This window comes from Fusarium subglutinans, assembly GCF_013396075.1.
Source record: "Fusarium subglutinans strain NRRL 66333 chromosome Unknown NRRL66333_c0000121, whole genome shotgun sequence".
NCBI lineage: Eukaryota > Fungi > Ascomycota > Sordariomycetes > Hypocreales > Nectriaceae > Fusarium > Fusarium subglutinans.
Genome location: NW_023502184.1, coordinates 9,279 through 147,133, shown reverse-complemented (window position 1 = coordinate 147,133; position 137,855 = coordinate 9,279). Strand labels below are relative to the sequence as shown.

At 49.7% G+C, this 137,855-nt stretch overlaps 33 protein-coding genes across 33 annotated transcripts in view; 19 read left to right on the top strand and 14 right to left on the bottom strand.

Annotated features, from left to right (window-relative positions):
- The window catches only part of FSUBG_8659 (uncharacterized protein), a gene marked incomplete at both ends in the record, with an annotated part of 657 nt that extends 105 nt beyond the window's left edge, over window positions 1-552 (bottom strand). The window contains one exon of the mRNA XM_036687088.1: window positions 1-552. This exon is cut by the window's left edge and continues 105 nt beyond it. Within this exon, the coding sequence (XP_036535878.1) occupies window positions 1-552 (552 nt within the window).
- A 4,907-nt stretch (window positions 553-5,459) lies between these two features.
- On the top strand, window positions 5,460-6,040 carry FSUBG_8658 (glucosamine-phosphate n-acetyltransferase; the record flags this gene model as incomplete). Its single annotated transcript, XM_036687087.1, has 2 exons — window positions 5,460-5,746; window positions 5,797-6,040. 2 exons carry the CDS (start codon window positions 5,460-5,462, stop codon window positions 6,038-6,040), a joined length of 531 nt encoding a protein of 176 aa, XP_036535877.1.
- Window positions 6,041-6,887: 847 nt separating this feature from the next.
- On the bottom strand, window positions 6,888-7,769 carry FSUBG_8657 (2-deoxy-D-gluconate 3-dehydrogenase; the record flags this gene model as incomplete). Its single annotated transcript, XM_036687086.1, has 3 exons — window positions 6,888-7,334; window positions 7,382-7,594; window positions 7,647-7,769. The coding sequence occupies 3 exons, from the start codon at window positions 7,767-7,769 to the stop codon at window positions 6,888-6,890; spliced, it is 783 nt and encodes a 260-aa protein (XP_036535876.1).
- A 1,069-nt stretch (window positions 7,770-8,838) lies between these two features.
- Window positions 8,839-10,085, top strand: FSUBG_8656 (l-iditol 2-dehydrogenase; the record flags this gene model as incomplete). Its single annotated transcript, XM_036687085.1, has 3 exons — window positions 8,839-8,895; window positions 8,949-9,319; window positions 9,371-10,085. 3 exons carry the CDS (start codon window positions 8,839-8,841, stop codon window positions 10,083-10,085), a joined length of 1,143 nt encoding a protein of 380 aa, XP_036535875.1.
- A 605-nt stretch (window positions 10,086-10,690) lies between these two features.
- FSUBG_8655 (alcohol dehydrogenase) lies at window positions 10,691-11,836 on the bottom strand (the record flags this gene model as incomplete). Its single annotated transcript, XM_036687084.1, has 5 exons — window positions 10,691-10,887; window positions 10,939-11,185; window positions 11,237-11,398; window positions 11,450-11,715; window positions 11,779-11,836. The coding sequence occupies 5 exons, from the start codon at window positions 11,834-11,836 to the stop codon at window positions 10,691-10,693; spliced, it is 930 nt and encodes a 309-aa protein (XP_036535874.1).
- Window positions 11,837-12,902: 1,066 nt separating this feature from the next.
- FSUBG_8654 (syntaxin 5) lies at window positions 12,903-14,016 on the bottom strand (the record flags this gene model as incomplete). The annotated part of the gene is made up of 3 exons (XM_036687083.1): window positions 12,903-12,927; window positions 13,002-13,701; window positions 13,773-14,016. 3 exons carry the CDS (start codon window positions 14,014-14,016, stop codon window positions 12,903-12,905), a joined length of 969 nt encoding a protein of 322 aa, XP_036535873.1.
- A 3,176-nt stretch (window positions 14,017-17,192) lies between these two features.
- FSUBG_8653 (uncharacterized protein) lies at window positions 17,193-25,541 on the top strand (the record flags this gene model as incomplete). Its single annotated transcript, XM_036687082.1, has 3 exons — window positions 17,193-17,245; window positions 17,304-19,866; window positions 20,148-25,541. 3 exons carry the CDS (start codon window positions 17,193-17,195, stop codon window positions 25,539-25,541), a joined length of 8,010 nt encoding a protein of 2,669 aa, XP_036535872.1.
- Window positions 25,542-26,119: 578 nt separating this feature from the next.
- Window positions 26,120-26,740, bottom strand: FSUBG_8652 (non-canonical purine ntp phosphatase; the record flags this gene model as incomplete). Its single annotated transcript, XM_036687081.1, has 1 exon — window positions 26,120-26,740. One exon carries the CDS (start codon window positions 26,738-26,740, stop codon window positions 26,120-26,122), a length of 621 nt encoding a protein of 206 aa, XP_036535871.1.
- A 387-nt stretch (window positions 26,741-27,127) lies between these two features.
- Window positions 27,128-28,236, bottom strand: FSUBG_8651 (nitrogen metabolic regulation nmr; the record flags this gene model as incomplete). Its single annotated transcript, XM_036687080.1, has 3 exons — window positions 27,128-27,196; window positions 27,253-27,573; window positions 27,658-28,236. 3 exons carry the CDS (start codon window positions 28,234-28,236, stop codon window positions 27,128-27,130), a joined length of 969 nt encoding a protein of 322 aa, XP_036535870.1.
- Window positions 28,237-30,956: 2,720 nt separating this feature from the next.
- On the top strand, window positions 30,957-32,471 carry FSUBG_8650 (ethionine resistance; the record flags this gene model as incomplete). The annotated part of the gene is made up of 1 exon (XM_036687079.1): window positions 30,957-32,471. One exon carries the CDS (start codon window positions 30,957-30,959, stop codon window positions 32,469-32,471), a length of 1,515 nt encoding a protein of 504 aa, XP_036535869.1.
- A 4,670-nt stretch (window positions 32,472-37,141) lies between these two features.
- FSUBG_8649 (transport protein) lies at window positions 37,142-39,145 on the top strand (the record flags this gene model as incomplete). The annotated part of the gene is made up of 1 exon (XM_036687077.1): window positions 37,142-39,145. The coding sequence occupies one exon, from the start codon at window positions 37,142-37,144 to the stop codon at window positions 39,143-39,145; it is 2,004 nt and encodes a 667-aa protein (XP_036535868.1).
- A 1,124-nt stretch (window positions 39,146-40,269) lies between these two features.
- FSUBG_8648 (dolichyl-phosphate-mannose mannosyltransferase) lies at window positions 40,270-43,411 on the bottom strand (the record flags this gene model as incomplete). Its single annotated transcript, XM_036687076.1, has 5 exons — window positions 40,270-40,812; window positions 40,871-42,337; window positions 42,391-42,674; window positions 42,734-43,023; window positions 43,104-43,411. 5 exons carry the CDS (start codon window positions 43,409-43,411, stop codon window positions 40,270-40,272), a joined length of 2,892 nt encoding a protein of 963 aa, XP_036535867.1.
- A 1,284-nt stretch (window positions 43,412-44,695) lies between these two features.
- On the bottom strand, window positions 44,696-46,345 carry FSUBG_8647 (uncharacterized protein; the record flags this gene model as incomplete). The annotated part of the gene is made up of 2 exons (XM_036687075.1): window positions 44,696-45,836; window positions 45,888-46,345. 2 exons carry the CDS (start codon window positions 46,343-46,345, stop codon window positions 44,696-44,698), a joined length of 1,599 nt encoding a protein of 532 aa, XP_036535866.1.
- Window positions 46,346-47,572: 1,227 nt separating this feature from the next.
- On the top strand, window positions 47,573-49,230 carry FSUBG_8646 (spliceosome-associated protein; the record flags this gene model as incomplete). The annotated part of the gene is made up of 2 exons (XM_036687074.1): window positions 47,573-48,866; window positions 48,920-49,230. The coding sequence occupies 2 exons, from the start codon at window positions 47,573-47,575 to the stop codon at window positions 49,228-49,230; spliced, it is 1,605 nt and encodes a 534-aa protein (XP_036535865.1).
- A 1,144-nt stretch (window positions 49,231-50,374) lies between these two features.
- FSUBG_8645 (GRD19) lies at window positions 50,375-51,002 on the top strand (the record flags this gene model as incomplete). Its single annotated transcript, XM_036687073.1, has 2 exons — window positions 50,375-50,515; window positions 50,613-51,002. The coding sequence occupies 2 exons, from the start codon at window positions 50,375-50,377 to the stop codon at window positions 51,000-51,002; spliced, it is 531 nt and encodes a 176-aa protein (XP_036535864.1).
- A 1,028-nt stretch (window positions 51,003-52,030) lies between these two features.
- On the bottom strand, window positions 52,031-53,349 carry FSUBG_8644 (mitochondrial carrier; the record flags this gene model as incomplete). The annotated part of the gene is made up of 3 exons (XM_036687072.1): window positions 52,031-52,243; window positions 52,308-53,052; window positions 53,150-53,349. 3 exons carry the CDS (start codon window positions 53,347-53,349, stop codon window positions 52,031-52,033), a joined length of 1,158 nt encoding a protein of 385 aa, XP_036535863.1.
- Window positions 53,350-54,110: 761 nt separating this feature from the next.
- On the bottom strand, window positions 54,111-56,152 carry FSUBG_8643 (uncharacterized protein; the record flags this gene model as incomplete). The annotated part of the gene is made up of 4 exons (XM_036687071.1): window positions 54,111-54,568; window positions 54,698-55,510; window positions 55,573-55,686; window positions 56,050-56,152. 4 exons carry the CDS (start codon window positions 56,150-56,152, stop codon window positions 54,111-54,113), a joined length of 1,488 nt encoding a protein of 495 aa, XP_036535862.1.
- A 2,208-nt stretch (window positions 56,153-58,360) lies between these two features.
- Window positions 58,361-58,905, top strand: FSUBG_8642 (small nuclear ribonucleoprotein; the record flags this gene model as incomplete). The annotated part of the gene is made up of 3 exons (XM_036687070.1): window positions 58,361-58,559; window positions 58,615-58,686; window positions 58,757-58,905. 3 exons carry the CDS (start codon window positions 58,361-58,363, stop codon window positions 58,903-58,905), a joined length of 420 nt encoding a protein of 139 aa, XP_036535861.1.
- A 1,018-nt stretch (window positions 58,906-59,923) lies between these two features.
- Window positions 59,924-62,165, bottom strand: FSUBG_8641 (poly(A)-specific ribonuclease; the record flags this gene model as incomplete). The annotated part of the gene is made up of 5 exons (XM_036687069.1): window positions 59,924-61,450; window positions 61,498-61,592; window positions 61,653-61,827; window positions 62,040-62,072; window positions 62,118-62,165. The coding sequence occupies 5 exons, from the start codon at window positions 62,163-62,165 to the stop codon at window positions 59,924-59,926; spliced, it is 1,878 nt and encodes a 625-aa protein (XP_036535860.1).
- Window positions 62,166-63,696: 1,531 nt separating this feature from the next.
- FSUBG_8640 (UBX3 UBX (ubiquitin regulatory X) domain protein) lies at window positions 63,697-65,305 on the top strand (the record flags this gene model as incomplete). The annotated part of the gene is made up of 2 exons (XM_036687068.1): window positions 63,697-63,831; window positions 63,884-65,305. The coding sequence occupies 2 exons, from the start codon at window positions 63,697-63,699 to the stop codon at window positions 65,303-65,305; spliced, it is 1,557 nt and encodes a 518-aa protein (XP_036535859.1).
- A 1,627-nt stretch (window positions 65,306-66,932) lies between these two features.
- FSUBG_8639 (uncharacterized protein) lies at window positions 66,933-68,716 on the top strand (the record flags this gene model as incomplete). Its single annotated transcript, XM_036687066.1, has 5 exons — window positions 66,933-67,008; window positions 67,105-67,187; window positions 67,264-67,296; window positions 67,355-67,729; window positions 67,784-68,716. The coding sequence occupies 5 exons, from the start codon at window positions 66,933-66,935 to the stop codon at window positions 68,714-68,716; spliced, it is 1,500 nt and encodes a 499-aa protein (XP_036535858.1).
- Window positions 68,717-72,517: 3,801 nt separating this feature from the next.
- On the top strand, window positions 72,518-74,286 carry FSUBG_8638 (uncharacterized protein; the record flags this gene model as incomplete). Its single annotated transcript, XM_036687065.1, has 3 exons — window positions 72,518-72,715; window positions 72,774-73,018; window positions 73,071-74,286. 3 exons carry the CDS (start codon window positions 72,518-72,520, stop codon window positions 74,284-74,286), a joined length of 1,659 nt encoding a protein of 552 aa, XP_036535857.1.
- Window positions 74,287-83,972: 9,686 nt separating this feature from the next.
- Window positions 83,973-85,438, bottom strand: FSUBG_8637 (c6 transcription; the record flags this gene model as incomplete). Its single annotated transcript, XM_036687064.1, has 2 exons — window positions 83,973-84,755; window positions 84,908-85,438. The coding sequence occupies 2 exons, from the start codon at window positions 85,436-85,438 to the stop codon at window positions 83,973-83,975; spliced, it is 1,314 nt and encodes a 437-aa protein (XP_036535856.1).
- A 14,495-nt stretch (window positions 85,439-99,933) lies between these two features.
- On the top strand, window positions 99,934-101,063 carry FSUBG_8636 (2-heptaprenyl naphthoquinone; the record flags this gene model as incomplete). Its single annotated transcript, XM_036687063.1, has 3 exons — window positions 99,934-99,971; window positions 100,160-100,346; window positions 100,551-101,063. The coding sequence occupies 3 exons, from the start codon at window positions 99,934-99,936 to the stop codon at window positions 101,061-101,063; spliced, it is 738 nt and encodes a 245-aa protein (XP_036535855.1).
- A 1,363-nt stretch (window positions 101,064-102,426) lies between these two features.
- FSUBG_8635 (2 3-bisphosphoglycerate-dependent phosphoglycerate mutase) lies at window positions 102,427-103,495 on the bottom strand (the record flags this gene model as incomplete). Its single annotated transcript, XM_036687062.1, has 4 exons — window positions 102,427-102,505; window positions 102,563-102,781; window positions 102,860-103,123; window positions 103,317-103,495. 4 exons carry the CDS (start codon window positions 103,493-103,495, stop codon window positions 102,427-102,429), a joined length of 741 nt encoding a protein of 246 aa, XP_036535854.1.
- A 1,074-nt stretch (window positions 103,496-104,569) lies between these two features.
- FSUBG_8634 (uncharacterized protein) lies at window positions 104,570-105,329 on the top strand (the record flags this gene model as incomplete). Its single annotated transcript, XM_036687061.1, has 3 exons — window positions 104,570-104,934; window positions 105,003-105,108; window positions 105,159-105,329. 3 exons carry the CDS (start codon window positions 104,570-104,572, stop codon window positions 105,327-105,329), a joined length of 642 nt encoding a protein of 213 aa, XP_036535853.1.
- Window positions 105,330-105,689: 360 nt separating this feature from the next.
- On the bottom strand, window positions 105,690-107,454 carry FSUBG_8633 (ubiquitin thiolesterase; the record flags this gene model as incomplete). The annotated part of the gene is made up of 2 exons (XM_036687060.1): window positions 105,690-107,365; window positions 107,439-107,454. The coding sequence occupies 2 exons, from the start codon at window positions 107,452-107,454 to the stop codon at window positions 105,690-105,692; spliced, it is 1,692 nt and encodes a 563-aa protein (XP_036535852.1).
- Window positions 107,455-108,029: 575 nt separating this feature from the next.
- FSUBG_8632 (actin 2 3 complex subunit 4) lies at window positions 108,030-108,761 on the top strand (the record flags this gene model as incomplete). The annotated part of the gene is made up of 5 exons (XM_036687059.1): window positions 108,030-108,032; window positions 108,093-108,419; window positions 108,477-108,602; window positions 108,653-108,697; window positions 108,753-108,761. The coding sequence occupies 5 exons, from the start codon at window positions 108,030-108,032 to the stop codon at window positions 108,759-108,761; spliced, it is 510 nt and encodes a 169-aa protein (XP_036535851.1).
- A 2,065-nt stretch (window positions 108,762-110,826) lies between these two features.
- Window positions 110,827-111,257, top strand: FSUBG_8631 (uncharacterized protein; the record flags this gene model as incomplete). The annotated part of the gene is made up of 2 exons (XM_036687058.1): window positions 110,827-111,027; window positions 111,087-111,257. 2 exons carry the CDS (start codon window positions 110,827-110,829, stop codon window positions 111,255-111,257), a joined length of 372 nt encoding a protein of 123 aa, XP_036535850.1.
- Window positions 111,258-111,290: 33 nt separating this feature from the next.
- Window positions 111,291-113,457, top strand: FSUBG_8630 (uncharacterized protein; the record flags this gene model as incomplete). Its single annotated transcript, XM_036687057.1, has 3 exons — window positions 111,291-111,566; window positions 111,662-112,363; window positions 112,414-113,457. The coding sequence occupies 3 exons, from the start codon at window positions 111,291-111,293 to the stop codon at window positions 113,455-113,457; spliced, it is 2,022 nt and encodes a 673-aa protein (XP_036535849.1).
- A 1,735-nt stretch (window positions 113,458-115,192) lies between these two features.
- On the top strand, window positions 115,193-116,613 carry FSUBG_8629 (SFH5-phospholipid transporter; the record flags this gene model as incomplete). Its single annotated transcript, XM_036687055.1, has 2 exons — window positions 115,193-115,620; window positions 115,809-116,613. The coding sequence occupies 2 exons, from the start codon at window positions 115,193-115,195 to the stop codon at window positions 116,611-116,613; spliced, it is 1,233 nt and encodes a 410-aa protein (XP_036535848.1).
- Window positions 116,614-120,877: 4,264 nt separating this feature from the next.
- On the top strand, window positions 120,878-123,340 carry FSUBG_8628 (histone-lysine n-methyltransferase ASH1L; the record flags this gene model as incomplete). Its single annotated transcript, XM_036687054.1, has 3 exons — window positions 120,878-122,027; window positions 122,073-122,455; window positions 122,513-123,340. The coding sequence occupies 3 exons, from the start codon at window positions 120,878-120,880 to the stop codon at window positions 123,338-123,340; spliced, it is 2,361 nt and encodes a 786-aa protein (XP_036535847.1).
- A 9,850-nt stretch (window positions 123,341-133,190) lies between these two features.
- On the top strand, window positions 133,191-135,935 carry FSUBG_8626 (DNA polymerase eta subunit; the record flags this gene model as incomplete). The annotated part of the gene is made up of 2 exons (XM_036687053.1): window positions 133,191-133,417; window positions 134,111-135,935. The coding sequence occupies 2 exons, from the start codon at window positions 133,191-133,193 to the stop codon at window positions 135,933-135,935; spliced, it is 2,052 nt and encodes a 683-aa protein (XP_036535846.1).
- Between the last annotated feature and the right edge of the window lie 1,920 nt (window positions 135,936-137,855).

Sequence of the window (137,855 nt, the reverse complement as noted above, 5' to 3'; positions counted from 1 at the left end):
CTCGTTAGTATTCCTATGATGCATGATAGCCGATAGGGTGAGTACTTTGGCTCCATGTTCATCCAGAGTTTCATCCTCCTTGTCCCCATCCTCCTTCCAGAACTTTCTCATAGTAGGGTTCAAATGCAGCTCGATTCGTCCATTGTAAAAGGGAATAGGAAACATTTTCCCAATTGCAGCCAGTCCCATTATTAACGGAGGGGGGAGAAACACTCCGTACTGAAGGACTGCTGGTGGCAGAGAAGGGAGTCCAGCTATAGGTCTTTTAAGTGGTCGAAGTGATGTCTGGAGGGAAAGAAGTGGTTTAGGGAGACATCTAACGCTTGATGGCAAAGATTGACGGTGGTGATAACGAGGCTGCGGCTCGAGCGAATAGCAGCACCTATCTGGAGTCATTCCTCGATCCGGAAGTCCTTCCTCGACTGCATCTTGTGGGTTGACACGGCCTGGGGAGGAACGACCGGTTAAGGAACGGTGAACAATGACACAGAAGGCTAAGGCAGATACCACGGCGAGGACTGAGAGCCCGACAGCCTTGCCAGTGGTAGGCATTGTGCTTGCGTGACTAGGTAAGGTACTAAGGTAGCTTGGCCTGAGCCTTGGTGGAGGTTTTGTGACACTACCTACTTAGGTAGGTAGGTACTGGTAGTTAGATTGTATGCACCACGACCAAAGGGATCTGGCTTTTCAGGGGGGGAACACATGAATTTGAGAAATACTTGTGGAAACCAGTCGATGAGGTCTGCAATGCTGTTGCCTTACTGGGTTGCACATTGTTATAAGTACTTGGTCATTGTCTGGATGTTGGTTAACCTCCCTCAGTGTTGCAGGGCGGGCGGTTGTCGAGGGTTTGAGCCATTGTGAATACAGTATAGCGCAAGATAGTCTTGTTGACCACTTTTGGAAGAGTACCCATTTCTTCAGCTTTATGAACTATATGCACCCCCCTCCCCCTTCCACGTTGATCTCAAGCTAGCCTTTTGGAGCAAGCAAGACTAAAACACGCTAATCGGAACCTGACAGGACATTACAAAAGTGTCCCGTTTCTCGTCTCATCAAAACCCGCTCAGACAACCTTACCTTAGGCATAATGAATCAGCATCGCCATGAGCAGCCATCGTCATCAAACAGCGGGCCGGAAGGTCTTCCCGATATTGGATCAAGTGGCCCCCCTGCACGTTCCATGATTGTATTCGAGGTGAGAAAAGAGGACACGACTCGGGCAGAACAATTACCTGAACACTTTACTTCTTTGATCAAAGACCTGTCTCGGGAGAATGGCCAGTTCAGAACACGTAGGAGGCTACGGGGGCTCGATAATCCCAGGGATGTCCACCGACAACTGTCGAAGCTTGAGAAAATCGACCTGATCCAATGGCCATCTCAACATGCCGCCTTGGTCCCTTGGCAGCAATTAGTCATTATCGCTGCTACTATAGTTGATAAACATCTTGGTCACCAAGAGATTGCTGCATCAACAATCACTCATCTCCATGGAAAACAAGTATCCCAAGATCTAATTGCCAAGGATGAACGGGCGGTACGCGAAATAATCCAGTTGATAGATCATCTGTATTTTCAATGGGAGGACCTTGCTCTCGAGCTTCTTATGCTTCTAGGTAAGAATACCCCCTTCAGTACTTATTTTGCCTCTTCTTATCCAGTATCAGACACCCCATTGTATATTCTTCGTGCCCAAAGCGCCAGGAAGTATAGGATGTTCAAGAAGAGGCTTCAAGAACACACGCCTTCCCCTAAAATCAGAAGTTCGTTAAAGCTGTATATTCCTTTTCTAGTTCTTCTACTACGGCCAAAGTATAAACTATCCCATATTCAAGATGCTTTGAAGACAACTCTTCTCAACCTGGATGCTTGCGATCTCTTCTGGGAGACATCCCATGGGCCCCCCCTGGGATACGACCCAATTAGAGATACGTGGACAGAACCAAGGCCATTACCATCAACTGGCCTTGATTTGTCAGAATTTATCGACTATAAACGAAACTACCCTGCCAAAGTTAATATACCAATTTCTGGCTTTAAAGCATTTGAAACATCACTTGATTTGCAGCGGGAGGTGGCATACGTCAACCAAAACCAGTCAGGATATACACCTACAAATGACTATATATTCTCCTATGACTGGGATGAGGGCATACATGGACATGCGATGCAGCAGGTGTTGCAAGACTTGGTGAGTTATAAACCTGAGTACTGTCGATTCTACTAACCGACAAGGCAAAATCCGAATTCATCCAAGCTGAAGAGATATACGTCCAGAAGCTCTCTGTCTCAGTTGAATCATCAAGTATCGATGTACCAGCAGGTCACCTCCAGATTATCGTTCCGGTAGAAGCATCGCAAGAGCCAGTTTCTCTCAGTAGTGATGGATCTAGTACCACAGTTAAATGGAGCATGCAAACTGGGTATATACTAGATCAAAACACAAAACTATCACCTTCAGGGACGATCAAGTATATCTCTCTATTAGTTGTACTTTGAAGATACAGTTTCATGCCTCAAGCCTTCTTAATTCTCAACACATCTTCCTTCACCCCTACAATTCGATCAGCAGCAATCGGTTCTGGTTTTGGGGCATTGGCAACTGTACGCCGACGTTTAGACTGGGCAATTCTTAGATTCAATGTAGTCTATACCTGAATTACTGCCACCTTGCTACGGCATCTTGTTTCCGCTGGTATCTTGTTCCGCTTGAGTGGAAGAGGTGTCTGGCATGTTGTAATAAATGGTTGGTGTCCAGGACCATCGATAGTCAGTCACTTCAAAGTCAGAGGAAACATGATAACTTATACCTCACCCTTTGTTTTCTCATCTCGACCAAAAGATGGCTTGTCTTTGATGTGCTTGGATCGTTGGTTATGGCCATGCACCTCGACCTCAGCCCGGATACAACTCATCATCGCCAGCTTGGGCTGCATAATAGGCTACTTAGCCTACAGGACTATTCTCTACCCTCGTATACTTACACGTTCTCAAGAAATTACTCTGCCACATCGTCAAGAAAGGCGGGTTTACAGGCCACTGTAATTCGGGTCCATGTGAAGCTGTGTTTACATGCTCGATTACGATAGCGTTCCTCAAGGGCGATTCAGCGTACTCATCTAGTTGGACGAGAGTTGCAGAGTCTTAATGACATGAAGTCACGTCTTTCACGTCCTTGTTAACATTTTTTTGTTCTTGACTGATATCTTTGGCTGCATATCTTGACTCGAGATAATTACTATTCTTGTGCATGGTGGCGACCAAGGCGGGAGGGCAAAAGCATGGTAGTTTGAGGAACAGCGTACAAGCGCGGTGGGGTTCCCTAGGCCAGAGATGTTGAAATATGAGGGGAGCAACTCCTTCAGCCTTGTGCAAGATGCTTTTAGCGTCAGGTATGACGGTGTGATTTGACTAAGCAAGCAGTACCGGTAGCCTGGGACCGCTGAATAAGGCAGCAAGTCATTTGAGAAGACCTACGCAGAAGAAATGGGCGGGAGATGAACAAATCCTTTGAGACGGCCATTCTTTACACGCAACAGTCATCTGAAAGGGAGATCAATGAAGCTTGAGCATGAGCATGGTGTGTTGACCCGTGGTTCGCTGCGTAAAGAGTTGTATGGCAGTTATTCTACTCGTGTCTCCGATATCAGGAAATAATCAACATGTGCCTGGTGCCCCGGGATAGCCACTCTGTGTTACAGAATGTGGAAGAAACCCTGCAAATGCAGAGTAGTCCACCAAGATCTGCGTTCATCACACACATACCTCCGAACCATGTCCTCCCCTTCCAAATTGCAGGGGCAAGTCTGTCAACCGCCATTTGGCTTAGTATCCGGACAGATATCTGCTCAAACAGACGAAAGTCCCCAGGCAGTAATGCTCTGTCTGACTTGGAGCATTGCCTTGGTTTGCCAAAGATGGATCGAAATGATAATCCCCACCTGCAAAATAGCAAGAGTAAAGTACCTTACCTAAGTCGTCTGTCTCAATATCGGGTACTTACACTGATTAATGCGAGCAAGACTTGCCTTACCAACATAAGTACTTAGGTAGGTAGGTAGCAAGAAACGGGAGGTGCCATGCCAATGGCCACTTGCCCCAAGTCATATGCGACGAGATGATTCATTCCCACTCCAGTTAGGGGGTCGCATCAGTCTCGAAGCACCCGAATTGACATCTCAATCGTGAGTTGCACCATCAGACTAACATCTTTCAGGGCCCCCCTCTGACACTACTTCTTCATTTGATGCCGAAGAGCGCTATGAATTGACAACTGCTTGTGCGAATAACTCTCCTTTCTCAACATGTTCAATATGGACAACCGCTTACACGACCTCTTCTTTCTCGCCGTTCACTCAAGAGCTTGCTCATTTGCCGCCGTCAGAAGAGATGGTTTCACCGCCAGTAACTTGTTGTAGCACCCACTCTGTTATTAAGATCATTGCTTTTGAATCCACCATCGAGACTCTCATAGCCAACACCAACACCGAAATTCAGATCACCGGGGCCAAAGCTGAACCGCTTGCTGGAAGGCAGGTTATATTACTGCCATGGTTTAAATACCCTACTGTCGTCTCATAGATTTGGCCTCCCTTACAGGTGAAAGCAGCGTCAATTTATACACGTACAATATACTATCGTTGCACTACTCATCGATCGAAAGCAGAAGGGGCCATGATAATCAATGGATCTGGTCTCTATATCGAAGGTAAGAAATCAGCGGCCATAAAGAGGACACTGACGACTCTTTCGTATTTAGAGAGAGTGTGTGAGGGCCAGATACTGGGTTGTTGCTTGTAGCAGCAATTCAGATAGCGTTACTAAAATTTATGCAATAAACTCACCACGAGAGTTTCCTCAACGTTTCTATCCGGCTGATAGATAAGACAGAAACTCTCCATTCACCCGTGTAAGTGAACCATGGAATGACTTCGCAACAGCTTCATCGCCCTCCACAGACACTACATTCTTGTTCCCCAACTAATTTCCTGACTCCCATCCAATCAAATGCCTCGGTTCCGTGGTCTAGTTGGTTATGGCATCTCGTTAACACCGAGAAGGTCCCCGGTTCGATCCCGGGCGGAACCACACTTTTTGTTTCTTGGGGCCTTGCACTCCTTTCTAATAAGTGTCGGGATCGCCTTGAGGCTGTGACTCGCTGACCCCTGGGCAATGATGGTAAATCGTCCCCGATATAGAACCAGTGGGGGGCACTAAACACAAAAAGGTACGGGAAAGGACAAGCCAAGCTCAGCTCAAGACTCCGCCCATTCTGTTCTGAAACGGAAAAAGACGAAACTACCTGCTCCCAGATCTTACATCTCAACATCTCACATATTCTTTTTGAGTATCTCTCTCTTTAATTGCTCTGTTTGAACATCTCTCAAAGTCTTTTCGTTGAGACATCTCCGCGTGCCCCTCGATAACCCCCCCGCCAAATCGACACCGACACCGCCATGGCTCAAGAAGGCATGTTCAGCGCCAACCTCCTCTCCCCTGAGGTCAGCGCCGCTCTCCCCGAGGGTTATACTCTGCGCGCTCTGCGAAAGTCAGACTTTGACAGCGGTTTCCTCGATTGCCTGCGTGTCTTGACCACCGTTGGCGACATCACTGAAGCCGACTTCACCAAGCAGTACGATGACATGCTCGCTGCTGGCAGTTACTACATTATCATCATTGAGGACACTTCGCGAGGTGACAAGCCTGTTGTCGGGACTGGCGCCTTGATCACCGAGCGCAAGTTGTAAGTCAATGGTCTTCAATGTCTGCCAGACGTCCCCTAACACTCTGTAGCATTCACAGCCTGGGTGCCGTAGGCCACATCGAAGATATCGCCGTCGCAAAGGACCAGCAGGGCAAGAAGCTCGGTCTCCGAATAATCCAAGCCCTCGACCACATCGCCGAGCAAGTCGGCTGCTACAAGAGCATTCTCGACTGCAGCGAAGCCAACGAGGGTTTCTACGTCAAGTGTGGCTTCCGAAGAGCAGGCCTCCAGATGGCCCACTACTATGAGGGCTCAAAGGGTAAATCCCAGTGATTTCATTAAGTAATTCTACGATATTATGAAATGCGTATGCGTATGCGTATGCGTATGTGTATGTGTATGCGTGGCGCATGCGCATGTTTCCTTTTGTTATCGTTTGTGTGCGTTGCACAGAGGCTGATGCGGTTTCGCATGGCGCAGGAAGCAAAATCTAAAGAGGATACAATATTGGACGGATTTAGAGGTAGATAGGTATGGACGGGAGAATATAGACGACATTTCTTGCACTGTTTGCACAGTTACCGAGTGACGGAACGAGTGAGATCTTGCGGGTAACCAGAGACATTCGGAGGAAATCCATGTAAGCTGCTGTATGACAAGAACCATCAGCTGAGTGAGGTTCCATATTCGGCTTCCGATTCGAAGCACGCACATGTAAATGGCCGAACAGTTTGCGCATAAAACCTGCTTAGAAGCCGAATTGTGAGCTACAGCCACCCAGCTGAACATCTTCTGTCTCGACCACTTCTCCAAAGTCTTTACGTCGAAATCCTCAAGCCAGCGTCAAGATGCCTGACGAGCTGAGCCATTCCTTCATCAAAGTCCGAATCGCGGCCTTACAATTGCTGTGAGTGATAACTACCTACCACTGTAGAATACTTGTTAATTCGGTTACTACAGTGTTCGATCCAAGAACCCTGATGCTTTCCATATCGTCAGGCATCTGACAAACCGAGTCACGACCTTCATCGACCCAAACGGTTCCCTTCGCCTGGCCAGACGAAGACTTGTTCGCGCCCGTCGTTAATCACTCGACATTCCGATTTTGCAAAAACACCAAAGATATCATATTATAATCTATTTTTAAGCTTGCTCTAGAGACCACCTTGGAGCGAATCGTTTATCGGCCCATCCAACCACCATCAACAACCAACACATGTCCACTCACATACCCGCTGGCCTTGCTCGCCAGATACACAGCCGTACCCTTGAAGTCATCCGGTGAACCCCAGTTACCAGCAGGAATTCTGGAAGTAATACTAGCTAGACGTTCTGGGTTTGCGAGAAGAGCCTCGTTCATATCGGTAGCGATGTAACCGGGAGCAATGGCGTTTACCGTGATACCCCTTGAGGTCCACTCGTTGGCGAAACTCTTGGTGACTTGGCCTACTGCACCCTTGGAGGCAGCATAGGCAGGGACAGTGAAGCCGCCCTGGAAGGTGAGGAGGGAGGCGAAGTTGATGATGCTGCCGCGACGGCCGGTGATGGGGGAGGGTTCGAGGTTGAGCATGTGGGCGCCGACGTCACGGCAGAGGGTGAAAACGGAGTTGAGGTTTACTTGGATGACCTGTAGCTCGTTAGATATGTTATGAGACAAGAATTGGTCTTTCATACCTCGTTGAAGTCGCTGTCAGGGAAGACTTCACAAGGATGTCGTCGCTGAATACCAGCGCAATTCACCAAGATGCGAATCTGATGTCCATCGGCGAGCACCTTGGGTACAAGTCCAGCAACCGATTCTTGCGATGATAGATCAGCAGTGTAGATAAAAGCCTTTCGGCCAAGCTTCTCGATCGACTCCTTTGTTGATTGTGATGTAGTATCTCGCTGTATGTCCAGTTAGTCTCGAGTTCTGGCCTCATCATGAGACGTTCCGTACCTGAACAAGAACAACATCGGCACCAGCTTCAGCAAGACCAATTGCTACGGCCTGGCCAATACCGCGCGTACCGCCAGTTACGAGAGCAGTTTGGCCCTCAAGGGAGAAGAAAGAAGCAGACATTTTGAGATATTAGTTATTGACGTCGTGAGCAATTGGTGATGTTTTTTTGGAGGGTTTATTCAACGAGGGGCAGTTCAGTTCCACCACGAGATGACGGGATGAATGTGCTGGGGTACTACGCTATTAATGACCAAGGGGTAAGCTTCTGAGCTCCGACTTAGGAGGAACCGGATTGGCTCAAAATTGGTGATTTGGACCGGACTAGAACTGGCCAATTGATTGATTGTTCGTTCGTACTGCAGCTTTGCTTGACTCTGTAGGTTCACATTCAACCGGCTTGCGAAGGTCGGAGAGAAGGCCGAAGACGAGCTTTGGATCCCCGCAGAGGGGTGATGCTATTCTGTATCATGAGATATCGCTAGAGACTGGCAACTCGTAGCCCTATAGTACAGACCTAACAGATCCCCATCATTCATAGCTACTGAGTGTTCAAAAAACAACCCATCCCTATGAGAGGCAGATCTGGTCATTTTCTTCCATCCAGTTCATGAGTCGGCCAACATTTCCCTCCCTGGGCTTCTCCAACATCTCCAAAACAGTGGATCAACGGCTCAGTCTTTAGCGCTTCACCCCGCGGGATACAGGGCAGTGGGGGCACGCTAGCACTGGCTCTACCACTGCGGATAAAGATTCTCTCTTCTTTTTTTTGCTGTCATGGGGGCATTGTACGTCATGGGACGTCTCGCCGCGGGGCATTTCAATGCTAACTAGTACACATCGTGGGGCGCCTCTTCCGAGGTCAAGGCCATCTCGGCCCTCTCTCCGCGACGAGACTCTGAGAATCAATAAGGGATTGTAGGTTAGTAGTCTACCTATAGTTAGCTTCTGTCCAACCCGATATTTGGTCGACATCGGCCCTGCTGGCTTGAATGTCCTTGTTTGGCTTCGCCCTTTAGTAACCCACCTCTCGCTCTCGTCTTGGTCCATGATCTTCCAGTAACTTTTGCATCTGTAACATTGACCATTTCCTGAATATTTTTTGTCACAATAGTTCAGCAACTACTCAATTACTCTTCTTTAATCATTCCCTTCCTCATATCACCATTTTCGCCTCTCTCATACCTTCATCATGGCAACTGAGCGTGTCAAGGCCTCCGTCCTCCACGGAGAGAAGGATCTCCGTCTGGTAAACACCATTACTCAATTGTACTTGAGATCGCGGACTGACTCAGTTGACAGGAAGAACGTGAACTTCCAGCACCCTCCAGCAATGAAGTCCAAGTCGCTGTCAAGTCAACCGGCCTCTGCGGCTCCGATCTTCACTACTACAACCACTTCCGCAACGGCGATATTATCGTTCGCGAACCTCTCACCCTCGGCCATGAGTCCGCAGGCACAGTCGTAGCTGTCGGCTCAGAAGTTACACATCTCAAGCCTGGCGACCATGTCGCGCTCGAGGTTGGTCTGCCTTGTGAAGCTTGTGAGCTCTGTGGTGAGGGCCGCTATAACATTTGCCGTGGAATGAAGTTCCGCAGCTCAGCCAAGGCCAATCCTCATGCACAGGGAACTCTACAGGAGAGAATCAACCACCCTGCCAAGTGGTGTCACAAGTAAGACAATCTAATCTTTGTGAGGTGAGAAATGTACTGACTTTTGCTCAGGATGCCTGAACATGTCACTCTCGATCTCGGCGCTCTTGTTGAGCCTCTCTCAGTCGCAATGCACGCTCGTGATCGCGCCGCTCTCCCCAAGGGCTCAACAGTCCTCGTTCTCGGCGCCGGCGCCGTCGGTCTTCTTGCAGCCGCTGTCGCAAAGGCAGACCAAGCCAAGACCGTCATCATCGCCGATATCCTCAAGGACCGTCTTGACTTTGCCATCAACAACGGCTTCGCCGATGCTTCAGTAGTCGTTCCCATGGAGCGCCCACAAACTATCGAGGACAAGCTCGCTTTTGCCCAAAAGGTCGCTGCTATGGTGAAGGAGACACAGGTCAACGGAGAGGCTGTCGGTGAGGTTACAGCTGTGTATGAGTGCACTGGTGTTGAGACCTGCGTGCAAACAGCCATCTACGCTACCAAGCCTGGAGGCAAGGTCATGATCATTGGCATGGGAACTCCCGTCCTCACCATTCCCATGTCGGCCGCTGCTCTTCGCGAAGTTGACATCGTGGGTGTCTTCCGCTACGCCAACACATACAAGGAGATCATTGAGCTATTGGCTAACCCTCCTGCCAACATGCCTGACGTGAGTCGTCTAGTAACTCAAAGATACAACGGCATGGAGAACATTGAGGAGGCTTTCAAGATGGCTGGCAAGGTGAGGGACGAGCAAGGCAACCTTGTTATCAAGGTAGTTGTCGACTTTAACGAAAAATGACTCAAAGGCCGGTTGTAAATTAATACCTGTTCTGGGAGTTGACAGTGAGGGTTTTATGAATGGGGTAAAAGGCGTGTTGTATGGGTCTTGAGGATTATAGATACCTAGTTTCTGGCATAATTGAGACGTTTGACTAAGTTAACACTGCACCTTGACCTTTCCCGCTGCTACACATGAGATACCTGACTGATGAGTGAACAAGCTCATGACGACGGTGTCCGGAGAGTTGTATGTTTAACAGCCACAAAGTCTTCCACCAAGATGCAAACGAAATCACCAGTTTTTGGACATGCAGGAATTTACATACTAGCATTCCAGGCCAGACTCACAGAAGCAGCATCTCAGTTCGGCAGATCTCATTGTAGTCCGATCTAGGAGCATCGCACGACATGCTGCTATGATATGGTCCTCGAAGCATCATGGCAATGACACTTCAATGCAAACACTAGCACCTTAAGCAACTTCGAGTATTCAAGGCTTTAACTCTTTCTATTCATGAAGCCAACTTGAGCTTCTGATCTATTATCGATGCAATATCATTTAATGCCGCTTTTCATCATATCTCATCTTTATCCCAATATCATATACTATAGCCGACCTTTGATTCATGACTTGTCGGGGAAACCGAAATCGATGCCGAAGGGAGGGTAGACATATCGCTTGACCTCACCCTTCTTGACAAGGTTTTCCGAGTAGTCGTTCAGAGCCTTCATGTCCTCGTCGTCGAGGTCGACAATGGTCTTGTTGGCGGTGATACGCTCGGGGGTGACGGACTTGGCGAGCACAGTGCTGCCACGGGCGACTACAAGATCGTTAGCATTGTTGATTTCTCCATCAAATTCATGAGGCATACCATGGTAGCTGAGGAGGACGGTAGAAGCAGAGACACCCTTCTTCTCAGCAATCTTGACAACAGGCTCAGCAGTCATGACGGGGCCACCAGTGCTGCCAAAGGGACTGTAGGCCTCAATGTGAATGCCCTTCTCTTTGCAGAAGTCAACAATCTCCTGCTGGGGAAGACTGGGGTGGTTCTCGATCTGGTTGACGGCGGGGATGATAGTGGCATGAGGCAGAAGCTCCTCGAGGTACTTCTTGCTGTACTATACCGGTTGTTAGCTGAGTCTTGACGGACTGAACGCGTGAGTACATACGTTGCAGACACCGACACCACGGGTCTTGCCAGTAGCGGGGAGCTTTTCCATGAGCTTCCAGCCCTCGACGTGGTTGTAGTCTCGAATAACATCTCGGGAACCATCAGCCTTCTTGGGGAACTTGTCGTCGTTACCCTCGGGGTTGAGGAGAAGAGGCCAGTGCTATAACGATTTAGCACACCAACTCAAGAGATATTCCAACTAGTAACTTACCACAAGGAAGAGATCAACGTAGTCAAGACCAAGGGCCTTCAAGCTCTTGTCGAGACCAAGCTCAGGGCGGGTGTTGTAAGTAGCCCAGGCCTTGGTGACAACAAAGATGTCCTCGCGCTTGACACCAGCCTCAAAAGCAGCCTTAAGACCAGCACCAACCTCTTCTTCGTTTCCGTAGCAGTAGGCGCAGTCGATCAGCTTGTAGCCGTCCTTGAGAGCGTATGCAACGGCCTTCTCGACCTCACCGGCGGGAGACTGCCAGGTACCTACAAGCAGCAAAAGTCAGCCAATTGAGCTCTTGAGAGTTGAAACATGTGAAAACAACGCACCGAGACCAAGAGCAGGAATCTCCTGGCCAGTGTTGAGCTTGAAGGTAGAGGGAGCCATTGTGTGAATCTTGTAAGAGAGTGGGTTTCGTGAAGAAGATGAGAGCGATCTAGAACAAAACACAAGAGAAGAAGCTCGTACTGAGGCGGGAGACGTGCAGGTTATAAACCGCTGCCACATCATGAACATGGCCCAATGCCCCTCATGCCTACGTAGCTTGATCTACCGAGCTACTCTATTACAGCACCTTATTCTTCGATAAAACAAAGCCCCCCAATGTACACGCTCATCTTTGGCGGGGTTCACCCCGCCAAAGCGCTAGGCATGTCACCGAGCTCGAGGGGCATTTTTGCCTCTTAGAGCAAGTTTGGGGTGCAGTTTACACGGAAAAGCCGCTGATCGATGGAGATTTCTCGGGGTGGGGTTGCTCCGAGGCCCTGAGATGGTGAGACTGTGAGTTGAGGCTAACTTGGAGTGGTAGAGAGGTCGGCGAGAACTCCGGCCGACGATGCCCCCAAAGGTTGAAAGACGCTGTTTATGGAATTGTTGTCCTTTCTGAGAATGCCGGGAAATGTCTACACCCGAGATTATGCTGGTGAAATGAGTAGGAATAGTTGAAGGGCCGATGGCCGACTCTGCCTCTTTATATATCCTGTACTGATGATGCTATACAGGCTATATCTCATATCCTGGCCGTGATATACCACTCCCATCAGCGTGGGGGTTGCTTCTGAAGTCGTCTGTCAAACCCATGAGACCAATCACGAACAATTCCACTCGTTAGAAATGCCTGATACTCTGTCACCCAATATGTAAGTCTATGCAATTGAGGATCTACTGATTCATTATTAATCCTGAAACCCCCAACATGAGATGAGCCATCGACGAGAGTCTTCTTGCAAGACCCTTGCCCTCTATGCTACTTCGTTCCAATCCATCTCTAAAGAAAAAACGACTACAAAGTATAAGGTACAAACATACGTACATATGGAAAAGAAGTGCACCTATCGAATAGTACCCCATTACAACCAAACATGTGCCGTTAAACTCCCTTCCCTGGTCCAAGTTTTCCGCGCCCGCCTCTTTTTCTCGTGTCTTGTGTTGTGTTGCGTTTCGTCGTCAAGGTTTAGCCCGAAACAAGAACCCAGATCCTACAGTTTGTTAGTAACTGCTCATCATCCTTGGCCGTAGTTGGTAGTGTCCCAGAGACAAAAGGTGAACTCACAGGAAGAAAATCATTAGCGTTCCAAACATCTTGGCGATCAACATTCTGTTGCTTGATACTCGGTTCCAGTACTTGAGGAGCTCTCGCTGGGCCCCTTCAACATTATCGACCACGTCCTCTGTGTTGGCGTCAATGCGCTGGATCATCTCGCTCTGTTCCGAAACCATGGTGGCTAGTTGTCCAAAAATGCTGCCAAGCTCGCCAATGGTCTTCTCAATAGCCTCAATCGCTTCGCCTCGTTGTTGGATATATGTGTTGGAGGGCTGTGCCTCTTCCATCATCAGCAGCTGTTGATCGCCAACGGGGTTGAGAGACAAGGTATCTTGAGCTCCTGGTGCGGGTGAGTTGCGAGCTGGTGTTCCATAGAGAGGAGAAGCCGACTGTTGAATCGATGGTTGAGTATGTTGCGACACAGAGGAGATGAAGTTCTCTGTTCTTGATCGCGATGCCTGGATGTTCTTGGTTCTGGCTTCCAGAACGTCCTTGAAGTTGACCGAGACGTCAGTGAGCTTGCCTTGTAGTAGGTAGACGACGTTCTTGTTGTGCTCGCCCTCCTGATCGGCCTTGGGGTGTTGTTGCTTGGTGAGTGTTTGAAGAGCTCCAATTTGCTGGTTCAGAGACGAGAGATCTTGCTTGATGACGAAAGTAAGCTCGTTGATTTCCACGGGACGGTCGTCGAAAAGTGTTCGTCGCTTCGCCACTATTTCTCGAGGTTAGTACTATGAACTACAGCGGGCACTCGCGTCGCCGAGATTGGCAGATAGTACTCACATTGAGCTAGCTTTTCCAACTTGCCCATAGTCGCAGAGATGCCACGTCCAATCTCAGCAGCCTTCCGGGCGAACTCGGATCGTCTTGGAGGACCTCCAGCATGACCGTTGGCGGCATCTCTTTGCGCATCAGTCAATAGAGACCGGCGCTGGGAGCTGACTTTTGAGGAGGATTGTTTTCGCTGGGCTTGGGCGAGTACCGACTTGAACTCGGAGGTTCGGTCTTGAATAGATGCGACAGCCATGGTGGCCAAATTAAGAGGGGTTAAGGATAAAAGCCGAGATGTCAGACTGCGGCCAGCGCGGCTTCGTGTCTCGAAAAGAGTCGGGGGATCGATGTGATTGATAGATAGCAGCGATAAATATGCCACCTATGCGACTTGTGTTTCACTGGAGATGTATCGAGTTACGAATATCGAACGTGGATGTGGAAGGATCCGGATCAGGTCTCGGTTGGCAGCGCAGGCGAAACGGAACGTCGAGGGGTGACGCGGACGAACGAAGAGCAGGATAATTAGAAAGGAGTGCTTCTTTGTGCGATTCGTAAGAGAGAATTAAAGTGTCGCGAAGCCTCGGGATTGGTACGAAATGGAGAAAAAGGCGAGAGAGAGAGAGAGAGAGAGCTAAGTTAAACGGTACCGTAGATGCGCAACAAAGAATGCCAGAGACAAATGAGGTTTGATTTGAATTGGTTGTCGCTGCGTCTGAAAGGAGATTGGATTGATTGAATGATTGGGGAACGTGTCGTGTCGTTGGCTTGTTCCAGACTGGTCCAGTCTGGTCGAGGGGCAGGGGTAGTAGGTAAGGTAGGCTCAGTTCAGTGCAGTCAGTGAATCTGATCCGCCACGTTGGCTCTTTTGTCAAGACCAGGCTGACCAGCCAAACTGTTTTAGTTGTGTGGCTTCATATGTGGCTGAGCTTGAAGTTGGACTTTGAGAAGCTCTTCTAGCTACAGGATCAGCAAAAAATATATTGACACAAGGAGGTAAAGAAGCCTTTTGCTTAAATATAAGATAACTATTGATATGCGTTGAGTATACACTTCTACTGGGACTGAATCTCTATCACAATCATGGCCTGTATGTATGTATGTATATCGCAAGTTAATCGAGAGCTTTCTGATCAAGAGACGTATATTGCTAGTATATCTAATTTATTCGGGCTGCTTGGTGTAGAATGTATTAAGTCCATAATAAGGGTTCTTCATGTTTTAATCATCTTGGTGATCTACACGATAATTGCATACTCCTCTCATCAGCAACCTCTGCTAGCAGCTCGTAAAGGCCACCACTAAGTCTAGGTAGGTACCTACAACTGCTACCATTTCTTCGTATCAAAATTCCATCTCCGTAGTTTCTTTATAGCTCCAAAGTCTGAATCATATCTCGTATGTCAAATCCAATCATCTTATTCTGCAATCAAGTGGAGCCGAGGTTGAGCGGGAATGACGGCATTGAACCCCTTACTACCTGTTACCGTTCTGCCATTCATTGCTAGACACCGCAATAACTGAGCGCTTCTATACACCATCATCTAGAGATTTGGAACACTGCAGCGACTGCACAGACTCAAGACGGCCACTGGAAGAATGGGTGGTTTGGTCAGCAACTCACAGCCGTTTCATGGTCGGCACTTGAAATCCTGGCATCCTAAAAGACGTGTCATGGTCGACGTCACCCGTCCTATCAAAAGCAAGTTAATAAAGGCGTTGCTGTCTCTTCGTTCACATCCATGGTCGCACGTGTGTATGTGTAACTTGGAATCCGTGTTTTACGTGTGACATTTGCGTTGGATGCTGTGTAAAACTCGGTTACATGTTACAGCGACGAGGAGATATAAGGGGCCAAGAAAGCCACCTGTTATGCTGGGTTCGCAGTTCGTGACGTTGAGGCCAGTGCCGTAAAGGTAAAGTTATCACGAGGTGTCGAAAGGGTTCATCCTAGTGGATAATTAGGTGACGAGGACCGAGGCACTAAGCCCCCTTGACCAAACAGTAAACTCTTCGACGGCCGTAATTCAGGTGATCAATCTCCAAGGCTCCAGGAATAATTACAGTACCTTATGTGCAACATCGGAGGGGGCCTAACACAGAAGGACACGCGAGTTCACGGGTATCTTGACTCGATAGACTTGAAGCTCTTTTCTGCTTTGTCTTGTCCCGAGGTGTAGAACAATAAACCCCATCTCTCCAGGATGAAAAGCAAGGATATGTCAAAAATAGTAATGGCCAGTTCTTGATCCATGTCTCGAGGCTAATTGGGATAATTATCAACGTGGATTTTAATTTACGTGCTCTATAAACGTCCATTCCGTGCACTACCAAGGGGGTGTAATAAAACTTAGGACTTCTATCCTAGGTGACAAAAAGCCTTAGGTAAACTTAGTGTAATTTAGTAGAGATATACATAGAGGATCTTAGACTAGGTTTTTTTTTAACCCCGTCGTTTAACGTCAGAAGTCTTCTTACACCCTGAGGTCCACCCAAGTTAGCAGACGATCTCGTAAATTCGTGCCAGTAAGGACCTAATAATAAAGCTTTAATCATTCTAATGTTGGCTTGACTCCGCTGATAATTTCATTCCATCGATTGACCCATTCGGTTTCTTTTTTTGTCGCTTCGAGGCAGACTAGTCGTCCCCTGTATGATAACGGCTGCCATAAAAAACCCACCGTCACAGTACCTATGTAATCCTCGCCGTGATCTTCCATTTCTTGGGTTTCAACGAGGCTGGGCAAACTGGGGTATCTTGATGCTCCTCTGTATTCGGCTCCTTGTCTTCCTTTATTAGTGGTTTAAGTTGCCCGCAGCCCCCAGTCTTTAGAACAGCAACCGCCTGAAGTGCCCCATCCACCTCGTCATCCAATCTCCAACGGGCTACCACAGCGGCGGGCGGCATAGCACTAAGCCCAAAGGTGACAAAAGTGCCTGACTGCACCATTCATTCATTCAATCAGCCAAACCATCCAGTCCATCCCATTCACATTCGCGCTCGCTCCCGACCACCACCAGAAACGTAACTCCGCCTCCTTGTTTCTATCACCATCTCGTCGCCATCATTCGCACGCTGTCGTTGGCATCTACTGTTTTGCCATAACCTTCTTTGTTCTGCTACCTTAATCTCATTCTTCTTCTTGTTGTATTGACTCATTCTGCTGTTTGTGTTTCTTGGCTTGCAGACCTTGTATTTTAAGCTCTTTGTCAATCTTGACTAACCGTCCGTCACCTACCGACGCATTACTTTCTCCGCCGCCGATCTTCATCGCCGAACCCGATAAATAGCCCGGTACACCTAATCCTATTGCCACGTCCTCCCAGTTCTACTGTTGCCAACGCCGCCGACCACTGAATTTCCGTCAAGCATCACGACGTCGTCCAAGAATGCTTCGATAGTCGAGTTTGGCTAAAAATCCCAAACACGACATGGATGGGACATATAATAACCCTTATGCGCAAGGGCAGTCGCAATCTCCATTGTAATTATCCTTCGCAGATATCTAAAATTTCTCTCCGTTAATCCGCAATCACTTCTAGATCTCCCCAAACGCCCGGAGGATATCAGGTCAACGTCAACCGTACCAAGACGAGGAAATGGGTCCAAGCGCCGACTCAGAATTATGATGGTGACGACTGGGGCGCCGACGAGTTCGAGGATGACGAGCCACCACCGCCGCCTCCCCCGGTTCCTCGAGTAACAACAGGTCTCCGACCGGTCGGACAACGAACCGAATCATTTGGACCCTCCCCAAGATTGGCTGCCGCTGTCGCTTCCAGTTCTCGCAGCTCAAGCAACACGCCTTCGCTACAGCTTCAGACAAACCATCCGGATGTGCCCAACCCAGGTCACCCAGAACAATCCCATAGTGTTTCGTCGCCGGTTACAGGACGAACCACATCACCTGCTCCTTTGTCTTCAGGTGCTGGATCTTCAAAGGCGCCCAGTCATCATCAACAGCCCGACGTACGATCATCTACCCCGCAGAGCACCGCAAGTTCCGCTGCTCGTGGTTCGCCTTCAGTCCGACCCGATTTCCGCCATATAGATGATGAGCGTAAGTTGGGCGGGTCGCCGTTGTCCATCACAGAGAATATCGCACCCAGACCCGATGATCGCTCTACTCCCCCAGTCAATGAACCGAACCAGCCAGGATACGGCCGAGGAGATGGCCCAGCGATTGATAAGGCCCAGAAGCAGCCAACTTTTGATGCCATTCTTGCGAAGCGCGAGGAGCTTGGTCTGGGATCCCAGGGGCTGCACGATCCTCCCACTTTGGATAGCATTGCTTCTCCAGAGCCTGGTAGTCACAAGGAAGAAACTGTGATTCATTCGGCTGTGGATATAGACAGGAAGCGATTATCTGTCAGCCCGCAACTTCCCGACGTTGCGCGTATGTCAGTATTTGGCGCTGATTTCTTCTCCTCGGGAAGCAAGTCGAGCACTCCTGCCTCTGCCCAAGACCCTACCAAGCAAGACCAACCTTCGGTTCCCAGTCAAGCAACCGATAGCCCCGGAAAGCTCGCAACTTTGGAAGAGAAGCCCAGAGAGAGTGAAGACAACACCAACACTCCCGGACCGAACAACAGTACCTCTCTTGCCCCTGCAAAGGATCCTCGAGCTGTTCCACCTCTGCGAACACCAAGCCCGAACTCAAAGGGACTCTTCCCATCGCCAAGAGAGCCTGCATCAGCCACCGACTCCAAGATTACGCCTACAGAACCTCTGTACCCTCAACAGCCGGATTACTCTCCATCGAACTATGAGCCAAACTCTGCTTTGACACAAGGATCTTTGAACACTTTCAATTCGTCACCTGTTAAGGAAAGTGACGTCTTGAGTGAGGAAATTATGAGGTCCCTTAGCCCCATTGCTCCAACACCAAGCTCTGCAGTGTCCCGACCTTTGCTCGATAATTCTCAGTCTTTGGTACCAGGTGACCGAGGTGTCACTCGTAATAGCAGCTATACCCTCAGCGATTATGATAGCTACTGGGCCGATTCAAACGAGAAACCCGGGCAACATTCGAACATCGAAGCAGAGGTCCAAGAGAAGCCCAAGACTGAGACATCTCCAGCTCATGAGCAGCAACACCAGCCAATTGCCCAACCACTGTCTAGCGTCGTGGTGTCTACTGAATCCCAGCCTACCACACAACCCGAGTCACCCAAGTCTGATTCACGGCGTCGATTCTCTTGGGAGGCTGGTTTCGATTCTCCACCAAAGATCCTCCCTGTCGAGCCGCCTTCTGGTACTTCCAACAACGAAGCTCTTCGTCCAGTTTCTCCTTCACCTCTAGCGCCAGTTGGAGTCCAGTCACCAAAGGACGAGGCTTTAGATGTTGCCAGCCGAACCAAAGAGTCACCTCAAAGTACCGAGACTCCAAGGATCATCATCCCCCCTTCTGGTGGCATTTCTCATCAAGTTTCCAAAGCCAGCACGCTACCGCCAAGCCAGCAGTCAGCTACTTTGGAGCCTCCTTCTCCCGTTTCTATCGAAAATGATGATGCAACTCCTCGAGCCGTTGACAATCGTCGTCCATCAGTTGCAGAGAACAAATCATTGACCCAGGTACCTTCGAATCTTACGTCAGCATCGCCACCCCCAGATAAGTCGACCAAAGCTCTTCCTCCCAGTCAGTTCCCTCAGACTACTCCTTGGCGCGATATCATGAGCCTAGCAACACCCGTTCAAAGGACTCTCAAGTTTGAAGCGGGTTTAGCTACCCACGAAGCGTGGGAGTCAGGTCTGGAGGACTGGCTGTCTAATATGATGACCGAGCATCCCGAATACGCGAACGGAACTTCCTCCTTCTCCGGAGCCGGGGTGCCCACAAGTCAAAAGGAACACGCATCAGGTCCCAGCCTTTCTCACAATCAACAGCCATATTACCAGCAGTATCTTAATGCAAGCTCGCCTGCAACAGGGCCACCACCAGGACGATCTCGACTTGGCGGATCCGTGCCATCCGGCAGCAGCGGCTTCGGAAACTCGAGCAACCAGATTGGAACCAAGGGCAAGGAACTCATGCAGTCTGCTGGAAAGATGGGCAAGGGATTGTTTAGCAAGGGAAAGAGCAAATTGCGTGGAACTGGGGACAAGGTATTTCACTGACGCTTCTCTTTTTAGAACCTGTTGTGATGGGCTTCTTCCTCTTTTTTTCTCCCTCGGAGCAGGGTTATTGTTGGATTAAATCTCCTTTCATCATGCACTTCGGGGCTGATGATCACTCTTGACCTTACCTTATGATGAGACGGGTGTATGAGATAGGAATTCTACGACGCTTGTTCCCTTTTCTCCTCCCGCATTGTCATCCATCATGATGTTGCCCATCCATCAGGCTATGTGACAAGAGTGTTTATTAATGTTTCTTTGGTTGACAGGGCGAACCAACATCTCCGGTGCAAACAAAATTCAAAGCTGAAAGACGCGCATCGTGGGGTTTAGATCGTCTCGCAAGATCCCGCGCTGATGACTCCTCCGAGAAAGACGTCGTGATCTCGAGGCCTTCGACCCAGTCGTATCATGCTCCCCAGTCCTCCCAATCTTCTAGCATGCTGCAGTTTGGCTCTGTGCCATCGACTGGCGAATCAGGTAAGAGACTTGCTTCGCGCGAGAGCTACGGGCCTCAGCTCTCACAATATCCATCTGCTTCTGCTTCTACCTCTGCCTCTGTCTCTGCTTCTATTTCCGCTCCCGCCAGTAAAGAAAATGATGATAGATCGCAATGGTACCTTCCAACTCCCATCGATGAGTCTACTTGGGATCCTTTCAAGGGAACAGACCTTGCCAAAGGTAAAGCCTCTGAGCAATCAGGAGTCATGCTTGCAAGCCAAGGCCGTCCTCAGGATGGTTCCAGCATTCAAATGCCATCCAGTAATCCCATGTCTGGTAGTGCTACTCCTACGCCTGCCAGCGGCGGTATTCGTATGGTGCCTCCAGAGGACCCTGCCGGTCCATCAACTCAATCGACGTCTGTTTATCCAGCGGCTATCTCACAGGCCCCCATGACAAATGCACCTCAGTCTCAAGTTCCGGCCCAGCAACACGATCCCTCGGCTATGGTTCAGCGTCATTCCTCCTTTGTTGGACTGCCTCCCATCAGAAGAGGTTCGACGTTTGACGTAAACTCTAGATCGACAGCGACTGAACAAAGGACCACACAGCCTATCGCTGAGCATGTTTCTGCTGAGCCGGAAGACTTCGATGAGATTGCTCGTCAACAGGGAACACTGACATCTGAGGTTACCGTTGGATCTACATTGGTTGGGACAGATTCTATTATGGAAGAGAAGTTCAAGAAAGATGCGGACGGATCAGAACCTCAATCACCCCCTCCGCAACAGTCGCCACGCCACTCATTGCAGCAATCACCTCCTAGGGGACCACAGCATCCATTCCAGATGCATCCAGTCCAACCCGGGCCTATGCCACCGCAAACTCGGGGATATCAGCCTCCGACGCTGCCCTTGCTTCCGCCTCAGCTCATGGGAGGCAACCCCGTTCAGAGGCTTCCTCCTTCTGGTCCCTGGAAATTGGAGGAAAGCCACTTGTCCGAACCCCTTCACCGCGTTACTCCTAAGCCTCAGGCAGTCCCGCCATCGGGCCAATGGAAGTTGGAAGAAAGTCACTTGGCCGAACCCCTTCATATGGTTAACAGAAACCGAGCAGGCACGAATGCCTCGCAACTTTCACAGCTCTCGCAGCGTTCGCAACGTTCACAACGTTCACAGCAGTCCCAACATGACCCTTTCTACGGCTACAATAAGGAAACTGGAGATGTTCCCCCTTCTCCATCTTCAAGCTCTACGGCTAATAGACATCACCAACGGCAAAAGCCTTCTGAAGTGCCACCTTCATCGGCAAATCGTTACCCTGGTCTCTTCCCTGGCCATCAACGACAGCCGAGCGGTTCTAAAGATGTTCACCCTGGCCCTGGATCTCAGTTCATCCGACGTTTTTCTCAGGACGGCATCGCCAGAACAGGGACGGGCGACGCTACCAATGAAGACCGGGGACGTTCTAAAAAGGCCTCGGCATTGTTAAAGGACATTGGACATCGCTTCAGGAAGAGCTCAACTGAGCGGCGAACCACGCCTGTGGAACACCATGGTCAGCAGTTCCATCCTCCACAACAGCAGCAGCAACTCCAACCACCACACGCTGATGTCCATCATGATGCTGCTTCCGTATCAAGTGTGACGGCGGATGGAACCCATGACAAAAAGAAGTCAAGAGCCAGTTTCATGCTAGGCCTGAGGAGTAAGCAGAGCCGAGAACGGCTTTCGATGCCTCCACCTCCACGCCCGGATGACAGCAGGCCTGCTACATCGACGGAAGAGAGAAGGGGATCTCAGCTCAACCCTGACTTCGATCCTGCTTCGGGTCAGTATCGCCCTGCAGGTCCTCCACGCGCAGCTACTTCTAACTTGGCCAACGAGATGAGCCAATCTGCTACTCCTCCGGCAAAGAAGCGATTCTCGGCATTCAATACCAAGGCTGCTATGACGAATGTCTTCAATCGGCCTAGTAGTGGTACATCCTCGAAGCCTGGGACACCCACCTCCTCAAGGCCGATCTCAAGTCACTTGGGAGCTCAGCAACCAGTATCCCTGGAGCGCCCTGCTCATCCAGGCTTTGAGCGAAGTAGCACTGCCGGTCCTACCTTCAACCATATTCTTCCGGCTCCAACAGGTACACCGCCGGTTGATACTAACGAGCGCCGTAAGAGACGAGGTTCGGCTGCTGGGCTGATCTCCGGCCTTTTGGGACACGTCCACAAGAGCAAGGAGCCCCAGCAGGCTACGTCACCCCAGATGCAACAGCCTTATGATCGCCGCGCTTCTGGTTCCCAGCTTGGTACCCCTCACCCGCCGACCCTGCAGACACAGGGGAGAAGACCTTCGGGACCTCAACTGACCAGCCCTGTACTTCCAGGGGGTCAGCTTGGAAGCCCCCAAGGCCCTGCACCGCCATTGGCTAGTCCCCAACCTCAGAGGCCTCATCAAATTGGTGGCCAGCAGTCGATATCTAGGGAACAATCCCCGATGTCATCTGCCCAACCTTTATCTGGTGGAATAAGAGATAACCAGCACGCTCAAGCTGCCTACCGCAACTCACGTCCATCACCTCTAGGCTTTGGCTCTACCACACCAGCAGGGACTCCTCCTATCGGATCAGTGACTGAATCCAGCCGTCATGGGACTCCACAGACACCTTTCAGCGTGGGACAGAGTTTCCCGGACGCGCGAGCTAGAAGAATGCGATCGATCTCACCAGCTGCGTCCGCAATCAGAAGTGCCCCAACAACGCAGACCTCTTTCCACGTCCCAAGCACGGCCCCAACAACTCAACCGTCATTCCACCATGCGTCGCAATCGTCGCAATCGCTTGACAAACTCGCGCATGCAAAGCAGGAGGGAGCTCGGATCCAACGACCAGTCACAGACTCACCAAACATGTCCTTTAGGCATGAGAATAGGGCTAGTCATGGTGCATCAGATAATGACATGCCCTTGTCTCCAGTGTCGCAAATGTCCAAGACTGGCCCGCCGTCTGTATCGTCGATGGCTACTCAGAGTCCTCGTCTGAATACTACTACTTTGGCTGCTGGAAGACGACAGTCCTCCCAGCTTTCACAGCCTGACACGTCTGTTGTATCTGCAGTGTCTACTTCTCCACAACACCAGACCTTTGCCAACAGGATGGGAGTATCACCGCCACAGCAACAACAGCAGTTTCCTTCTGGGTTTCAACAACACCCTGTAAATGCTCAGCAACAGGCACCCCCTCAGATGAACCCTCAGCATGGTGGCTACCAGATTACTCCGTGTCAACAGTACGAGCCCAATCTCCGCCAGCCATCTGCCGGTCAGCCTATGCCAGGCTCACACCCACAAGCCACTTCTCCTGGCCGTCCACCTATGCAGATGCAGCACTCTGGCTCAGGCCCTCCGGTCCCTCCAAAGGACGGCTCGGGTGCTCTCCAGCAACCCCAGATTGCCAACCAGCCAGCTCGCCAGGCAAGTCCGGGAGCTTCAAAGTGGAAGGGTTTGAGGAATCGCATGTCGGCACAGGTCTCAAACAAGCCAGCATCGGGTCAAGGAAAGGGCGAGAATGACAAGCTGACTGCAAGCAAGATCCTTGGGGCTTTCAAACGAGGTTCCAAGGAGAATCGGCAGTCAATGGTCATTCCCGATCTGCAGGCTTATCAGAACCATGAGATGCGGCCTGTGCAGCGACAACAGCAGCCCCAGCCGCAATTTGCTGGTCAAGTAACGCATGGACAGACCCAATCTCCACGTCCATCGTCGCAAGTTAGCGGCCAACCTTTCGGACAGGTGCCAACTGCTCGCCCGTCATCTCAGTTCAGCAACCAGAGTATGGGACAAGCCCAAACCAAGCGTTACTCATCAATGTTTACCAGCCCAATTATGCCACAGCAAGAGTTCCGAAGCCCTTCTGGGGCTTTTGCTTCGGGACCCCAGGCTATGAGCCTGCCACAGCCACAGCCTGGCCACCCGTATCAATCTCCTCCTCAGATGCAGGGCCACTTCCCACCGACACAGTCGCCACAGACTCAATACCATTCTCCGCCGCAGCCCCATGGTCAATTCCAGTCTCCTGCCCAACAGCAGGGACACTTCCAATCACCTGCTCAACCGCAAGGCCAATTCGTGTCTCCACCCATGCAGCAGGGCCAATTCACGTCCCCCTTGCAACAGCAAGGTGGCTTCCAGTCTTCCTCACAGCAACAGGGACAATTGCAATCTCCTCCTCAGCCCCCGGGTCAATGGCAGCCCCAGTTGCCTTCCCCTGCTGGACAATTCCCACCACTCCAACAAAGACAACCGTCTTATCCTGTCCAATCGCATGGCGGAACAATTGGTCAAAGCCCAAATACGCCCTCGTCATATAGAAGTCCTCAACATTCTCACTTCTCGTCGCAGCCTCAAAGCCCGCAATATGGGTTCCCGACAGGACAAAATATTTACGGGGAGGAATCGCCCCCTGTCCATGTATCGACGCCTACTCAGGTTCACTCCCCTACACCAGTTCACGCCCCATCGCCTCGTCCTTCACTGTTGAATTTGCAAGCTATGGTTGCTGCCAACCCTGAACACGACCACACTCAGGAGGGAGAGCGTGAGCACTCAGATGCCGCTCCTCGAAATGACCCCAAGGCAACTCATCAGGGAACCTCCAATATACATAGGTTTAACAGCGACAGTCCTCATAGTGGGAGAACAAGTGGGAGTCCTAGAGTCGGTGGTAACCCTCCATCAGCGCAGCACGTTTCCCCAAGAATAGGCACAGAGCAGAACGGCAGCTCAAAGTCCCGAGCTCCCAGTCTTCCCATGCCTGTGCTTGCTGGAGGCGATTTCATGGGAGGCCATACTGTGCCGGGTACCAGTTCACGATTCTCGCCTAAAGCAGAGGAGTCTCAGGGCGTGTCACTCAGTCCCCCATCTGGCGCACCGGGTAGTGTCAGCCCCAACTCTACGAGGCAATCTCCACCAGGTGGTAGTGATCTAGGCCCTCCTGAGCCGAAGAGCAGGGGAGGCCCATCGTTCCACGCTGAGCTCGAAAATACCGAGGATGCCCGGAAGCGCACATTGCGAATTGATTCACAGGAAGAGAAGATTCACTACGACCCCAATGCTGACTCAGATGGAGAGGTTCCTCCTCAGATGAGCGCGACTAGTTATCCTGGACAAGAGTGGAATCCCTACGGCATGCCCGAGATAGGTGACTGGAACGAGGCGACGGACCGCTAAGCCACTCCTCACTACCTATTCACCAACCTATACACACACTGCATACTCATATACGCACAGCATATAACATGCTTCTACTACTCTACTCGAGATTGTTTCTTAGACTGCCAACCTAGCGATATAAGTCGACCTGTTACGGCCGCCCTTACCCCCATTCTTGGATACATATATTAGCCACTACTGGATATATCAGTGATTGGGGTTTTCTTATCTGTCCCAATGCAGCGTGGCGTCATGGCTGTACATATGTTTAATGTTACTGTCTATGCATTTACAGAATTTGTCAAGAGATGGAGCGAAGGGTAATAACAGAATGGAGAGACAGCATGGAAGGGGTGGAAAAGTACACGCATCACGCACATCTAATTGTTTAATCATTTATATATACATTTACACTCCTTATGGGCAGGTTAATAAAAGTGTTTTTCTCTGCAAGAATGTGAATCCTTTCTTACTGGACCTCAAGAAGTGAAATGCAGTGTTCGTCATGTATGGCATTATAGAACTATAAGAATTATTTGCGATTTTTCCTTTGAGACTCTTGAGACTCTTGAGTGCTCGATATGAAAATGAAGCTATCAAAAGTCCAAAGAAGCATTCCTGAAGGGTATCAGGGCCAAGATGACAGCCTGTGTATAATACGCAGCTCGGTCAACAACACCACCAGTCAATAGCCCAACCGAGCCCTGCTTGTTCTTTGAATCTATCTGTCCAAATACCATATCATCCGCGTGTCCCAGCTCAACACCCTCTTTCAGCAACTGACAAGTCTTGTCTGGTAGAAAATACGCCGAGGTCCTCGCCTTGCCGACCTTGCCATCTTTTCCAATGACAACAATCCAAGCAAAAGAGCAGATGGAGCCATTGAGAGTTTCAACACCGCCTTCGATGCCAACCCAGAAATCAGCTTCTGATCTGGCTGCTTGAGCGTTTTGTGCTCGATTTGTTGCACCGCGCAGAGTCTCTTCATCTGAGAAGGGCTGATCTGAGACGTTGGAGTCTACGCTTATGCTTTGGAAGTCATGGGAGTCTGGAAGCATTTGTGTGAAGCCATCGTGGGTTGCTTTGATTTTGGGGATGTTGTTTGAGGCAACGACCACAAGCTTTTGCTTCCGAGGGGGCTCCATTCTTGATCTTTGGAGGGCGAATTTCTTGGCGAGGACGTTGACGATGGTTCGATTGTTTCGAGATGTGCTCATGCCTTGGCGGTCAAACAATATTATGGGTAACGTAACGTTTATCCCTGGACATGGTCAGTTTATGATTTGTTGGATTGAGTTCAAGCCTGAGGGGTTTTGTACTGTAGTGGTTGGCTTGGACTGTGTTCCCCACCTGTAGCCGCTATTGGTAGATTCAACGGCTGCTATCTATCATATCAATCCTGCCTACCTACTAAGGTAGGTATTCAGAGCAGAGTCACGATAACCATTCAAAGTACCAATTTAGCTTTCGATAGTCCAAATTCCTTATCAAGATCTGCCCCTAAAATAGTTTATTATAGTAACTAGCCGCCAGCATGAGTAGCCTCAGCTATGCTAGCTACATCTGGACAGATTCTCCCTCCTTCAAGCTATGTCTCAAGATCCCTAAACCTTGGGCCAGTCTTGCTCTCTGATCCAATCTTCGACGCTTCCAAGTTGAGGAGGCGGGTTCAGCTGCATACATATCAGCTGTCATCACTATCTTGTTACAATAATCAAGAGAAGCTTACCTCGTTGGGATGAACAGCAGGAGAATCATCACCGCCATGAAGTCCAATTTCATTAGCGAATGCAAAGTTGTCCTGTAATTCAGCCCTTAACTCTTCTTTACAATCAAAAGAAAACTCTCCGGGTGGTATATGTAGTGATTCAGCCTTGTACCCCGTGACTTGACTGAATATTCGTACGAATTCCCGCGGTGTGATCCAAGCACGATATCCGACGACGCTTTTCCCCGGAGGGTTTTGAATTAGGGCTCTGACGAACGGACCAGAATCTTGATCGTGTGATATCAGGGGAACCTTGGCATCGAGGTCTAGGTTGTTTGCGAACTGTATGTTTCATTGTTTCCGTTCTCTTTCTACTACAGCGTCAGTTTGAATGTCGTTGGATTTGTACAGCTATTGAAATCAAACCTTGGTTGGCTGAGCCATTGGATGAGTCAAGAAGTTGCTGAGAAAGTATCCAGGGAGGTATACACTCGTCTTAGCCCAAAGCTCTGGCTGGCTTTGTTCACCGTACTCTTCTGCATCTGCTTTGGAGTCGTGATGGCAGACATTTGTGTACTTTCCACCCGATAATTTCGACGGCCCCGGAAGTGAAGACATGATGAAACGTTCCAGACTTGATACTCTGGCAGCTTCATCGATGATATTCTTGAGTTGCTGGGTTTCTTGTACCTTTGTCCACTCGTTGAGAGCCTGTCCCGGCTTTGGTTTATTTTGATTCTTTGGATCGTTGTAGATACCCCAAAAGTCGCTGACTGCGAATATGGCATTTGCGTCTTGGAGGGCTTTGGCTAGTGAGACCCTGTCGTCCAAGTCGGCTTGGACTACTTCGACACCGCGGGTCTCGAGGTTCTTTGATTTTTGGCTCGAAGGGCTTCTAGTGATGCCACGAACGTGCCATTCTGGATCATTGAGAAAAGAGTTGACGACTGATCCTCCTTGGCCGCCTGTTGCACCGATGATGACTATGAGCTTTTTGGTGGTCATCTTGAGTGTAGGTAGAGAGAGAGAGAGAGTATGCTTGATATGGTAATAGCCCATTACATCTCTAAGCATTATATATTTCTGAGAGAATATGGTCGATCATCCATTATTAATTGACCCATTCTCAATCTGTCTCGTCACGTTATTCTCATTTTCAAGCCTGTCCTACTGTTGATGTTGGTATTGGTTGGTTGGTTGGTTGGTTGGTGTCTTATACAGGAACGGTTCCACTAAAGTCCGCTCCAGATCCGCCTCCGTCTCACTCCTGCCTCCCTGTTACCCGCTCACCTCCGTTCTCAGCTCTCAGCTTTTCAGCTTCTCTCTCCTCTTCCTGTACTCAATCGATCTCTTCAGCCTATTTTCACGGTATCTCGCCCCCACATTCATGCTCACGCTGCAACCCAAGAAGCCCCTATTGATTCATAAGCTGCTTTACAATCACTGCAGATCGACGAGGTTGTCAACGTTACGCAGATCGAGAATTCGAGATGCCCGTGGCTCGCCATTCATGTGCAACATGTCGGTAAGATTAAGCCCTCATACCACGCGAAGCTTCTCTAACTTGTTCAGCCGCCTGAAGAGGAAATGCATGAGAGAGTTGCCATCTTGCTCCTTAGTACGGATCAGAACTGGGGCAGGCATAGCCTAAAACTGACGGCTTACAGTGTCGGCGCCTTGGCAAGAAATGTGAATATATAGAACTTCCACCACCTCCAACTGCTCCTCCGCCAGATGTAACAAGCCAGCCGTCTCTATCAGAGCCTAATCAACCGTTTCCCTTGGCCTTCTTCTTGGATCCAGATCTCTTCACGCCACTAACCGCCAGCAATGCATTAGCACCTGGGCCAAGAGTCGATCTGCAACAGATTATAGCCAAGCACTTGGAACCAGATGACTTGCCAGTCCTCTACCACAATTACTTTTCTTCAGTACATGAATGGCTTCCCATGATTAGCAGAAAGCGGATCACATATCCCGATCCTTTCAGTCAAGATGCTTGTCATGATCTGCTACTTTTATGCATGAAAATATGCACGCTCAGACCCAATGGCCACCCTCCATCTCAACACCCGTTGTACATGTTGGCAAAAACTCTATGTGCCGCTGCTGAAAGTGCAGGCCTAGTTTCACTGCGCCTAGCTCAGTCCTTGGTGCTATTGGCTCTCTATGAAGCGTGCCAGGCTATATATCCAGCCTGTTACCTCACCATCAGTCGGGCAGCGAGACTGGGCATACTAATGGGTTGGCATGACAGAGATGCACAACAGCTCTTCAAATTTGCTGATTCCTGGTCTAAACGAGAAGAACAGCGCAGAACATGGTGGACTATATTTGTGCTTGACAGGTAAGCTATAACTTTGCATCCTTGCGCCTCCCCCTAATGAACTATTCTCAGATTCATCAGTATGGACACAAGTGGGCTGCCATTTTCCGCTCCGGAGCCTTGCCCTGACGAGCTTCTACCAGTCAACGATGAAGACTGGGTTTTAGGTAAGACAGTGCCAAGCGAGCCACTGTATACAGCATGCTTCAGCTCTGTCACAACTCTGGGCTCCTTTGCTAGGACGTGCCAAGCAGCTCATATGCTCGGCAAGGTCATTACACACAAACATTTGAAAACCAAATCTTCGCACGATGTCCTTCATGTTGTCCAGGAAGCGCAGAGCCTTAATAGAGCACTAAACTCGCTACAAATTTCTATTGAAGAGCAATCCTTGAGCAACGTTTCTTCTTCGTCGGCATCCTCTCTAGCATGTGCTTCCGCCATTTGCATTAGTGCCCAAGCGCTCCTTTATGGAGCTTATGGTTGTCCTGACGCGCCTGGAATAACAAGTCGGGAACGCTTGACACACGAAACAGAATTGCAGAGTATCAGCGTTCAAGGTCTGAGAGCACTAGGTAGTGCTTTGACCCCTAAGCTGGCTCAGATTCAGTCAGATTGTCCTCTTCAGGCAAGATGTTTTTATACCGCTTGTAGTGCATGCTCATGGTTTATTCGGGAAGACAATGAACCACAGATGAAAGATGCGTTGGTGACTATCGTCGATGGTCTCAAGAGACTATCTGAACGTTGGCCCATTGCAAGTAAGTACTTCAGACTTTGTTTCTCTGGAGAGAACTGATGGTTTACAAGCTGAGTTCCTTTCTCTGCTCGAACACGGCGGGATTTTGCGTCTCGCTGATGCCAGTTTTGAGATGGAAATCACGTCTTGAAGTCTGATGCTCCTCGGTATTTCAACGGACTCTCAGGTTCAGAAATCATGAGATGGTGCTCGATATGCTGTCCAACATAGGTATGGCGAATGAGTGTACTAGCCTGATGTGGTCACCACGTGATATGGCTGGCCTCAATTGACCTCCGGACAGCATAAACCAGAATCTTTTCATTCACGAGTCACGGTATCCTCCATGAACAAAGCTCGTCTCAGTTCATGAGTCGACAGAGTCGTCCAAAAGCATGGCGCGATTCTTAGCAATTGAGTTCGTCTAAGTGGGCCTGTCATTCTGCCTTTGGCTTAGCCTCCTCTTTTGGTTGCTGGGTCCGAAATCGGTGGATCACGTCTTTCTTTTCGCCTCTGGCACTGAAGAATTCTTCTTATAAACATCTTCAACCCAATTCGCCCTCCCTTGGTGGATCTCACAGGGCTCAAAGGCGCTATTGAAGCTCGAGCTTTCATCAATTGAGCCGAGACTAACAGCAAATACACACAACACGAGCTCCAATGCCTTCGAGCGAACGTCGGCGCCGTGAGGGTCACCAAGACTCTCACTCTCACATTCACGATGGCGTGTTACACGATGAGACTTCGCCTTTGCTTCCGAGGATATCAGAAGTCAGCGAAAATGGAACGGCAAAGTCGTTGACTGACGTCCACAACTTCTTGGCTGAGGCGAAACTACTATGCCAATACTCTCTCCCTCTGATCGCGACGTATCTGCTCCAGTATTCTTTTACTGTCATTACAACTATTGTCGCTGGTCGCTTAGGTGCCGAGGAATTGGCAGCTTCAAGTTTGGGCTTGACAACGATCAACATCATTGGGTTCACCATCTTTGAGGGCATGGCCACGGCTCTCGACACATTGTGTGCGCAGGCCTACGGGTCTGGTCGCTATGCCGGCGTGGGAATGCACATCCAACGGATGATCGTGTTCATGTCAATCGTCATGATTCCTGTCGGCGCCATATGGCTGTGGTCGCACTGGATCCTACCATTGCTTGTTCCTCAACGAAGCCTCGCCTTGAAAGCTGCCTCTTTCTTGCGTGTCAGTCTCGTTGGACTTCCCGGTTATGCATTCTTTGAGGCTGGTAAAAGATTTCTTCAAGCGCAGGGTGAATTTGCTCCTGGAATGGTCATTCTCATCATTTGTGCTCCCGTCAATGCTTTTCTGAGTTGGTACTTTGCCGTCAAGCTTGACATGGGCCTTGATGGTGCTGCGTTCGGTCAAGCCCTTGCCAATAACCTTCGTCCTGCGCTTCTTTTGTTGTATGTCGTGTTCATTGGAAAGAAGTCTCACCGATGCTGGGGCGGCTGGGATAGCCGCGCTGCATTTGCGTTCCGCGAATGGGGCCCCATGGTCCGTCTCTCTGTTGCAAGCACCGCTGTGAATCTGGCCGAGTGGCTCGCCTTTGAGATCCTCATGGTCAGCACCTCTTATCTCGGTACCCGCCACTTGGCTGCGCAAACAGTACTCAACACGCTCTCCATTGTTACATGGCACATACCGTTCTCGATCAGCGTCGCAGTCACCACTCGCTTCGGTCACCTAGTTGGTGCTGGCGCACTCAAGGAAGCAAGACGTGCTGCAATTCTGTACACAGGCGTCTTCACCGTGGTTGGTATCCTCGACGGCGCATTCTTGTATGTGCTGCGAAATCCACTTGCAGATATGTTCTCCGACGACAGTACTGTAAGAGACCTGGCCACGGGATCCATGGTTGCTGTGGCCTGCTTCCAAGTCATCGACTCAATCATCTGCGGCACTAATGGTGTGTTAAGAGGCCTGGCAAAGCAATCCGTTGCTGCGTGGGTTGTGCTAGCAGTTAACTACCTTGCTGCAGTGCCATTTGCCATATGGCTCGCACTGGGAAGCCCAGACCTCCAGCTCGACGGTCTTTGGATCGGTCTTGGAAGTGGCATGGTCATTATTGCTATTATTGAATGTGTGTACATGAAGTGGATTAGCTGGCAGGACTGCGTTAATGATGTGAAGGAGAGGGAGGATGACGGAACATAGAATGATTTCGTAAGGACTTCACGCTTGAACTACATAAACAAAAGTTATGCATCTTCCGTGGCTCTTTTCAGCCACATATCTCAGCTAAGCAACACCCTTGGATGTAAAAGAACCCGATATCATGGGTTTACTAAAGCCAACGTCCCTTCGGTCACGCTTTCAGTCTTTAGGATAGATCCCAGCGATCTCCAACGCCGCATCATTGAGAAGCTGATGTCATTGACTTTCAGTTAGCTCGCGATTCACCAATATCCCTATCATTGTCCAGTTGAGGCTCGTCTGTAGCCAAGGAGCACCGGCATCTCGCAGAACAGTTTCATGGATAAGTAATCGGGGTTACTCCTTACCCGTGGCATCTCGGAGGTGGTGTAAGATAGCAGCAGCACATTCTGCATCAGGCCAGTTGTGAAGAATCAATCGTATGAAATACACCTTGGCTCCTTTGCACTCGACTGGCTGAAGAGTGCAGAAATCGTGAGGAGTAGCTTCGATAGATCTCGCGAAGTTCGCCGGATGACTTGGCTTCTTCTATGACTGCCAGAAGGTCTTGCAGTACCAATCCTCTGTGGACCGTTTCCGAAGCTAGGCCTAGCAACTCAGGACCAAGGCTACACCAACGTCAACCAGTCAAGGAGCATTAGCATCAGTATCCTCGCCCAGTCATTCTTTTTATGGGTAAACTTCAGTCCATCGGGGTCTCTCCTTAGCCTGACCAGCTATGAAACTGTCAAAACCTTTTCTCAGGCGGACATGAAGAATGTTACCTCGACATATATGATACGAGTCTTGGCCAACTTCTTTGATAATACTATTTACGGCCAAATACTTCAGCGCTCGAGTTATCATTAGAAAATCGATGAGAACGCCCCCAGTCACAGGAGACACAAATAGATCACATACCAACTAATACAGGATCAGTTCTCTTACTAGCCGTCAACTTCTCACAGCTCTGAGGTTCTTCCCCAGGCTTCTGAAGCATATCCAAATCATAGGTTGAGAACAGCAGTCCTAGTTGGTTTGCCCAACCCAGTTCTCGCAAGCCTCTCTCCTTCAAGCTCTTGGATGAGAGCACTGACTGCAGCTATGAATTTTTACTCGGAGTGTTTACCTCCTATTTCTGTAAAACGTTTGCTATCTACGGCTAAAGATTCTAGAAGTGAGGCGCCCGTGTTGAAATTGAGAGCAGATGTTAGAGTAGAACAGCAGAATGAGACTTTATTCTGATCTGCCTCGTGTGCTTCTTTATGGGAAATTGGGAGAGGCAGCTACCATAAGATCTGGTGATGTTCATCGTCGTGGTTAGCGTTAGCTTGCCGTAAGCCTCGCACCATCATATAGAGCAGCCAGTCCTTATTACAGTTGGATCATCATATTGGTGAGAAAGGCATTTTATCTTATTTGGGTCATTTGCTTAATCCTTGAGTTGGCCAAATCACCTAACACAGGACGACTGGTTTAGACGCTAACGGCAATGAATATTACGAAATCTTACATTGTTCTCTTCATACTTTATTAACATAAACAGTGATAGTTACTAGGTAAAGATACGAGGGAAGCAGTTACTGGTGAGTATCACTTACAAAGCTTAGAGACTTATATCTCCCAGTCTGAGTTGACTGCTTGGTACGTTGTTATGAGAGGCTCTATTCAAATTCCATCTAGTTAGCTACTAGCGTAAGAAGTATCTTGCCCAAATAGCTCAACTGATATCATTATTATCTGAGACTCCAGCTTCTTTAGTCAAAGGACAGCACAGCAGGGGAAATTCCCGGCTTTGTGCGGCTGTATCAAGACATTTCTCGGCTGTTGGTTAGGGATATGTCATTTGGCAGCCGTGATAAATACGGCCTCGTGATCATTTCATGAGCCGTCGGTAGGGGCAAGTAAGTAATGGATGGAATGTACATCAGAGTCTGTGCGACTTGTTGATTGTGGTGAAACCAACCATGAACTAATTTAATTAATTGACCTTGTTATTTTTCAGGGCAAAAAGGATGATGATGCAAGGCCGTTGTTCCATTAAACTTGAGGTTCAAGGGAGATGCTGGCTCTGATGTCATAGGTCACATTGGACCCTTAACTTGGGAGAGATAACCAACATGGATGGAGGCACTTGGACCTGGGCACAGACAGTTCAGTCAGTGATTGATTGATCGATTTAGTTGAAACTTGGGATCTAGGTTGAGGCGGTTGACGGAAGTGCCAGCTCATCAATCAATCCAGCCTCAAGTTACACTGCGGTCCTATCAACTATAATCACAGCACACACTCTCACTACGTGTAATGTTACTTGGTCAACATGCCAACATATGCACAAAACGTTGGACCTGCAGGGGGCTATCCGTACAACAAACTTAGTCAGGGGTAAACTGGTCGTCTTGGCTGAATTTTTCTCTGATCTGCTCTTGATCTAGAGAACCGCATTCCAGTTGATCTGCAATAAACAGGCTTCATGCCTGTTGTTTGTTGTGTCCTGTCCGTTACACATCTGCAGTCTACCCTGGACCAAATCTGGTACGTATTCGTCGTCATGGCTTGCGGCGCTTGTTCCATTGTCTCGCTTCACTCTCCCTTTCAATTCCGTTTAGCTTCCTCCCTCCCTCGACGTGGTTTTGAAAGGTGGATTCTACCCAAGGACCCTGTTCGTTCAGTCCAATTCATCGTCATCCTTGCCTAAACTTGGTTGAATCACTCGAATGGACCCGTCATCACTGCCCACTTTTGCCAAATCAATTCTCCTCCACTTGGAGCTAAGTAAAGGGAAACACTTTACCTGCAGCAGCAATTGACCGTGTCTCATCAAAAGATACCAATGACACTCGCTGTAAGTTATGGACAGACTCCAATCACGCACGCACGGCCCAGGAAGAATTCTTTTCCTCCTTCTACTCCTTTCCCCTTTCCAGCTCGTAACTTTGAGCCATGGCAATAGACTCCAAACGAGACGAGACCCAAGAGCCTGGTCAAACACGAGGTCCAGGCCTGGCTCTGGGTTGGGCTGGACTGTAAAACTTGGCGATAACCCACTGAAGCCTTTCCACTAAAAAACTCGGCCTAGCTTCTGTAGGTCTGCTACTGTACATAGCCTCAGCTGCCAAAGCCGCAAAGAGAGCGAGCTGGAGCTCTCCCCCCCGGATAGGGCGCTGGAACGGCCCCTGCCTTTAAATCGCTAGCGCACGGGCTCGCACTGAACGCTGAACGCGCATCCCGTTAGCTCGTCTTCTCGATAAAGTCTACTTCGCTCTCAAGTATCGACAAATCGACCACCGCAGCAACCGTGAGCATTGGCTATCCCTAACAAGGATTAACTCCTCGGCAAGCGCCTGCGATGTGATAGCGTGGCGTCAGCAGATGGTTCGTGGCGCAGGCGGTTCCTCTAAGAGTTTGGTTGGGTGAGCCAAGGCCTCGACTCCATCGCGTCTCTTATCCCCTGCTAGATCTCTGCTGTCTGACTGGTCGGCATCAAGGAGGTACATGCCTTGGGCGTATCTGCACACTGACTGATGCTCCTTCCATCAGCGAGTCGAGATTGGGAAGACGGAGTGAGGCGAAAAGGAAGGGGAGCATGCAAGAAGGCGCGATTCATGATGCGCATGGTTGTTCCTAACCAATCTGAATTGAATGAACCCTTCTTGCCTTTGCAGTCCCTGGGTATTTCTGAATCAAAGTACCTCGGATTGTCTGTTCTATTTTTTGCTTCGTCTGGTCTGCATCATTACATCGTCAAACGACTTTCCCAAACGACTCCACCTCCCAATTACGATCCGCGACCGATACGATACGACACGACTTCTGGGACTTTGTCGGATTAGGACCCATCTCCATCTCACAAGCTTGCGGAGAACCAGGGACCGCGGCCGCCCGTGCTACACTGCTACTGTACCGTACGCTTCAGTTCACTACGGACAGTAAGTTACCTTACAATACCCACGTATTCGTACATACCAGGATCTCTCTCATTTTCCCTCTCGCCTTTCTCTTTTTCTCATTTTACGCTCTTCGTGCCTGCTGCCAGAGCCTGGCAACAATAATCGAATTAAACAAGCCACAACATTTCTCGACCCTATCAACCCATCGGCTTCTCAGAGCCTGTGGAACGTGGCTCATCTTGTCTCAGGCCAGGTCCCGAGGTCTCACAGTCACTCACTCACTCGCTCGCTCGCTCGGATCTCTCACCTGTCTTGCCGCCCTCCAGCTCCAGCTCCAGCTCCAACTGCAGCTCCCGTCCGTCGTCTTCCCCGTTTGGCACTCACAGCCGTTTCCCTGACTGGATTGGACTGGCTTGTCGTCACTCCTCGGCTCCGGAGGGTCCGCCCATCTCTCTCTCTCCATTCCCTCTACAAACTCTCTGAGGGATTGACTTTTCCACGTCTCCCAACGGACTTGTCGTCTCATCTTGACCTGTCACGCCAGGTCAGGTCACGTCTTTTTCTGCCCGGGCCGAGAGCACAGGACGTATTCAACTGACACACATACGCCCGATCACAATGGACTCGTACGTTGCCATCATTGCCATCTTGAATTCTTGACTCAGTATACCTCCGTTCTCCGCACCCGCTTGCACCTTCTTCTCTCTTTCCGTCACACATACTCTCCAGCCCGAACTTTATCACCAAACTTGGCCGCCACATCTTGTCGGCTTTGAGCTTACGCGTTGTAGATTTATTCCAATGTCCGCCGCCGCCGCCGGCTGGGGTCAACCACTCGCGACAAAATCGCCAGCTTCTCGGCGGTCACTAGGTCATTTTCGATCTCTTTCCTCCATCGCAGCGACCCCTAGCTATCACCCTCGAACTCCTTCGCTCACTCCCGACCACACCCCGATCAAATCTTCCTCCTCGACACATCTACCGATTGTCTCACCGAACCCGCCTACAGATTTTGGAGATGAGATGAGCACAATACCTGATCCTCGAAGTCGTGCAATGAGCCCTGCCGATGACAGCGGTGTCGCGACTCCCAGTCATCACCCCGATCTGAATGACGAAGTCGCCACCCTCAGTAACAAGCTCATCAACGCCATTAATCACCAAACCGTACTGGACGACTCTTTATCCGCCGCTCGCCACGAACTTGATGCTGCACGGGAACGAATTCGCATGCTTGAGACTCAAAATGCCTCACAACGCGAAATGTTGGCTGGTGACGTCTGGGTTCGCAAGCACACCGTTGAGGACGAAAAGAAGGTTTGGCAGGCCAAGGTTGCAGCAGAACGTCAAAAGCGAATTGACACAGAAATGGAAAAGAAGAAGATTGAGCAGGAGCTTGAGAATCTCACAGCGGCATTGTTCGAGGAAGCAAACAAAATGGTGATCGCTGCCAAGGAACAGGCCAAGGCTGACCATGAGGCTCTTCAACGCAAGAATGACCAGCTCAAGTCTCAGCTTGCTGATACTGAGAGCATTCTAAAATCTCAACAGGAGCAACTCGTCGAGCTCAAGCACGTTATGGAACATATGGCTTCGGAACGAGGAGATCATAATAACCCCACTGCTCCCTCGTCTCCCGGTTTGACGAAACCTGATACTCGTGACGATCTTCGATCTTCAACCGAAGAGCCTGCTGCTTCACTCTGGGGCACTTCCGTCGAGCCTGCCCACCCGACCAGCTTCTCGCATCTTCTCCAACCCGTTTTGCGAACCGATTTGTCGTCTTATGACGATTTTCTTATACTCGCACGGACTTCTCGAAATCGCCCTGGCAGCCGCGTTTCTTCAGGTTCAGTCGGTACTCTGAACGCTTTAACTGGCTTTGGACTTGGTGGTTCGTTATCGAGCGCCCATCCCTCCAACGCCTCAACTACCTCACTTGGCACACCTATTGCTGGGGCCGGAAGTGCACCTCAGTCTCCTAACACACCGGCCTCTACCGTCAGCGCTGCTTCAAATGCATCAGCTACCCCTTTACCGAGCTTGAAGGAAACAAAGTTTTACAAGCGAGTTTTGGCTGAAGATATTGAGCCTACACTTCGTCTAGATATGGCTCCAGGCTTGTCATGGCTGGCTCGTCGATCCGTTATCGCCGCCATCGCTGACGGATCTCTGGTAGTTGAGCCCGTACCAACCACTGGCAGTCTTGTGGCACTGACGAAGCCGCAATTTTACCCATGTGCACTCTGCGGTGATTCACGCAAGGACCCTCAGTATTTACGAAACCATCGATTCAGAACGAGTGAGACTGATTCAGCTCAACGGCACCCGTTGTGCAAGTACTGTCTGACTCGCGTACGGTCGACTTGTGACTTCTTGGGCTTCTTGCGTATGGTTAAGGATGGTCATTGGCGAGCGGACAATGAGGATCATGAGAAGGCTGCCTGGGAGGAGAGTGTACGACTGAGGGAGCAGATGTTCTGGTCTCGCATTGGTGGTGGTGTAATTCCATGCATCCCGGCGCCCCTGTCTGTCGACATGGAAAAGAGCCCGCGTAACAGCCATGACGGTAGTGTGAGGTCTGACCATCTCGAAGTTCCTGGCTTTCAAACACCACCGATGACGATTGAACGAACACGAAGCGATACAACCAAGAGTGGCCCGATCGAGGAGCCACACACCCCTCCCATGCAAACTGATGGAGCTAGGAGCGTGCGCAGCTCCGTCCAGAGTCTCGATGTCAAGAGCAACTCTGGCTCGGAGGAAACGAAGCGACTATCTATCACGATTCCGACCACGGATTAAGAACCTCACATCCTTCAAAGTCCCTTGGAGTCGGTGATATCGACGCCACTGCGGACTTTGTGTATAACTATGTATACTATTTTGGGTTACAGGATCGCATGTATTGTTTTGGATTGCACCTGTTCGGTGCTACTACTCTATGGGCTGGTTGGGATCAAATATTATGAGCTCAGGGGATGGTGGATCGGCCCCTAATATTTCCTTTTTGAACGAATATGGCACGGAACTTGGATGGATGGAAGGATTGGAAGCAAGCAATCATTTGGTCGTTTATGGGATGCGTGCGTTGTTCTCAGATGGGAATTTCATTGCTGGCGTTTGACGGAAATATGTGCATCATTCATTTGGGGCGGCGCAACGACATGGGAAATGGACCTTTCTTTTTTGGAATGATATACTTGTCCTTTGCTTTTTCTTGTTATCCAGAGCGTTCATGAGTCGCTGATATTGCGCAACAAGAGCGCACAATACGCAGGCATGCCCTGGCATTCTTACACAATAGATTACTCAAGGCCGTCAAGCATGCCCTCTGACGATGCCCTTTAGTTGTAGTAGTAATAGATATGATACCAACTGCAACAGACTCATCCTTTGCAATACTCTCTGGTTACCAACTTGAACTCTCGGGCTGATGGGCTCCTAGTAAGTAATTGAGGCTTGCACTAATGAAGTTGTACCAGGAACACTTCGTTTATTCATTATGCACCACAAAGTAGACGAGACTCAAACTTTGAACATGAAAATGTATTATGTGATAAATGTGTACATCGCTGCCAATCGTACCGATGCCACAGTATTACCCTTGACATAAGCCAACAAATGAGAGTACGTCATTGCTAGACGTTCTGGTTCCGATTCTGGTTCCGCGGAACCTCGTCTCCTCCTTCTTTTTAGATGTTTTCTATAATATCTCACTTTCAGAACAAGACATTGCTTTCTCCTTTCCAGCCTTCTAATATCAGACCACCGGGGATCTTCCCATCCTCCCTCCATAAGTCGTAAGTGATAGAGTACATGATGTTACATGAATTGTGGCGAGATTTAAATCAGGTCGGGCGCAGAGCAAAGGAAGGGTTATTAGTGACCTGGAATTGTTGCTGGGCGAGACGGAGGCCTAGGGCACTCTACAGCTCTTCCTTGACGGTGGCATCCTGCTGGTTCTCACTGGCAGGCTTAGCCTTGGCCTCTTCGGCCTCCTTCTCACCGTCCTTGCTGGCAGCCACATCTTGAGGAGCGGCGGCACTTTCATCCTTGCCCTTAACGGTCTCGCTGTTGACACCCTCAACATCGGGGTGAGGAGGAGCAACACCAGCCAGATTTTGGTCCCAGCCCTCAGCAGGCTCTTGGACTTCGTTGCCCTGTTCATCAACGACGCGTGTCTTGGTTTCGTACTTGGTCTTGAACTCAACCTTGCCCTCAAGAGCTTTGACCTCCTCAGGGTCAAGAAGATTGCCATCCTGGTCACGGTACTCAACCTTCTCCTCCTTAGCAACGACTCGGTGCTCAACCTGGGCCTGATCAGGAGCAGGGGGGGCTCCAGAGATGACAGCCTCTTCCTGCTTCTGGGAGACAGGGGCCTCTTCCTGCTTGGGCTCAACGTTTTTGGCTGCTGAGGTGGTGGGGACTACAGATGAGCTGATGGAGGGGACCTCGCTGTACTTGTCATACTGTGTGAATGATGTCAGTCAGGGCTCATATCTTGTCAACGTTCGCGATGAAACTCACGCTATCGTAAAAGGTGTTGCAGTCAAAGTCCCAGGTGTTGAAAAGCTTCATGCGCCTGCAGTCGGCCTTGGTCCAAGGGCTTCCGTAGGCGAGGGGAGAGTAGAGCATGAAGACGGCAGCCGATAGGACAAGGAATGAGACAGTAGCAATACGGTTGATCAAAGCGGTATCACGAGCTCCAGCTCCGGGGATGCGGGCAGTGGCATAGTCAAAGAGTTGGCACAAAGCAATGACCGCAAAGTAGAGAGCAGGGAAATAGTGATGAAGGAAAAGTTGACGCTGCATCAGGTAGAAGGGGAAGTAGTGCAGAGCCCAGCCGAGAACTGAAGTACCAATCTCGTAGTCGAATCGTTTGAAGGTGGTGTTGGAGTAGTCATTGCAGCTGCGCTGCCAGCGGAGAACCGCAATGGCTTTGAAGACGACCCAGATGGCAACAGCAACGCTGGAAGACCACCAAATGATGGGGTTTCCGAGGAGATAAACCTGCTTATGCTGACGACCCCAGAAGTTGATACCACGACGGAGAATGGGCCACGACTCAGGGCGAGAATCCCAAGCGTGAGAGTCAGTGAGACCGGCGTTTGTTCGCCACATGACCTTCTGAAGCTCCCAGAACTTGCCAAAGAAACCAGGATTGCGGTAGTTGACCTTCTCAACATCGCCCTGCAATTGAGGGTGAGAGTTGCCCTCGATATACCACAGACTGTTGGGAAGAGTTCCGCCTCGGGCGCAAGTAACCTCCTGTTGCTCAGATGCCCAGTCAGGGAGCTTGACCTTGTGGGAGAACAGAACACAGCCAGTCATGACGTGAACAAGACGGAACTTGGATTCGATAGTACGAAGACGTTCCTTTGCAACAGATCCATACGTCTTCTTCTTCACAATCTCGACACGGAAGAAATCGTTGGCATCTCCCTCAAATCCTTCGTAACCGTAGGCAGAAACTTCATTTTGCCAGTCGGCCTCAGTGATAGGTGGGCGAACGTCATGAGAGTGAAGGCGGCGATGAGTGGGACCATGGTAAAGACGAAGGACGGTACCGTCGGTGATGTACTGGGGCTCAGGAAGGGCGTCCCAGGCCTGTGTGCCATTGATGGGCTGGCCATCAATTCCAAGAGGCTGAGTCTGGTTCTCAAGGAGCCACACGTTGTTGTCGTCCTTGTGAGGGTACAGGGTGATCTGCTGCTGCTTGCTACCGGTAGGGTACATGAGAGGATGAGAGTGGAGGTAACCACCCTGAGTGTTGACATGACGGATGGTGACACGGCTGCCCATGATAACATCGGCGGGGACATCCTTCATACGCTTGTTGTTGAGAGTGGCCTGGAACTCGGAGCTCATGAAGCCATCACCGTCGCCAGGGTTCTTGAGGCAGACGAAATGGATGGCGAACATGGCCATGTAGAAGGTGAGAGGAATGATGATTAGACAGAAGACACGTGCCATAAAGTGCTTAGTGAAGAGACGCTGTTGGTCCGTTAGTAACAGTGTTCATAGACGCATGTTGATCAAGTACTTACCATGGACACGTTCTTGTTGTCACCGAGAAGGACCCAGAGTTGAAGAAGAGTGAGGGATCCAACCCAAGCAATGGTGAAGAGTCCAACCCACTTGATGCTGACGGTGATACCCAGGCCAAGACCAGTAAGAACAAGCCAGAACCACCAGCTCAGTTGGAAAGCCTTGGAAGGGCCAAGCTCGTGCTGGTTGGTGAAGCAAGAGAAGGAGAGGACGGTGAAAGCGGTCGCAGCGACAAGAGGCGAATCGAGAAGGATGAGACGAGCCTGGGTAAGAAGACCATTTTCTACAGATAATTAGCAACAGACTCTCCGGGTCAATTGAAGGGCCAGGAGAGATACGTACCGAAGATGATCAGGCCAGCTCCCATGGTAGCGGTCATTGTGCGGCAACCAACAGCCTTGAGAGTAAAGAACATGCAGGGAACCAAGAGAATACCGCAGATAGCAGGGAACATTCGCATCGCGACATAGGGGACACCAGGTTCAATGTAGTCCTTTCCAATCTCCTTAAAGTCGAAGCTTCCATCAAATCCAGCAAGCCATCCGGTAAGGGCAATGAGCATCTTAGCCAGGGGAGGGTGAACGTCCATGAAGAACTTGCCCTTGATGTACTTTGTAGCAAAGCCACCGAAGCTTGATGTATGAGTTAGCGCATTGATGGAATAGACGGGGCGGAAGCAGCAATAGTGCTTCAGCTGGCTTGGGGGACGCACTGAACCTCGTCAAAGACAACGCTTGTGGGCTGATAGATCTTGTACACGCGAACGAGGGTAGCAACGAGGATGAGGGCCAAGGCTACCCAGTAGTCGGAGAGAGGGAGGAGGAAGACATCGTTGTCCTCAACGCCATCGGACTGGTACGAAGTGTTCTTGGTGTCCTTGGACGTGGTGGTGACAGCAGTGGTCTGCGGCTGAGGAGGAGGAGGAGGAGGAGGAGGAGCTGCAAAAGGTTGCTGCTTCTCAGTCACAGGCGTCGGGGCCTTGACTGGCGGTTGGGGACTCTTGCCCCTCGTACGAGCCATGGTAATCGAGTATCAATATAGAATTCGAGTCGATTCGATCGCTAGGGGACGATGTGTCCAGATTGTTCGATCGATGTAACGAGAGTTGATGAAGAAGAGCTATAACAGAGACCGGGAGGATCTAGAGAAGCCTCATCGATGGCCGGTTCTTGGCTAAACAGAAAGTGAACAAGAATAGAAAATGGAAGAGAAAAAAGGACCCAAAACCCAATCGCAGACCGCCGTTATGATACGGATATCAACGGACGATAGGCAATGTAAAAAAAAGCCTGGGGGGGGGAGAAGAATGGATGTTGGACGACAGTTTGCAAGGAGTAAGAAAATAAAAAGGGAAGTGGGCAAAAGAGGGATGATGAAGCTTCAGGGGATATTTAGCACCACCTCAGCTAGCAATGACCTTATGCGGGCTGAGACTGCACCTATAAATGGCGATAGGTGAATTGATGGATGGTTGCAGTACGATACGAGCAGTCGCGTCGAGCGTCGTACCCGTTTCTTTCCAGTTCAGGTCAGGTTCCTCGAGAGAAAAAAGTTGTAGCTACAGTGGCCTCTTCGGTTCGTTCCTGTCTGTCTCTGAACCTCCCGTCTAACAGTAACGGGACATGTCAGCGTCAGCCCAGTGGATGCTCTCCCTAACATCCCTTTACCCCTGCAGCGAATCAAACCCGGCCCCGGCCGCGAAGATCCCCTGGCGTCCCCGTAACGCTAGGCTCAGAACAGAGCTCCAGCAGGCGCCATTAGACCTGTGAATATCAACCACTGGTGATAGCTCTCTGAGGACAGCTCAATTGGTTCCAGCTCCCGCAAACGTGTTTGGGCGTTCGAGATTGACAATGGCTTGTTATGAGGCTTCTATGAGTGAATCACAACTGCATTGTTCCTTCTCCAGCCTCGATACCTTATCATTACAAGCAAAGTGACTCGAGATACGTATCTGATAGATAGATGTGGCTACTGCAGCCACACAGGGGCCGGCTCCCTCGAATGTGGCTCCAGCTCCAAACAAATAGAAACGACACCAAACATTCAGGTACATACACGGACAACTTAACCCCTTTTCTGCCCTTGATCTCCAAATTGCTACGCACTACTTGAAACACGCATTCTAGACCATGAAACTTTTCCTTCTACCTTATCGTGTCGTGTTTATTACCACAGAAATACCTTAGCCAACCCAACCAACCAACCAAAGACCTTTGATATAGGGTATCTCAACCCCAACATATACGTACATATACCTTACTCATGATAACATCATCGACTTTTGGTCAACCCCAGACAAGACTATAAATCCTGTCGACCCCGAGATTGCAAATAATCTACCCATTGTCGAAAACCAGCAATCCAGTGCGGAACGCCTTCTGGTTTTGCCAACTCATTCAGTGACGCCCTGCGAGGAGACTCACGCGTCAACCAATTGTGACCTTGGGCATCCAACACATCAGCCATTGACGCCGAAATAATAGTCTGTACCTGTCCATCCACCAAGGAAAACTCCTGAAGTGCCTGCATCGCCTCGCTCCATCGAGATAATGCGACTTCAAAATCCGATCTGATGTGCGACAGCTTTGCCAAGATGACGTATACTCGCAGTCTTTCATACTTCAGAAGACTAGCCCGAGACTCGATGTCGACGCATATCTTTTCTGCCTCTTCGTAGCGTTCCTGGGCGAAAAGAGCCTCTGACAAAGCCAATTCAAGAAGTGATTTGCCAGTCAAAGGGTCGGGCCTCTCGGTACGCCGTATGATCTCAGTACGAAGATATCCTTCACCTATCATAGGCTCGTCAAGTTCTCTCAAAGCATCGGCTAAATCGCATGTCAGATCCCGGAGATCCTCATCAAAGACGAGCTGACTCGGTTTCTGCGACACTTCGTGTGCTATCTCTAGCAACTTTAGAGATTCATCGAAATTGCCCTGTAGTCGCTTGACTCTTCCCAACAGTGAGTGTTTGCGGAAACTGAGGATCTCTTCCAGAGGCGAAGGCTCATCGCCGAGCGGGTTCCAATCCTCCAATAGCTTCTGCGCAGTCGACAGATCCGCCACTTGGATTGAGTTTAGGGAACGTTGGATAATAGCGACCCCAACCTCACAGCTTATGCGCTTATTTACAGCGGCCGCCGGGTCGTTAACTACGAAGTCCTGAAGACTTCCTGTCGCTTCATCCATGTTTCCACTGAGGCGTCCCAGGACTGCTTTGGTTTGGCCAATGCAGAGCCGGAGGTGTGTATCCTTCAAGCGTCCAGCAGCCAATTCTGCCTGACCAATTGCGAAATACTTCCATGCCATGTCTGGAAACCGGAAAGCTTCGATGAGCGTGAGCATGAAATCGGTTCTGGTGGCTGTAGGCAACTCATCAAAGCAGTCGTGGAACGCCTCAGCAACATGATGTAGATGTGGTAAGAATGATCTAACCACGGGTTCTCTTGTGTGGTGTTAGCGGTTCAAGCTCGCTGGATATTGATTTCAGACTCACGGGAACTCGATATACTTCCAGGGTATGGCTCGATATGCCACAATCAAAGCCTGTTCTCGCCAGAACGGGAGCGCATCTGGAGCAAGGCTTCGGTGGACTCTGGCTGACATATCTTCGTTCAAATGATACGTCTCATCTGGGTATCTGAGAACAGCTGCCAATTGACATAGTTCACGAAAGGCTCGTGTAAGTCGTTGGTCATCTGCTAGTATGTCGATCAACCACGAGGCCAGGCCAACTTTGGTCGCATCAACAAGTTCAACTTCTCCCTCGATCGTCCATCGTTTTCGAGGTGTTGACCCGCGTGTAAATAGTTCCAGGGGAATTCTCTCGCATGGGGAAAAGAATGAGAGCAGGACTAATAGGACACTGGCGTCTTGGGAGCGGGTGGAGCTCTCGTCAAACAGAGACTGAGAGGCAGCCTCAAGGGCAGAGTTTCTCCATTCTGTCAACTCCATCGAAAATGACTTATATGAGATTCAAAGCTGCGCTGAGGAATTGTCTCGGCATCTCATCTCATGAAGGAGAGGAGGGATTTATTCGACAGCTGTGTCGACGACGGAGAAGCGTTATACCGAGAGCCCACTCTAGTTTTGCAGGTGTTTTACTTTTTCCTACTGAAGGATCTTGTCTGGTATTTAACCAGACTTTGCCTTCAATGAGGCTATTGATAAGACCCCCTGATAGACTTGACAGGTCTGGACTCTGGATCGCGGTTTTGAAAGCCGAAGACCGGTGGTGTGTTGAAAGATACTATGCCAGCCTGGGGTTGTAGGTCGGGGAAAACGGCGAATGCTCCGTGGTAGACGATAAACGTCATTTAGGGTATTGCGGGGTATCCAGATTGAGATGCAGATGCTACCGGCATTGTGCGTGGAGTTGTGGAAGTAATCCGAAGGAACACGATAAGCCAGAGATAGATTGGCATTTCAAGTTGATGGCTTATATCTCTGCCCCTGACGGTTTGAGATAACCACCGGGGTAGCCAGCCGTTGGAGGATCTAATTATGGGAGAAACCTGTCACGGATAGAAGCAGATTATCCTCAGACCCTTCTTGCAGAAACGAGTGTCTAATACACTCTGGACCGTGCGTGTCATCACGGCATAGAACTCAGGATATGACCAATTAACATTATGAAAGGTTGGCCAATAGTATCGGCGACTCGACCATCAACTAAGCAACAGAAGCTCATGTACATCAACTGACTGTTCAAGTATAGTCCCAAATAGCTTGAACTGGATATAATATTCGTTGGCTACTATACCTTGGGCTTGACGACTGAGACAAGTATAGGTGCCTGCTCAAAGGAAGAGATTACCGCAATGGATAGGTAGGTAGCTACCTATTGTCATGCTGTAAGTCAAAGTATTGACTGTTGCGTACAACACCCGGGCCTTGAATGACCATTTCAATCTAATAAGAGCAAATAGCAAGTTTCACAGACGCCATCCATTAAAATAGCCAAAGCAGTTCGTTGACTCTCACAAAAGAAGACCTACGAAGGCCAAAATAAAGTTGTCGTCAAAGTCGAGGTGATCGCGGCAGACACCTAAAACTACCCGGAACAACGATTCGCCGACCAAAAGTTCGCGTCGCCAGAACACCTCGAAATTTCCAAAGTCGCCTGCCTTTTACTAGCAGCTCCATCAGCCTTTTCCTCTTTCTCAGCGCGTCCTCCTCACAATGGCAGCCGTAACTACCAACGGCGATGCCGCCGCAAATGTCCTCGACGATATTAAACCTCCCGCTGGAGTAGTCCTTCCTCCCCGCGAGATTCGAAATGTTCTTGAAAAGACAGCTGGTTACGTAGCGCGAAACGGCGCCGTCTTCGAAGATCGCATTCGCGAAAAGGAGCGATCAAACCCGAAATTCAGCTTTCTCAATCCTTCCGATGCCTACCATCCCTTCTACCAATGGCGACTAGATGAGGTCAGGAGTGGACGTGGTACAGCGATCGCTGCTGGTCGCGTGGGCGAACCTGCGGCCGAGGCTCCAAAGCCTCAGGGACCCCCGAGGCCTGCCGATTACCTGTTCTCCGCGCGAACGCCTCGCATCAACCGAAAGGATCTGGATGTTATTCAATTATCGGCTCTCTTTGTAGCAAAGAATGGACGACAGTTTATGACACAATTGGCTCAGCGCGAAGCTGGTAACCCACAATTCGGCTTCCTCATCCCTAATCACACTCTCCACAACTTCTTCCAGCATATCATCGACCAATACACAACGTTATTACGTGCAAGCGGTCTCGGTGGAGAAGGTGGCAAGCTTCAAGAAGAGCGCATAAAGGAGCTCGAAGCCAACATAAACGATAAGTTCCTCGTGCTGAACCGCGCCAAGCAACGAGCCGAATATGCCAAATACGTCGAATCGGAAAAACAGAAGAAGGAGGAGGAAGAGGTCAAGGCCAAGGAAGAGTTTGCGATGATCGACTGGGGCGACTTCGTTGTTGTCGAGACAATCACTTTCAACGAGGCTGATGAGCACGCCAACCTCCCACCTCCCACCAACCTGTCCGATCTTCAGTACGCTTCGCTCGAAGACCGCAACAATGCTTCTATCAGCGCCAGCCTTAGAATTGAGGAAGCCATGCCTGACGAAGACACGTCGTACAACGCATACCCCAATCAACCCGCCCCCTATCCCATGGCTCCTCAACAGCCAGCCTACCAACCCGCTCAAATGCCCCCTCCTGTCCAGCCATACTCCCCTGTTCCACAAGCGCAACCGCAGCAACCGCAGCGATCAGCCCAAGAGGAAGAAGAGGAGCGCCGTATCCAGGAACGCGCAGAGCAGCAAGCACGAAAGCAACAGGCTACTGCTGAAGCACGTGGTGGTGCTCCTCCGATGAAGATCAAGGAGAACTACGTGCCTCGTGCCGCACAGAAGGCTGCCAACAGACAGGGCGCGCAGACAGCGCTGTGCCCCAACTGTAAGCAGCAGATTCCCATGAATGAGCTCGAGGCTCACATGCGAAGTAAGTGCTCCATCCCAACATTCTATTCAGTCATAATGCTAACCTGTTTTCAGTTGAACTTCTCGATCCTCGCTGGAAGGAACAGAAGGCCAAGGCGGACACACGCTATGCATCCTCCAATACGTTACATGTCGATGTTGCCAACAACCTCAAGCGACTTGCCAGCCAACGCAGCGACGTTTTCGATCCTGTCACTGGACAGGCCATTTCTGAGGATGAGCTTGCGCGCAGAAAGAAGGCTGCCATTCATAGCTACGATGGTGCCATGGATGCCAAGAGCCAAGCACAGCTGGGTCATATGCAGAACGTGAACGTCGAAGATCAAATCCGCGCTATTCACCAAAAGTTCGCTGACAAGAAGTGAGGAACTCGGTTGATGGGCAGATTATACCCGATCGGAGACGACGACGAAGAAGAAGAGAAACAGACCATCCTCTCAAGGGAGCATGCTGTTCTCGTGTACACGGATCATGTGTAAAACTACATGTCGCGGTAGGCGTTGTAGGTTGAGGCCCCAAGGTGAGGCACATCTGGCGTATGGCGTTTCGTTAATCATATGGGCTTATACTTGTTTGATGCAGCTCAGTTCTTGCACGAGAGATTTTGGGATGCCAAATCGAGAATGTCTGGGGTAGTAGATTGGCCGAGACTTGGGTGAATGGGCTGCCAGGGGATAAACGGAAACGTACATCTTCAACTACGGCCGTACCATGTTATGTTGCGTTTTGTCATGTCATGTCGCAAGACAGACAGACAGACAGACAAACCATTGACCATGCTCATGATGGGCAAATGCTTGAATCAGAAGTAAAGATGTCCCGTGTCAACGCAGCTTGGATCGATACTATATAATGAAGCATTCTAGACTGTTGCTCTGACGCTCTTAAGGAGCACCTCGGAGCCCTATCGCTTGAATATAAAAACAATATGATCAATTATTCCGCGTCATCCACCCAATACTCACAGGTCTCAGAAATACATTAGCCACGATGTTTAGGTCTCATGCTTATTTATTGGTTGGATATCTCCGTCTTCGTTCTGACTTGTACGATGCAGTGTCGTAACGCTCATGGTTACACAAACCACTCATCAATCAACAAAACGGAGCCCGAGTGACCCGAAACAGGCTTTGTTACCCGTCAACGTACATATTCTTGAACGGCGGTCATATCACTGACCAAGGAAACGACAAAACAAAAAGGTACTTGAGATTATCCTGGTCCTCCACCAATTGCTCAAGTACCCCGCCCTATCCTGTCCTGGGCGGGCCTGGTCGGGCCTGGTTCCCCCACCTCCACTTTCTTTCCACTCTCTTCTACTTCTACCTCCGACCTCATTCATCTCATGCGACAGACAGCCTGAACTGGAGTGAACATCATTCTCTCCACTGCATACGACATCACCACCAGCCTCAACCGCTACCTTGCGCCGATAGTCGACTGCGACCTACACCTCTAGCTCTTAATACTTATACTTCAACGACTAAACTCCCTACGACATCACTAAACATGGCGTCCGATCAGGACAACTCCGGCCTCGATGCGCCCGGCTCACAATTTCACCGACCAATCTTGCAATCTATGCCCGATACGCGACAGCAGAGCTTTGACGAGATCTACGGTCCTCCCGAGAACTTTTTAGAGATTGAGGTGCGCTCTCTTGTCCCTCATGCGCCATATCCGCGACCATACATCGTCAGACGGACAAGCAAAACACACAAGAAATGCTAAAAAGCGCCATATATAGGTCCGCAATCCAAGAACACACGGTATGGGCCGTCACATGTATACAGACTACGAAATCCTCTGCCGCACAAACATCCCCGCCTTCAAACTCCGTCAGAGCAGCGTCCGTCGTCGATATTCCGACTTCGAGTACTTCCGCGACATTCTCGAGCGCGAGAGCGCCCGCGTTACGATCCCTCCTCTGCCCGGAAAGGTCTTCACCAACCGCTTCAGCGACGATGTTATCGAAGGTCGTCGCGCAGGCCTCGAGAAGTTCCTCAAGATCGTCGTCGGCCATCCCCTGTTGCAGACGGGGAGCAAGGTCCTGGCTGCCTTTGTCCAGGGTGAGTTTGCTGCCATGTCTATCTTTGCCATCATGATGTCTAGGTTGACACAGAATCACAGACCCTAACTGGGATCGCAACGCTTGGTGACGCCTCCGTCTGATCTGGCCCTTCAAAGCCATATCTTCTTCTCGCTCTCGCTCTCCATCTCCAACTTCAGCTCCCCGCCAACCTCGAAAGCTCCGTAAGCGGAATCCAGCCCTCAGCCAGCGAGACGCCCTTCTCGACAACATGCCCTCCCCGTGACTACTTGAGCAAAGTCAAGGAAACGAAATGAAAAGGAAACAAAACGATAGGAGAGGGTGGAATGGGCGTTCCTCTTCACGTACATACTATTCTCTTTTTGTTCATGTGGGAAAAGCACACTCTGGTCCAGTCATTATGTTTTCAGTCCAAAGTTGTTCTTTCGACTTGCATCCCATCCTACATTCGAAGCTTTGGGACTCCCTTCTTTAGCTTGGGGCGTTGATGGGCTGATGGGCTATCTTGTATCCATATCATCTACTCTGAATAACAAGAGTGATCCGACTCATGAAACCCAGACCATGAAGTTAACGAGCATTGATCAAAACACAGTATCAAAGTCAGAAAAGTAGGTTAATGTTCATTCATATTGGCTTCTAATCATCATCCCACGGTGAGAGTTCTCTTCTCCAGAGTGGGCATAAGTTTGTGGCGATACCGCCAAAGCGTGATGTTGTCCAAAGAAAATAGAGACGCCTCTCCTATTATACATAATTTCGTACATGGCCTTTGTGTGAACATGAACATGAGCATAAGCATAAGCGTAGGTGTTTACATTTCCCCTTCTACTGATCCATCCACTCGCCAAACGCCGATAAATAGATATGCCTTAGCCACGCCATCTCCCCCTTTGTTAGTTTCTCGTAATTCTTCATGTCCCAGCTTCGTTTAAAGACCTTGGGTGTTGTACATTGATACAAGAGCGAGTAGTGTTTGTGAAGCTTTCAAAGCTTCATTGCGACTCGTGTCGGATAGTGTTACAGGACATCGATGAGCGGATCGTTTCTAGGTTATGACCCTAGTGTTTGATCGCTTTGTGTCGAATCAGTGCGTTGCTCGTTCGTGGAATGGCTTACGCAGGTGTATGGAACAGTCGAAGGATGCCCTCATACATGGCAAACATGATGGCGGCGCTAGGTACTGTTCGCATCAAGTGAGGTGTCAGACCCCCGTATAGACCCATGACGCCCTCTTCGAGCCAGACAAGCTTGAAGCATTGAACAAGGCCAGTGTATTTCGGTAGTCCATTCTCCATAGGCGCTTGTCGAAGTCGTGTTCGCGCAACCTATTTCATACTAGTTAGTCTCCTGTAAAGGTAAATATTCCAATGTCTCAAACCAATGACATACCTCGTGGGGATAGGCGATAACAGCGGCGACCAGCTTAGCGCTTCCCGCAGCGAAACCCTTTCCAGTCCAATCGACAGTCTTATCCCACCAGGTCAGTTCACGACCACTGCGAACGATCGTGTTGTGCCTGCGAGCTAGAGATGCCTTCATTTGCTCATAGAGCATCCATTGCATCGTTGACTCTACCACGCCGAGGTAACTAGCACTCATGCCACGGTAGAGACTTCGAATACCTTCGTCCCGAATGATTTGACGTATACAGTCGTAGCTGTTGCGATATTTGCGCATTTGTGCGCCCCCAGCTGCAACATTCTTGTCCAGCTGTAGCCGCGTCTTGATCATCCAGATAGGGTTTGTAGCCGTTGAGGTAATGACGCCGGCTGCTACACCAGCCGATAGGTGGACCCAAGGCGCTTCTACACCATTGTTGAAATGCTCAGATATCAAGCGTTTTCCATTGCCGTAGACATAGAAGTTGATGGATCGAGCTGGTACAACTCCAACTGAGGTAGGGCCAAGACCCTTGAAGAGTGCTCGCCAACCCTCATTCCTGTATACTGAGCCGAGAATCTGGAGCGTATCGTTCAGATGATATAGAGCGGCCCGGGCAGGGTTTAGTCGGCCAATGACTTGGGCTTGAGCTTCGCGTTGAGCTCGGATTTGGGCCTGGTAGAAATCGGATTGCAGTCGGGTCTTTAACACATCGAGGGGGGCTGTAACTGCAGCGGCAGTCATACCTCCAACACTATGAACACAATCAAGTCAGTCTCGTAGGTCCATATAAATTAGTCTTACGATAAGTTGTCGCAAGCTAGTCGGGGACCATATGAAGGTTTACATACCCACCAGCAAACATGTGAACCCATGATTTAGCAAAGGGCAAGGCTTTAACATTACCCTGGATAGGGGTGTCATCAGGAATTACATCACCAGTCTCCCGTGACTGGATGAGTGCCGAGTGATCGATTGGTGAATGGGAATGATGGAACGGTTTCTCGTCGCGGCTCGACATGATGTGCGACGTAGGCTGATGGTGTGACATTGTGAGGTGCAGTTCTCAGTTGTGGAATAAGAAAAGACTCTTAATCTTCGTCAATGTTGGCTGTTCTGTTGCCTTCACCCGTTCCTTCAGTCGATTCGTCGTTAAGTTTCGATTTTGCGCGGCACCGTCGGTGGACAAGAACGGCTTATAGCGAAGCCTGTCGATATCGTATAATTAAGAAAGCAGGTATAGTACGATCATCGGTGAGCGATAAGACAAGGGCCCAAGTCGCCAAGTATTTGTTGAAGAAGAGGAATCGCCTCTGGTAATTGGGAAAAAGATGGAGAATCTTTTTCATGAATCAGCGAAGCATTAGCAGCAGTGGCACCTCATTAGCGGTAGAAGAGGTCATTAGTGCCTTATCTAATCGCCTCCTGCCAAAACTTTTTTTCTCCGGCTGCCACTGGATGAGATGCGTCTCGACAGGATCCGCAAAGGAAGTGACGCTGGCGGGTCTTCACGGTACGTATTCTTTGGAACTTAAGTGCCTTATATGTGGGTCAGAGGCTACTACACGTACTGTACAGGTAAAGCCGATTCAAGCCAAGATAAAAATGACGAAACACAAATAATGGCAGTTCTTTAAATGTGACAAGATGCCTCAAGGAGATTTTAAGTGTCTTTATATTCATCATATTCATAAAACGTTGACTTCTTCTCGCACACTCTCGTCCTCGTCAAGCCATCTCTATGTGTTGACTCTGACAGGTTGGTACTTTCATGTGTAAAATGCCAGCGGGGCTATTCTGACTGATGCAGTATCAGCTGGCTGAAGGATTCAACGAACCATCACTACCCCTATACGTACTGTTCGAAGGTGTTGCCAGCGAACTCGCCAACCCCGTGGCGTTTGGTCCAGGTGCTAATGTTTCGACCGAATGGCTGCTGTGATCCGACCTTGCTGACTGACCCATTCCAAAAGGGAGCCGATGTCGTTCTGCACTCAGATCGAATCGGTGCATCGACGCAGTCGACGGCTCCATTGTACTAGGAAGATGCCCGTTGTCCCGACTAGGAGGCCTCGAACCCTCATCCGTACCGTATGTTCCCGGTGTTCTATCCCCAGACGTTCTGCCTGCTTCTTGTCTCTCCCCAAGTCGACTTGAATGTCCGTCTTTGGGGTCTAATGTGTCAAGAACTCGTCCGCTATCTGAGTGCCCATCAACATCCATTTCATCCCTGAGACCCATGTCTCGCTTGAGTTGTCGGAACTCATCATCTGTAACTGTTTTCCAACTACATTTTGCATGCTTTTTGGTACACCCTGAGCATGCTGTCAAATGTTTAACGCATTCAACCCTTAGTCGCCGACAGCGATCGCACGGTGGGCTGATCACATCCCCCTTACCCAGCTGGTCAGTCCTTTGTGTAATAAGAGACCGGAAAGCTGCCTCGCGGCTGTCCATCACAGGCTGCACTGTTGTCTCTGCTGCATGGCCACTGTATCTCGGACCGTGCGCTTGCGAGTGGGTTACGCTGTGCGAAGGGGACGGTTGACTTAAAGTGGTTATAGGAATTCCTGTAACTGAAGTTGACCGAGATGGCGGTGGTGAAGCTGAAGCTGCGAGAAACTGCTGCAGCAAATCTGCGTGTAAGTCATAGCCGGCGCTGAAGTTAGCCGTTCGCTGCGAAATGCCACTACCGGCGCTGTTAGTGGGCTGATATCGTGACGGCGGTGTGTCCTGTGTGCTCCTGCGTCGACGAATATCCTGCTTCCTCTGCCCTAGCCGATGGTTAAGTATACGAGCTCTTGCCGCCACTTCGTCAGCCTTCTTGTACAGAATTGAGGTTCTTTGTTCGAGAATATCCAATGTCGCCAGTTCTGCCGTCTCATCCTCTTCGAGGGGGTGGTCCAGGGGAAACCGGTCCAAAGCGCCAGACCATACCAAACGCCAATCGTCCTCCATAATCTCCACCTGTGAGCCTTTGAGAACAAATTGGCAGCATCGGGTGCCATCCGCCTTTTGAACGAGGGTGAAATCCTTTGGGTTTGATCTCGCAAAACTGACAACATCCAGCCAACCTATAGGGTTGGAGAAGGGCTGCAGTGGTGTCGTCTTGATTGGTCCATCGAAAAACTTCTCAATACCTCTCAAAAGTCTTGGACCGGTAAGTTTAGCCCCAAGACTTGCTGCAAGACTCTCATGCCTATCCAACACGTCTGATTTACGTCAGTAAATGGTATCCCATTAATAGCTCCAACGATTCTCTTGGCATCCTTACTCTCATATTCGCCAATCAGACCGATGATGTCGGCAAATGTGTCCGCATCACCCTGTACGAGGCTCAAATGCGATGCATTTGATCTCGGGAGATAGTGGATATAACCGGGAACGCCTTTGAGGTCGGGTTAGCATATCCTCCAAGCGAACAAGCTGTGCCATCGCACCAAGACAGAAAAGCCGGATACAAAAGCAACAAGCATGTGCGTCCCTGGAGGAGTCGAGCTGAACGCTACTTCCGGCGAGGAGTCAAACCAAGAGCATCGGCTTTTCAAGTGCCGCCTCGTTGCGCGTGCCATCAGGCGACGACATGCATTGAAGAATGTAGGAGACACGAACACACATGCAAGTGTGCAACGACGACGAGGTCAAGGCAAACAAGACAGTCTCGTATGTGGTGCTACAAACGAAACGTCTCAGGATTTGAGGCGACACAATATGGTGCAGCCTTTGATGGCTGTTGTCATACTAGACATACCTTGCTGAAGAGATGGAGGTGCGTGCTGAGCGCGACCTTGACCACCGGCATCATCGACATCACGCTTTCGTTTTGCAGGCTCCGAGTCGGAAGTTTGGCCCATGATGGGTGATTGATGGGTGTAAATGTGGTGTGTTGACCAAAGGGTCGAGATTGATAGACGAGCCTGGATGGCTTGTGACAGAATGAGGCGCTTACGCTTGACCAACAAACGTCCTAGCCGAGATTGAACCCTGAAATGCCCTGTGAAGCGGACAGATCTGCCTGAATTGCGCTGAAAAGTGGACAGAATAGGGAGATAGATATCAAAGCTTCTCTGAGAGGCTTGGCCGTAGGATGAATTAGAGTTAGGTGAGTAGCAACGTCGCGAAGGAGTTGCGACGGGGATTCCAGTTGATCGATTGAGTGATAGGAGAGAAGACGAGGGAAGAGCAATATTCTCGATTTGTAGAGAGAGAGAGAGAGAGAGAGAGAGAGAGAGAGAGAGAGAGAGAGGATGGGACAAAGACAGCGGTTATTGGATATTCATGGCGACGGAATGAAGCCGGAATAAGTTGACAATGGATTGAGAGGAGATGCCGATTTTGTAGTATTAGAGAGTCCGTCCCCCCAAGATAGATAGATACCTTAGATATGCAGGTAAATGGGCGCCAAGAGGAGAACAATTGTTGATTCTCTGTGGAGCAGGCTCAATTTTATTCCAACACAGAAAATCCCTCGCGCAAATAACGCAGCGAACTACGGCGGGTAACGTTGGCGTCCAAGTGGGTGAAGAGGAGTCTTCAAGAGTAAGAAAAAGGAGATTGAAAAGGGTTCAAATATTGGACGGGATGGGGAGAAGCATAAGGAAATACGGAAAAGAGACGGGAGCCTTGGTAGCAGGAAGAAAGTGCCGGGGAATCGGGACCATGTGGGGAAGAGTGCAGCGGAACGAGGTGCGAGGCCGATGGAAAGTGACAACGGTCGAGTTGGTTTAATTGGAATGGATATGATACGTCAACACCAAAATCTCCGACTTATAGTGCCTAAAAGGACGACGATAGTCGATGGTTCCTTTGAGGAAGGAAGACTATCTTTCGAAATCAGATGAAAGAAGTAATGAGGTAGGCCAAGAGGATTTAAGGACAAAGAGCGGTAGCAGCAGCAACCAATTCGAAACTGACAGACGAGACAAATGCCCTGGTGATGCCCTATACCTGGGTACTTTACTGCAACCAGCCCGCCAGCCGCCCAGACATAGGTACCTACAGCTTAACGGCGGGCCAGCAGCGGGCTCAAGACCCAGTGCCACTGGTAGCTTAATTTCCTTTTTCGGACAAGTCATGATGTAAGGTGTATCAAGAGGCCTCCTCTGAGCAGTCAAGTACATGTGAAAAAAACAGCTCATAGACCCAGAATGAGAGTCGTGTATCACTCCTGTCAATCTGTACATAGGCGCCTTAATCCATGTCGCAGCGCGGGATCTTTGTATGAGGCTGTGCTGCTGCAAATCCCCAAGGTACGTAGACCTCGGGGTGCAAGAAGACTTCTGACGTTAAATTGAGGTGCCAAAATTACTTAGTCTAAGATTTACCAAAGCTATACTAAATCTATACTAAATTTATCTAAGCTGATCTGAAGACTTTTGACACCCTATATCTAGGTCTGGTGTTTTCTTGCTCCCCGAGGCACGGATGGAGGGGTGGTAAACAGGAAAAGAGAAAAGCTCATGCAGCATGGATCTAGTTTCAAAGTCAGATGAGTGAGGCAATATCACTGGCGCTGGCTGCATCATCCCGCTCGTCGATCTGCTACTGCAATTTGCGACGCTGGTCTCCGAGGCACGCGAGCGATATATTTTGTCTTGCACTTGCACTTGCATCTATATTATAGGTCCAATAGTAGTATCACGCTCGGTATTGCGGCACTGAAAGTCGGTAAGTGACCGTCACTAATCGACAAAGCTCTACTGAATTTTGCTAGACTACCTTAGTTTCTGATGATCAGTATCTTTCCTGCAGTTAGCAGACCAGACCAGATGATTACGCGGGGTGAGTTATGATTATCGTATTCACATGAAGAAGTGAGTGTTGCTGTATCTAATTCCTGCCACTCATTGGTCGAATCGTATGTATCAAGCTCTCTTCTTGCAATCCACTCTCACACCAAATGCACAAGCAGCCCAAATAATCCACACCCCTAACCCTCTATAATCGTATTAGCACCACTCACCCCACCAGAGCCATCACAAGTTCCAACTTCAACCCAAACCACAAGCTCATCACCAATATCACACCCCATCTCCTCGATCTAGCCCCCCCCAAGATACGCCATGTCCGATAGACCCTCACACCGAGGCGGCCGAGGCGGCCAAGGATCGCATTCACGAGGTGGGCGTGGAGGCGGTCGCGGAGGCGGCGGCGCGGGAGGCGCTCAGCAGGAGCGCGAGAGACCCAAGAAGGAGAACATTCTTAACTTGGGCAAGTATATGGACAAGCAGATCACCGTCAAGTTTAATGGCGGTCGCGAGGGTATGTTTATTCGAGTTGCGCGCCAGGAGATCCGGGCCACTAACCTCTGATTCAGTCAAGGGCACATTGAAGGGCTATGATGCTCTTATGAACCTGGTACTGGACGATGTACACGAGGTTGTTCGAGGTATGACGCGCGACTCCTACGAACCACTTCCTGATCCATATTCTATTCGTTCCTGTCTAGGTACTCGCAGCTAACACAATGACTGCAGACGACGAAGGCAACGACTCCACTCGATCCCTTGGCCTCGTAGTTGTTCGAGGTACTCTCCTTGTTCTCGTCAGCCCAGTCGACGGCAGCGAAGAGATTGCCAACCCGTTTGTGCAAGCCGAGGATGATTGAGGGGTCAACTGTTATCAAGCTGGAAACGAATATTATGACAAAGGCAAACAACAAAACGTCCCACCTGGTGCTGGTACAATATATACGGCCGTGTCGAGTCTGGTCTAAATTCAAGAAACCGAGCGACACAATTATATCGCCAGCTGCTAGCATGGTATTTTGGATTATGCATGGGCATCAAAAGCAGCATCTGACGAAAACCCCTGGCTCTAACCGTGAAATCATCACGTTAGCCGCCACTTCATAGAATATTGTAATGAATGAAGGCAATATATCATATTGAAAAGGCAAATACGCTACATCTGTCTCGCTATCTCGTGTCTCTCTGCTTCAGAACCACCACTAACCTCTGCCATATACACACACAGCCTGAACATCATCAGCCATGGCAGACCATCATGAATCTGTAGATTGCCTCCAATGTCCCAACCCCACCGCATCATATGACACGAGGCCAGAAACCTTCTGGCGATTTTGCCAGTTCTGAGTGCCTGACTAATCCAAGGCGATGCCCTTATAAGTACCCAAGGTGTCGTGATTGTATGAGACACTGTTCTCAAAAATTGGTGCTCTTTGTTTTCTGTCCTTGTTTCTTCTTGATAGCCGGAGCGTCCTTTTCGTTCTGAGCACTCAATCCTTCCTGTAAGTCGGCGTTTGATCCATCCTCAGGCGATGACGGAGGCTTGCTTGGGCCTGCCTGTGCGTTGTACATTAGTCTCCTCTCGAAGCTTCGGCATAACTCGCTGGGAACCTCTAGAGACGAGTCTGATTCGCTTTGAGACCTTGTTTCCTCCTGATGTGTTTGTTTCCGTGGAAAATATTCTGTTGCCCCGTAGGACTTTGGCCTCGTGGGAATAGAAGTTGCACGAGACTGGCTAGGACCAATACCCACCAATTTACGATCAAATCTAGCCCCCCACCCTCGGTCTGACCTTTTCTAATGTCCTCGTGGGTATTGAGGCCTTGTACCGCGATTCTCTGAACCTTGCCACGATCCAGGTTGTTGTTCCTGCTGGGACTAGAAGCTTCGACCTGATTTGCTCGCCTTAACAAGTTCTCCGAAGGAATTCGCCAGCATCTTTTTAAGCTCCTTGTAGCTGACGATGAAGCTGGTCTGTTCGTCTCGACTGGTGAGGCAAATCCTCTCCTCCGTCCCAACATCTAGTTTGCTCATACAACGAAGCATGTGTCCCATGTCCAGAACTGGATTACCGTTGCCATCCACTTGATGAAAAACATAATCTCTGAAGAGTTTGAGCATATACCGCTCACCATTTTCGGACCAATTCTGATCCCCATTGAAGTCATATCGCTCGTTGATGGTTGCGAGTTTCATCAGCAGTCTGGCTGCCCTACCGTTCTCCACCTCCCGCATGACGTCGGCGCGGGCCTTGTCATTGGCTTGAAGAATTTGGTCAAACGTGGATGTAATACGGCCAGCAATTCCGCGTACGAACTCGTCTATACCTTTTTGGGCGGGTGGTTGCTGAGGGGTGAGGAGCCACAGGACAGTATCCCTCAGTTCGACGGAATACACCCTCGACAATTGTTCCAAAGATACGTTGAAATTAGTGAGATGGACTGGCAGAGTGTTAGTCGTCAGACAGAGCAATAGCCGGCCGAATTGAATAAAGTCTTCTTGCTGAAGCTCTTGAATGGATCGATGAGCATCATATTGAACGACGTCCAATATAGAGCATGCGCTGAGACGGATGCGGCCCTTATCTGTAAGAATAATCTTGCTAGGGTCGACGCATCGTGCTGCCAAATTGACCGAATGGATAGCTTGGAGCGCATTGGCGATCTGCGAGATGTAACCCCACAGGACGTTCTCAGTAATGGGTGTTTTAGCTTGGAAGCGTGTACCATGGGTACTGCTTGGGGTCAAGTGAGCCTCAACCAGTGTTTTGGAGAGGGGGAAATAGTTTTGTACAAAGATGAGTGAGCTGTCCCCGAAAGCGCGGGTCGTAAACGCATCGACGATAGAAACCACGCTGCCATTGTTAATGCGCCGCCACTCTTTGACAAGCCTGATGGCATTCTCGTTGGTGAGTCTGTAGCCTTCTAGTCGCCTGAGACAATAAGTGTGACCCGACTTGGTTTGTGTAGCTTTATAGACCCAGCTCGGATAGCCGAAGATATTAGCATTTTTCCGATGGGTTGTATCCAAGGGTACCAAGTTGTGGTAATTGTCGAGTTGCGGTAACTGCGAGTTGGGGAGAACTTGGCCAGTCGCTTCAAGCTTATTGACAATCTCAATTCGATCTTTCTCTGAGATAAAAAAGTCGTGAGGAACACGATGATATGGCATCAAATCATCTCGACGTTGCCCAGCGGGGAAGTATAAGTGATGTAGCAGAGGTTGAACAGGAGCAGCAAATGCATTTTGTGCTGGGAAGTACCCTGGCCCATGGCCACCGAGAGCTCCTGGATCTTCAGCATAAGGGTTGTACTGAGGAGTAGTAATGCCTTGATTCATAGCAGGCACAGTGAAAGGGTCATAAGAGATCCCGCCATCTTGACCGGAGCCATTTGCGGAAGCAGTCTATGTAATTAGCGGAGAGTCTTGATATCGGCAGTGACAGTTCATACCGTGCTGTTCACGTCAAAGTTAGGGGTAAATTCGCGGACAGTTGCAGGATTGAAGACGCTGCTGTCGCCGTCCTGGGGCCCAACCGGGGTAGCGGCTTTACAAACATTTTGTCAGTTGACTGAAACAAGAATGAGGGTACTTATGGGGGACATACAGCCCAAGCCACGTGGTGTAAAAGCTGGAGCGCTGGCAGCTTGTGAAGAGAAGGTGGCCTTTTTACTTCCAACGCTGGCGGGCGTGAAAGATGGCGATTCAACATTGAGTGCTTTCTTGGATCTGGGTTCATCATCATTAGCCATGCTGGAGGTCCGGAATCGTAGTGTGAGTTGCTGAATACGGAGTAGCAGCTCGCAAGGGTCAACTTGAGTAAGAAAGAGTGTGGGATATTATGTGCCTGAAGTAGTGATACAGTAAAGTACCAGGGCTGCTGATACAAGGGAGCGTTGTGTTTTGGAAGAGTTCAAGTAAAGTAAGGTAAAGTTGGCAAGTCATTAGTGATGAGGGAGTATCGGCCGATGAGCGGAGAGGTCATGCGACATACGGCCCTTCCTGCTGCAGCATAGAAGCCTCCCGTCTACAGAGAAAAAGTATGTAACCACTGTATACAATGATCACTTACAAGCCTCATTAACAAACCCAGCATGAACCGACAGTGCGAGGCTTTCATGGCTGAAGTGTGTAACTTTATAAGCCAAGCCAAGCGAGGTCGGATCGAATTTGGGTGCTGCGAAACTGTTGCATCATGGGTCGGGTCGGTCCATCCATCCCGAAAACAACAAATAAACAAAACAAAACAAAAATTTGGGTAACCTACAAGTCTGAATTGGAGTTATTTTTGTTCTGATCGTGACTAAAGGCACAGCCTTGGTCCTCGTATCGACAATGGCCATAAATAAGTACATTTCGGCATAGTGTATCTTTATTCTCTAGGAGAGCGCAGGTCAGCCTTCATGTTGGGGTTGATTTGATGGTGGGGTGTGACGATATCGTGGGATAGAAGGAAGGGCAAACGAACCGCGTCCTTTGGGTCTCGGGGAACCAACTTGGCGTCGTAGATCGGCCGTTTGATATCGCGAAGTCGCCATGGTCAGTTATATAGTGTTGAAGGTAGTGCAGCCCGCTTGGCTGTGTTTACGACGTCTGAAAGAGGAGCATGTTAGCAAGCTGCCGACTGAGAAACGACCTTGTGCAGACAACAATGCCCACAGGACCTAAGCCAAATACTGACAAAAACAGCACCTACTTGACTCTGGCAAGCATTTCCCATTGTTCAATTGATCGAGGCGAGCGGCCGCCCATGGAGTAACGAGACGAACGGCGGGGTCCAGAGGCTGGCCGTCGCAGACCAGCTTGAACGGTGATTAAAGCGCGGGAAGCCAACGGCCGTGTTCGGGAGGGGACAAGGCGCGGGCCGTCGCCTCTTGTAGCGGGAGCAAGCAAAGTCTTGCGAGGCCGGGAGGACGAGAGGTGAGGTTGAAGTAAGGTAGGTATGAGGAGTTGAACGAGTGGTTGGATTAGGTGCGGATGTGGATGTGGGCGGTGGGGGGCAGTTTTGGTGGAGGGACTAGACACTTCAGTTGGGTTGGGTGAACAAGCCTGCAGTGTCGCGAGCCCGGCAAAGCAATGCGCTTAATCCTAGTATCTTTTCTATCATTTTTGTATGGAAATATACTTATACATGTGTCTCCACGGCATGACGCCAAACCTGAAGCCAGTTCGTTGTTCCTTAAGACACCAATAATATCATTGTCCCGAAGAATAACCCACCCCAAAACGGGTTTAATCTGACTTTTGATAAGCAAGCCCGCCCACTTTAGCTCTGACGCGCTTGATGCCATCATTCGTCAACCTCATCTCTAGCTCTCTTCTTTCGATATCACATACAAGAGATACTTCAATAGAGTCCATTTTAAACTTCTTTTTCGTCCCCGACAGTTTGAAGTTTCAAATTCTCCTCCACACTCTTTTTATTCATTTATATACAGCGAAGCCGGAATCTTTCAACCACTTATTTACGAATGCTCAATGTATTGGATCTTATAAAACCGTGGGGTTACACCACAAGCGAGACGTAGACCGCATTCACTCTTCGTTCCCGCACCTTTGAACTCGGTTCCTTTCCCCTCTTCTTGCTGTTCATCTGAGAGGCATTCTTCGAACCCTGCAACAAGAGCAGTGCGGATGATATAGGTTACAACATGGCTGAAAGCGACATGGACTTGGGACAACTGTCCACTACTCAGCAGGAGGCTCTTGACCAGTATACACAAGTGACCAACCAAGAGATCAGCGAAGCTATTCCGCTTCTCCGGCGCTCCGAATGGAATGTTCAGGTATCATACTCGCTTCTTTGCTCCTTTTCATCCTTCTAACGATGCATCATAGATCGCAATCGCCAAGTTCTTCGACGGCGAAGTTGCAGACCCAGTAGCTGCAGCACAACAAGAAATACCCCGGGCGACAGCGCGGCACGAAAACCTACAAGAGAGCCTTTTTGATGAGGCAATTCGTGCCCCTCGAGCTTCACCACGACAGCGCACTGATCTAGCTCCGAGAATCGTGCCTCAGAACCCTGTCACAAACCGGACACCATGGTTGCTGGGTCTGCTCCTCACACCCTTTAGCTTGGGCTGGAGAGCTGCCTCGACTCTATTTCGGACTTTGATCTATGCACTGTCCTTCTTGCCTGCCTCGATTCGGCCACGGGCTGTTACGAGCAGAATCTCGACAGGCTTCAGAGGCACCAATGGTCGACGACCTCTCATGCCTCGAGATACAGCCTCGAGATTCAAGCGAGAGTTCGAAGAGGAGTATGGGGAGAACGAATTGCCCTTTTTCGAGGGCGGTGTCGCTCAGGCGCATGATCAAGCCAAGAAGGACCTCAAGTTTATGCTTGTGGTATTGATGTCGCCTGAGCACGACGATACCGAGTCTTTCGTAAAAGAGACTTTACTGGCACCAGAAGTGGTGAACTTCATCAAAGATCCTTCCAACAACATAATTCTGTGGGGCGGGAACGTCTTGGATTCTGAGGCATACCAGGTGGCTCAGGAGTACATCTGCACCAAGTTTCCCTTCTCGGCATTGGTTTGCCTTACACCAAAGGAGGGTAGTACACGGATGGGGATCGTCAAGCGACTGGTTGGACCCATGCCCCCCTCCACCTACCTATCAGAGCTTCGAGCAGCAATCGAAAAGTATGGTGCAGATCTGGATGGAGTACGCGCAGAGCGAACGGCCCAGGAAGTTACACGAAATTTACGAACTGAGCAAGACTCGGCCTACGAGCGGTCACTAGCCATTGACAGAGAACGCGCACGTCAGAAGAAAGAAGCGGCGGCCGCCGCAGCAGCAGCAGAGAAGCGCGCACAGGAAGAAGCAGAGGCAGCAAAGAGACTCGAAGAGAAGCGCGAGCAGTGGATTGCATGGAGAGCTACAACTATTGTGCCCGAGCCACCAACGAGCGATAAGAGTGTGGTACGAGTCGCACTCAAGATGCCCGAGGAATCGGGTATCGGCCGAATTGTGCGGCGGTTCCCCCAAGATGCCTCCCTGGAGGACCTGTATGCCTTTGTGGAGTGCTACAGTGTTCTCAAAGAGGAGGGTACAGCGGCTGGTGATAAGCCGGGGGAGTACGAGCACGAGTACAAGTTCCGAATCGCCTCAATTCTCCCCAGAACGGTGTACGAGCCTAGCACAACAGTGACGATGGGAGAGAAGATTGGGCGATCAGGAAATTTGATTGTGGAGGACATATCACCGGATTCGGAAGATGAGTCGGACGACGAGGGTGATGACGAAGACTAGGAGGCGGAGGGTGGTCAGTCAGTAGCTAGCGCCAAGAGGTCATGACCAGCGGTCGTCTGTTATGGAGACTTTTCAGGGCGGTCAAGAGCTGTATTGTTATATAATGAAGAATAGACACGACTTTGACTACAAGAGGGTGTCGTGGGAGCATGCGTTGGAGGCCTGGGTGACAGGAACCGGGTGTCGCTTATCAGATGCTCGCCTGTGGGCAACACCAGCGCAAAGAAAACTGCCGACACGTTTGAGTGTCTGTCGGACTTACACAACCTGAAGTCCGCAGCAATTTAACGAATACTGCGAGACTCCTGCCAACCTCAAGGTGTATGCGATCTCTGAGTGTCAGATTCTTGAGACAAGCATGATCTTAGTAGATGAGGCTTACGTAGTTCAAGCTTATAATCTGACATATTCTCCCGCTCAGTATTTACAGCGTCTACTACCTAGATATATGTTAAAGGGTGCACTATAACAGCCTCTCCAGCTTTCAAACTTCGAGCCGCGTGTTAGAGATCCAGAACAACGGCTCCCACTGTGGAGATAGCGCGGATCTTCACCTTTTAGATGAACACTCCGCATATTGAAATGCCACGCGTTCTTGTTTGTCCGTCTCTTCTTAGATGAACGCTCGTTAGTGAGAAGAAGCCCGGCACATTTCATGACAAAGCCCAGAGTGAGGCCAAGACACAATGCCAATACTAATGCTGAGGGTAAAGTAGGTGATGCTAATGTCATGTGTTATGGCGGTGATAGAGAGGGGTTGATTGCGTAGATGATGAGGCTGTGCAACGGCGGCCGCTTTACAGTCGGGTTAGAGTAGTTGTATTTGTTGATAATTAGACCATTGTCTAGAGCTTTATGTTTATTTGATGCGTAAATTGATATATTCCCTTTCCTCGCGTTTCAACTTTTTTGCCTACCTTACCACCTATCGCAAGATTGCTCTATTTCGACCTTGTAGGACCCTGCAAATCCCATCCCATCCCAGCCCAGCCCAGCCCAGACGCCCCAGAGAGTGGGTGACGCACGGGGCTGTATTAGCGGGAGGCGCATCACGGACCCTTAACAACTCCGAACTTTGAATATCGACGACACCCAACAAGAAAAGCACGAGTACCTACAGTTAAAGTTACAGAAGAGTTACGAGTAAACAACAGCCTACAAAATTCATCACCGGACAATCGGTGTTTACTTGTTGCTTTGTCATCATCTATTATACTCCTGCGTACATCACTCGAGTCAAAAGCAACTTTGTCCTCAACTTCAAACCAGTCCAAAAGGATCAATACCCTTGCTACTCCCAGACAACGGCGCCAATCATTCGACGCTCGCTCAACATCGTCAGCTCCGAGAGGCAGAAACGTACCAAGACCAACCAACATTACCGTTCGCTTCTGAAACCGTGATAGTAATTGCATTGCATCCCGGCGCCTTCCCATTTGAGCCTTAATTTCCCTACATCTTCAACTTTTCGAGTCACAACTTGACCTTACCTCAACAACTTTGTTATTCCTCATCAACCAAACACCGCTATAACTCTAGGCATCATCTCGCCTCCTGTTCCAAGAGAACCCCCCCGATTCCTCCACCCCTAGAGTCGCCCGCTGTGGCGCGAGCTTCCAACACAGCCATGAAGTCCATGAAGGGTCTTGGTATGAGCAAGGTGCTCGGTAGCATCAGAAGAAAAGCCAGCAATGTCTCCAATCGTACGTATTCTCATGCGCGCCACCTTGCGATCGGTCTCTTTGGTTTCAGGCAGTCCAAAATAAACACAACACACGTCCAGAGCTGACAATTCATAGGAGCATCTGACGGACCCTCCGGAGCTTCACCTTCAGGCACGACACCAGCCGCAACACCTGAGGCTACAGCTCACAACAGCGTGGTATGTCCCTATATTATCTGACATCCCTACGAACCCGTCCGTGTCGTCCGTCTGGCCATCGCTGACCAGAGCCTAGAAAGCATTTTGCGAGTCTGGAGGAAAGTCCAAGGTATGTTTTACAGTCGCCCCCTCAGACTTCGTGGCTCAGCTAATCTCATGCGAAACAGCAAGACGAAGTTCTCTTTCTCCCTCCTATCGTCGATGCCGCCGAATCCTCCCCAGCCGCTGCCGCAGAATGCGCGCGCCTGATCCGCAAGTACCTGTCCAAAGAATACTTTTCAAAGCCATCATGGCAGTACAACGCAATCATGCTCTTGCGCATCTTGACCGACAACCCTGGCGCGACTTTTACGCGGAACCTAGACCAAAAGTTCGTCGATACTGCGCGAGGACTCCTCAAGGCTGTACGAGATCCCAGCGTGCGCCAGATCCTCATGGAAACACTCGATGATTTCCAGCACACCAAGGCGTACGACGAAAACTTGACTTTGCTCATTTCAATGTGGCAAAAGGAGAAGGAACAAGCTTATAAGAACTTTGGGGTATGTACACATTATTCGGGTTATGGGACCTTGCATACTAACGAGCTGTCGCAGGGACCGCAACAGCCCATGATGTCGCCAGGCGGGTTCAACACCCCTCCTCCAAACCCACACTCGCAGAATTACTTTGCGAGACACCATACGAACAAGCGCTTACCTGACACCATTGAGCTGGCCAGCCGACTCGAAGAAGCCCGAACATCAGCTAAGCTCCTGGAGCAGGTTGTCATGAATACGCCTCCCGGCGAGATTCTCGGCAATGAGCTTATCAAGGAGTTTGCTGATCGATGCTCAAGCGCATCCCGCAGTATTCAAGGCTACATGACGTCTGAGAATCCCACTCCTGATAACGACACGATGGAGAATCTCATCGACACCAATGAGCAGCTGCAAACTGCGCTCAACCAGCACAAGCGAGCTGTCCTGAGTGCCCGAAAACAATTGGGTTTGAACGAACGATCCGACTCACAGTCGCCCAGTTTGACCCCTCAAATCCAGCCCCAGCAGCAGCCAGAGTCTCAACCTGAGACCAACGGCAACAACCACTACTTCAACAACGGATCTGGATCAGGTTCCGGCAAGGGTAAAGAGACGCATTCTTACCCACCACCTCCAGGTCCTCCACCCCAGAACGGTGAGGGAAGTTCTAACCGACCCTACGAAGAGCCCGCCGAGAACCCCTTCGCAGACCCTCAGACAGGCAATTCTTCCTCGGTTCAACCACCATCTAATACAGCGACTCAATACTCCGAACACGAACGCCTTGCATACGAGCCCTTCCATCCTGGCTTCAAACCCACAGAAAGCTATCTGGGCCGGCAAGACAGCGCCATTGGTAAGGTCCATATGCACGGCGCTGGAGCTTCGACACCATCAGCCCAGCCGCCCGCACAGCAACGACTCGACGAAGTTTCCGACGACGATGACATCTACGATGCGCCAAGTGGACCACCACCCAAGAGCAAGGAGCCTGTATACCGGTACTAGAGGCGATGTTAGGAATGGATAAATGCACACGATGACTGCTGTCTATAATTCAAGTACCGCAGTTTACTGGAACTACTTGAATATGCTGCGTCACTTCAACTTGAGATGTCAACGGCCTGGATCGAGTAACCCCAAGTATGTGGGGAATGGACTCTTTTGGAAAGGCGGAATTGTGTTTCTGGATCGGTATTCTTGTGCTATCGTCGATGCATGAAATAGGTTGGCGCGGCGAAGGGGCAGATTCCCATAGCGTTTTTTACTTGTTGTACCTATCGTATCGTTAATTGCGTCAAGGCAAGGGCATCAATACCCGTTCTCAGCCCTTGGGACGACTTGTTCTTGATCCTATGCCTCGGTCAGTGTCTGGAGTTGAAGTGGAATTTATCAACAGCCCTCGTCAAGTTCCGAGATGATATGTAGAGCTGTCGCATTAGGACGACAAAGAGACATGACATCTTACAACCCAAAGTGCATCTCCGAGATCGAAAACGATCAATCGTGCCACGTTCCCCTCAGCTGGTTCGGAGTTGGTAATAGCAAAATGTGGTTACTTTCACGAACGCTGCGTGGCCCATGATCCACCAGGTCGGAGTCTTGGAACCTGCTGACATCCAGTATCGACGTTGGACAGACAGATCTAGAGTCATGCATGCCTTTTAGGGTTCACTGCAGATGCAATTCTTAGGTTTATAGCCTCGAGTCTCGGACTCGACAGCGTGGCCAAGGTGTCTCTTGCTTGTCGTTGATGAACAGTAACACAAACATAGCCGAGACATGGAAGACAACAGGCAACAGTCGTTCATCCGTACTGGTTCGTAGCCCTGTGTGGAAACACATTGAAACGGCGCGATGCAACGTAAAATAGTGAAACCGTTGAGAGTGCGTACTTATCTTGACGCACTGAATCCCGGTACGCGGTACTCCGTACCTAGGCGTGAACCCCCAGGAAAGCTGACTGGGAACTTGAGAGGATTCCATGATTGCCGTTCCGGGCACTGCGAACTAATCAGTCGATGTAACCATGAGAAGCGTTTACCGAGCCAGTCGCATTTTACGACTACTTGACCACAATCACCCCATGTGAAAGCCCATGCTCAATCGCTCCCAATTATCTGCAATAGGCAGTTGGCATATTTACGATGTGACTATGCATTACCCGTCGCTATCATCACTGCGTGAATGTCGAGAAGGTCAAGACCGTTACTTGTCATGAGATCATGTCGTCTATCCTTGACATGAACTGGAGGGGAATGGAAGAGAAGTCGTTGGGTTGCACTGCAGGAAGCAGACTCCATTGACTTGATTCCGAAGATACAGATGACGCTGTACATCGCTATCGAGGAAGTATGAACAGAATCTTCAACATTCTTGTTCCACTGCTTCGCCGTCTAGTTTAGGCCTGGTCTGCCCCGCCTTCTGAGGACACACGAGACGTAGGAACATAACGTTGCTGCGATGTAATATTGAAGTTGACGCTGGAAGCTGATGAGACGTGCAAGGATACTCAAAGTGGATGCACCGAAATGGACTCGAGATTGACAACTCCTGGTGGATGAAGAGCGATCGCAAAGCAGGCCTTAGGAGGTTAATAAACGAATCCAGGGATAAGATGCGACAGGTCAGTTGCAAAAATGTTAAAATGAAGTTTGGGCCTTAAGAGACTGGGGGTAGTTGTAAGTCAACGGGAAAGCTCACCATAAAAAGCAATCACCTGTCAAAACCCATGCTTCCTTCCAAAGAAGCACAGTAACAAATCTTATTGCAAGGAAGTCACCAACCATGCCGACACTGGAACTGGAAGGAACCTACCTAAGGTAAGTACCTATTAATGGAAGTAAGGACTGCTGGGAAGGTAAGGTAAGGAAGGTATGTACCAAAACAATACCTTATGGGAAGCTCTCACATGACAGCTGCCATTGTCCGTTGAAGAGCCAAGCAAGCAAATTTCATACTCAAAGCGACAACTTGCACTGCATTTGATGGTATGCCTGAAGCTGATATCACCGCAGCGGCCGGGATCTAGGGTCGATGAGCCGCCAACAAGTCAAGCCATTGGGACCCATCGCTAAATCCAAGAAAGGAAATGCTTGCTTCGACGTTAAATCAACCTATAGCGTTGGAGTCAAGGCCAACAAAGCCTCGAGCATAACACGATATCTCAAGCGACAACAAATCTTCATGTGGCTTTCCTACTAATGCATCGGCCGAGATCTCTGTCGACCCATCAACACTCGAGCCACCCAAAGCAACGAGATTAACATTGACAGTCGAACAAGGATCTCGGAAGAATGAGATTTTGAATGATCAAGTTTCTTTTCTCCCGGCTGCGCGCCGCACCGTGGTCTGGGGCGTTTCAACAACTGCGATTGGTTCCAGACGTTGAAACCATGAGGGGCGGCCGTTCCCTTCAGTTGGGTCCATTTTCCCGATTCGGGGAACTCTTGCGAGAATATATCAGACCTTGACTTTTACTTCTCTGTATGACAATGGAAGTGGGAGGTGCCCGCACACGGCATCAATGTCACAGGCCATTCTATTCGATGGTTTGCGGTCTCCTATTCACTACGATGAAGCTTGTTCTCTTCTGGATAGAACCACATGGCTTGTTGCGTACGCAATCTTGCTCTGTTTCTCGTGTGTTTCTCCCGCCTCGGCACGACTCGATTCATCACAAGATACGGCATCATGTTCGACTTCTTTCTTAAGCTGAGTCCCCGCCCAACGGCCGAGGTCGTTGGCATGGCTATCCTGGTTCGAAGACGGTCTTTGGGCGTGATGATGCATCAAAATTTCCCAAATGCCGATCCAGATTGGTCATCTCATCTTATTCTTCTCATAGAGACGACGCCTCATGCGTACCATCGCAAGAATCTCCTCCCTGTTCTGTACCTGATGCCGTTTTACACACCATGTCTCTGATTTCTGCCCACTATTCGTCCCGTCTCCTTAGCTTCCTGTTCAAAGCCATAACGGCGACAATACACTGGCTTTGGCTTTAGCTCCATGCCTGCTTCTCATATGTCACCTCCCGAACTTGGATCAGAACCCTTGTTTCTTTGTTGTCCACACTTTGCATCTGCCTACCTTTCTTTGCTTTCTTATTAGCCTCTCCCCACAAGGAAACCCCGATCTTAATCGCTTCGGCGGCTCGGCCATCTCCATACATCCCTCCTGGACTCTCCGTGTTTAGTTTGACTCTTTGGTCACTCAGTTGTCTTGAGATAGTCCGAGCTTCTGGCGTTTGTCTGGCGTTTTCTTTCTTTCTGTGACATGGCCATCGCCACCTCTCGTTCACTTTCTAGTTAGGTATCTGTTGACTATTCTCAACATTCTCTCACCGACAATGTATCTCGCTCAAACATGACTCTCCTGCTCCTGGCTTGGGCATAGGACATCTCCATACATACATAATCCTGGTGGATATCATTCCACCCCTCCCGCTTCTACTCTCATATCCTGGCAATAACCCTGGCATGGTTCCGTCTTGCTGGAACCGCTCTGCTTTGATGGATCATAACTCCATGTCGAGCGAGGATTACTGTGTATACGCTGAGTCCCAACCCGCATGAGGCTTGCCCGTCTTCCACCCTTCGTTACTTTCGCCTCAACTAGTCTAGTGTCATCAAACAAAAAAGTAGAGTTTACGCCCGGCGGTCATTGCCGGGCATCATCTTAGCTGGCCGACTTATACATAGTCGAAGCAGCGTCCTGCCCATCAGTTCTTGTTATTCACAAATCCGAAACGCTTTCTCCTTGCCAATATCTTGTTTGGCCCATCTGCTCGGAGCCTGGCATCTTACCATGCTATCTATTACCGAACTACTGGTTCCCGAACCCTCCATCACGCTATCGTACACTGTACCACCAGCTCGGCCCTGCCTTTCATCCAGGTCATCGGAATCCTCTTATTGCATGGATCCTTCGCACAAGGCTCCGACTTTGCCAGTTCTGTCTCTGGATCGCCTTAGCTCGGAACTTCTGGCTCTTGTGTTCGAGCAGGTATATCACAGCACTACAAACAATTTTACCTACTGTATTTAATACTAAACGCTACTAGCTTCGTGAGATAGACTCACCAACACTCACATCTGTGCGACTAGCCTCTAAGAGGTTCGATGCCATAGCTACACCGATCGCCTACCGAGTCCTGACCCTGAACGAATCTCTCGTCGCACCAGATGCTGAACAACGCTATCCTAACGTCTCTCGGCACATCTCGCATCTCACAAATCATGTCACAATACGAAGCAATTTGGATCCCACAAGAATCACTGCAATATTATCTTGCATCAAGCGATTAAAGTCGGTTCGGTACTGGCACCCAGTCTCGATTTACTCGTTCTTTTGCTGATAGTCTCGACAACAGATGGCAATACATAGATGGCGACATTCCTGCAGAGGGCCTGTGGTCACCCTCAGAGCTCCGTCACTTGCATAATTGCAACTCAAATAGCACCCGACTATACATCGAGGACCTTCCCCTGCGACGAGACTACAATGGTAATCCATTGGACACCTTTACGAGATCGATTCCCTCAGAGCTGTTGGCGTCATTGAAGCTCGCCAATCCGATGCCGGTCCTTTCAACGAGGCTCAACTCGTTAAAGCAACTTTTGGTTCAATCTCGACAGCTAAAAGCACTGCACTATGAAGATCGAGGTCAAGGCACCTGCTTCAAGTTCTCTCCTGGAGAACGAATGCCACCCATCGTCGACTTGATGCTACGGTCATACGACTGGAGCCACACAGCTGAGGATGTCCAGAAACATTGGGATTTCTCCAAGATACAGTCGCTCGAGTTGATTTCTGTACCCATCTTCAACTTCCTTCGCTCAGTGCCTTTCCGAGACTTCTCGGCGTTGCATACACTCCATGTGGAAGACTATAGTGCCCATCTGTCTGACAAAAGAGAAGATGCCACCACTGGGTTGAACTTGTTGGTGAAAGATCATATCGAGGCACTCGAGATCTTGAACATCACTTGCCATACCCGATTACTCCCGCTTGAATCCATTGCAGCGCATCGAAAGTCGCTACAGGTGCTGCGGTTGAGGGACCACGTTGGGTTCTCAGAAGATGACCAGAAATGCCCAACCCTGGCACCTGTTGATTTAGCTCAATTGGGTCAACAGCTGAAGTTTGTTCACACTCTTGAACTTGACCTGGACACCAGACTATGCGATCCTACTACCTTCCTCAGGGCAATATGTGTCTTCCCAGCTGTGCATACGCTGACCTTACACGTCCAGACCATAATCCACCCTCTAGAACAGGTGTCTCCAGGAGTCGACCGTGATCGAGAGGCTGCGATGCAAACCTTCACACTACTTGTGCAGGAGAAAGAGAGGCTTGGCTCGCATACGCCTTGGAAGCACATCGTGCTCAATGTCGGAGGCTGGAAGCGAGTCATGGTGCGACGGCTAGGTGATGTATGGCGAAGAAGGAACGAGATGGGTATTTACGCCGAAAGATGCTTTGTCTATGAACGAGATGCCTGGAGCGGAAACGTCGCAGTGCGCGAAGAGGTCTGCGTTGAGAACACAAGTCGGGGAGGAAGTCCAAGCTCTTGATGGTATCACTATGACGGCAGAGAAACTATGCATCGATGCTCTCACCGAAACGCCATCTACATTGCAACACCTTGTTACCAGTTACATATACACATGCACGTCGGCAAGGACATTACATTAGAAGGAGCATTACATCAACAGGCGTCTACTGGACCAGACGACTGGAAAATATAACGAAGAAACGACCTGATGAGCATCAAACATAAATATAATATACTTATTACATATTTCGCCCATATTTCTAGCTTCACTCCTCAGCCCGTGTCCCATTCTCTGTCATTCGAGTCTAAAAACTGTACGCTACCTCAATAGCAAACAGCCTTTGCCTGATGTCTGAAACTGACGCGTAAATCTAACTTCCTCCTGGAGCACGCAAAAGACCATACAGACACTCTGGTAGTCAGAGTCCATGCGTCACTTATCACTAATCTCTTTCACATCCTCAGAAGTGCATCCTACTGTCTGACCTCAAACAACATGGATATTTATCGCCAATGAATGAGTGAGATCCTAAGTTTATTGTGTATCAAGGGCTGTGCTCCAGTACAACCGCCTCAATCGGTGTTTGAAGTAGAGGAATGACACCAGCTTTAAGGGCATGATAGGTCAAATGAGACTCAAACAACATGTCAATTGAGCTCCGAGCTGTTGAGAGACATTCTGTTTCATAGGGCCCAAAAATCCTCTCCAGCGTAGAGCCTTTGCTTCTTCTTTAACGACAGCTACCATATGACATGTAATTTCATCATACTGGCGGCTCATGTCCAACCTTCACATGGCACCGAGGTTGATTCCAATATATACAGTTCTCTATAGTATACGATGAGGCAGGTCAATGTTTCGTGACATATACTCTCAAATCTTTTCTCGAACGACACCTTTCTTGTATTTATTTACTTACCTCCAAAGTCAACCGATACATTTTCAATCCCTAAGCACCTCTGGGGGTCTTTCACCATTCAGCAAGCGTCGAACGAAACTGCGAGCGAAGAGCCAGGTAACGGAGTGCCATTCACCTGGAGGCCGTTCAAGGGATAGAGGCTTCACTTTCGGCTGCGATGGCCCACCGAGTTCGTTCAAAGCAGTTTGACGGCCTCTCAACACGCCAGACTACTATGTCCCTTGCAGAGTTCGCACAGCAAATGTCACTAGTCGTGAGATCGTGTCAGATGGACCAGATATAGTAAGCTGTGTGAAGTTCATCGGCTCCCTTTGGCACTATCGATTCGACCTCGTCATCAATGCTTCATGACTGGCTATTCAATACTTCGCTATCTTAGGTGAGTATGTAATTGTCGGGAACGTCGCGAATCTCCATCTCGGTCGAGACCCTTACGAGATAATTGGCCAAGCTGCTTATGAGCGACACGCCACAGGCATGCCTATGAATCGGCATTTCCGACAGAAACAAATAGATCAAGAGGCTATCGCTAGGCTACTGATGAGCTAATGACTCACTACGAGCCTTATGGTCTGTACGGGTGTCTGTTCTCTTGACTCGCTTTGATTTTGATGGTCTTTTTGAGCCCATCGTATCCAGCCCAACCACGGGGAGGCTGGACGGCCAAACCCGAAGCCAAAGCGACAACCACTTTAGCTTGCATTGATGCGGGAACTTGAGGAATACGCCCGATAGGTTCATTCACCTTGGGTCTCGATCTTGACGACTGTGGAATCGTAACACCAAGCCCATAGACGGTCTCTCTAGAGCCAAAGTTAAGTGCATCCTTGCCCCATCTCACCTTGCATGACGACCTAAAAGCCACCCCTGTCATATGTTGGTTCCATCCCTTCTTTACCCGCGCGGGCCTTCCCGTCCCTTCTCTTCAGCCAACAAAACCCATCATGAAATGTCGCGATGCCTCATGGGTCCATATACCAAAATCGCTCAACGCTACTTAGCCACCAACCTCGTTCGCAAAAAGGAGGACTTTGACAGGTTTCTCATTGAAGAGAAAAGGGCCAGGCGTCTTGTTTCTCCCTCACACGGTGTGGAGCGTGCTGTTGTGTCTCCGGGTCTCCGGCCCGGCCGCATTAGTCCTCTTAAGGCGACGAGTGTCGCCCAAGCGAGACGTACGAAAGTGGAAACCAGAGTTACTGTAGACATGGGCAATAAATCGAGAGATAGATAAGCTCTGAGATCGAGTATCATCAACCAATGCCACGAGCCGATGAAAGCAAGTTACAGGGCACCAAGCGGTTGATCTGAGGCCTTGGAGGGAATTTGGCCGACGGGCAAGGGGCAAGGAACGAGCCAGAAGAATCAAACAAAGGCATAGAGGCTTTTGGTTGACAAAAGCTTGCCAAAGATGAAGAACAGTAGAGCATTCAACGAACGGGGTTGTATAACGACCAGCCTTGTTGATGGTGCGTATCAGTTCCATGTCTCGATCAGAATTCGCAAAATTGCAAAGCGACAACAAGTATTCAAGCCCATTGAGAAACCATAGAAGCCGTGATAGAACTGCTGAGAAGCAAGGCCAGCGGCAAGTATGGGGTCCGTGCTTATCAAAGTATTGTTGCATAGGTAACATAACTTGTATCAACAGTAAAGTCATCGAGACTTTTGATACTGTCTTGCCCTTCACTAGCTTCAACCGTGAATATATGCAGCAGCAACTTGGTAATGTCCAGTAATCTCCGCAAGACATTTCATCCCGGGACTGATGGCAGGATGTAACTCAAGACTCTTGTCTGCAAGTATATCATGTCTCAACAAGACCGGGACAATGAGGCCACGACCGATTCAAGCACTCACTGACTTTTCTTCAAAGCCGTGTAAATACAATCAGCAGGAGAGGATTCCGAACAACCAAAATGCAGTGGCTCTTGGTGCATTACTCAATGCAGGGGAACGCCAACTAAGGCCTGGTATTAGTTACAGATTATAGCCCCTGGTCTTTCCAGCTAATATCCGACTGGAAATAACACGAGCTACAACCCAGTAAGAACACCACAACCAGGCAGTGTTGTATTTCTCGGGTCATGCGAAACACTGTTGCTTTCTTTCGCTTTATTTCATTGTATAATCGTTTGCCGCCGAGTCGGTCTCTCGGATCGAATCCGGGTCTCGTTTATCAAACATTGACTGCCAAAGCCAAAACTGTTTGGCCCCTTTAACAAGTCAAGTGGAAGTGAGCTGCCTGCCGACAATAGGTCGATCCATTCTTCGAGGAAGGACTTGGGCTTGGTGTCTCCTATAGCTACAATACGATGATAAAATTCTGGTCAGCAGAAGTTTGAAAGATGGTAGCAATGGAAGCCGAATGGTTCTTGTTTCAATGTCCAGTTGGACTTGATCATCGTTGCCGAGTGGCCGCATGCGATCAAAGCACTTGTATTGTCTGGCTCCTCTCAAAGCGACCTGCCGTGCCTTGACGGAGCTAATAGCAAAGCGTCAGCATGGTGATTCGTGCTCGGGGACAAGGAAGCCCTAGGTCAGCAGTTCCAGGTGCAAGCACTCTGGTCTCGATCTCCAAGCTGAAAGAATCAAGTAGGTCACGCGGAGATACAGGAAACTCCTCTCCCTCATCTTGGTCCTTTTGCCATAGAAGACTCTTCCCGGTTCTAGACGGTTGAGTATCCATAAACGTCAAGACCAGTCCGTGGCGTCAGAGTGGTTCCAGACGAAGCAGAATGGCTCTCGGTCCCTTTACCGCCCCCTCGTCTCCACAACATCTCTGCTGATATGATTCTCCCTTGGCCGGATATAGAAAGAAGAGGGCCCCTGTTCGTCTCGTGATGGGAGACGGCATCGCCGGAGTTGCTGATAGGGCGAGTCTTTGGCGGTGATGATGGACTGATGGTGATGGTGATGATGATGGAAAAGAAATCAATGGCCCAGAGCGGAGTTTGCCGTAGGGCTCGTCTTTCAGCTGCACTTGCACTGCTGTTGCCTCTTCCAAGTTTGCAAAGATAACAGAAGCAGTAGAGTTCGATCCTTCCCGTTGTGTAATATGGAACCGTCCGTTGTCCCGTGACGTCCCGTTGTCCGGAAGCGGGAAGTCAAGGTCGGTAAACTCCTCCCCCTCGCATCACCGTCGCCGAACTCAAAAGGCAGGCAGGCAGGCAGAGTCACGGCTGCTTACAGAGTACGATATCGGGAAGAGTCTTCACTTTTCAGCTCCGTCCGAGGCCGTTCACGGAACCTCCGAGGCCATTTCCATGCGCATCCGGCCGGGCCCTTTCGTTCTCGGTCTCGGTTTGGAAAGGACGTCATTTGCATTCCAGTGCCTCTCGACCGCTCTTTACGAAGATTCGTTTTCGGCCAGATCTCGTTCTACACGTAGGACAGAAACGTCCTTCCCGGTCCCGGTCCCGACGAGCTGGGATAAATACGCAAGTTAGGAGGCGATCCGTGTCTCCTGGTTCGCGGGAGGCAAAGTTGCAGTGTGGACAGCTGAAAACGTAGAGTTTTTTCTTCTTCTTTTAGAGAAGCTTAAACCGAGTTTGGTTTTCCCAGTCCAGAGTGTCGGGTATGGGCGTGTACGAAGTAGAGTAGAGTTAGTTGTTGGCGGTGACGAAGCAAAAACACCAAGGGGAGGTTATCGTGAGGTACAAACGCAACTGGTGAATTCCACCTGCTGTAGGTACAGTGTAGCTCCGAGGTGGCATTTCCATAAGGTACCTTACCCAGCTGAAGGTCACTTCTCCGAGAGACAGGAGATATTGCCATGTCTTTTGACATGCATTCCTGCTGCGGCAGACAACCCTGCAGCATCTTCATCACGATCTTATCCCGGGTGCCTGATGATCAAAGAGGTAGGTAGATTGATGTCTCAGACATGATACTCGTATTGCAGCCAAATGCATTTCTCTCTCTCCCTCCATTCTTTAATGTCTCAGAGAATCGTCTCGTTCCGTCGGGACGGTCCATAGCGGTTTTGGTCCACCGCAATCTCGTGGTTTGGCATGTATAGGTGGCTTCATCTCTGTACCCCTTTTTTATGTCTCAGGTTGTATTTTGTGAGGCCACCCGCATTCCATTGCGCGCAAGCATTTCAAGAAGTGATATTTGTTTTTACGCTGGCATTTCAGCGACTTGCCTGTTACTTTCTTCAACAGTTCATCATGGACTACGGAGATTTAGGCCATGTCTGAGTCAAATGCCGCACAATTTGCCTGGCCTTTTGATTATCACAATCCCACCACCACAGACAGATAGACTCATCATTGGCTCTGAAACTTCGACACGGCGTGAGACACAGAAACTTGATCAACATCAACTCGGCGAATACTTTTTTCGAGACGACATTCCCCAGCTTTTAGGAGAGTTTGCTTAGGGTGCCATTAACTTTATGACGCTGGCAGACTCGACAGAAATAGCCTCGTAATCACGTTTTGACAGCGGCAGGTAACGTCTGCCTCATCACAACTTGATCACATATCTAACAGTCTTCTCGTATCAGGACTCGTGTCTCGGTGGCAATGGGTAGTAGCCCAAGTCAGCTCAGCCGGGATGTACAGTATCAGTATCAGCATCAGCATCAGCATCAGCTCTAGACTCCCTCCCTTACCGCTTGATCTTTACTGTTTGCATTACCAATATCTTGCCTCCCCGCTTTCTATGTTTTATTAGTCTCTCGCAGTCACAATCACAATCGCAATCACAATCATATCACCAACGGCTTGCGAGGCTTCTCTTCTTCGAGACTTAGACTGACTGACTGGCTGGCTTGCTGACACGCCCCCCTTCTTAGTACAGCTATCTACAGTCTACGGCTATTCCCTTGGCCGAACTCGCTTGGCTCATTTCCACTTTTGCTCCCTTCTCTTCCAGTTCCTGCGCGCGTCCACGTCCAGTCAGTCTTGTCTTGGGGACTACGCCTAAGGGCCAAGCACAGTCCAAGCAAAACCTTGCCGCCTCATCAGATCATCGCTTCTCAATCTGTCACTCTGTCACTCTGTCTGTCTGTCTGTCTGTCAGTCATTCATTCATTCAGTCCTCGTCCAGTCGCTCACACACACACGCCCCCTCAAGTTTGTCCCCCTCTTGATCGCGGCGTCGGTCAATAGCCCCTCCTCCCCCATGCTTAGCTACAGTGTCTATTCTAATCCCCTATTCATGTCCAGATCCAGATCCTTTTCCGTCCGTATGCATGCTCTTTCGGTAAGATCTGCCCTGGCCCTAATCCCCTGCAGTGAGTGCCTGGGCAGAGAACGTTGTGAACCGGGTCCTTGGAATTGCGATGCACCACGGCAGAAGGGATGTCATTACTACCCCTGGCCTGGCTCTATCCACTGTAATATCAATCTTTCAATGTTAGAGAAAGGCGAAAATGCCGCGTTTGTTCAGCAAGACTGCAAACACCATGCCATCTGTTACGATTCATGGGAATCATCAGTTTGGCTGAGAGGATGAATGTTTCGTTTTAGCCTTGGACACGTTTGAGCTCAGACTTTTCAATGTCAAGTTGAGTACGTACGTAGTGGTTTATTAGTTAGTAGTTCACCGCTTGGACCATTGTAAACCAGTGTCACGGCTATAATCGCCCGCTAATCTATCGAGTCTAACTTAGGCTCGTACCTGAGGCAAGAGTCTGATCTCGTCTCGTGGCTCTCAGTCCCTCACTCCATGGGCTCGACTTGCTAGCACAGCACAACAGTTGTATCACCAACAAACAAAGCCTCGGAGCTCAGACCAACAAATCAATTACAGAACCCAGCCAGTAATCCACTTAAAACTGGCCATGCCTTGCTGACCACATCAGCCAAAGGTCATGTGCTCTTCCCGCCCTCACAGCTAAGTAAGGTAAGGTGAACTGAGAGAGTTGTGCTCAGACCAACATTCCATATGGAAACGAAACCATCAACGTACAGTACTTTTCAAACACAAGAAAAAGGATTGACAGGGGATGTCCCGGCCGAGAGGGTATGGGGCGGTGGGAATAGTCCGATGGAGGGAGGGAGGGAGGGAGGGAGGGGGGAATAGAATGTCTCTCAATATTTCTCGCCCTCCTCATCCTCGTCCTGCCCTCCCTCTACGGTCTACCCCTCCCATCCCATCCCCCCTTGACAAGGCACACACACGCTTGCACAGCACAATCAGCTACTGATGAGACATTGCACGCCCTTAAACTTGGCTTGAATTAGGTGATCAACACTAAAAGTCAACGGTCTGATAGACAGCCGCAAAAAGCCTCCTCTCTAGTCTCTAGTCTCTGCAGTCTGTACCTATTAGCCTGCCGCAAAGCAGCCTCTCTAACCTCTCTACCCTCTTCTCCAGAAACTACTGTAACTAATCCCATTACCCGTTGCATCAGCCAGCCATGGTCAGTCCGCTACTGCACTGGACCACACTGCACTGCAGGTATGCATGTATGCATGCATGTATGCCGCAAGGCTGCATTTCAAGATGCAATTCATGACTGAGCCCCGTCTCCTATTACTCTTGTTGTCTAGATAGCGGTCAATATCATCTCTGACCATGTGGATCGGCTCTGTGATTTTCTCTTCTCTTCTCTCTCTGCCCTGCCTGGGTACCTACCCCTCTCTGAGCATCCTCCATTCTTTCACCTAGCTACTATATGTACATGTATCTACGCTCTCATCCCACCGCTCTTCGTAATACAGACCAAGATAGCTAGACTGATTGATGATGGTCTCTCTGTCTCTCTCTGTCTGTCTCCATAGCAAACAAAGAGCCGCCTGTGTAGTCTAGTTCACCCCCCTGCGGCCATTCCATCCCATCCCCTCGAGACCCTTCACTCTTCTTCTCCTCTCTCAATCAACCGTCAATCGGCCAAAGTCAAACGCCGTTTCTGTCCCTTGGATGAGCCTGGCCTCTGATCCAACCGTGCCGTATGTACTATGTAATGCCCCTCCAGTCTCCAAAACCTTGCTACTGTAGACGCCTTTCCCGCTTCCGTCCCCCAAACTCTCAGTCTCAGTCCGGTACGTACATTCATAGTTACAATCTAACTCAATGAGTGCCCATGTCGAACGATCGTATATCATCATCAAAAATCAAATTCTACCATATCCCTTACTGTACCTACTCCCTTCCACTGAATACCTAGGTACCCTGGTAAATCTCAACGGTATCTGCCGCGTATCCACCGGCAGTCTTCGGGTGACACTCGATGACCTCGCATCCGTTGCTTGTTGCCCACTCCTCCCCTAACAAGACCGTTGTGTTCAGTCCATACTGTAGAAGCCCCCCCCCCCAGAGAGGCCTGTTCCCTGCCTGGTCCCCAGCCTACTATACCTAACTGCTAACTTGAGCACTTCTAGTTGCAGGCTTGGCTTGGCTTGGCTTGGCTTGATTTGACCTGGGCCGTTCTCTCTCAGCTTGTCTTCGTCTCCTCGTCTCCTCGTCCCTCTCCAGTTTTGTGCATCTCCGCTTACTCTTTAGCTCAGTATAGCACAGTGATAATCAACCACGGATTCCAAACTCCGTCCCCCAGTTGGTCAATCCATGGGCTGGCTACCTATATGCCGAGTAAATAATATAGGTTGGTGGTTTTAGTGCATCGCATAAACCCCATTCAGTACCTACACTACAATCAGTGCCAACTCCAAGGCCATCTGCTGGTAGGCCCTTTGAATCTAGAGCCACTCATTGGCTCGTTTGCCCTTCTCCGCCTAGACTTGCGCCTGTAACAAACCAATCATTAGCTGGGCACACCAGAAGCAAGAGCCCAACCACCGAGTCTCAGTCCTGAGAGAGAGAGATGTGCTGGACAAGACAGAATGGGATGGGATTGGACTGTACAGGTACGCAGAAGTCCTCTCAGTTTTAAGTGTCCTTCAATTGAAAAACCACATCATATCTCGTACACATTTCAATCGAATTCACAACAATAATTCTGTTTATACATGGTCATCACCCTACTGGATTTGACCATCGTGAACAGTACTCAAATGCGTAGGTAAAAGAACAAAAACAGTGAAAGGAATCTTCAGAATCAACCCCGCATCATTTGCTATCATCCTCCTCTCGAAGCCCTGAGCGAGCTCACTCTTTTGCTTGACATCTTCTGCCCCAGTACCGTTTGATAGGATCTGGCTTTTCTCTTTCCTCCAGTCTCCAGAACACCTTAATCATCACCCGAGACCATATCGCTACGGCTCTCGTTCTCTCTACCCAAATGGCAACAATAGCAGAAGGGACAACATGAACAACTCAAATGTACAAACGTGACAAAGCATCAGCGTAAATAAAACCAAACCGTATGGTGCCGTGAGGCTATCCGTCTTTCCTGGAAACACAAAGTGGCCGACCGATTAAAAATAATACAACGACTTTGCAGTAGTTGCTTTTCGGGCAAAATCCTCCCCCCTCCGAGAAACGAACAGTCTGTCAAGGACAATTCACATAAAATCAAGTGCCGTACAACAAAACGTCCAATAAACCACGAGAACCGAACGGAGGGGTTGTTTGTCGCCAAACTCGCGTGTTTTTCTAGATCCTGACATCTTGTCCTGTATTTGTTATCGCGATCCCCCCGCCCGCTGCTTTTTTTTTCCCCTCCTCACTTGAGCCACGTTCCTGTCACTTCCCGGTCAACGAAAATGTGGGCGTGTAATCGATTCGGAAAGGGTATTAAAAACAATGCATTCGTCATCAACTTGTCGGCAGCCTTCCAGCGGGAACCAACAAGACTCTTCGGCAAGCGTTGTCATATGTAATTCCGACCCTCTCCGTTGACGTGTCCGGCAGCGTCAACTCTTACCCTGCAATCTCCTCAGCGGCTGACATCTCGTCGTGCGCCAGGTTGGCCTGGTGCAGGTCGGTTGAGCCTTTCAATCATAGTCTTGTCGATATCGCTTTTATCTACCAGATTGCTCAGACTCATGATCGATGCATTTCCTCCTTGGGACTGCTGTCCCTGTCTCGCAGGGGTGGACGCACCACTTGACCCATTTTGGCCTGTCGGGGAACGACCGCCAGGTGCGGAAGCTACATAACTACCAGCTGTTGCAGCTTGAGGCAAACTTCCGCTCGTTGGGTTTCGTGGGCTCTGTCTTGCACCTTGATACGGAGGGTACCCCACTCCACCTGGGCTGCTGTGGTTTGAAAATTCTGCTGGAGATCTTCTGCGCGGGTCTTCATCCACGGCACTTCGCGGAGGAGGCAGTCTATAGCCTTCATCCTGTTCTTCTGACGTCCTGCGACGTCGTCGCCCTGCAAGTTGACTGCCGTCATCGGTTCTCGCTTCGCCATAAGACGAAAAGGATTCTGTAGGTGACTGGACAGGCGCGTAGTAGTTTCCAGGAGGGGGAGGAGCACTGGCATGCTGATAGGCAGCATGGGGTGGTGGAGGTGCTGGGACTGTGCCTGGGGCCAGTGGTTGCCCATAGGCACCAAACAGTTGAGTGCCCGGGGGTACACCTCCTGGGAGCGCTGACACGGGGATAAAAGCTGTCGAGCTTGAAGAAGATACGGGCTGAAAGATACATTCTTGGTTCATACGGGCGCAATTCTGGCATTTGCCACCGGGGGCGCTCTGGTAGCCGCTGCAGCGGATCTAGAGATAGTCAGCATTTTTGAACGACAATGGAACAACCCTCAAGCATCGTGGCAGTCACAAACCTTTCTCTTCCGGCAATATCTGCAAGCAATTGATGTTCGTTGTCGCGGGGCTGCCTGTGTCAGAGGAGGCGCACTGCCATGTCCTACTGGGTATTCATAAACGCCGGCGGGAATGTGACGGTAGCCTGGGTGGCCATTTGGCGGTGGAGGTCCTGGAGGAGGAGGCTGTCCACGGTAGTAGGCATAGTAGGGTTCCGTGCTATACGCCTCTTGCCCGTATGGTGGACGGCGGTCATCATAGTAACCACGTTGGTCCGGCGGCGGAGGAGGATAGGCTGAAGATCGGGGATCAGATTGCGGCTGCAAAGGCGGAAGGTACTGTTGAGGTTGTCCGGGCGGAGGCTGATGACCGGGAGGAGGGTAGCCATTGACGGCATTGGGCGATGCGTATCGCGGGTCGGCAGGATAGCCACGTCCCGGAGCTGCAGGCGGCGGGCCGTAGCTGCGGGAGTCGTGGATAGAGGGTAAAGTAACTGATGTAGCCATACTGGATGGAGGTGCGTCGGAGGGCCGCTGGGTGGTATCTGGCGGAGGGGGATAATGTGACTGGGGTCGAGAGTGAGTGTCTTCTGGGCGGCTCTGCTGGGGATACTCTTTTCGATAGCTGTCGTCGGCCATGCTATGTTGAGGCGCAAAGGGCCGCAGACGGGCAGATGCGGTCAGCGACGATGGTACCAAATGCGTGCAGTTGAATGGGTTCAAGAGACGTTTCTGCAACTAAGCATTTGGCGGTGGAAATAATCCCAAGACCAAGTCGAAGTGGAGGGAAAGGAAAATAGTCAAATAATATAAACCGAGTCGTGGAGATCCTGGACTATCTTTTACTCTCTTGAGCTGTCGCGCGTGTCTTGTGCCTACTGTATTGTAGGTTGACGGGATGACCGATTGCTGCGAGTCAAGAATGAGTGAGTGAGTGTATGTCTCGGCGGGAGATGACAACAAATTCCACGAGGTCTTGGAACCGCAATCCTAAGCCTGGCCTGACGGAGGTTCTGGTTCCTGAGAGGCGGAGGAGTGTGAAAATGGTCTCTGGCGTGGGCGGGAAGAGTGCGGCGGGACAGGCCGACAATTATAGCGAGGGAGGGAATGGGATGGGAGGAACCTCCGATCCAATCTGATCCACGTCGACGGTGTACGTGCGTGCGTGCGAGCGGTGCGGTGCGTGGGAGGAACCAGGAACCACCCAACCGTAAATGGAGCCTGGGGTTTTTGGGGATTGTGGATTGTGGATTTGCTTTGCTTTGCTTTGCGAAGACTGGGATTTGAGACTTGATGGGGGTGAGGGAAGAAAAAAATAAAATAAAAGAGGGGACACTTTTGGGCCCTTTTTGCCCTTGCTTTCCCTTTTTCTTGGGGGTGCGGAAATAGTCAGGTGAGAGACAAAATATGTACTGTCTCCCTCCTACTGCTGCTGCTGGTCTGTCTGTCTGTCTCGCTGTGCGTGTCTGCAAGAGGAGATATCCTCCCGAAGAAGCGTTTGTTGAGAGAAGTGGGATTGAGTTATGTCTGACGCCCCGAATAGAAACGGAAAGAGAGTCGTTTGTTCTCGTTCGTGAGCGCCGTTCCTTTTTCTTTTTTTTGGTTCTTTTTCTTCTCTTTTTTTGTAAATTGTTTCTTTTTCCTTCACGGGTGACAACAGAGCATGTACAAACGAGATGCCATCCCCTGGACCAAGGTCAAACAGGAATGAGGTCCCAGCTCTGATATGGTGTTTTGATTGTACTTGATGGGAATGCTGATGGAGAAGAGGAGGTTGCGAGTGGAGAGTTGAAGAACTGAGAGAGATATGTATGATGGAGAAGTAAGAAGGGGAGGTGAGGGTAAGGTAAATTCAGGGCAGGTGCTATACCTACCACGTCAAGCTACAGGTAATGTATCTCCTGTCCCTACGGTACCTACCTAAGGTAAGGTCTGTCTGTTCCATCCCATGCAATTGCGGCGACAGGGAAGTGGGGAGCTAATGGCAGGGGATGAAAGGGTGTGAGTCTAACGAAAGCGACCAAGAAAGGGTTTGTGCGAGGGGCCAGGCGCAGGTGCAGCGTGCGTGGTGTAGTGTAGTGTAGTGTACGCCGTAGTGCGCAGTGTTAGGTACTGTAGTGTGTGCACTGCAGCTAAGGTGCAGCAGCAGTAGTAGCAGGAAGGAAGGGATTAGGGTGGAACTGGCTGTGGACTGGACTGACTGCCTGGCTGGCGGGCAGGACAGTGGAGGCAAGTGGCGGAAGGCCAGGGCGGGAGTAAGTTAATGGGACGGATGGGCCGGTGTCGTGCCGTTCCCAGGGAACCGGCCCCAGCTAGTGGAGGTAAGTTAGCAGGGCACCTCATGGACCAAAAACCAAAAAACCACTTTAGGGACAGCTCCCGTCCTCGGGGTACTGTAGTGCACTGTATCTAAGTGTGTACTAACGCAAGCAAGCCCCTAAGAACTACCTAAGACCTAAGACCTACCTGGGTACTAAGGTAAGACCTGGCACCTAAGGTACCGTACCCGCTGCAGCCCAGCCCGAGCAGGCTGCCCTTGCGCTCTGAGGTTTAAGCCCCGGCAAGCACTGTACTGTACCCAGGAGCCCGGCTGCCAGGCGAGTTCGACTAAAATATTACTTGGGTTAGTTTGGAAGCAAAGCTGCGAGTACGGGCAAAATGAGATTCATTCATGATCGTAATTCAAGCCAGGTCTCCATACCTCACCATTCGATACAATACAGTAACGTACAGTATGGGCGGGCAAACCGCCCCAACACAAACTAATCTACGCAAGCGCCTATTCTGATACAAGCTACCGATCTTTCAATGGGAGACTATATTTAACAAACTTCTAAAGAGGCAGGCAATAAAGACTGGATGTCAAGGAAACAAAGCATAGAACCGGGTCCAGGGCGTTTCTGGCGTTAGAGTCGTGGGCTACCTAGAAGCCAATCCGGCTCGGGAGATGAAAAGACCAGCTGAGCACGTACCAGAATGAGAATGAGAATACCTAACAATAACAATAACAGAGTGGACTGCCTTGGGTATCACTGACGGGTACAGTAACTAACTACCTAGTAAAATCAGGAAGCCTGCGATTCAAGCAAGCTGGGGTTAGGTAGCGAGGCGGAGGAATGGCAAGGCTACACCAGGCTGCCAATATCAATAACAATATTCATACCCATATGTATGTTCATCGACGCCGCGAGGACCAGACCGTAAGCGATTGGCCCAGCATGTATCGCAACGAAACGAATTGATTGCATCGTCTTTGTTCTTCTGGACCAGGCCATCAATTCGAGCCGATGACGTGACACAATAGAAGATTGCTTCCTACTTGATATGCGTATCCTTGATTCAATAAGAGACAAACAAGAAAGAGGCTTTCTATGGGAGACTTTCAAGCGGTCAACGGGCGGAAGGGCAAGGCAGCGGATAAGTTAGTTAGCACTTATCAACGGTTAAAGGTAATTGCGTAGACCAAATAAAGTCTCAGGTCAATATTGACCAAAGCAAATGTTGATAAGCGAGGGGCAAGGGAAATATGCTTGGACATTGGGCTCTTCTTCCACTGGAATGTCCGCCGACAACCACATCTCAACGGGCACGGCGCCTCCCTCTCTCGCTTGTCTTGTCTCTGGGCGTTCCCTGATGGGCTTACTGAGGCCATTGGACTAACTACCCATATGTTCGTCAATCAGATTGATCATAACTTGGCTCAACGGTCCACGCCCGTTGCTGTCGACTAGCTCTTGTTACCTGTCCAAGCTCATCATACCTCGATTCATTCTATGTACCATTTCGACTAACGTCTGGATGGAGACGGACTTTATTGGAGACGATACAGTCAGACACAAGTCCTCGGCATGAACCCATCCAGACTGAATGCAGACCTGCCAGTCAGTAGGTACAGTTCCAGAAATGGCACACCCGCAAAAGCGCGGCAATTCAAGGTTTAATACCCGTAGTTGTAAAGGCCAATATGCCACAAGGTTCGTTCAGCGCCCGTCGTTTTCCGCCTCAGTTAGCAACAATCACGAGGTCACAGGTCTGGTGGGTTGGTGCATTTCGGAAGATGGGAGACACAACCCAAATCTGGGTGCAAATCGAGTGGGGATACGATTGAAGCCTCAGCAATATAGTACTAGGTAGGTATCTAGGTCATGCTCGACTCTCGCACAAAGCCAGAGCAACAATCTGATCGGCCTCTAAGTAAAAGAATTTCTAGGTATGACCAGTGGCCACACAGCAGTAAAGGATTTCGTATTGGTGAGGGGCTCTTTAGTGTCGTGGTTTGATATTTTGCTGATGTTGGCAATCTCTGTTTTGTGGCTGCCCATCCGTCCCAGCGGTTTGGAAAGGGTTCAGCAAATCGAGGCTGAGTGAGGCATGACCGGGGAACGAAGCATAGGGCGCAGCCGCACGGGACGTCACAGGACATGAATTGCTGGGTCTTTCTGGACATGTGTGCAGATGCACCAGTGTACGAATACCGCATTCTCTGTGTATTGTCTGGCGTCAAATCAACCGGGCCACACATGCTCGACACCATCTCGCCCTTCAATCATGACTTGGCTGTAGCATAATTGCTGGTACCTTACAGCAGTCGAGGGGTAAGTTGAACAGCCGAGGCGGCGACACAAGCGGTTGTGGATCCATCCATTCTGACCAAGGAGACGCCGGGCGAACCCAGCTGGTATTTGAGTCCATTCAGAGCATGGCTCCAAGCGTGCGTCTTGCAGCCGCATTGATACATCCCGCATCCCACAATAGATGACAGACGCGAGTGACTATGTTAGTTAGTAGACTAACTGATTACTCTGTTTTATGGCTGGACAAACGCCGGATCCGCCTACAAAGCAAGCGCAAGTCTCGTAAATTAGCTGACGAAACAAAAGATGTTTCTCCCCGGGTGTGCGTGCGTGCACCGGCAAAGCATCTTTGTGGATCTCTCTCTAATCCTGAAAGACGAAGAGAAAAAAAAACCCCCGAGAGCTTTGCACACACAAAAAAAGGGAAAAGTGTGGTTGAAAAGCTCGTGAAGGCCCGTTTGTGAGAGTTGTGGTTGATAGACGTACGTAAGAGTTGGACAAGTGGGCACTGATAGCCTGGATATGGCCGAACCTATCAGAAGCAAGATGCGCCCGGAGCTCAGAAAGCGACTTGCTAGATGTGGCATGAGCCTGGGTTAGGTAGAGACATCGTGTCCAACCAAGTCAAAGGCCATGAATGAAGCATATCCAAGAGGCTCTGTAATGCGTCCCATACCTGGCCAGAGACACAGATACATACAGTCGACTATACATCATGAAGGCTATCCGCTGATTGAGTTACTGTAGTGGTTAGTATCCGGGGAAATTATCCAATCATGAATCAGTGTAACGCTACTGGGGTTATCGTGCCTCTTGTTAGAAACAAGGAGGAGAACAATCTGTAGATGCTGTCAGGGCGTTGCACTGGGCGGGCGAATGGTTTGGGGTTTCTAGAGCCCCGAACCTTGGGCCGCTGCGTGTTCTGGGGTTCTGCGCTTGTTCCCGACGGCGGGTTGCAGAGGCGGCCGCAGGATGCATTGTGAGTGTGTGCCAGATATTCTGGGTACCGTGCGTTCATAGCCTCTCAGAGGGGTAGGTCTATGAAAGATGATGATGGTGATGATGATGACGCTGGCAGTCTGAGCATGAGTGTGAAAACGACCCTTACCCTGGTCACAATCGTGGGACCTGGCTGCTGGACTCGCTTGGTTTGGTGGACCTCGGTGCGGCGGATTCGAGCCTTGGACGACGATAGTGGAAATGGCCGACGCAATTAGTTAGTGTTCCTTTTCATGCGAATCCCTTGTATGTATCATTCATGCGACTCAACCGCTTTCTGCTTCGTGCAGTGGTCTCGTCTGCTCCCTTGCAGTTCACTATTTCAGGGCCCTCTGTACAGTACATGCTGAATACTCTCGTTGTCTGTGTCAATTCAGTGTTTCTCGCTCGTTTGTTGTTCAGTTTCTCTTCGAAATCACGCTTGAGTCACATCGGCAGAGTTTGTGGAATCAGCGAGAACGATAGGCCCAGGCCCATTGGCCCTCGGTTTTATGTGAATTTGCTGGCCGAGAAATGCCAATGTCCTCTGTTGGTCTTTTTTTTTTTTTTTGGCGAAATGTTGTTGTCGTTTGTTGACAGTCCGTGAACACAAGTTGATAAGAATGACTGGGAGGTGATGCATGACGGCTTCCTGAGAGGGCATGAACAGGGCCAAGGTTTCGCCAATGATCGCAGCTGCACGGCGCTGACCTGGGACGGTCCGGCCTGCGTTAGGGTCCAGGGACGCTGAAACGCTGGGACCTCTGATCCCATTGAGGGCCTCATCCACACATACAAACAACCGGCACCGATTTCCTTCCTGGGTGTCTGCTACAGAGCCTCCTCCACGTTACTTTAGTAGGTAGTGCCAGTGAATCGACAGTAGACAGAATGGGAAAATGTACATGCTTGTGACAGCCATTCTCTTCGTAACATTGCACTCATTTATGTGTCTAGCCGATTCGCTCACCAAGTATTGATGGGGTATCTTTTAAAAATGGTACTACCATCAAGATCAAGCCATCTCAACAGGACCCCACGGCCAAGTGACGTGCCGCTCTCGCACAGGAGTCCCCAGAGAAAGGAACGACGCTTCGGTTCAGAGAGGCAAGGTAGTCCAAGAGATTCATATCGCTCATGCCACCCTTCGTCGCCTGCTCGAACGCGGGGTCAGCCAAAATGATCTGGCATATGGTGGAACAAGCAACGAGCTGACTTGCGTTTGCTCACCGCTATGTACAGTGGGTTGTAGGTCACCACAGGAGCGCTCGACAGTCAAACATTAGGCTATGCAATGCGACATGCGTGAAGCACGCATAAGTATCCTTACGAGATATAGCTTGTCAGTAATAATTAAATCAATCATGCGGTGAGCATCTGTGTCGTTTGTTGAGTTCAAGTCGGTGATTCGAGGAGTAACAAAAGGTTTGTGTGAGCAGTTCCATGTCTGGTTAATTCCACGCACGGCGAGCTTGATAACCTACTGTATGTGATATGATACACACCGTAGGGTTCATCAGTCGATATGATCCGGTTTACCGATGTTTATAAATCGAATTTGTCTACTCTACATCCTGCCAGTCGGGCAGCAAATAAGGATAACAGTCTGGGAAGAGGGAAACTGGCTATATGTCGAAAGTCAACGTGATTTAACTCAGCGCTGCTCGTATGTACAAAGACTCGCTCGCAGTGGGAACGAAGCACAACTTTTAGTTTGCTAAGTCGCGGTGTGCAAATGGAAAAGCTACCCTGATCGTTTGACGCTATTCGAAGTGTACTGTACGCAGACCGTATGGTCTGGGCAGCAGTATTGTCTGGGGATGTATCAATGGGGGCCAAATGCAACGGCTTTGCTTATCAACGCATGTCTTGTGTGGCATTGGTGTCGAGCATATTGTTGAGATGATGATGATGATGATGATGATGATGATGATGATGGACGAATGCTTGATCGCCAACATCGGTTACCGCCAACCCCACCAAGAGCTCGTCATTTGGGTGCCATCTATCCGTAAATGCACTGCGGTTCAACCCGCAACTCTCAAGATAGCGCCGGGCTTGACAACCAAACGCGCTGTAAAACCCTGGACATGCACGAGGTATCGGCCAGCGTGGTCCATCTGTTCCATCCCTGCTTCATCGTCCATGTGCCTTCGACGTTTTTTTGGACTTTTCTTGGCTTGGTGTCCCTCCCTGACAGGGACCAGGTGACGAGCATCCACACGACTCATGCAGGCCGACACTCAGCTCCACGCTCGCTCATCGGCGCCAGAGTTGGCTTGAAATAAGCAACCAGTCAGACACGAGGAAGCACACAGTACGGCTTTGAACAAATCCAATAGAACGGGTGCCCTGCGCTTTAGATCGGGTCATGGCACAATTTCTTGACTGCTCATGGGAAAAGGCATTGGTTTACATGTCCGATGACCCCCTCTCAACTAACGTTCATTTCCTTCCAGGTTCACCCCTTGTGGTCCAAGTCTGTTCACGTTTGTATGTGTGTTTGATTATGCAGCCCTCCACAAGACACAAGATACTTTGCCAGAAAATACCCAAGGTTGTGTAAAGGTGCTGATTGGTGTGTTGGCTTCAAGTCCGTTTGGACTTGGCCCTCGTACCGTCGAGGTGGTGCGGAGAAGTTTTTCCCTCCTTTTCTTTTGCGGTATGCGACAGTCTTCCGCCAACCCTTCGAGTTACTCAGGCTAGAGGTATTTTCGCATGCTGGATGGTGTTGGTGTTGAAGCGAGATGATTGCCGATCAGTATGAGATCCAGTGGCTGACACAAGCCGCAAGCCAGTAGCCTGGCTACTAACTTAGTTAACGCATCCAAAAACACCACGATATGTGGCCATCTAATCATGTTGTTCGAGGCAAAAGCTGTGTAGAGATGGCAGAACTGGAGGCCCGATCGCGGAGCTGACCACATCGAATTGGACACAGAGCCACAAGCCTACATCGTGACACCGGTTCAAGTGACAAATGAATTGACCAACAAAGTCGAATCCTCCGATCAGACAAGCCTGGGGTCAAAGTCTATCATTGGCTAGAGCTCCGACCGCACCAAATCGCTGGATGCCGGATCGTTGCGTGTCACGAACGCTGACGGTGGAGCAAGGCTCCGATTCTCTGGGAACCGGGTCAGAAATCTGGGCGCTATCAAAGACGGTGCTTGTTCCAGTGACTAGCAGTGAGCCAATCAGGGGCATAACCCGTCTGTCTGCCCCTAGCCACATCCAAGGCACGGGAGCGGCGGGCTTCTTTAGCTTTTGGCAACGAAAGTCTGTTTAGGTTCGGAGGGGGCGTCCTGTATCTGCGGAGCTCCAAGTCATTCCACAAACACTCATCAGCTGAAAATCCGCAGCCACTGTTCCTCTTTGAATGAGGATTCAAGACATACATAGGCAAAAAGACAATGTGGATGTGTCTGTGCTGCGATTGCATCCCTTGCCGCAACAACCTAGTCCTTAGCATCATGCGTGTGTGGGATGGGCCAACACGTCGCTCGCGTCAGACTACAGCAGGCATCATCAACGAGCACAGTAGGCCGAACCTTCAAAACTTTGTAAAACGCATATCGGGGAATCGATTTGGTGAGAACAGGCACGGTTATGGCTTGAGCTGTTCACAGAAAAGGCTCTTCCCGTCCCGACCATGTACGCCCAAACCCTCCTTTCGTCATGCCGATTGGCTTCCTATTCGCTGGCTGTGCAGAATTTGCCTTGACCTTGCCAAATAATACCGACCAGCACTGCACGATGTTACGGTTTTGCTTGCTTATGCATGAAGATATGCAGCGTCTGCAGAATGTCCCATCTCACGCCTTGGTGTTAGGGTTGCTGGACCATAGTGGTCTGAAGGAAGCAGCAGGCTTAGCCATATCCAGGTTGCTGACCGCTAAACACCGGAGTCAAGCTATTTAATGCCTCTGCCCTTCAATTCATGGCATTGCTATTGACCACAAACAAACCCATGAGGGTGTTAACTGGGCCTGCTCGGTTAAATCAGTGACTCGATTGATACTAACTAAATGCCTTCTGCCTGTTCTCGGCATGGTGCAGGGAACGCTTGAAGAATGCCAACCCAGCAGATACATACATACTTGCAGTAAAGTGAGGCGAGTCGGCCAAGGATGATAATCCACGGCGAACGCAATCAAGGCTGGCAACAAATGGGAGCATATGATCCAATTGTCGGTAAGCAACTGACAGGTATCGTCGTGGCATGAACTGGCAGTGCCAAAATTGACGCAGTAGTGGCGGTTTTGTTGGTGGGCCTGCTTGGGTGGTCTGAGCCATACGGGGCATGCGGCTTCTAAGTGCGCGTCGGGCCGCAAGGGCTGTCCCGTCCCAGGAAGGAAGGGTTTTTTTCTTGAAGGGAGACAATTTTGGCCAACCCGGCAAGCCGCGTCGAGTCCGCTTCACGTGAAAGGACTCCAGCCGTGAATGGACAGAAGCTGCAAGTCAAACCATGAGTCGTCACAAGCGATGATAGAGAGGATCAACGATCGCTAACACCGGCAAACCCTGACCGCAAGGGGCCTTGTGCTGGGGCATCATGCCCAGACTTGACAAAGGTGTTGCAATTAAGCCGTTTCATCTTTGGCCAGACTCCCAGCGTTGATGTTCATCCTGCAGCAGACGTGGTGCGCTAGACTCAGGCGGACATGGAATGCGTGGCCAGGTATGTACATTGAACCGAGACATTCGGATGCCGAGTAAATAGCCCAATCCTGAAGTACACAACCAGTAAGGATCAGGATGTGCTTTCGACAGCTACAACGAGATGGTGCATTGCTATGGATGCATTTGCATGTGCGAGTTTTCTTCCTTCCGAAGAACTGGAGCAGAGTGTTGATGAAGCCCTGGTATGTACAACCAGATGAGCGGAGCTGCCAATCCCTGTCTATAACCCAGGTACCTTAGTGAGTGACTTTGTTTTGTGGGAGAGATTACGAGGAAGCTGGCCTATCAGAGCACTGATCTTTCTCCTGTCGACAGCCTAATCGTTGAGCTTTCTTTCTCTACCTAGCCCCTAACAAGGAAGAGGGAGAAGAGACCAGGGCCCAAGCCAAGTCAATCATCACAACGACAACCGTTCCATACCTGTAGCGAGAAACTTATCTGCCAGGGGCCTTGTGAATATCGGTGGTCGAATAAAAATAGCCGGATGTGATCCCGGAATACGCTTGGCTTCTTGATCATCGCTCACATGATCGATTCTGGCTGCAGGGAAATCTGTTGAGGCACTGTGACAGTGGACTTGCCAGCATGCGGGCGATGTTGGCAATCCCTTATGCATACGTACCTATTCAACGCCCAGAGCAGCGTAATAAAGAGAATAAGATCACTTTAGTAGTAAAATAAAAGTAAAGGCATTGGATGTTTCGTTCCGTTGCTGGATGGAAATAAAATTGTCGATGTAGAGGGTGCCCTAAGCTGAGTGCATTGAACCCCTGTCGCCCCCGTTTCTGACTGATGTTGGTTGCCCATTGCCACTGAAAATACCCCAAAACAGAAATAATAATTCTCTCAAGCAACACAATATCAAAGAATGAGTGTTTGGCCCATGAAGAAACTCGGGATACTTTTTGGGTATGTTAAAACATCCAAGGGGTGTCACCTATCATTATACCTACTTAGGTAGGGAAGGTGAGCATCGCGCGGTGGCAGGAGGAAAGTACCTTCCTCCGTAAACGCGTTTGATTTCGGTGGTACCTTCCAACTACTAAGTAAATCTCATGGCCTGCCACCTTCTTCTCGACCTCGCGCTTTCAGTGGAATAGTACGGGAAATTTCTTGCTTGGGACGCGAGGCACTTTGCCATATTCATTGACTGATTCTCAGCTGCTCTTGGATCTTTCAGCGCACCCTCCTCCTTGATGCAGGTCTCAACCAGACAGACTCTTTTAATTCATGGCAAGCTGTTGTTCTCTTGCCGTGTCTCAATCTATACTTGCTTTTCCCTTTGGTTCCCCGTGACCAATAACACGCGTAGATTCGGTCGGCCCCTTCGACTCGACGATCTCCTTCCGACACACAGTACATATCACCAACAGCTACCGCATGCCATGGGTTGACAGCAAACGGGCCGGGCCATAAAGTTCACGAGTACACTCCCCGATGGGGGCCAATCAATAAAATACATGCAGCAGAATAGCGAGGGCCTAACGCCGCCAAAGCGTCACTAGAGAAACGATCGATAATCCACTTCAGTACGGCGGAGTACCTAAGTCCTCATTACGAAGAAGACTCACGGCATGTTGTGGAGTCAGATGGAATACGATTAGTACTATGCATCAGAAAGAAGCAACGACCTCGTCATCATGCGGGAAACCTGATGTGTATTCTATGTAACTCAAATATCCATGTATGATTCACCTTGGAAGCTGATCAATACAACAAGTCTGACCCATGCTGACAGCTCGCGAAACAGTTGGTCAGGAAACAAAAAGCAAAGCTGATGGCCAAAAACTGAGACAGTTACTCTAATGCACGGCGCTCTGTATAGCCTATGTGCCGATGCAGACATGTAGAGATGACACAAAATTCAGTTTTGGCGTTTGGACCAGATCTTTCGACAACAGCCAAAAAGCAATACATACAGCCAAAGGATATCACGCCCACAAACTCTTTTATTTCCACAAAAACCATGTCAAATATCTGCGCCGCAATGATGTTCAGGCTGTCCCGAATCCCCGGGGCTGGCGTCAGGATTGACATTGCGGCTTGCACCATAAGCTGCCGCCACGCTCGCTTGTCACAATCTCGACCCCATCCGAAGGGTCCACCTCCAAAGGCCTGGCTGAGGCAAGGCCCGGTCCGCCAATCGCACACGTCGACCGGCCGTCACGTGAGCTGAAGCTTATGCGGAAGATCCTTGCTAGCTCAAGTTGACTGCATGTCTCCCGCAATCAGTCCCAATTTTCCTCGGGCGCCGTGGCTTTAATGGTCGGGCCGCCATACCTTAATGAGACAGGCGAGGCTGCCATCTCATGAATTTGATTTGCTTGTCGACTTGCAATGTGATGATGGAGGGGGGTCAGCCCAGGGGGTGTCAAGAAAAGTCGAGCAATCATTTTTTTCCTTACGGCGTGGCAGCGACCCAAATATCTGGCTCTCCAAGCCACTAACAAATAAAAATACAACACTGCATGCAGAAGGAATTCTGGGCCTGGGGGGGAGGGAGGGAAAAAAAACAACGAGAACAAGGGTTGACGGTTGCAGCTACAGTTGCATCCATCCATCAAAGCCTGCCACGTCGCAATTTCACGGCGCGGCACGGTCGCTGGACACTTCGCGCCATCCCGGGGCTGCATGTCATCCTGCGCCCTCTAGACCCGGGTACATGATTACAGTGCGAATTTGGTAAAAGGGGCGCAGAAGCCGATTTCTTTGCCAATATTGGACAAGAAGCCGCCGTCAGTCTGCCCCTTGTCACTTCCGCTTCATTCCCCTCTTCGGCAAACGAGCAAGCCAACTATTGCCGTGTCCACACCTCAATTCCATAAACAGGAGGGACTTGAAGAAAATATGTCATGAACCGTTCGGTGCCTCGTTTGCACGTACACGTGTGACGTGACACTGGCCTCAAGATATCTACAGAACTACGAAGCAAGCAAGAGGTGTTCTTTGTCAAGGTACTATCGCACCACGAGACCTCGCCTGCATGCACGGCGACCTGCAGGCTGAAGAATGCGCGTTGATCTGGCCTGGAGTGCCATTTTATGACAAGACGGGAACGGGGCCCCTGCGAGAAAACACGCCCCTGGTTCATTCTTTGCTCTGCTTCAACTTGATGATGAATTGTAATACACCTTGCATTTGTTGTGGTGCCAACTGTCTCGGTCTTGGTCCAGCGATTTCTCGCCCATTGCAGGTTCAGCCAGCCCAACCGCGATAATGTCTCCGTTGAGCGGGTCCAAACAATGCTCGATGCCGGCCACCAGTGATTCAGGCGACCAGCAAAAGAACGGACAAGGACTGGGACAGAACGCCGTCACGGAAGACCTTCTGCCGAACCTCGAGGTGCCGTGAATCCCGGTCCACGGAGCAAGACTCTGGTGAAGCTGGCAACCCCCGGTACCAAAAAAAAAAGTATTTTGCCATGGCAGTTAAGCGGTGAGGTGGCCGATCTGAGTCCAATACTCCGTATGCATGCGTCCGACACTCGCATTCCTTTTTATCTGCAAAGATCATCGTTTTCATTCGTTTGCGTTGTGCCGGGCTCGTATCCCAGTCGGGCGGGCGAAACTACATACTAACTTTGGCGGAATTATTATCAGCACCCTCGTAAGACATACATACAAACAGCGATAGAGTGGCCAGAGTGGTCAACAAAAGAACTGCCGGCCAGGGGCAGGCAAACAGACCTGAGACAGTAGGTAGATGCACATCGCCTTTCCTGGAATGACCTATCTACTGCAGCACTCGAGATGCATCGTTCTTACCGCTTCGAAAGAAAGGAGCTTCTGCGGGATTGTATCATCCCTTGCAGGCCCAGCGATCAGCGTTGGGCGAGGTGAAACCCCGCCCCTTCTTCTCTTTGGGCTTTGTGCATATCCAGGGCTCGCAAGGCGGGATGCCATCTCGTACCACTTTGCTGGTTAGACGGCTGCATGGCCCTGGACACCGTGACACCTGGGACCTTGTTTTGTACACAGATGAAGCATCAGGAATGGGATGGGGGATGGGGAATGCCTGCAGTCGACTGTTTACATGACTATTTCCTGGTTGCAATACGACTACGACTGTGATCACTGACTGTCATGTCATGTACTTTTCCATACGTACTATGCCTTAATTGTACCATCAGTGCACCCCTCGCGGTTGGCGGACCGGTGCGCTCGTGCAGCCGCAGGATCACGGATCACCCGCAATTCGATCCTGGTTTGGTTTGAGGGAGGAGCCAAAAGTTCTCTACTGCACGTACCCAGTCAAATCGTCAAGCACAACCTGTCCAAGACGGCCACGTTTGTTGTCAAGGCGTCTCTCTGTCTGCAGTGTTCTACAATGAGCGGATCATTGAATGGCTGCTGTATCACTCCAACCCAGACAAGTTGAGGAACATGTTTCATCAACCACCAGGTGCAAGTTGCACCGCGCCGTTTGTTGCGGTGTAGTTGCTATCAATGAATGGATCGAGCTTGGCTCCGGCCGGGCCTCTACTAACTAAGGTAGCCAACCTAACGGGCGGGAAATCTTGCTACGCTGTTTTACTCGTCACAGAGCAAAATTGCATTACCAGTATCAGAACAACCCTCAATCCAGTGCGGGGTCTTTCTTTTTGGTCGGCGACTTGACAATGAATGGATGAGGTGGCGGAGATATCGTCAAAACTCTGCGAACCTATGTCTGCGACACGAAATTAACTGCCCGAAAAGTCCCCGCTGCAGCTTGTATAAGACAACCAAACTGAGCAGTCGACAGAGGCTTGTCCTACCTCGCATCAACCGCATTCGACTCTCTGTGAAACTACATTCAGGCTCTCGACAAGCACCGTTTGTCTTATGCTACCATACTTGCTCATACTACTGGTACAACTTGGCCACTGTTTCACCTAACACTGATCCTGACATTGCAACCATGACCGACGTCGTGTCCGAAAACCAGGCTTATTTTGGGTGTGTATCATGAATGAGCGTTTGTTCTCTGTACTGGATGATCGTTGGGAAACCCTCTGGGCGTGTGCGCTTTGCTTAAGTTACTGGTCGTCTTTTCTTATGCTCCAAGGCAGCAGAGCTCACTACGGCATGCGATGCAATGCTACACAATTCATCCAAAGTCCGTCGCTAATGTCGTACAATTATAGCAAGATCGCCACCGAATATGACCAGCGCAATGCGGATGCGATTGTGCAGTTAGAGCGCGGCATCCGAGAGAGGATTCCATTCATTGGTGTCAAGCAAGGTGCGAGGTTGCTAGACTACGCTTGTGGTACCGGCATGCTTTCGAGGGTACGAGTTTCCCCTCCCAGCAGAGATGAGCCTGGACTGACAGTGAGTTACAGGTCTTAGCACAGCATACAAGTGAGGCTATAGGTATTGACTTGTCGGAGGAAATGGTCAGGGTATACAACGTCCAGGCTCAAAGCCAGGTTAGTACCATCCAACAGTCCATCACATGAGCATGTAACTCTGTTACCACGCATTCGAGCCCCTTCGACCTCTTCAAACAGACCTGAATATCCTGACCGCGTGCAGGGCTCTTCCCGCCAAGCCTATCAAGGCAATCTGGCTGATCCCAAGGACCCCTCCCCAACAGCCTTTGCTGATAGCAAGTTCTTCGGATTCGACGTCGCAGGCGTGGGGCTCGGTTTCCACCACTTTGACAAGCCCGATCTAGCATCCAAGCAATTGGCCGAGCGCCTCAACCCAGGCGGTGTCCTCTTCATCATTGACTTTGTTACCCACAAGATAGACCCCAAGGATGCCGCTCTGCGTGGTATAACACATCATGGGTTTATTGAGGACGAGATCAAGAAGATGTTTGAGAATGCTGGACTCACAGACTTTGCTTACCAAGAGCTCCCGGAACCCATCACATTCAAGGATTGTCACGGCCACGATCATGGCCACGGGCATGGCCATAGTCATGATCATGAGCGCAATGAGCACAATCACAGCAGTAGTGGTGAGCATGTTCATGCCCATGGGATGAAGAAGGGCTCAACTACGACTAAGAGGATATTCATTGCTAGAGCGTCCAAGCCATAAAGGAGTATCTATGTCTCGTCGGCCCTTAACAGTACGCCACTCAGCATCAGAGGCAAGTATTTGACCCTTAAATGTGTACGGTGCCAGTAGTTCACACGATGCGAGCTGCCGATGGTCGTCGTCTTGGTATTCGGCTTCCAAAAGGCGACACAGATTGTCTTATTTAGTATCATTACTCAGTTGCATAAATAACAAGTCACACTGACACCTATAATTGCGCAATATCTCCCCGAAGAGCTGCCTCATACGTGATCAATGGTAGTTCCTAGGAAAATTGGCAATCTGCAGCAGTTGCAGTCAAAGCCTGACTATCCAGGGTACCCAGCTCTCTCAGTGCTCCTACTGGCGTCACATCAGCCACCAGACACTGGAATGAATAGGGAGACTCAGTTCACATTACGAGCCCAAATAAAGCCCAGAAACAGCCCGTCCGATCCAACAGTCCGGTCACGCTTTGGTAAAAGAGCCGTTCGTGACCGGAGGCTACTACTAGTCCGGCGTGGGTAAGTCAGCCCCTCGCCCTGGCAACATGCTCCTTCCGACGAAACCTCTCCCTTCAAGTCTTTCCTCACACCCTTATACCCAACTGGACCGTCCCGTCCCGCCCTTGCGGTCGAATAAAACCTTGTCCAGAGGAGGAGCCGTGAGTAGTGGTGTGCGGATGCATTCTTCCGGCAGCGGCCAAGCCACTTTCAATATCAAGGGATGAAGTCAACGATTCTTGGCACATTAGTCAATGAATAGTCGAAGTAGACTATGGGAAATTAGAGATGCCGTCTGTAGACAAAACAAGAGAAGGGAGGGAAATGGCTCGTCCGGGGCGGTGCGATCCCGTGTCTGTTAGGCGGGAAAGGGATATCATGTGAGAGTCGCCCCTTCAGCCTCATCCGCGCTTCCAGAACGCCCATAGCAAGGGTCTCCCAACTCGTGCGACAAGGCTTTACTCTGTGGAAGTACTTTTGGCCACGCCGTTTGTTATTGAAGGGCATCAGGCGACTCTTGGTAAATAAGTGTGAAACACACTTTTATTGTTGACGCTGGTGCCACCGAGCGGAGGTCTGGTCATTTCCGTCGAATGCGCCAGCTCAAGTGCATGAGATACGTGTCAGTGACATTAGCCCTGCCGTTGTCTGTGCGAGGTCAGCTTCGATTATTGAAACGTCTGTTGGTCGTGTAGTGACCAAGTGATGCAATATCATTGGGGTCTGATCGTCGGGAGATTATGAGTTACCATCTCTGGACTAGGGGGGACTTGGCTCAACTGCTGGTGTGATCCAAGGACATGTTCGTTAAACAATCAATTCTATGTTCTAAGAAAACACTTGTGTGCTAATGCATGAAAGATTTTGGTCTTGACAAGTGGCTAATCTTGGCCATCAAGTTCAACGACAAAAGCGCCACCGAGGAGAAGGGCCGGCTCTTCGATGCTATGATGCTCGTAGCTTGTATGTTGTCAGTAAATTGGGCAAATGAAGAAGAAATAAGCCCCGTCGACTGACCTGAGTGTTCCAACACCACCTGCCTCCAATAAGAAAGTTGGTCCTTCTCGTAAAGCGTAGCCAGCCCATCTCATAGCAAAGGCACGTAAGATGTGTCCATGGGCAACAAGTAACACGTCGCCGCATTGATCGCTTCCTTTTTCCATGGCTGGCTTGTGATATTTCTCACGAATCTCCTCTATCAATTGGTCAAGTCTTCTGGTCACATCGTGGGGAGCCCTGTGAGGGTGTTAGACGGAACAACCATTGGATGTTGATAATCAGATATAGGGTAGTCAGGTTTAGAGAGATACTCACTCCCCGCCAGGGCATCCATCCTTCCAGATGTCCCAAGACCCTTTGATCCCTTGTTCAGCTCTGATCTTACGAATCTCAGGTGTTGTGATTCCTTCATAGTCACCGTAGTCCCATTCCCGGATGTAGTCCGTGACCTCCACCTCGGCTTCACATTGAAGGCCAGTACCATCAGGAGCACCGTGAGGTGTCCAAGGAAGAGGGCGATTCAGCCCGAGGTTGAGAAGTTCGAATGTACGCTGAGCGCGTTTTCGTGGGGAAACGTAACTGGGCAGCGCATTAGTTCACTCTAGATCAGATAAAATCAACTTTGGTTGGTGATAATGCGACGTGGTTGGAATTCCGAATTCGCTGGCTCTTCTTGGAAGACATCGGTGTAAAAATCATTATACGTGGGGCCTCGCTAGAAGTATTCTCATACTGATTGTTTGGGCATCATCGTCGGTCGAAGGAGACTTACATGTGAGCAATCTTCTTGGGGGCAATGAGACGGTCAGGCCCAACAAGAGCCTTTCCTGTAGCTCTAACACGCTTCTCGCCATTGGAAGTTAGTGGGATATCAGTCAAGCCAGTATGGCGACCATCAAGTGACCATTCTGTCTCGCCGTGGCGAATAAGAAAGACACGCGGAGTTGACATGTTTGGAATATTGGGAACTTGATGGGGGATTTTTCGAATTCACTTGAATTTGACCCAGCTACAGTGTCCAGCGTCTAGACTATATCAAGCCTGTGAGACTCTGAAAGATTCTGTATCAGGTGTCAGCCAAGCTTCTGGAATGGTCAGAAGGAATGATCTGACGTGACAGTGGCCCGGTGATGGCGGGGTCAAACGAACCACGTCAAAGGTTTGAGAAGTATTGTGGATGAGAATAGAAGTAGGGCGTATCCTATTTCACACGAAGAGAGATTCTTTAGGCAAGAAAACAAAAACGAAAACAAATCTCTACCTAGAGAAGGAGGAGAAAAGACGGCGAATAGATTATCTCCAACCTTGATTTTGGTGTTGAGGATGAAGTGGATGGATTACGTTTGGGTGACAAACCCCGCTGTCTCATCAGTCAGGCACAGTGTGGAGGGGTACCTTCCAAGTACGTATTACATTGACGTTCTTTCAACGTAAACAGTGGAAAGAGCCTAACGGATCAGGTGCCTAGGTACCTAAGGTAAGCAATTATGCAGCGGCCACTTTTGTCGCTTGCCTATAGTAGGTAATCGCAGTGGTTGAAATCACGCGTGTCCGTAGGGCGTATCAGCTTGTGTCTCTGCTTGAAGTATTACGCGGTAATGGTTAAAGGAGAGATAGTGGTCGAAACAGTAAGTGAAACTCTTTATCCTCACGATACTTAACTATAAGTAGTAGGTAGTACCTAACTGAGGTACATAAGGGATGAGCAGGTACCAGAGGTAAATATACAGCCGCAAATCTTATTATCGCCAGGTGCAATTGCCCCAAAAGTGTAATTCGTGAGTCTCGATGAACTCAGTCAACCATCTATTACCGTTCCTTCTGTACGAACATGAGGAACCCTTCCAATTCTTTGACTTCTGGCCTTCTTTGTTCAAGTCTTTTTAACCCAATTCTTCTCCTTCCAAACCTACAATGAATAAGTCAAATCTTTATAATCTTACCAATCCTTACCAATATTTTACTGACTCCCTCTGACTTCAACCTCCCTAAGCCGTGACATCAACGATACCTCACTTCCCCACGATGCCCCTCATCCCCACTACACCCACGCTCTCAGCTGCACACTGCTTAGTAAGGCCACCGATACCGCAAAAGATCCACTCGGCGCCCAACCTCCGTGATGCCGACAATTCTTCCTCCGCCGTGACCGTGACCGTGACCCGGCGATCCGCCTCCGAGTCTCTTCAAGATTCGACAACGGCGACTCCTCCGATTGAGCTTGAGTTCCTTAATTCCAGATCAAAAACTTTGTCTCCACTACCGCCCAATCCATCGCGACCGACCCTAAGCTCCACCAACTCGTCCTCCTCGACATCAGGTTCATATTTTACTGGTGACAAGCTGTCACGCCGACAGCGTAGCAAGCTTTCAGAAGAGATCTGGAAGGGGTACTGGTGATACATACGACCTACCGGATAACAATAACACATACAATGGCGGTGCATCAGTGGACAAGACAAGAAAAGTTCAAGCGCGGTGTTTGGGCTGTCGCCTTTGCAGCATGCATTTTTGCCGGCACCATCACGGGCGCACAACTAAAGACAGATAACGAGAAGAAAGAGGTATGGCAGAAAGAACAAATTCCAAAGCACATGACTAATCAACGAGACAGGCAATCCAGGAGTTCCGGGCGACATCCCCCAACGAACAAATAGCTGCTCTCCTATCCCAACGAAAAACTTTATTATCACAAAAGGCTGTCCTCCAAAGGAAAATAGATGACTTCGAAGTGCGTGTTAAGGAACGCGAGGCTGAGAAGGCAAGAGAAAAGGAAGGCCCATGACTGTGGCAAGATTAAAGTATTGGTGCGGTTGTATTATTGTGTTGTAACTCTATGGGCATCTTGTTGGAATCGAAGCATAGGCGTTATGGATGGTTAAAATGTGGTTTACTGGACACGGGCATCTCCTAAACATACATTATAGAACGATGCTTGAGAGAACGATAGACTCGAAGCTTCCACCGAGACATATGGTTGTTTAATTAACGTTTTATTGATTGAGTTACATGTCATGCCTTCTCCCTACGCCTGACCTCCCTGCCATGCCATGCCATGCTCCGGTCCATTTTAATTCATCAAATCATCTAGCACCATTCCCAGGTGGCCTTATACTTCTAGTCAAGTTCGTCCCAGTTGCTGTTTTTACTCCAGGACACCCTCGGCAGTGGGCAGAGGAATGGCTCGGTACAAGAGGATGAGAGCAGAATGAGACTCACCACCACCGGCGAGAGTCGCAATCTTCTCAGCTTCAACCTCTGAAACCTTGTCGTCGTTGAACCACCACCACTTGCCGTCCTCCTCACCCTTCTTGCCAGTCTTGGGATCAACGGGCGCAGCTTTCTTGACATATGAGGTGTAGTGGCCACTGTCGGCGCTGGCACCTTGATGTGTCACGACACCTCGGAGCTCGTACAGGCCAGACTGATTGGCACCATCGTCATTTCGCAGCTCGGGGTTGATGAGAGCGTTGAGTTCCTTCTTGGCCTCAAGGATGGACGCGTTTCTCTCGGCCTCGATGTCGGCGTCTGTCTTGAATGTCTCGCCCTCCTCGCCCATGACAACGTCGCCATCTGCTGACTTGCCCTCCTTCTTCTCGGCCTCCTTCTTCTCCTTCTCGGTGGGGAGACCAGCACCGCCTGGGATATCGCCGACGTCCTGATCGTGAGTCTTCTTACGTCGCTTACGGGCACGCTCGATATCCTCTTCATCCTTGCGAATCTCGCGAACCTTGTCGCGCACAGGAATAAGAGCCTCCTTCAATTCGTCGGAGCAGAACTCAACAATATCAAGCTCCATGGGGAAAGTAACCTTTCGCATGATCTTGGCCTTCTTCTGGGTCTCTCGCTTCCAGAAAAAGCGCACAAAGTGCACTGTCAGGTACTTAGGAGCACGAGAGATCTTGGAAGTCTTGGTGTAGACTGCATCACGACCCAGAACTTCCGACTGCTTCTCAAGCTTCTCTTTCAGGGCGGCGGCAATGCCATCTCGCAGATGATTTGTTGAGCTGTCGATGTGGCAGTTGAGCTTGGCGAAGCTCTCCTTGTTAATGATGGGCTGCTCGCCAGCGTTGCGCGCCTCTTCCTCATCACACTCCATTACCGAACTGAACTCGCCGGACATGTACTTCTCCACGAAGGAGGTCTCCGAAGTGTTTTCGCTCTTGATGCGGAGCTTCTGGTTAAGTTGCTGCACAATTTGGGACCAAGCCTCCTCTGCATCCTGCTGAGCAAAGCCTTGCCCTGTCTTGGACTTCTCAGCAAACTGGGGAAACACCACTCGCAGAGCGTTCAAGAAGTTCATGGGAGGGAATGAGTCCTGGGTTTGTCCCATTTTCTTGTACAAGTTTGACAGTTGAGATGCCAAGTCCATGTTCGTGCCTGTCATCATAAAGCTGCTGGCGTTGCCATCGGGTTGGTACGTGTCGAGCGCCTCCTGAAGCTCTGGAATCAGACGCAGAGTCTGGAGGGTGGAGTTGAGATAACATGTATTGCCAAGGTTGATCAGACCAGCGGGTGTCGCACCAACTTGTTGAGCCTGCTCAGCCTCCGTCATATCCTCGACAAACTTGATCGCCTCCTTTGGCCGGACAAGGGCATCGCCCCCAGCGCTTGGGGTACCCATCATCATAATGACCTGGCCGTTCTTCAAGCCGAGTTTGCTCATATCGGCATCATCTTTGAGTTGACCACCTTTGAGCAAGATCTTTTGGCGTTCGGGTTCTACGTTGGTCAAGCTGAACATCTGAAGTTTGAAGTCCTCGCCAGTAGAGCTGGGGTCGATCTCGACATCGTGTTTCTTGCCTTGGTGTTTCACCACGACTATAATCGGTCAGTACCTGCTTGTGCAATTGGGCTAGAGACCATGAAAACGCGGACATGGAAAATTACTGACCTGATATGGAGGACATGGTTTCAGCCTATCAGAGCTCAAGCGTCGAAGGAGAGGTGCGGTAAGACGAATTTGAGTCTGTCCTGGCACTGGATGCCGTCTATTGGACGATTCTGTGAAGGAAGGGTCTAAAAAGACAATATAATAGTAGAAGAAAAAGAAAACGCCCTGAGTTAGCGTCCCTTTGCCCAAGGTTGATATTTGCGAGGCGTGGAAGATGCTAGAGGTGCGTCACCAAGTGGTACCTGGACGAAGGCGAGATGTTAGTGGGGAAAGCGGTGTAGGTAGCTTCCGCGGGGCAACCAAAGAGTTCAAGAGAGACCTGTGGCTGTGATGTTATCAAGCCACAGACAGCTCTTGAGGCTCAAGCTTCACACGTGAACCTCCCCAAGTTTCCCGCATCATCGCCCCACCTAAAGACACGGGAGACGTCAGGCCTGGCGACGCCTCACCAACAACTGCGCCTCACCTCGCCGAAGCTCCAACCTCCAACGTCAACGTCGACCGACCCCGCCGAGCTCCGTGTTCACCGTCGACATCTACATTCGTGCTATTTCGAGTTAATTGAGCACGTCCGAGGACGTACTTGTTGTCATGGTACATGCTCAATGATATCTCACGGTCCAGACCGCAAGCTGACAGCTATCCCCCGCTTAGTCTCAATCCCTCCGACCCTACCTGCAATGCGTACGCAGCAGCTTGACCGCCGCGCTCACACTCTCCAACTTTGCTTCCCAGACCGCCGAGCGACACAATGTTCCAGAGATTGAGGCTCAGACGTCCCCCGAGGTCCTGTTGCAGCCCTTGACCATTGCGCGCAACGAGAACGAGCGTGTCTTGATTGAGCCCAGCATCAACTCTGTCCGTATCAGCATCAAGATCAAGCAGGCCGACGAGATTGAGCATATTCTGGTCCACAAGTTTACAAGATTCTTGACGCAACGTGCGGAGTCCTTCTTCATTCTACGGAGGAAACCTATCAAGGTCGGTTACTGGTCATGCGATACTCAATTGAGTTACCCCTGACTGACGTTGTTGTAGGGTTATGACATTTCTTTCCTGATAACAAACTTCCACACCGAGGAAATGCTGAAGCACAAGCTTGTCGACTTTATTATTCAGTTTATGGAAGAGGTTGACAAGGAGATTTCTGAGATGAAGCTATTTGTGAGTAGTTAGACTGTAATTCTAAGCATCCCCATGCTAACTTGTCATAGTTGAACGCTCGAGCACGATTCGTGGCCGAGTCTTTCCTTACACCTGTAAGAATAATCCAATCGCCATTACCACAATCTATGAGATTACTGACTTCAGCAGTTTGACTAAGCCCCTCAGCTGGTTTGAGGCTTGGAGTTTGCTTGGGAGTGTCGGTTGTCGCAATGTTTCTGTGACCAGGCAAAATGTATCAATCATTCGTGATAGCATTGAACTGCAGAGGCTCTGATAGGCGAGCCTCATGCCGTGGTGAGGAAGGAGGTTAAAGATAAAGACATTAGATATAAACTTTGCCGACCTCACCGAATTGAAGTGCGTATCTTTCTGGAAACGAGACCTTTGTTACATCTGACAACGTCATTCTGGGGTAGAGGCCATGATTTCCAGTCTTATGCCCAGATTAGTATGTGAGTTCTTTGATCAGAGTACTGCCAGTTGAGGAGGGAGGCATTGTCGTGATCGCCTCGTGGGCTCAATGGGTCTTTACGTAAGAAATTAACACGTTTTTGAACCAACTACCATTATCTCATCCTTCATAATTGATCAACTTTCATTTTTCATAAGCATTGTTATTACTAATATCCTCAGGTATCTATGCTATCTGTTACTGGCCACTACTGAACTCAATTCTTACAATAGCAAGTGAATCACTGTCAAACACTTGCAAGGAACCGTCTCTGATATCCCCTTTAGCCCCTTTCTATTGTGCTCTGCTTTCAGCCTTTTCTCTTCTCCTTCTTTAGACAAGTGCCCAGCACCGTCAAGCTAAATCGATTCTTCATATACGTTCTTTTCTTGGAGTCAATGGCTTGACCCTAGTGCTGCTTTGTTGCTAGGCAGCTTTCACTTGACCCTCAACAACAATTCAACCACAAGTGCCCATTGCACTATTTCAAGCTTAACAACGCTAACCTGCCATGCCTGCATCTTCATCGCTCTGAATCAGTCACTGAGATTCTCTTCTTTCTATCCTCTGCCCTCTGCAGTTGGCATTATTTCTTTCCTTTCATCCTCTAACCCTGACCACTCTTCACCTTGACACTCTGGGCCATTCCGCTCTATCAACTCAGATCATCTTGTGCTCTTTCAAGATAATCTGATCAAGGTTTGTATTCTTTCCCTTGCCTCTTGAAGCAGGAAATCTCTTCATCCGTCCATTCTTCAACCTTCAACAAGGATCTGCATCCTTGAAATACTGACTTCTACCCAACACTTTCACTCGGCAACGCTAACTATCCATCGAGCCCAGTGCTAGCCTCTAGAAACTCGGAAGGCATTTCTTTGCTTTCTCGCCTACGCCCTTACGCCCGCCATACACGAGTCCTGCGAACCGCCAGCTCCAAAACCCGAACAGTTCCGCGCGCGTCTTGAACGCAGCTCTCCGATTGCGCCCAGGTTCTTGTTGCAGTAATCTCTCTAACTCCGCATCGTCTCCATCATCAGCAGTGTGTGACAGTCCGTAAGTCCTCTTTCACTTGTCTTCTTTGCAAGCCGCCGGCAATATCAGTATCTGCAACCACCGTCGTCCCGTTCTTCTCACCAACCTTCGCCTGTGTTTTACCTCGCGGCCGAATCTGACATGCCTTTCAAACAAAAAGGCGGGGTTCAGGAAGCTCAAAAGACCGCGTGCACTCCCTGGGCGCAACCATCTTCTGAAACGCTTGCAAACACTTCCTCTTCATTCCTCAACTAAGCTTGCACCTGCAACTCATTCTTGGGATCACACACTAACATTGAACTTCATGAAAAGCTTCTGTGGTCACGTGTGACCTTCATTGCTCTGCCCTTGAAGTTCTGAACACTCCACTGATCTCTTTCTCCTTTCTCTCTCATTTGAACAAGGACTTCGGGCGCCTAAGCTTCTACCATCTTTTTGATCCTCAACTTGTCTCAAAGTCAATCGACTGATTGTAGACACTCAGTTCAGAAACACAGCTGTCTTTCCCAAATTGTCCCTCACCGCGCCCGAAATACCGGCACAAAGATTCGACTGGTAAGCTTTTCCCGCACTCCTACCCAATACCTACAACAAATAGGGATCTGTCTCTAGTATTGTAGTTCAGTATCTATTCGTTGAACGATAGTTTGGTCAATGACGTTGATGTGCTGACTGACAACTCCTGCAAGTCAGACCAACCGACCACCTCTGGGCTAACCAGATCATTCTGTGCTTCTGATGGCTCAAGGAGACTCCGGAGCCCAACGCTCTGGCCAGCCAGCTTCCAACCCTCCCTTCAATGCCCCGTCCTTCTATCCGCAGCCTCGCGGAACTCAAGGTTCGGACGGCGGACATCAACCCCAGGCTGCTTCGCACATAGTATCCAACGCGAATTCTTGGGTCCCATCAGCCCAACAGGCTCTTCACAATGCCCTTCAGGTAAGTGCCTGAGACTCTCACTGATATGGCCTCTCAACCACCCACTAACTCTGGGGCAGGCCAGCGGATATGCTGGTACCCAGCCTGGTATGAACATGGCAACAGCCCTTCCTGCACAGTACTATGGCTTTTCTGGTCCTCCCACAGCACCGCCCAACAGCCCCTCAGACGGTGCTGCCCAGACAATCTACTCAGTCATGTCATACGCCCCTAACGCTGTGGCCCCTTAGATGGGAGGTCACTACCAAGGTAATGGCATGAACATGATTGGTGAGACAGTCAACGGCACAATCGATGGCATGATCAACAACAACAACAATGCTACTCCTTTAACATCTGGGCATGCTTCCCACATCATGCCTAGTGGTGCTACACCTTCATCCAACAATAGCCCTGAACATGTTATTGTAAATGGATCGGCAAGTGCTGCTACAACAAATGAGGCTTGTCAGGGCAATCACCTCGCAAATAGCAACACTGGAGGAGGTCTTGGTGGCTCAGAGATTGGCAATCATCTTACCAATGGTACACAGCTTATTGTAAGTCTTAACTTATCCTGTTTGTGTCATCTTGAGATACATAAAGTCTTATGGCAAATCTACTTCACGATCCATCCTAACCTTGGCAACCCCAGGCTACTCAGTATACTCGGAGCAGCAACTCTGGCAGTGGAGGACAGACTAGCTTTCTGTCTCCTCCTCGTGGTCGCTCATCGGCATCTCAGCCGGGCAGCCAACATTCTGCTCGCTCCCACCCTGCTACTGGTGGCCAACAGTTCTACACCCCTATTGGAGTCTCCCAGACCAATGTTTACAACCCCAGCTTGCCTCAAAGTGTTTCCTACAATTCGGGTCTTTCTCTTGCAAGCCCCAGTCACACTCCGCACCACTACAGCGGACACCGCATGAGTGCTTCGCAGTCTACTCCCAACTCGGGACCTAACCAGCATCTGACAGAGCCGCGAAATTACGCACCACGATCATCCGCCCACGGTATCAACAGCTTACCTCCTCCTCGATTCGACTTGGGTCTGCAGGCTACTCCTGTGACACATGAGTCCGCCCCCCAGGACCCTTTTGGTAGTCCCGAACGTGCTGAACCTACTGCGTTGATTCCGTTTCCGAATCTGCCTCCGCCCGCTGTACAGCAGGCCATGCTCGCGGCCCCTATGGCCGGGCACTTCACCAGCAACATGTCGCCTGAGCTATCCAAGTTGGTAGACACTCCTTCAGGCCTTCCTACCCTTGAGACTGCAATGAAACCTGAGTTCTTTCCTTTTGCAAGCGGCCCTGGCTCTGCCAAAGCCTCTGTTGCCGGCGCTATCCGTCTTAAGAACGTGAGTACCTGTTTAGTCTGAGCTCCATTCCGCTTTTCTGATCTCGTTAGATACCCTTCTCAACCAAGCGCGCCGAGATTGTGGCCTTTATCGGCCGCAATAGCCGTATGTTGCCGGATGTGGATGAGCCCATCCACATAATCATGGACAGGGCAACCTCCAAGACCATGGACGCGTTCGTGGAATTTGTCACCATGGAGGATGCGATGCGTTGTGCCGAGAAGCACCACCAACATTCTCAGGCTGGTCGTGTGAGTCGTCTTGGAGAACGCTCCATTGAGGTTGAGCTGTCGAGCCAGTCTGCACTCATGCAGGATCTCTTCCCTCTTGCCCACGGCGTGTTTTGGGATGGCGCAACTCCTAAGGTACTTCCCAACAACCATCAAGAGCCTTGGGAGAACTTCAAAGGCTTCATCTCCCCTGAAGAGATGGTCATGCTCGTCAAGCATGTTGAGGTCCCTCATCGATCTCCATTCTCGAAGGAGTGCCCCCAGCGCCCTTACGAATGCCTCATCAGCACTCTCCGCAAGTTTCCCTGGTATGCCACTGACCATATTACCATTTCTCAGCGGGGTGCGATGTACAAGGCGACTATCAAGCTCCTTCGTCTGCTTAGCAGATCAGTTTCGCAGCAGGATGATCCTGTCAACCTCACCTCCCAGCTCTTTCAGCGAGTTGTCCAGACTGCGATGCAGTGTCATGGCTTTACCGCCCTTCAGAAGGATAATATTGCCTTCATGGTCCAGATGATCCCCATGGAGCAGCAGCGCCGTCACCACCAGCCGGCCAACGCCAACTGCTGGGTTCACCAGTACGCCATCACGCGAAAGCCCGAAGCTCCTCTCGACCTTGTTGAGTGGTACATTCGTCTGATCCGTGAGCAGAGCACTCGTGATATCCTGGTCCGCCCTATCCATGAGCGTACTGTCATTCAGGAAACACTCAAGGAGACTGATGAGTACTGGGGTTATTTTTTCAACGAGGTCAACTACATCCAGGGTCCTCAATTTGATCAAATGACTCTGGGCCAGTGTGCCTACCTCGAGCTCTCAGCTATCGAGCGAATCCTTGGCCGCGCCCTTGGCTACAACTGAACAAACAGCGAGTGGTACCGTTATTGCTCTGCTTCGGTGCCCTGTTGATAATAACTTGATTTGCTCCCTGACTTTGCACATCACCATTCGGCCACCCGATTTGCTTTTTTTTTGGTTTGAGACGGCTTTATGAGGCTACTCATTTCGCTTCTTTTAGATTTCATTTTCGCACAACGCCTTGCATCTCAGCGTCACACTGGACTATGTCACCAGTGATCTTTGGTCATCTTTTTCAACACCCAAGACTCCCTAGCCACTTCTTCGGCACTATTTGCTACTCAGCTTTTGGTTGACTTACTCGGGGCTAAGGCTAGAGGACCATAAAGACTGGAGGAAGAAAACGCGTGGCGCACTAATAGGCATGTTAATTCAGGAGCGAGGATGGATGCCAGCTCAGGGTTATACAGAGGACGCTAATGGTTCGGAGCTTAAGGAGTTTGGGGGATATTGCCTGTGCTTTTAGGTCACTCGAGAGTCTAGTGGCTGTATACAAAAAAATATAAAAGAGAGAATATAAAAGAGAGAAAAAAACGATGGAAAAAAAAAAACCGTTTTTGGTAAATTGTGGTGATGGTTCGTATTGATTGTACAGTGTACATACAGAGTCTACCTGTCTAGGTACCTACTACGGATACAGTTGAACCATATCAATGTTGTGCCCATAGTACTCCGTATCATGCCCCGGCTGTTTCACCTTTCTATTACATTCTCCTCTTGGAAAGATAAACTTGCATTGTTATCCAGGATCCAACTACTTTCGCAAACGGCTTGTCTGCCGTCACATTTTGTCACATGTAATGTTTTGAATCTACTACCTCTGCCCGTTTGTGGGCTTAAGCAGGGTGTGTGCATAAGACTTGAGAATGGATCAATTGATTAATGCAGCCCTGAAAAGCTGCATGTTTATTCAGGCACAGGCGTTGAATAGCCCCTTTACCCCTGTTGGGTACCTAGCTGTAGCTCCAAAGGGACGCACGGCAACTTTGGGGACTATCCCAAATGAAGAAAACAACCAGACACCTCAATTAAAGGCCTTCCAAGTCTACACTGCCTTAAGTTTACGCAAGTATTCTCGTAACTTGTAGGATAAAGGTCCTAAGTTAGCTGGAATTATATACATAGAGAAGCCCTTAGAAAATCACCAGACTCTAATTGGATTGGATTGGATTGGCTTGGATGTCGAGTGCCTGAGTGTATGTAGGTACATATTTCTCAGCGTCCAGCCAATGAGAAGGAACATTCATCAGAGTGTGTCCAATGTAAACGGCCTTCAGGGTATCCTCGTCATCTCCACTTGCCGAAACTTCAGGGTGTTTCCCGCCCTTGGCCCCACGGACACTAAGGTAGGATCGGCCGTCAAGCTGTCTCCCTTAATAATAAGGTAGGTAGGTAAGTACCTAACGTTACGTTGGTCCATTCACCTGATAATTCGTGCTCCCTTCTTGAACGGACAAACAACATCATCAGTCGAATTATATTCGTCGAAACGAGTTTCACTTTCCCGTGTGTGTTTGTTTGTCTTTTATTATTGTGCTCCCGTCTCGCTCGGCAGGTGCACCAAAACAATCATCCACTTCAGGAGCCGCGTCAGACAAGACTCGTCAAGTCAACAAGGACAAGGACAAGCTGAACACAAAAAGCTTCGATCCCCCCGCGATCTCCATCACCGGGCTCCTCTCGTCATCGTCTCAATCATCTCATCATCTCCCACCTTCTTATAGCCTCAACCACTATCATGGCTGCCGAACAGGATAAGACCGTTCCCGCTGCCGTCCCTGCTGAGAACCCTGCAACTCCCGAGACGCCTCTTACCAAGCTCAATGCTCGCCTTGAGGATATCTTCACCAAGACACTCCACAAGGAGATGTGGGGTGTCCAGCTCACCAACATTGACCATGTCCCAACAAAGGTCGTCCTGCAAAAGTTCCTCCGCGCCAACAATGATGACCCAGTGGCAGCTGAGAAGCAACTCACTCAGGCTCTTGAATGGCGCAAGAAGATGAACCCTACCGCACTCGTCACCCAGACTTTTGACAAGAGCAAATTTGGTGACTTGGGCTATGTCACTGTCCACAAGGGAGAGAATGGCAAGGAGACCATCATCACCTGGAACATCTACGGTGCTGTCAAGGACAACAAGGCCACCTTTGGCAATGTAGAGGAGTAAGTTTCAACCCCAGCCTCAGGAAGCAGAATATCTGGCTATACTACTCTGAACTTGGGGGACTATTGATGCATTCATCAAATAGTCCTCAAAGGTCGGAATAGTTCAGCTAAATCTTCATATAGCTTACGTTTAAAGTCTTGAGTTTTCTCGTTTAAATGAAACAGTTTCACTGACTCTACACCAGGTTTATCAAATGGCGCGCTGCCATCATGGAGCTCAGCGTTCAGAAGCTCAAGCTAGACCAAGTCACTGAGCCAATTCCTGAGGGGGGTGAGGATCCGTACCAGATGATCCAAGTCCACGACTACCTCAATGTCAGTTTCTTCCGCATGGACCCTGCCGTCAAGGCCGCCAGCAAGGAGACCATCTCCGTCTTCTCAATGGCCTACCCTGAGTTGCTCGCGCACAAGTACTTTGTCAATGTTCCCGCCATCATGGGATGGATGTTTGGCGCCATGAAGCTCTTCCTTGCCCCTGCTACTCTCCGCAAGTTCCACCCTATGACCTCTGGCACTACACTGGCCATTGAGCTCAAGGGCATCGTTTCTACTTTACCCAAGGAGTATGGTGGTCAAGGACCAAGTGTCAAGGAGGGTATGTCTGTCTCGGTGACTGAGACTGGTGAGACCAAGGCGGAACCGTCACCCACTGGGGTTCCCGAACAAACTGCTGCCACCGACTCTACCACTGCCGAAAAGAATGCCGTCGCTCCCGAGTCAGCTCCCGCTACTGAGAAGCCACTCACTGCTGAGCCTGCTGTGGCCGCTGCAGCTCCTGCCCCTGCTCCCGCTCTTGCTGCAGAGGCTGTCCCAGCCCCGATTCCTGCTCCCGTAGAGGCAGCCAAGGCCGAGACTGCAGAGCAGGCTGCGGAGCAAGCTGGAGAGAAGCCCATCGAGGAGGCTCTTGAGAAGCTGTCAGTCGACCCAGCTGAGTCTGAGAAGAAGGATACTCTTGCTACCGATGTTGAGAAGAAGGAGACGGCTGCCTAAGCAGTACTGCGTGCAAGTAAAAAGGTGCGATTGAGAGAGTGAAGGATACCAAGAAACCGTGTGATTTGATACCATAAACAATACCCATTCAGTCTTGAGGAGCGCACCAGAGGTGAAAATCACTGCTTAGAGATATTATAATTCTACAATAGACTGAGATCGAGAATTGAGATGCTAGTTTTTGTAAAGGGACCTAATACGTCTTGCTGTGATGTCTTTTGTGCCGTACCCTAGAGCCATGTTGTAGAGGCTGGCTGGCTGGCCACCTAAGTACCTTATATAGGTGAGGCAAAACTTACGGCTTCTACTCTACCCAGGTGTCAAAAATGCTCGAGTGAATCTAGTAAATTTTTGAAAGTCTCGAGCGTATTTCATTTTCACACCGTAACTTAATGTCAGAAGTTGTATTTCACGGTGAGGCCAGGGGACCTAAAATGTGAAGCGTTTGCGGATAGGTGGCAATGATGCTAGGATAACCACCTTAAATTATAGGCATTCTCAAGGTATCTTTGTGGCGACTGGGGTATGAATGAACACCTAATTATGGGCATTTGAAACCGTTGGGAACTTCCTGGTCCAGATATGAGGGAGTGTCCTCTTGGCCAGGAAGTGTTCGACTGAACACCAAAAATGAACACAACTCTCGACTATCGGCTCTCTTTGTGCGTTTCAGATGCTTCTGGAGAGGTAGATGAAGCAAAGTCAGATGTAAAAAGCAAAAAAAAGAAACTTTAGGCATCTGGTTTCCATCGATATATTTGTCTTTCCACCTGGTTGACGACTGATGGATTCAACCTCAATGCAAATTCCAACATATACCATCGATTTATCCCATGTCAGAAGCCACAGCCAGCCGAAGAGCAGTGTTGGTGATTCTGTCTTATCAGAAAATTCTCAAACTTGATCGAGAGAAGTGATGCGATGATACTACCAAGGGCTGGCTGTCAACATGAGCAGGCAGGTAAGTTGCCTGTGGCGCTCACTACTTCTGAAGTTGTGGTCTTTATAGCATTGGGACTATGGCTGAGGCATCAGGAACATACAGAATTTGTGACAGCGAGTTCAAGCTGGGGGAACTACACCGACGCACGAAATTAAACCACCAGAAAGAAAGTCTACAGTGGGCGTAAACGAGAACGAGCTGCGTTAGTGGAGAGGCTGGCTGGTCTTGATCTGATCCGCGTAACTGCACCCGCCGCCGCGATGACACGTCACTTTCAATGGAACTCGGACACGACCAAATGCATGGAAGGATATTTGTAGTATTTTCATGGCGAAGCTCTTTTACGAGAGAATAGAGCAAGGGACGGATTCTACATGATAACGGCAGTCTTGAGAGACCATTCTGCTGCCAAGGTTGGAATTGGTGGACGTCCATATGAGCACCAGGCTTAGTAGCACGCTGCTCACCAGACAACGTGCATAAGGTACTCTCAGAATAACAATGGCTGACACAGAAAACACCGCCCAATGCATTATCTGCAGGCGTGTTTATGATGCTGTGTTAGCGAGAGACAGTGGTCCTAATGGAGAAATTGGTTGTCCTGGACCTCTGTAAGTGCATTTGCTCACCTCGACCTCAACGATACAGGACTGCTGGGGTCGGCTGTCGCTCGATTGGCAAAATCACGACATGTAATTTGATTGGCGCTTTGAAGTTTTGAGAGAAAAAGTCTGCTTGTTGTACGAAGGACAGTTGAGTAAGCTTCGGTGATGAATTGGTATGATCCTGCGTATGTGCACATGATGTAGTGATACGCCACTGTAGATGGTACATGGCACTGAACTGATGATACCGTAAAGGAGCATACCGAGTCCAAACTTGTCAACACTTGCAGCAAACTGAAGCAACAGACTTCACGAAGGGATAGAGGCCAGCGTGCGCCATTCGTTCAGTGCGTTGAATGCCACTGGCCCATGAGGCACCGAGAGGCACGTCTGGTGATCGATCACTATTGACTGTATCAGTGAAGCGTCAGAACAATATCCCAATTTATGTGGAAATAGAAACATTATAATCGGTGCAGTTCATCACTACATAACTCCTTTTGCGAAGAACACTGACTGCGGTGGTGCTGGAGTTGCAGGGGAGGGATGAGGCCGGACTAGAACCCGTGATTTGGTGATCCTTCAGGTTACATGGGCGATATGCGCATTTTTTCGGGAAAATGTCGACCTTGAAAAGGCTCAGACCAGTCGAAACATCGCCGACAGGATGAGAATGCGCGAGTCCCCGGAGTCAAGTGATAGGATTTCTGTCGCTGCAAGGGAGTGTTATCCGGACGGCACTTCAGACACAAGGTCGTGGGCGCAAATAGAGCGAAGTCGACTTTGAAGTATTTCGTTAGAATCTCAGTAGAAAATGGAATTTTCAGATTCAATGGGCAGACTGAGGTGTTGGACTCGCTCTTGTTTGGCGTGCAGTGTCGAAGTGGTTTGAGGTCCGTGAGAACCTCAGTACCCGCCCTTTTCGGAGTAACTCGCACGCTGGCCCCTGAACAAGGAACGCAAGTCACTCACGAGAATTTTCTAGAAACCGAGACTTTTTCGATTTTTGGACTGAACACGAAACTTGAACCGATCCTGCGGCATTGAACAATTATATGAAGATCACGTCTGTGCTGAAACATGGCACCTCCGGTACTCGGTAGCCGAGATGCTTGCTCAACGAGGCTGTGATGCCGTATCCGGATATCGTCACTCTGAGATAACTCGACAACGGGCGATATACATATTCAAATTTTTGTCTCGCCTGTTTTGAGTGAATACACGAGTTTGAATCGGTCGGATAAAGTGGTGGTATCTGAGTCAGATGCCGTCCAGGCTGAAAGTGGCAAAGCAGTGAAAGACGAGATATCGAGATGGAGACCTGTAACTCGAGCAATATCGAGCGTGTGTGCATGCGATCAAAAAATAAACATATGCATAGAATCAGGTGCAATTTTTCCAATTCCATGAATGCTTTGGCTGGTATCGTATCGTCACCGGAAATATAGTAGCCTCTTGAGCCTCGGGTGGTCTGGTCTGTCTGTTTGGCCTTGCTTTGGTCTAGGAGATTCGCGTTTGCCTCGAAATTGAGCCAGCCATATTCATCCTCGCATCCAATTGTTGATTTTCTCCTCTTTTGCTCCTTATCCCAGAGCGCGCTCACTCATCGGCCTTTTTTTCTGGGGGTCGAGCAAACTCAACTCAGCTCAACTCCCTTCTCTTCCTTGCTCTCCCAGCCTCTCTCCCTCTCTCTCTTCATCCTACAACTAACTACAACCAACTGCAACACATCGATACCATCCATCCATCTATCTCTTGTAGTATCAAGAGCAGGTATTGATGTATTACACTTGAGCACGAGACTTTTATTCTCCACTATTCGTCTCTATATCTCTCTCATCTCGTTTTTTACCCTTCTTCCTTCCTTCATCCCCCCCCTCCTTTCGTATCTCTCTACCTATTCCTTTGACCCTCGTCACGTCCTGGCCACTCAATCCCACTTTTTTCTTTAATTCAACCAACAAAGAACGCGACGAGGTCCAAACGCAGCATCAACATTCATTGTTGAACTTCTTTCAAGACAATACAACACAATACAATACGGCACAAGATATAATAACGCCATCATCTTCGCTTTATCTGTAAGTTGCTCTGATACACTCTTTCTCATTCATCAAAGGAGGTTGATTCACTTTATCGAGTCTATTTTATCTGCTCTTCTCTTGCTTGCTTTCTTTCTTCTACCTTATCAACATCACATCAACCTCCTTCCTGCCTTTGACACTCCCGTCTCTCCGCATTCCCTTTCGCTCGCCGAATCCATCCTTCCTTCTCCTTTTTCGGCTTTTCTTATTCCTACACGGAAACTACCATAGTACGTACCAAGCATTAGCCTTGGACCTTACCTTCCCCTTCCCTGCGTGCCCTGGGCAAGTCCAAGGTTGGACCGGCGCGCGCGGGGGGAAAGCACCACCCACTCGACTAGGTATTACTGTACCTGTCTAGTCGCCCATGCTCCTTCCCGCTCCCATCTCCATCTCTGGGCGCGCCGCGTTTGCTTCTCACTTCCATTTCATTTAACTCTTTACCTCACACTTTCTTCTTTCCACACGCTAAATTTTCTCAAGCACAACGTCTTGACTTCTTTTTCTCTTCAATTTACCCAAATCATCCATTTTCTTAACTTTTTTCTACACTCTGAATGACTTCTGTGTTCTAAATATTTCGCGTCAAACAGTCTATTACACCACTCAGGCGAGCTTTTGCCCCTGCCGAAATGGCACTCTTATTGTCCTCTGAGGGCGCCTTTGAGGTCAGCACCACAGACGATTCTTCCTCAAATGTCGCGTCTGCAACGTCAACACCTCCTACTACCGTCGCCGATGAAGCCAGTCTTCACTCCGATTCTCCCAAACGCGATGTCGTTCACGTTGCACTCGAGCCTGACTCTCCCGAAGTCGCGCCTACTACATCCGAGCCCATCGAGCCTACAGAGACCGACAGCGCCGCCAATGCGCCGTCGCCTACCCCAATTCGCTCTCGACGTAGCCGCGTTAGTGCCCCGGTTTACAATCTTGTTCAATTGAGTGGTACAGCTGGCCATGGAAAGCGACGCGCTAAAGGAGATATTGTCGCGGATCGACGAAGAAGAAGAAAGACCATCTCTGGCCCAATCTTGGGCGATGACAAGGGAACGTCCAATGCTCCTCAGGATGCAACACCCGAAACCGTACGCAGTGGTATCGACGCGCTGGGAGCTACTCAGTCGGCAAGCAAGCTGGACTCCCCTCGCGCCCGTCGTCAGAAGATCGCGGAGGAGGGTAGCTCAAGTAGACGTTCTTCGGCGCGTCGATCCAGTGTCTTTGCGCCTATCGCAGCTACACCTATTACTAAAAACTCCAAGGCTACCAAACGCAGTCGCAAATCCATGGAAAAGCCCTCAACGCCCATGTCACGCGAGCTGAGGCGTCTACAGGACACTAAGGAGTTTGCGCACATCGATGAGAAGCCTGTCGTTTTGAGTGTGTGGTCAAACGGAAAATTTGTTGACCCTAAGGCTGCCAGAGCAGCCTCACGAAAGAAGGCCGAGCCTGAACAAGCTGCCGAGGAGCCCAAAGAGGCCGAGCCGGAGCCCGTGATCAACCCCAGAAAGCGTCGGGTCAAGAAATATCTTGCCAAGGGTCTTTACGCTGGACAGGATGCTCCTATTGACATTTCCAAGGGCTTGACCGTGGGAGAGAAGAAGGCCCTGGCTCAGCTGCCGGAACTTATTCCCAGCGGCCGCGTCAACAAGACAATGCCTTTCCCCATGTTCAACGGTCTGCGCACACTCATTGAAGGCCGCGACTTCAAGCTCCCCTACCAGGTCTGCAACCCGCTTCCACCAGGTCAACCTAAACCCGATGAATGGAAGAAAATGACAAAGAGTAAGTTTTGTGCCGAAATTCCAAGTTAACACTAACGTTGTCCAGATCGCTTCATTGGCGAATCTAAAGATTACTGGAGAAAGTCCCCCCACTTCCACGACTATTCATCGAAGTGCGTTTGCAAGCCGGAAGATGGGTGTGGCGAGAGCTGCCAGAATCGAATTATGCTTTACGAATGTGATGAGCAGAATTGCAATGCAGGCAAGCAGTATTGCACCAATCGCGCTTTCGCCACTCTCACAGCGCGCCGAAACAAGGGCGGAAAATACCGAGTTGGTGTTGAGGTTATCAAGACTTCCGACCGTGGATATGGTGTCCGAAGCAACCGATGCTTCAGACCCAACCAAATCATCATGGAGTATGCCGGAGAAATCATCACTGAAGATGAGTGTGAGCGCCGCATGACCGAAGTTTACAAGGACAATGAGGTTAGTTTATAAGTCGTTATGCGATTTTGATTGGACGATTTGGCTGACTCAGCACAGTGCTACTATCTCATGAGCTTCGATCAAAATATGATCATTGACGCAACAACAGGATCAATCGCGCGTTTCGTGAATCACAGCTGCAATCCCAATTGCAGAATGATTAAATGGATCGTTTCCGGACAGCCGCGAATGGCCCTGTTCGCGGGTGATAAGCCCATCATGACAGGTGATGAGCTGACTTATGACTACAACTTTGACCCTTTTTCTGCCAAGAACGTACAGAAATGTCTCTGCGGAGAACCCAACTGCCGCGGTGTTCTGGGCCCAAAGCCTCGCGAGGTCAAGCAGCCCAAGACTGATCTCAAGAATGCAGTCAAGGGCGCTGTCAAGGCAGGCAAGCGTAAGCTTAAGGAGCTTATTGGAGACGAAGGAGACGATGGTAAGAATGCAAAGAAGCGCAAGGTGCAGCCTGCAAAGGGAGTGAAGCGAGCGATTTCCAACGCTGGTTCTAAGATGGCCAAGGGTGCAGCAAATGCTTTCAAGAAGGGTGTTTCCACAGTGGCCTCGACTACCAAGAAGGCGGCTCTGGGTTCAAAGTCACCGGCTAAGCGGCGTGTCACGACTGGAGCTCTCCTTAAGAAGACGACTACCAAACGCGTCATGCAGACATACGCACGCACTCCACAGAGACGAGCATCGGAGCGTGCATCAAGTGTTGGCCTTGTGTCTGCAAGCCGAGCCAAGAGCTCTTCAGCGACCAAGATATCAACTAAGACGACGAAGACGACGGCCAGTCTTAGGAGGACATCATCACGGGTGATCTCGCCCCGACAGGCATTGGATCTTTCACGCGATGGTGAGATCCGGGTGGTCGCAGACGATTAGGAATATCGGAGAGTTGATGACGTTGGGAAGGGGATTTGTGCTTACTGATAAAGGATGCATTCTCGCAGACCTGGACTGCTCCGTTGCATCATGAAATGAATCAAGAATAGGGGCAGGAGAAACGAATCGGGACAGGCATAGGAACAGGAGCAGAGGAGCGATAGGAAACATGGGTGCTAATCTTGCTCTTTTCCCGCCATTGACTTGATTTTATTGCTTTTCTGCGGGCGCCAGGGCGTACAAGGAAGCAAGGTTTGGCATTGTACAGTATCAGGGAACGGATGGATGGTTGGCCGGCTGTTGGTGGTCTGTAACCTTTCTTTAGCTATCTTTCATGCTTTACTGTTCAACACGTATTGTGATGATGTTTGGAAGTGCTTGCTTGCCGTGTATAGTAGGTCCCTAGTTACAGTGTGTATTTCTCGTGGTCAAAATACGAAGCGAGGCTTTGCAATGATATTGAGCGTCAGGGATGAGGGATTATGCGATTGTATATTTCAGGCACTGAATCAGATTTGATTGCACAATCCTATATACTCACTTAGTCTTTAATGACTACTTATCGTATGTATGTGAATCACACTTTGATACATAGACTTCTCAAGTCGTTGCGAGGCGAAACAAGGCATCGGAGCTAAATGCACTGCGCCGGGGTATATTTGTTCTTGTACTAGGACTTGTAACTCAGAACTAATGAGTGATAAATGCGCATTGCGCTAGTGAGCATTTATTTAGTATTGCACGTTCTAGGACGGGGAGCACAACGTCAAATTAGGGGTAGGTTGTAGACTTGGACAAATCTCGGGGGGGGGGGGGGGGGGAGTGTTGACACTGGTTTCTGGCGAGCTTCGAGTATTTGCCAGGCCAGGGGCTGCAGTGGTTACTGAGACCCCAAGGATACGAATTGTGAGTTCGTAGGCCCTGGGCGACATGATGAAGGAGCCCGTACTTCAAATCAAGATGCGTGCTCTCGTTGCTTATCACGCTATGCAGGTGAGTCGGCTTCTACAGGCACTTCACACATTCACTCATACCCTTCCATCTATGCTCTGAGGAATGATCGCACATGAAACTGTTCTTTCACCGAGGGCCAAATTCTCTGATTAATAAATCTAAACTCCATTGAATTATCTACAGAAGTCTCTAATGATTAATTACAAAGACAAGAACTACAAGTAAGACTCAAACTTGAAGTAGGGCCGAGCCTACCTTGATTCTCCTGAGGTTAGGGGCCTATAGATAGGTGCCTTATCTAGTACCAATGTAATGGGCTCATACTTAGGTGTCACCGCCTCCTTGATCCCTCAGCCGGGATCGGGAACATGATATGATGCTTCTTTTGTATGCGTCCAGTCTCTATGTAACGAAGTTGACTAAGCTACTCTGACCAACCACTGTCGCCCCTCGAATATTACTCCAACCTCGCTGAAGCCAGGCGCCGTGCTAAGATTGGGTGTATCGCGATACGTTCTGGAGAGCTCGCCTCGATTTAGAGTTGATTGCAGTCACGATAGTCACCAATTCATCAAGGGGACTCTGAAAATCATGGATCGAAAACGCCTCTTTTTTCTATCAGCCTGCCAGTCCGGATAAATGAAAAGCACATGTCAAATGAAACCGCCAGCATATTGCAGCACACATCTAGTCTAAGGTACAGAGGAAAAGCAACAAAGGAAACTATGCAAAAAGTTGAGTGTCCTAAGACCTGGGTCTTAGGGCACTCGGGAAATAAAGTGAAAGACAAAATGAAACAAGAGCAGAGAAGAGAAACGCGAAGTTCATCGAGATATCAGCATCCTGGGACACAAGATGAGATAGCATCCGCTGGGATATTCGGAGGAAATCGAGAGCATCAATGAAGGAAATGAACATAACTAAAGACTGAAGACAGTCTTATATCCCAATGTGAAAACAAGGACGGGGTCAAACGACCGCCACAAGATCATCGCAAAAGAGAGCCATGAGAACCATGAGAACAATAAGGCCATGCTCATTCACCGCCATCAAAACACCGCCTATCGCCCTTGGACAACAGTGCCAGTGGCATGTACTGTTTGTCCTGATTTTGTCTATACCGCTATGATGCACTGCTGCGTATCATAACCAGCTGCTGTTGACATTGCCGTCTGATTGGGCATTGCTCGATATGACCTCTGCTGATCAACTCAGAAGCTTCTGGCTATGTGACCAAGTCTGTTGAAGCCATGCCATGATGTGCTCGGCGATCGATCCATTTCGCTCCTTTTCCACTTCTCGAAATGTCTGCACCTCCTTTCATTATCAAGTTTGATGACGACTCTTTACTTTTCACCGAGTGGGAGTGTATAAGCGGAACAGCATGTAGGGCTGTAATAATGATGGCATTCTATGCAGGCCCCCCCATTTTTGAAGCTGTTGGCATCACCACAATTGGAACATGTCCACATGTATTTGACACCTTGTGCAGGCATGATGGTAAGGTCTGGAGTGGTAGATAGAGAAGAGGCCAAGTAGACTGTGAACTGCAAGTATGCTGCCGCTTTAAAGCTTGAGAGTTGCTGAGGAAGCCAAAAAAGCAGTCCTGGTCATCCTTTAAGTATATAGCATCAATCATTGACTCCAATGCGAGATCCAACAATACCAGTCACAGAGGAATACAAGACCTTGGTGAGGCGATTTGTGGTTTCCCACAGACACCACTTGATGGCCAAAACAAACACGCCCCATGTTTGGAACTCCCATGTTGACATGGTTCAGAGCCAAAGAGACGAAGAATTATTCGCATCGGAGCAATCAGTTACACTCGTATATGATTGAAATTGTCATAGCCGTCTATCGTGTGACTGTATGAGATAGCGACCGAGCATCGCAAACTTCAAAGGGGTTGTTCAATAGGGGGGTTGAGAAAGTTTCAACCCTCAAACCCCAGAGCGCACAATTTAGCTGCCATGACCCTGACTCACTAACTATATGTCTGGTCAACTCTCGAAAGAAGGACAAGAATTGCTGCCATCGGTTCCGACTAGCTGCGCATTTGGGCACTGCCCAAGGAAGACAAGAGAATCGTGATCGAGAGTAGCTTCGCCTCGGTCGACATCGCTCGTAGGAGATCAGTGATAGTCGGATTCTTGAGAAAAGGGATGCTCTGTGCTCCTGTCGTTGAGGCGAGACATGGTTGGCATTATCTATGATCACATGGTGAATCTGAGGCGAGCCTCTAGAAGGAGTCTAGAAACCACACATGTTGAGAATCGAGTTGACTTACATGTCATAGCCCCATACTGATAGGAATACCTTGCTAGCTGCTTTCAACTCCAACTTAGCTTTTAAGTGGCCTTGGGTAAATGCCATGGGCATTGTAAATGATGTTGTCGGATCTCGCAATTGCGAGTGAACGTCGTCGACCACTGCAGTCTTTCAAGCCCCACCTGGATATTAATTACCTAGGTAGTTTAGTGTCTGCTAAGCCCCTGGAGCTTAATAGATTAGCGACAACAACAACAACGACGAAGACGAAGGCGGCGGCGGAGATTTGAAACCCATTCCTGCGAGGGGAAGGCTTCTCAGCACGGGCTTGGGCTTTGGGACTGCGCATGTAAGTGTATGTTGGAAACCAGGGCGGGGTTGTCGTTCTTTCGTCAGACCGGGGGGTCCCTCGCTTTGCAAATACCTAGCCGAGGGGGTGTTGAACTAAGCTCCAGGTTCGAAATCACAGCAGAGTCGCAAGCTTTAACAAATCCAACTCGGCAGGGCGGATGAATGCGATAGGAACAAGCCCAAACAAAAAGACTGAAGTTTGGATGGCCAAATGAGGCTCTGCGCCGGCCGACATCGGATATCGATACCGGTTTGTTGTAGACCTGGACATGTGACCAAAGCCTGGTTCAAAGTGCAAGCTCCTTTATGCAATGACGTTCTTGTTTGCAACCAGAACTTATGCATCCCGGTACAAGAATAAAGCCGAAGAATAGGTAGGTAGGTTAGTACCATGCCTCGCCAATGGAAGTTCAGAGGTACCTCTGCCAAGCACTTGAAAGCACAAAGGTACATTAAGGACTTTGGGGGTGGTTCGCCAAACGCGGCAAGCAAATACCTAGGCTAAACACCTGGCCTAGACAGCAAAATAGAGAGTTAGAGATAGTCAGTTTTAATATTCTGGTTGTTATTTGAGAGCCATGATTTGATGGGGAAATACCGAGATAGTGCAGCTTTGTCTCGACCAAGCTTCCACAAACAAAAGGTACATGGGACCTTTCATGTTCGAGGGTGTTTTCATCCCAAATGTCGTGACTTGGGAACTTTAATATAAAAGGAATACTCGTATCTATATTGTATCATTAGTTCTTGTCAAAAAGAAACGGCTTCAATCGTATCAACTTACAAACAATGATTTGATTGCTCAAGTTGCATTGCAAGCCTCTCTCGGGGCCTCAGATACTCATGTAGAGTAGGTGCAAGCAAAGCGAGAGAATCCAAAATGACAGCGATATGAAAGAACCAAAGAAGGCTTCGGGGAGAACTGGGAAGGGCGGAAGACAGAGGACGGAGGAACGAATTTATATGTTTTCTTGCGAGGCTGCCTTGCCCCCACGTGAATCAATATGCACTGCGTTGAAGCAGGCTGGGTGCTTGTGCAGGTCAAATGTAAATATAAAAACTCGTACCAACAGTCTATGTACCTTCATTGGGCGTAAGCATATAGCCAATGTGAAAATAGCCCAAGTGTCATAAGGAGCCTTATGGTGACATTGTTGAGCGCTGTTTGTAGAACGTGATATAACGCTGCTCTGTATGGATAGACCTGAGCATACCAACACGAGCGTGCAACCGTGGAGCTGGAAGCTTATCGAACTTGAAACAGATTTTTCTCAATAGGCCTAGTGATCAAACCACAGCATCTGTAAGGCTCTGGTTTATGTATCTTGTATGCTGCAGAGAAAATGGTCATCGTAGACGGGCGCAGGGGCTTTGGTGTACGAACGTTATGGGCTGATGAAAGTTCAAGATCGGTGAAAACACAGTTATTGAGCCTTGGCGAGACCATATATGTCAAGAAGCGACCCGGAAGATCTTTCAAGTATGTTAGAACGGGTTATGCGAATCCGGTATGCTGTATTTTTGTGGGTTTTTCCATTGTTTTGTATTGATGAAAAGACGTTTCCAAGGTCAACGTCGTGACGCTTAGCAGGTAAAGTCTACGCCCATATGCGTAGGAAGATGACGGATGAAAGGCAAGATAGACTATGGGTTCGGGCACCCTGAAGAAGGATTGGGAGGCTCCTTGATGCCTGACAGCAAATGTATCCAATGGCTTCCTTGGTTCTAAGATGTAGCACCAGTCCCGTTACAGCTTCTTCGGGCTTTGCATGTTGCATCATGACCAATAACAAAAGCTTCAGAATCAACAAGAGCATTGCTGACGAATTATCTGGTTCACATGCCATAAATGTTAGAGGCATAAACCTTGCGGCATGATAACCGAGGCGATCTGTAGCATTGCTTTAATTAAGGGGTCCCTGCCCTCGACAGGCATATAAGTAAGAAGATGTCGGGCCTCATGTCAGCAACAAACTCGTCGAATCTCCTCAAATTACAGGACAGGAATCTTCACTATATCTAGGTAGTCTTGGTGTATACGTGGACTCTACGAGCTGACGAAGCGCTGAGGAGTCTCCAAGGCTTAGCCCTCCTTTTGAAAGCCAGCAGATCCTCCGACAGCTCAAATGATTGATAGTCAAAAACTAGACTCAATGGCAGCACTTCACAGAGACGACAACCCTCGTTTGGACTGGATTGCAATTGTAGTGAATAGAATCCGCAGTTGGTGCAGGAGTTCTGCATACAAGGCGGACTTGAGGCAGATTGTACACCATTGGTTTGATTTGGGGCTTTCGCAAATGCTTCGAAGCCATCTAAAGAGTAGGGATCCCTGAATAGCGGCTTCTGGAGGAGACAATGACAGCCATTCAATCACGGGATGAAGCTTTGTTATCACGATGCGACGAAATGAAGATTTATTGGCTTGTTGGTCGTGTTGTTGGTTGATGCTCAATTCGGCTGAGAGCAAAGGCATTGGGAATGGATGGATGGATCCATTGAAGAGGGCGGCAGAGACAGTGGGGGTGGGTGGGCTATATTGGCTAGGTATGGATCTCAGAATTAGGTCCCTGGATGTGAGTCGCCAGCACTTCAAGTCAGTCCCAAAAGAGACATTATTAGTGATAGACTGGGGATTGGTATAAGTACTAGGGTTGAAATCTTGTCACTTTTAGAGATTTTGAGTTGGTTGCATTTCTCTGTCACGTTGTTGATGATTTGCAAGGGCAACAACGGACCTGACCATACAATATCCCAAATGTCAGTCATTGGTCCTTTTGATCATTCTGGGTTCTTGAGAAAACCTAAACCAGTATGCAAAGACGGGCTCTTATTGGTTCGTATACCAAATTCTCTATTGGCAAGTAAATATCTTGCTGTATATGGCCCGTGTATGCAAAAAGCTTCGAGAGTACTCGCATCGAAGGCTAAGTTGACATTGTACATTAGAAGGTCACACTTAAACTCACACACGTGAGAGGGAATGAGAGCATGATTTTTTAAATTATAAGTATTGCACACGCTGTTGATTTCAGGCGTTTGACACCTTTTCAGTTCTGCAACCAAAATCTGTCGACGATTATATATATCGATCGAATCTACCACTCCCGTCTCGGAGCATCCCCTCTAGCATTGCCTGATTGGGTAATTATACAGTGCGATCTTGGGAATGACAGTGGTGGAAAGCACGGTGGTGACCCACCCGGACGAGTCGGACTTGGCGGACTTGGCTAAGCCTGGTACTGTTATTGCAACAGCGGAAACTGCCAATGCCGCAGCACAAACAACAGAAGATGAGATCACTACTCGTCCACGATCATCTCGCACACGATCAGATTATTCACTCCCTGTAAACGCCGCAATAGAGCCGCCCGCCAGCTCTCAATCCAGTCATTCGTCGAGTTGGTCCATCTCATGGAGCGATGAGATGCTAGAAACCTCAACCAGCAACCGCCGTTCCACGCGATGGATCGCGCGCGGACTTCCTCTGCTGGGGCTGGCACTCGCTGCTTACGCGATCTACAATGTCATTGTCTACTGCTGCGGTGAGCTCTGCCTTGCTGTGCTGCTGCTTGTCAAACATTTACTGACAATTAATAGTCCAGGACTTTATGCAAAAAAGGGGCAAGACGGCAGTCGGCGTTGTTCTAATTGCACTATGTTCAGTCCTCCTCCTTCTCATGGTCGCAGCCTACATACGATGCTACGTAACAATTCAATACAACCCTGGGTTTGTGCCATGGACAGCCGAAAGGGAAGCCCTCGAGCAGGAGCGTAACCAACGAGCGAGCAACGGAGGCGAGGTCGAGATACGATCGTGGGCCCCTCGAGACGACGAACTCGACAGCCCCGGTCTTGAGTCGTTCTACAGCAAAGATGTATTTGTTTGCGAACTCGATGGTTTCCCTAAGTGGTGCTCCGAATGCAGAAGCTGGAAGCCTGACCGGGCGCATCATTCCACCGAGTATAATTGTTGCGTGTACAAGATGGACCATGTCTGTCCTTGGATGGGTGGCATCATCTCGGAAACCTGTGAGTATTAGCCCCAAGGAAACCTTATGCAGTAACTAATACCTCAGCAGCCTTTAACTTTTTTGTACAATTTTGCTTCTACTGCGCTTGTTTTTGCATAATCGTCATTTCTACCAATGGCTACCTTACGAGCCTACGCCTACAAGAAGACAACGGTATCGATGCGCGACTCATTGTTGGTCTGGCGCTGGGTGGTCTTTTCGGCTTGTTTGCCATAACTATGACAGTCACTGCATTAAGATTTGCTTTTCAGAATATCACCAATGTCGACTTGTACAGGAAGAGCCAGACCTTCCGACTGGCAGTTCGTATTCCGACAGATACTCCTCCAAATGATCGATTCAACACCATCACCTACCCGCTAGAAAGACCCGGAGAGGGTCCCAGGGCCCCAGATGCAGCTCATACCAGTGGAATGACACAAGCGAATGGCGCTGCGTCCGCACGAGCAAGCGCAATGGCGGCTAGAGACCAACAAGCCAGACGGACATTCGCTATCCTCCAGGCAGAACCTGGAGAGAACCCATGGCACTTGGGTTACCTGCAAAACTTCAAGTCAGTCATGGGAGACTCGATCATCGAGTGGCTTCTACCCATCCGCCACTCGCCCTGTAGCCGCCACGATAGCATGGTGAGCGACTACCAGTTTGGGCCACTGGTGGAGGAGTTGAAAAGACGGTATGGACTTGAAGGGATCGATCCCGAGAAGAGGGCAGTGGTTATGACTTCGAATTAGATACCCAAATAGTTACACAAAGGCTCATATTATTTGTTACACGGCAAGAGGTGGAAGGGGATAGTAGTGGTATACGTAATGTTTAAAGACTAGAACTAGTTGGTATATTCCAGCTTGGACGCCAGAATAAGCGCAAAGACATGTGTGTTTTTCTTGTGTTTTCATTTGGATTCAGCTGCTAAGATACGCACCTGAACTCCGCAACAGCCGGCGCTCCCTGCTTGGATAGCGAAGGTGTTACTGGTAGCTTCAGAAATCTCGAGTGGAGGACAACGAAGGTACAGATATTAGGTAGCACTATTGTTCACGACAAATGAAAAGTTCATTCCGCAAGTATCACTTTTCAAATGCAGGCTTGCCCGCGGTTAGTTTCTATGGATGTGCAGTAACTTGAGTTTTCTCAGGGAAAAAAGATGCCTCATATTACAAAAACATACAACACCGGGGATTCGCTGGTCGTCACCGACCCAACTACTAATCCGGCGCGACCCAACTACTAATCCGGCTTCGCAGCTTGACTATGGGAGAGCGGACGGGATCCCGTATTCTCTACGAGCTTTGGTCGTATGTGCTTGAAGAGGTGGTGGCGAGCCTCATGTGTGTTCGTGCTGGGGATGAGTTGGGTGGTTGTGAGAGAGATCTATGGAGGGCCATATGAGCAATGCTCCGAGATCCAAGTTACTAAGATGGTCAGGTCACGTAGGCAGTGTCACTTGAAGAGAGGAGGGGACGTGCCCTGTACCACGATGGGTGTGATGCAGGCTGAAGCCATCGTGGCCTGCATGGTCTAGGGTGGCCATCACCGGTTGGATGGTTTTCTTGATAGGTACTCAACGGCCAAAGAACTTTCGTGTACATATGAACTTACTAAATACTCGCAATTCCACCTGAAAATGGGTAAGTTTATGGAAGATAAACTATTTCAGTGTCTTGTTGAGGTACAGCAATCTCTGGACCAGCATCTCAGTTGAATGGATGACGTGCATGTTTCTGCACTGTCAGGGGGCCTCGATAACGCCAAACAACACAATAATCCAAGCATGCAGCCATCACAGCGAGACTTGTTTCATCCAAAGAGCAAAGAGCTGAGATATTCTACTGAAACTATTAGCCTGTGATTGAACGGCAACTAAGGACAAGAAGGAACGAGGTTCGAAAGTGGATCTTGCTCTGTGAAGGAGTTGAATGGCACTGGCGCGAACCTATCACATCTCGTGTTCCTCCTTCCATTCACGACGTCTATCTTCATCTGTAAGCTCGCGACTCCTCGTAGGAGCATATGTATCTCCATTCTCTCAATTCTCTCAACAAGTTCAGCTCCAGCCCGCGAAGAGCTTGCGAAAAGAGCGACATTGTCGCACTGTTTGTGGCGTTCGCGGACACGAGAAATTATCCGTCAAGAGAGACATCGACCGCCTGCATTATCAACGCCTTGCAGTAGCCGCACAACACGAAGGCATTTTTCACCGTCAAGAAAGCCTTAAAATAATCGAAGCCTCACAATTTATGTCTTCGTCACCGCTACACAGGCCTCTCGGGGCTTCGTCACCACTCCTTGAAGGAGGCCGGCGGCGTTCCCAGTTCACGTATCGCCAATTCTCACAGCTTGCTTCGTCCAACACGTCGAACCCGCTGCGCGTCATTGCCCACATTGACCTCGACGCCTTTTATGCGCAGTGCGAGGCGGTTAGACTTGGTATTTCTGAGGACAAACCGTTAGCTGTTCAACAATGGTGAGCACAAATGCATTTCCTATTTTCCGAGTCCCTATCGAGGCGAAGCCCTGATTTTCCTGCACTCTCACACTTCTCATGGAACACAAGGTGTTTTCTCTTTTCTCCGATTCCTCAAATCCTCTACTGGACTGAGAATCGAGTCTGTTGCTCGATCCTCCTCAGTAGATGCAGCAGTGATTGGACACTAGCAATTAGTTTTCGCTGAGGCTTGCATCGTGTTACTCTCACCTTGCAAGATGGATCGTCACTAAGCATCTTCGTGCTTTTTTCCATGATCGTTCATTGTTCGCGGAACAGAGAATACTTCTCCTAAGAATCTCTGAAAAGCTGTAGAGCATGGAAATACCGGTCAACAATTCACCTCACAGCCTCCAAGAACATTCTCAGCAAACCCTTCCAAAACTCATATGTTAATTCTCCGAAGATCGTGCGTGACCTCTCGACACAGGTTGTGTAACACTTGATCCTTGTCGATCCACCGTCCTCGGCCACAAATTGTATGATGGCAGGCAAAGTTGTCACGATTACATTCGTAGGCGGTGGTTTTCCATAGCCAGGGAAATGAAAGCCTCGTTTTGCCACGCTGGGGTCCATGTCCAGTCCAGGAGCTCTGCTCTCCCCAGTTACCATTAGAGCGTTACTCCTAGCATCACGATTTTACAACTCTTTCGATTTCTGACATTCCAACAGGCAAGGTCTTATCGCAGTCAACTATCCTGCACGCGAATTTGGCATTGGACGCCATTGCAATGTCGAAGAAGCCAAAAAGTTGTGCCCTGAACTTATCGCCCAGCACGTAGCTACGTGGAGAGAAGGCGACGACAAGTGGGCATATCGTGAGGATGCCGCCGCTCACATAGCAACAGATAAGGTTTCACTCGATCACTATCGTCTTCAGTCTCGGAAGATCTTAGCATGTATCAAAGAGGCTCTGCCGCTTGATCTCCAGAAGGTGGAAAAAGCGAGTATTGATGAGGTCTTCCTCGATCTTTCGAGCCAAATCCACCAGATCCTTCTACACCGCTTTCCAGAATTATCAAACCCGCCCCCCTATGACGACCCTACTGAGAACCTACCCTTGCCATCCATTACCGCGCTCGACTGGCAGACCGATGCTTTGATTGACCTGGATGAGGAGCAGGAAACAATAGATCCGGATTGGGATGATGTAGCGATCCTCGTCGGATCTGAGATCGTTCGCAAAGTCAGGGCCGAAGTTCGGCAGAAGTTGGGATACACATGCTCGGCTGGCGTAGCAAGCAACAAGCTTCTCAGTAAGTTGGGCTCGGCATACAAGAAACCAAACAAACAGACTGTTGTACGCAACAGAGCTGTGTCTGCTTTCATGGCTGGCTTCAACATCACAAAACTCCGAAACTTGGGCGGCAAACTCGGAGAGCAGATCGTATCAACATTCAACACAGAGAGCGTCACTGAATTGTTGGATGTTCCTTTGGCAACTATGAAAGCAAAACTTGGCCATGATACGGGTCTTTGGATATATAACACCATCCGAGGTATTGACACAAGCGAGGTCAATTCAAGAACGCAGATCAAGTCGATGCTGTCGGCTAAATCTTTTCGTCCAACTATCAACTCTTTAGAACAAGCAATGCGATGGCTGAGAATCTTCGCAGCTGACATATTCGCTCGCCTCGTTGAGGAGGGAGTTCTGGAAAACAAGAGAAGACCGAAGACGATGAACTTACATCATCGCCATGAGGGACAAGTGAGATCTCGGTCGGGATCAATTCCTCAGGGCAGAGCTATAGACGAAGGCAGTCTTTTCGAGCTGGCCAAAGACCTCCTTTCGCAGATAATCGCAGAAGGAAGAGGAGTCTGGCCTTGTGCAAACTTGAGTCTCAGTGTAGCAGGCTTTGAAGACGGTGTCAAAGGCAACATGGGCATTGGCGCATTTCTGGTCAAGGGGGAAGAGGCAGACGCTCTTCGATCGTCGATTCCCGATAACCGTCAACATTCTACTGGACCGGAACCCTCCGCGAAGAAACGCCGCGTCGAGGATGGTGGCATTCAGCGGTTCTTCTCCAAGCGAACCTCCGCTGATCACGAAAGAACCTCCCTAACCGACTCACATACCCCCGGGGAAGACCCTAAAGATAGCTCTTTGCCATCAGACCCCACCCAAAAGACCCTCAGTTTCGCTACTAAGTATGATTATGAGGCCCGCCATGAATCCGACCTTACCATGCATGCGTCTTACGCATCACTGTGGCATGAAAGCACCTTCGATGTGCAAGTGGATCAACAGCAGCCTTCATTGACCGATGTTGTATGTTCTCGCTGCAAGGCCAGCTTCGCGGACCCGGAAGCGTTGCAAAGCCATAGAGATTGGCATATGGCCAAAGATCTACAAGACGCAGAACGTGTCAAGCCCACATTCGCTGAACGACAACCTGCTGCACGTAACTCTGCGCAAAAGACGCAAGGAACCGCTTCAAGAAGGAGCCGGGGAGGCAAACTTGAGCAAGGTCAAAGTCGGCTCAAATTTGGTTGAACAGAAAGTGATTACTTGGCGGTTTCTCGCCTGAGCTTTTGCAGGTATGTGTTGCAATTGCTCACGCTCACTTTGTGTTATCGTCAACAAAAGGTCACGGCATGATGGTAGGAGGTAACTCGATGCACCGGCATCAGCTTATACTTGGGCTTTGCCGCCAGAAGACGAGATGTTACATTGGCTGTTATCACCATTCTGCTCAGCATACACGAGACTTGGACTTGTTCGTACAGTCGTGGCTGTGCGATAATCCACTTTTCGTTGGCGTTCTGAAACCCCCTGAAGAAAGAGGCAGATGCACAATTCAGGGAACATGCAGATTCTTGGTCACACAAGCCTGTCAAAACAACCGAAACGTCTTGACAGGTCGGTAAGACTGCGAACAGCCGAAGCGTTCATCAGGGGGATCAACAAAGTATCAAGGCTGTCGTGCTCTCACGCACGCGTCTCATCTTGAATCAACGGAGAGGCCGGAAGCATGTTAATAAAACCACAGTCTGCTGATGGAGGTACAGAAAAACTATCGAAGTTAATGATAAAATGTACGACTTCGTGGGATGCCAAGACGTTGACAAGTTTGGGTCAAATCTCCCTAGATGATTGGACAGCAAGGCTTGGGCACCGAACACATGGACCTGCGGGCAGAGGGTTGGGCTCCAATTGGTGCAGGCATTGCTACCCAACCCACCCTCCAAAGTGCAGCCGAAAAGCCAGCCGCCAGCCACTCAGAGACTGAAACCGGGAATAGGCCTCAAATGCAGCTGCGGTATTGTTGGAATATCGCAACATCTGACAAGTATCCCGCTGTGGAAACACGTTGCCTATCATTTGTGGGCGTTAAAGGTTGCAATTCACGGTCAGCGACAACGACTGGGACATGGCATGGAGAAACAAGGAGCCACCGGAGTAAGGATGCCCAACGTCCCGAGACAGTTGGGCGAGACCAGATATTGCAACCGCATCGGAAGAGAGGCACAGCTTTCCTTGCGAATCGTGACGAAGAGCTGAGTAGAGTTACGACCAGCTCCATCTATCTACGTGTCGCTTAGAGTTGAGGAGCGATAGTGAATCTGCACGTATCGGGAGTATTGAATACTTGCCGAGAGATATAAAGCAGCAGTGTGAGGTGTATGATGAGCTGAGGCGATGGCACAGATTGTGGCCGCTCATTCTTCTCGTCCACTCTCGTTCTTCTGTCACTTCGACAAGGTAGCCGGTAGCCTCATTCTTACAGATCACGGCACTTCCCTGGAAAAGGAAAACAAAAAACCCCAAGTTGGAAAGCAATACGTCATAGTACCCCCATCATTATTGTCCCTTCGCGCCTACAATTTACCTCACGGCACTACAGTACTAGTCTCGCCTACAAGCGCTGATCTCTTGAAAGAAAACAAAGTTTGATGTCGCCTATTCGAGTTTCGTACGAGGTATCTCAGCTCCGCTTGAGGGCGATCGTAACTTAGAGACGGCGTACCGTCATTATTATCCTACCACAGACGGGGGAGAAGGCTCGAGTGATCGTTGGGCATCGTCAAAACAAGGGATAGCCTTGTACGCGAGAAACAGAGCGATATTGAGAGTGTCATCTGCCGCGCATGCTATTGATATATGCAACTTGTTTGGTTGTCAATAGCTGTCCCAAAGGACCCGGACATTCTGCGTTGCCAGCACAGACAAGGTGATCCGTTTCGATCTTTGATCCGGACCGCGACGGGTTCGATCTTAATAAACGACAGGTTGAATCGTTTCTACATGTTCAATTTTCGAGAATTGATATTTCAATCAAAGTACCCCATAACTGACGCAATTTCGCTATCTTTGGAACAAACAAGGGACAAGCCACGTTGCGACCCGGACGACGAGACATCTGCACTTCCTTAATGGGATAAGACAGGAAAAGTGGCTTACAGCGCACCTGTC